Here is a 121,896-nt window from a genome sequence, read left to right on the forward strand (position 1 = left end):
AAAGGAACCCTGTACATTTCTCAAAATAAATGCTTCCTTACACAAAATTACACAAAGCCGTCTTGATTTTAAGGGTATAACATTTTTTTTAACTTCTTAAAATAGGTTAGTTTGCACTTAATTCATTTTATGTCGCAAAACTACCAAGTTAGAGCTTTTACATCTAAAGTGTAAGCAGCGGGAGCGTGTACAAAGACAGAAACATAGAATATGGCTTCACTGAAGCAACTGACAAAATTAGAGCTGAAAGCATCTTTTACTGTGAAAAACTGTTCAAGCGGACGTGGCACCAGACCACCGAACACCCCGAGAGGGTGTGTAGACCCAACAGGTTTGTCCTCAGAGAGGACGGACTCATCGTCACAGAACATAACACAGAAACTCTATTTCACATACAGTGCGTTATGAGGCTCCTCCTCTATTTATTTGTTTTTGTAATTGTACGTCGCGTGGTGGCGTCGCCGAGGAGACATGTGGATCCCTCAAGCAAAATGTTGGGAATCGCCGCCCTGTGTCAAAATGTTTTGAGCCCATCGTCTGGGAGCGCCGTCACCCATGTTGAAAATAGAAGAGAAAAGGTCGTAGTGCAAACGTTGTATATCTATGACCCAAACCCCACAGGAGCAAGTGTTAGCAAACATGCTACATGGAGCTTAAACACCGCACCGTGCGTGCGTGCGTGCGTGCGTGCGTGCGTGCGCGCGTGCGTGTGTGTCCATGCGGTGGATGCAGGGCTGGACGGCCTTCAGTGTGTTTCAGGTACGAAGCGTCTCTCATTTAGCCCCTGATCAGCAGTGGCGCTCGCCTGTTTCCTGTAATACTGGAAGTATAAAACAGCGAGTCCAAGCACTGACTCTACATTTACAACTACACTTTAAAAAAAAAAGAAAATGCGACTCTGACACCTGCGAGCAGCTGAACCGGAGTTGCAGCTTACGCGAGGTCGCTCTGCGTCCCTCATGCCTGCTAAGCCAGTCAGGCTGACTCACGGAGCTCCGGCAGTTCGAAAATATCTGGGGAGCTCCTGTCGTGTAAGCTTAAGATTAGCATTTGAGGTCTTCCCTGCCACTGACGTATGCAGGGATATCTCAGGCTCAGCGCTCTCAGGGCTCTGAAGGCTTGCAGCACGCCGGCGGACTCTTCGCCACTCCCACACCTACTGTGGCCACCTCACCCCCCCAGCGGAGACCCGGGGCAGGGATAATCGGAGCACAGGTGCCAAGCTGTCAACAGACTGTTAACCCATCAGGGGAGGCCAGGGAGTCAAAACTTTCTTTAAATAATGATATTAGGTCTGAATAAAGAACTTGTTGTCTAGTATCCTGCTAATTCAGTGTAATTAAAAAGTACAAGTTACTTAGTTAAATTTGATTCAGGTCAGCTCTACTTTATCTCTGCAGAGCAACGACTGAGGGAACGTGCATAAAATCAATCAAGGATCAATCAAACCACCATTATTTATATTAATAGGAGAGAACAAATTCACACAATAAAGAAAGGCTGTTTGTAATGTCAACGCCCCTGATGTTGTGTACAGTTACAGTGTAAATGTCAATTAAAAAGAAGAAGCACTGCTGATGGCCTGTAAAGCAATAATGTGACTGTGGAAAGAAAAAAATGTGGTCCATGTGAGGGTCTAAGCTGGTAAAGTTACTGTGCAGTTACTATCCTGTTTTCTCCAACTCCATTAACCCCAGCTAATCCTCTGACCTGATGGACAGCACTCACCCACCAGCTCAAGGCTTTCAGGGCTACGGTAGACCCCCCCCCCCCCCCCCCCCCCCACCCCGGTGTTTAATCACCACTCATACACTAAACTGTGCTTCACCTCCTCCACCCACTGTCGTTCATATATGTTAAAGTGCACAGAAACTTTAAGTCTGCGGCAAATTTGGTAAATGTTTTTTTTTTTTTTTTTCTTTCACCAAGCGAAGTGATTCAATTCATACTGGCTTACACAAATAAACTAATCGACCAGCCACATGACAGAAACTCGATGTCATTAGTCAAGAAGACATGGTGAAGCTGATCTGCTGACCACTGAGCATAACAATAGGAAAATATACATATTTTAAGTGACTTTGACAGTGGCACTGATATAGTTGATATTTCACTGGGATTTTCATGCACGATGGATGGATGGATGGATGGATGGATGGATGGATGGATGGATGGATGGATGGATGGATGGATGGATGGATGGATGGATGGATGGATGGATGGAGATGATAGAAAAACAACAGTGACTCAAATAACCACTTGTTATAACCAACGTATGCAGCAGATCATCTCTGACTGCAGAACACATAGAACCTTCAAGCTGAAGGTCTCCAGCAGGAGAAAACCTCTCCAGTGGTGCTTTTCCACTAATTCCTCCTCAGCCCGACTCGACTCGCCTTTGACGCTTTTCTACTACGTGTTAGTCCCCCTACCAGGTACTTTACCGGTACCTACATGAAGCCGAGGTTCCAAGCGAGCTCAGGTGAGTAGAAAATCTGACGCCGGCAAACGGCAGGCCGCTGATTTGCCGGCACGTCACGACACGAATGAGTCAGGAGAGCGGCTCATTCTCCCTGTCATTTTTAAAACCCGATCACAACAAGAACGCTCACAAACAGAGGTAGATGCAAAAAAAAGAAATAAACCCCACGGAGCAGCGACATTGTGCAGGCGTCTTTTGTCTGGTGGCGGCCGGAGGATTCAGGAGCTCGATGGAGCGAAGCGCTATGGGTACCAGGAGGACTCTGAGTCACGGGTACCACCAGTGTTTCAGATTAACCGGTTTCCCTGTTAACTGGTGACCGGCTTCCTCGAGCGTCCTTTATTCACAGCAGATGTTAAAAACCTGACCAGAACCTGGAGCTGTGCTGTTTAACTGCTTTCCCATTAACGTTTACTGTGGCAGAAGTGACCAGTTAACAGGGGCACCAGTTAAGCTGAAACACCAGACAGTCAGGCACATCTTTACACCATTGTAATATTTTTGTAATATTTATCATTAATAACTATATGAAAAAAAAAACTATTTAAGTGATATCAAATGCATGTTCACGCCGCGTCAGGATCGGGGTGATTACTTGTGCACGACTGAGAAAAGCTCCGCCCACGCCACAGTTGTACTGTCTTGTGATGGAAAACAAACAAAACTGAGGCGAGCCGAGTAGGGCTGAATAGGTACTAGTGGAAAAGCGCCGCGGGTGTGGCGAGGATTTTCTTGGACCCCTTAATATCAGTAGACCATCGTTCAAATGCCAGCGTCTTCCCGAGCACCACTGCTGACCGTGTCCATCCCTTCATGACCACCATGTACCGTCCTGTGACCGGACGCTCCCAGCAGGATCAAACAGAACTCAGATCGTCTCCAGCTGGTTTCTTGAACATGACGAGGAGTTCACTGCACTTCAATGTCCTCACAGTCACCAGATCTCAATCTGACAGAGCACAACAATGGACAGTTGCATCATGGATGTGTTGCTGGTAAATCCGCAACAACTGTGTGACGATAAAAGTAACACTTATTTGCATTTTCTTCTTTTTGGGCGATGGAGCTGCCAGGCAGCCTCCGGTTTCCAGTTATTGCTCCATATTTGGCATCGCTGAAGTTTGTTTTTCTTTCTCTGACTCTCAAGAGGTGAAGGAAAAACGTACAACTCAATTACTGGAACGCACGAGTCATCAGACAAGCTTGGAACACTATTGTCTTGTCAGCCTCTTCCTGGCTGTTGTGAGCTTAACGTTTTGTTTTTATAGGCCTCGGCATCTCACAAATGAACGGAGGAAGGCTGCATCACGCACCTGTAAGAAACCTGAAACACAAAAACAGCCGAATGAGACGGCATTGTCTCATTTACAGACAATCTGGTGATTCATTCTGCCTGTTGTTTTGCTTTTGCACCCCGATGCAAAGGAAAATGTGTCCCTAAGTTTAAAATTATGCAGATGAGCTACTGTTTATTCAGCTGTTTTTTTTTAATTTTAACAGCAACTCATTTGTCTCACTTCTCTCTTAATGACGGACAGACAGCGTTGGTCTGTGGGGAAAAGGTGGAGCATAAATATTCAATGTAAAACTCACCAACCAGCCAGAGGAATGGGGGAATGCAGCCTTTCTACATTTATTTCAGCTTGTAAATCTATTTCAAGGCGTCAACCTCAGTGTAGATTGTAGTTCGAGCCTCTGATACTGTGGTTACTTCTCGCTCGTAATACTCTCATTTATTTATGGTGCTGCTGCATTTTTACAAGATATCTGCTCAGGCTGTAATATGAAATAATATACAAAATACATCACTGGTTCAACGTGTAACACAAAACATAGGTTGTGTGCAGGCACATAGAACTATGGGTGGATGGATGGAGATATACTTCCATAATCATATTCAAATTCAGCTTATACTTGTAATGACATTGTGGTATGCTCAACCTGATATTTTGTACGCAGGAATTTGTGGAAAATGAAAGTTATTGCATCCCATTTTGAATTGTAATGTAAAAATTTAATTGGGTTGTAGATGCATCTGTCACCATGTAACTTTTGCTGTCAGGGTTAACTTTGTATTGAGCCAATGACTTTATTCCCTAACTAATAGAGTTAATGACAATCATATATTATATAGATTTTCTACCAAACACACATTTCTGAACTATGCATTTCATCTGTGCTTCACTTTGTTAACCAAACAATCAACAATAATTTTATTTTGCTTTTTTTTTCTTTGTTAAGAAGGACCTCTTCCTCCCAGTCAACGTACCAGGGCACCTGACTGATGCATGTACAGTGAAAAAATGAATTTTTGGCACTGGATCATATGCAGTATACGTGGAAAACTGGTGCAAGTTACATTGAATAAATGAACGAATGAATGAATGAATGATCGTTATTGTCATTACACACGGGGTTCAGTGAAACTCTACAACGCTGTTAAAGTTAAAGGTTAACACATAGGTAATAAAATATTGCCAGAAAAGACGGAAATGAAATGGAAGTTTGGAGATGGAAGCCTAAAACAACTTGAATTTGAGATTATATCTGTGCTAAATACTGAGAGATACTGTACAAATAGTAAAATAGTCAGATAAATGTCACAATTTTAGCTTTCACACCAGGATTAATAGTCCAGGTTCAGGTTCAGGTTCAGGTTCAGGTTCAGGTGAGGAAAAGTAAGCTGTCAGTGAGGGATGGTGTGATAGAGGGCCATTGCTCTGGGGTAGAAGTTGTTCCCGAGTCTGTTTCTCCTTGTTTTTATTGCTCTGAACCCTTTTTCTGATGGAAGCAGTTCAAACCGAGAGTCTCCAGGGTGTGAGTGGTCAATGCTGATCCTACCTGCCTACTAAGTATTACGGTGTAGATAGAGTCCAGCTGTGGAGGCTCCATACCAACAATGCGTCGCGCTGCCGTCACCACTTGGTTTTCAGCAGCAGAGCAGCTTGCAGACCACACTGATGTGCAGTTGGTCATGATGGACTCTATCGCGCTCCTGCAGAAGTTCAGGAGGGAGTTTAACCTGTCATGGCCGCCTCAGGAAGAAGAGCCGCTGCTGGGCCTGCCTCATGAGCTGCTGGGTGTTGGCGGACGATGTCAGGGGGATAGAGATGGTGAGTCCAAAGAGCAGTCGTGTGTGAATAGTGTGAAGAGCAGAGGGCTCAACACACAACCCTGTGGAGTCCCTTTGTTTAAGATGAGGGGAGAGGAGGTTTGGTCTATCTGTGAGGAAGTACATGATCCAAGGGTGGAACTGAAGAACAAAGAACAAACAGCGTTCCCACACAGCTGTCTGGTTTCTCCATGTGGTGAGCACTGGTGAGATGACATCCTCTCTGGAACGGTTGGCCCAGTAGATCTGTTGTCTATTTTCAGAGCAATTCCTGACAATCAGTGCTCGTGCAACAGGCTGATAGTCGTTCATGGTTCTGGCTGCAGGGCTTTTGGGCACAGGGACGATGGTGGATGATTTAAGTTGGGTTGGAAAGGCCTATTGTTGGAGGGACAGGTTGAACATGTCAGTTAGCAGGCATATGTTTTTAGTACTCGCCCTGCTTTGTGGACGTTGATCCCCTTTAGTACAGTCATCACTTGTTGTTGTTGAAGGACCAGGCTGGTGATTGGAGCAGCCTCCCCTCTTTCCATATCAAATCGGGCAAAGACCCAAGTTCAGGACATCAGGCAGTGTGGGCTCCTCATCTGGAAATCTCCTGTCGCTTTTATAGTCCATCAATGCCTTGACGCTCCTCCAAATGCTGTGTGAATCCGTTTTCTATGCGTTGTTTGTGTCTGTGCTTTGCTTCCCTGATTTCCTTCGGGAGTTTTCCCTGTGCTGTGTTGTATGCCTGTCCGTCTCCTGATCTAAGAGCTGAGTCCCTCTCTCTAATGGGAGCCCTTACACTGTTGTTAAACCTCGGCTTCTGCTTAGGAAACAGCTGACAGTGACATTCTCTGTGCAGAAACGCACGTAATGTAGCAGCAAGTCAACTCTCCCGCTATGATGAACACTCTCTTTGGGTGTTTTTGTCGTCAGTCATCTCGAGTTCTAGCTTAGCTTGTATGTAAACAGCCATGATTGTTACCACAGTGAACCCCCGTGGGAGAATAAAGGGTGTCCACCTCATCACCATGAGCTCCAGGTCGGGACAACAGTGTGTATCCACCACCTTTACATCTGCCTCCCTTGTTTGATCCGCTCTGTGAAGCGAGTGTCCGGCGAGCTCGACTGCAGATTCCAGGATGTTCTGGTACAGCCAGGTCTGATGATAGTGATATTGTCACCCATGTTGTTGGTGAGAGATCTGGAGTTGGCCAAAGAGACTCGCTAATGGCCGTTTGAATGGGTTTGTGTTTCCCTCTTTTGATTGAGTAGGTGGCGTCTCTCTGCTGGCGCCATGACTCTGAAGGACCCCACTGTGGACTTCACATTATGTTAATGTTTTCAAAATGATGCAATATTATGTGAGGTAGTGTTTCTCAATAGCTTCCATAATACGCAAAAGGACTGTAAAATCATTTTTGAAAAAATAAAAACACACAAAAAGTAGAACCTTATGTGTGTTTATGGACATTTTAACATGTTTTATTCTGTATATGCCAAATATCGTGTTGACTATAAATAAGAAAAGATTCCTTCAGTAACAGGCTGGGGTTCACATTCTCATCAAGTGCTTTATGAATGGTGGCAAGCGATGACTGTGTTCTTAATAAAACTAACATTTTCACAAAGTCTTCCTCTTGGCTGTGGTGCAAACAAACATCTAGTTGCTCCAACTCATCACCATTGTTCTTCGTGCTCTGCAGATGAACTGACCCTGGGTCACATGTGCTGGAGCAGAGACATCTACAACAAGCAGCGCAATGACAAGTAACCACACTTAAACTACAGACGTCTAAGAAGCAGCAGCATGATTCTCCTCGCATGATCACAGCCTAAGCAGCCCTATTTACTCGGACTTCAAGATCCTTTTTTTGTCTGTTCAGCTGGTGAAGTAACTTCAATCTGTATGAGAGGGAGATTGATTTTAGCGCCTCAATAAAAATGATTCAACAGATGAGAAGATGGACCAATTAGAGAGGCGGTATATCACCTCCCATCTTCTTAAGTAATTGGGTACATGAGGTGCTTTGACGAAGCCACGGGGCAAACCCTCTGATGATTTTGTCCTGAAAAGTACAAATATATTTCAGGTTTATCAAGAATCTAACACACCCCAGGGGGAATCCATAAAACAAAAGCTTAGAACAGATTGAGAAACCCCGATGGAGGAGGATGAAAAGTGAGATAAATTGTTGGTGATAAATTGTTTCTGCAAATAAAATGATGTCATATTTTTTGGGGTGAAGTTTGATTCAAAACTTTGAGAAGAACCAGATCACTGTGTGCTAAAGTTGCTTCCATCAAATCTCTAGTCAACCTTTTCTGACTTTTTTTTTTTTGATATTTAATTTTTTTACTATAGAGGCTTATTGCACTTGTTTCGCAGCTTCTGCCTTTGAGCGGTGGCTTTGGCTGCGACCCTGCTGAGGCACTGAGAAATCAACTGATGGTGCAACTTGAACTATGATGAATGAAACAGACTGGAGTGTGGAAGCCGCAGAAAGTGAACTGCTCAGTTTTCCATTCATTACTTACACGGCGGTGACGGTAACGAGGTGTGCTGGAAGCCCAGTTCCACAGAGACTTGCATGAGACAATGCGTCTTTGGGAGGATAATCCACAGACTGGCTGACTGGGGTCAATTGAAATTGCAGTCCAGTCTTCTAACACCACAGTTGCTGGATTAGTGCAATACTGTCAGATTGGATCCTGCACCGCAGTACGACTGAGAGAGAAACACACATGCGTACACACACGGGGATGTTTGCTGCATCTTCTCTAAAACACGTGTGAGTTTGTCTCGCCACCATGAACATGTTTGCAATGTTGCTGATTTTGCTTGTTTCAGGAATAAACCTGTGAATGAAAGGGTGAATAGTTCAGCACAAACCATTAGACCTGGGCTCCATACTGATCCCGACCGAAACAACCTGCCGCACAGTGCAAACAATCCCGCTGTTAGTTAAACATCTGTGTGTTGTGATATACTCACGCTGATCACATAAAACATGAGCCCTTGACGACGACGCCAAGATAATCCCAGTGTAATGAAGTCAAATGGTGAAAGATAAAGTGCTGCACTGCAAACGCGACGTGTTTCTCATGTGGAGCGTAGAGGCTCGGGTGCACCCACCCCGGCCTCATGGGAAACTTCATGGTGCCCCCTACTGGCCAATGCATGTATGACGGAAGCAATGTAGAGAAGCAGGAGGTTACAATAAGTCACGGGGCAGGTTGGAGTGGATAAATTATTGTAAAGACTGAGTTGTGACCCAGAAAAATAGACTCTTGAGTCTTGTGTAAAACACAAATCAGGTATACACAATTACAGGTTATCTTAAACTGTTGCTGACGAGCAGATCCATATCAAGATGTTAATGTTGTTGGCATCAAACTTCAAAACACACTTTTCCAATTGGACTTATGAATGAAAACAGTTGCTGGAAGCTCTGTTTAGTTTCACTTTCTACATCCAGGTTTAAGATCGCAGCGACCATCGCAGTCACAACTGTCATGTGGAATTCCTCTGGGAAGATTCAAACGCAAATAAACTCATTAGAGCCCCCCAAAAAAATACCTTTCTCTCAATCTAGCAAGAAAGCGTTGATGCATGAACTGACTTAGCTAAACACCTGCCTGACCAAAAATTCAGTATTACCACTATGGCAATGAGTAGATCATATATCTATGTATGGCGGCAAACCACTCAATGTGTAATGACTCAGAAGAGTAGACAATGGCCGTAAATCTGGACTGTTGCTTCACTCGAGTCACATGTAGGTTCATTATGCCAGAGGGGAAGGCCACTGGTAATGTCATTCTGATGATAAGTTCTCCCTCTCTATGCAACTCCATTGTTTTCCCAGTTCTTTTTGAGACGCAGAGCTGAAATGAAAGAATTGCCCACTGTCAAGGCAACACCTTTGACACAGATTTCTGAATCTGCCACACTAACAGCTCTCTTACCAAAGCTACTCTGAGCTCTTCATGCTGAAACTAGAGCATCCGTCAGGCATCCATTCACATCCTCATCTGGTTTCCACCCATTTCCACTTTGTTAATACTCTCTCTGCAGGCCAGCTCCTCAGAATTCCTTTGTGTCGTGCTGCTTTCTAAAATCCTCTCAGATATATCTTAACGTCACCTGTAATGGACTTTCTGCACCATCCTTGAGTTCAGGGAGTTCTCTCCAGCTTCCCTTCAGTATTTCTTCGACACGAGCCTTCAGCGTGATCGACAAGGCAAAAATATTTTCATCCTCAGGAAGCGAGTTCAATCAGCCGGAAGGAGCAAAGTAGTTTGATGGCACCTTTTAAACACGATGCAGCGGCAGACTGGAGGTCCTGGTGAGTTCATCCGTCTGACAATGAGGCTTTTTCTAACATCCAATATGCCAGAGCGCCGGCACCTGCAAAGTAGCATGACTGAAAATCGAACTCTTACGTAATGGCCCTCATGTAACACGCCATTCATCAAACTCATCTTCGCTCGAGAGGAAGTAACAATGAAAGCTCAGAGGGAACATTAAACTAATAAACCAAACAAATTCAATAACTCTCTACTCAGTACGGGAGCCAAACTTCACTGTTATTAACTTCCTCCCTCCCAAAGTTGTATTCAAACGCTCTGGAAGCCTTTCCCTGGTATTTACATCTAGAAAATCTCCCTCTTCCACTGTTCTGGCCTCCAGAATCTGAAAGCTGCAACCATAATATGATAGTAACAGGAAGTGTTTCAGTTCTTAAAAACCTTTTTATATGAAAGAAAACAAGGGTTTTATACGAAAAGAGCTGCTGCAGCTGTCGACCACATCTAAACATACAGCAGAACAATAATCTTAATCTGAACTACACAATGACTGATGGCCACTGGATTTGTGATACGTAGGTAGAACCTCATTGATGTTATCAGCCTCAGATTGGTTTCACCAGTGGGACCAAACCTGCACACATAGTTTTTTCTTAATTAACTCATAAAAGACTGACTTGAACCAAAATTGATTGTAGCACATGAAGATTTGTAAAAAAAAAATGCCAGAAGTTTCTCCAAAATATAAGTAACCAAATGATTAAAAGAACGTTTTAACAAGTTTAAAAGTAAATTGTTTCCCGTTCGCAGAATATTTGAATTCTATAATATCAGATGTTACAGATCTCTTTCATCACAACAGAAACACAGTAAACATTTGTCTAATATACTTCTTCATGTCTTAAACATTCTGTCACCAGCCAAATACAATTCTAGTGCTTGGTTGAATGCACCGCTCATCAAATCTAAGCCGATTTAAGTGCAGGTTTATTTCCACCTACTTTATATACGTTGGGCTTTAAATTGACTGCCCGCTGAGGTTAGACGCGAGTTGTTGTAAAAATAACCAATATATCTGCATACGTGTGTTTTATCTGTCTTCAGATGCCTATCCGGTTTCAGAGGTGGTCTACACATGGACTCAGGGGGCAGCAAAATCCGTGGTGGTGGCAGAGGAAGGCTCCCGGCTCAACCAGTATCACCTGATTGGTCAGACTGCAGGAACAGAGGACATCTACACCAGCCGAGGTACGGCAACTCAGGAGGGGACAGACTCACAGCACCAACGAGACGTCCGACAACATCACCTTTACCAGGACTGTGTGCAGCGTAAATACAAGCAGACTGCAGTGATGTGCAATCTGACATCATCAAGCATGTTATTTATTCAGACGCACTTCCTAAATGTTCTGCCAGCGACACGTTTTTTTTAAAGAAACATTTGCCAGAAGAGTCACAAGCTCATGAGTTCGATCGGAACTTGGTTGACGACGTCACATAGACGGAGCATCTCAGAGAAGCTTTCAGAAGTAAAGATCAGGAGGAGTTTACCGGTCTGTGAAAGACGGTGAAGTGAATATGGCAACAACCAAAGAATGTTGTCAACAATATTGAGGATTTGATTGTGTCGACACTTTCAAATGGGTCGCTCGTCATTCAAGCTACGCAGAATTAATGCTTGACACTTGTGGACAAGTTCAGAAAGTAAATTCATTTATAGCAGCTCCACTTTCAAAATATCTCTGGGTTAGAAATCACAACATGAGCTCTGGAAAACCTAAATAAATGAATCATTCCACTAATCTGAGATAAAACTCATACGGGGGGAAAAGCGAACGCTAACGAGTTTCTTATTGAGCTTATTGGTGGATGAAGGTGGAGAAAGTTCTGTCTTCGTCACTTTGATATGATGGTGTATTCTTGACATGAGTGACTTGTCTATCATCCATGACGACTGAACAACACTTACAGGTTAGGAACAACATTGAGACTGGAAGTGTTTTTTAGGCTGGGCTGTGTGTTTCAGTGTTATTTATTTAATGCTAAAACCATTTTCAGCAGAATGATCAGAGATTGGCTTTGTATTAAGATGTGCAGGACCAGTCTGCAGCCTGGAACTAATAATAATAATAATAATAATAATAATAATAATAATAATAATAATAATAATAATAATAATAATAATAAATAATAATAATAATAATAATAATAATAATAATAATAATAATAATAATAATAATAATAATAATAATTTATTTCTGATTAACTTTTCATTGAAAAATCTCAAAGTGCTTGAGACCTTAAGAAACAACCACACCACAGGAGGCACTTCGTTGATTAGGAGCCAAAATAAGAAATCATAAGGAAATGGGAAAACAAAGATTTTGCTTTTTGTTTAAACTTTCATTTAATTATTTCTTTTTTGACGTCACTCCAAAATGTTTGGAGTGGAGATGCTGCGACACAAAGAGGATGTCATTATGTCACCGCTTCAAAATGTTTTGTCAGCATCCAGTTTAAAACGCGCTTATATTTTGTAAAACATCAATTTTCACATTTAAAAAAGCAATTCCATCAACTATTATTCCCACATCATGTATCCCATTTTAATTTACATTTCCCAAAGTGTTCCGATCGATGGTGCGTCTCATCTTCCGTCACTGTTCTTTCCTCTCACACAGCAGCAGTCAGTCAGGAGCGCTGCCGTTAAGCCCCGCCTCCGCCTCCACCCTATTATTCAGCTTATTGTTATTAAAGTGTGTGCCAGCCAAAGATGCTGTGAGAAGAAAATGTTTTCAAATCATGCTGGACAGAGACAATGAATGAAACACAAGGATTGGATTCCCCCCCCCCCCCCCCCCCTCACGAAGCCAGCTGTCTCCGGGGGCCGTCAAGAGAGGAGAGACAGGGTGGGGGCTAAAAAAAAAAAAAAAAAAAAAAGAAATCACTTATCCGTCGGTCTGAGCCAGTGGGTCTGTAGGGTTAATCCTCACGCAGGCCCATCAGTTGTGCTTTTACCGAGTGACGTCACGGCCCTGCGATAGGCTGCGGCGGCGCGCACACGTGGGAGAGAGAGGTGGGCGAGTCGCCGCTGCTTAATTCTGTTATGTAAAAAAAATACAACAATACACTTCTGCTGCTTGCTGGTCATCGGTGTGTGTCAGTGTGTATAGTCAGTTTGCTTCGCCCTGCATGAGAGATCAAGGTCTGGGGAGAAGAGAAGAGCCCACAGTGGAGGGTCTCTAACTGAAACACTTTGTTCGACCACAAAGCTTGAAGCAGTTAAAGAGGGACGGCGCGGCGTGGCCCTAATTAGCGCTGCTAATCCGAGGTACAAACCTTCTTTACACAGCCAAGAATAGCTCGGGTCACTCTGGGTGATCCTGACCTTTGACCTGGCAGGTTCATTTAAAGACAGAAATAAAGACGGGAACTCCTTGACATCGTTTTTACGGTGACACCTGGACTCCTGCGCCGCCCCGGGTCACAGAGGAAAGCTCAACAGATGGTCACTCACCAGTTCACCAGCATGGCCGCGTTGTTCTCCGTTATGAACGGCAGCTCCCCGCGCACCCTCCAAAAGCCAAACAATAAAATCCACCACAGCCGCATCTTGCTGTGCTCTGATTTTCTTTTCACGCCTCAGTGAATCCCGTCCCGTCCCGTCCCGTCCCGTCCCGTCCCGGCAGGCCGGTCAGATGAGCGGGCGGCTCGCCCAGCCGTGGCCCCGCAGGGCAGGGCTGCTGGCTCCTGTCCCCCGGAGCAACGGCTGCACAGGTGCCCCTCTCACTGAGGACATGATGAGGCTTGTTGTGGCGCCGCCGACACCATGCAAACTTTTCCGTGTCCCGGGTGCCTGTGGTAGCCCGCCTCCGCCTGCGCCTCCGCCTCCGCTCTGCTGCGCACCTGCTTGTAATCGCTGCTGGTCCAGGTCTGTTTTAGTGTTTCTCCGCTCAGGCAGCGCAAGGATGTACACTCCCCAATCAAGTGTGGCCTGGCCTAACAGGATGGGATGAACTGTCAGTTACACACACACACACACACACACACACACACACACACACACACACACACACACACACACACACACTGATGCACATAGAAAGATAGTGGTAGAGACAGTGGGGGGGGGGGGGGGGGGGGGGGTGGATGCAGATTGTGACAAGGGATTAGTGAGACAGAAAAATCCGATTTTGCCAGGAGAAAGCAGCAGTCATCTGGATTTTCTATAGTTTATCAGACTCGGTGGCTCAACAGAATTTTTTATTTATTTATTTTTTCAGAAAAAAATCTTTGCAAGGCAATCTTCAGTTTGTTCACAGGAAACAGTAATTTCCTCACTGACCTGTTTTTTTGTTTTGTTTTGTCTTTTGTTGCTGTATTATTATTATTATTATTATTATTATTATTATTATTATTTCTAAATAATTTACCAAGTTTGGAAAGCACTGTTGTTTGGAAGGGGTGAATTTTATTCACAGAGCATTTCTTCTGATGGATCAAATAAAATAGACGTTTAATGTTTAACAGCGAGCTCCTGTCAAATTACATTATATTTCCATATTTCCCCCTTGTAGCCTGTCAGATTACCTCCAGAAAAGATTACACATGCTCTCTCTGATCTTTGATTCGAATTTGATATCACAGTGAAGCCAAACATTGGTGGACACACCCACCATTACGAACACACGAGGCCTTCAAATTAAGAGCACTGAGCAGGTTTCCACAAAGTCTCTTACTGTGGTGACATGTACTAATTTAGTTCTGTAGTTATTTTCTGAATAATTGATGTTTACTATGATCAGATTGTAAACCTGTGAGGTGTTTATTGTGCACTGCCCCCGTGTGGTCAAACACAGTTCTTACAGGCTTTCTGGAAGAACCAAAGCGATGAGGGTCCTTTTCTTTGAAAGCCTCTCTCTTCTGTATCGTGGTGAGACTGTCCGCTACTGCTGGCTTCACTGGAATGTTTTGGTGGATGAGCGTTACCATGTTTGTTACTTTCGCCTTGTTGACACTTCTCTCTTCATCTGTTGTTTTCCGCAGGGCAGTACACCGTGATGATGGCTCACTTTTACCTGAAAAGGAAGATCGGCTACTTTGTGATCCAGACCTACATGCCTTGCTTCATGACCGTGATTCTGTCTCAGGTCTCCTTTTGGCTCAACCGCGAGTCTGTGCCAGCACGGACTGTTTTTGGTGAGTCTGGAGAGCTGAGAGAGAGAAGAGTTTTCTTTATAGCTTATCTGCTGAGGAAGAGTAATTCAGTGAGGACGACTGAGCCTTTGTTTTGTGGTTTTGTCCAGGTGTGACCACGGTCCTCACCATGACCACTCTCAGCATCAGTGCTCGAAACTCGCTGCCCAAAGTTGCTTACGCTACCGCCATGGACTGGTTCATCGCCGTGTGCTACGCCTTCGTCTTCTCCGCCCTCATCGAATTTGCGACTGTCAATTATTTCACCAAAAGGAGCTGGGCCTGGGATGGAAAGAAGGCGATGGAAGCACAGCAGCCCAAGGTTTGTACGATGTGTGTGTTCATTAAGGGATGCGCCGATACCACCTTTAACTACTTGCCAAGTACCGGTACTTATTAAATTCCTTTAACACGCAACCGATATGCCTTACAGTGAACGACCACTGCTCAGCCTCTGTGTGGACGCTACCGTCTGCCTTACAGTCTGCAATACGCATCGTGCAGCGCGTAGCGTCTGTCAACGCTCCAGCCCGCTGTTCATGATAGTATCAGTCATCCTTTAATCGTGTGTTAAACTGATGATCCACATCAGGCTTAAGGCCGATTCATCCTCCATAAGAACAAGAAGGAAGTTCTCCACTCTGGGGTCCTGCCTGACAAAATGACAACAACATTTCTTCATCCAGCTCCTTCCCGACCGTCCGGGCCGAAGTATGCTGACGCTGGACTGCCGAAACTTCTGCACTGCCGTGTGCTGCGCATGTGTGTTCCAGCTCGCTAATGACTATCAGTCATATTTTAATCATATTGAGCTTGTAACCTCGCTACTGTGTGAGCCCCGCAGCTCGTTCACATGTGGGTGGCGGTGTTACGTGATGCACCTGAACGCATCACTCAAAGCTGTCACCTCCTGCAGTTAAAACCAAACCAACATCGCAGCTCGGACACAAACTTTCCTTTTTATTACTGAAACACTTCAGAGAAATGTATTTCTGAAAACATTTGAATAGAGAAATAAACTGTGCAGCTGAAAAGTTCTCTGAGGGGGCGGGGCCTACGAGTTCGACAGATTCCTCACGGAGTACGCACTCTCTTGGTGAAAAAGCAGCTGGCTGACGTCACAGCACTTTTCTTCTGGTTCTTCTGGTTCTTCTGGTTCTTCTGGTTCTTATGGGACTCTGCAGACTCTGCCGGGCCAAATGTCTCCAGTGATTCATTTGCTTGTGTTGTATGAACTCTACTTCACCTCTTCTCTCAATATTTCGACAGAACATAATTTACATTCTGTCTAATTTTTGTCATTCACATTAATATTAAAGGAACTCCAAACCTCGGACATCACTCGTGTTCTCTTGCATACCCGCTTTATGTAATACTCCCCGGGTTGCATCGGGGATCTTTTACTAGTACGAGTACTCCATGCAGTATCGGATACTGGTGTCGTTATCGGTGCATTAATAGTCTCTCTGTTTTGGGATCTCGTCCTTGAATTCTGTTTAAGGTTTCTAATTTTTGATTATTTGTGTTCCCATTGTCTCTTTTTTTAATATTGCTTTGATCGGTTGCACCTCTGTGAATAGCTGATCAGACTATTGTGTTAATGAACTGGTGTTTCTTATGTTTATTGTTGACGATTGTTCAGTATGTTCGCTTTGTTACACAAAAATACAACCGGTTACTTTGTCATGCATCTCAGTGCCCATGCAGCAGCATTATCATTATTATTATGTTTTTCAGTTGCTGAGTTGAGGTAATTGAAGACCTGACCTCTTTCAGCTTGTTTACTGAGGGTCAAGTTGAGAAGTTTCATTATTAGGATGGTGGTGCACAATGTGACCGTTTAAATGACCCGTACATACGGCTCTGTGTGTATTGAGTTATTTTATCAATTTTCAGAAAGATTTCTAGAACAGTTTTACTGGTTGTGTACCGAGGACTGTCTTGCAATATGATAATAATGTCAAAAAATAGGCCGAAGTCAGACCCCGTTTACACGACAACGTTTCACGTGACAACACCTAATCCGTTAAAAAAAAAAAAGGAGTGTGTTTACGTTGCAGCAGCAGACACACTGACAATGATGTAGTTAGTATGCCGGGCCACAAGAGGGCGCTGTTGCTTGATTTTGTAATGAAACTACACAGACATGTGCAGAGAACAAAACACTATAAATGAAGAAAATGGAGAGATGCTATCAGGGGAGAGTCTCAACTATTAAACTACTGATATGGACAATGAAACTAGAATACGGACCACGAGTAATACCTCTACGGTCCGCCATGTTTGTTTACAAGTGGATGAGCAGGAGGGAGGGGGAGAGATGTGTGCATGTGCAGTAACAGGTTCCATACCCTCCGGCAGTCTCTGCAGATACACTCGTATTCATTGTCGTGTAAACAGGGCCTCAGTGTGGAGTAGAAGAACTGTCCGTATGACACCAGACGTGACAAAGAAAAGCTGCAGGGGTGTGAATAAAGACGTGCAGACGTCCAGTATATCCAGCAAACATCACCGTCAGCAGGAGGAAGCAGGGCAGGAAGGAGACGGAGCTGGAAGCAGCCCAGCAGGTGAAGCATGCAAGGCGAGCAGGCGCCAGACATTAGTGGGAAACCGGGAGAGTTCAGCCACGTGGTCCAGGAGTCACCCGAGGCTGCTGGAGAACTCCAGGTACCTGCACGCTAAACACAGGAGAGGATTTCTGCTTAGTGGTTATTTCGCGAATGCGGTGGAGTTTTCAGGAATGAAAATACTGGAACCACCAGAACTGTGCATCAGTCGTCTTTCGGCTTTCCAAGAGAAAACTGCATCACCTCCATCACCTCCATCACCTCCATCTCGATGGCAAAGTGAACATGGTTCATCCATACATCCACCCTGCAGCCATGTGGCTTCTCATTCATACTGAAACACCAGTTTCTCCCTCAGTTTCTCCTGTTTGTCTCTGAGTTGTGCTGAAAGATGGAACCCAGGAAGCAGCAGAACAAGAGTCACACATAATAATAAAGTCGGAGATAAATCCAGGAAGATGTAGAAGTTATAAATTATGAGTCAATAACTTCACAGCTCAGTGTGCGTGTTATGGCACCGTGCCAGTTCATTAGCCACCAAGGACATTGATCCCTGCCTTCAGTTTTCACTATCCACCATTTAATGCTCCTCCTGTGTTTGTGTGTAACGGGAAGCTTTTCTTTATGAACTAACCTTCTTATCCGGTTGGGAGACGAGCGTGCAGCACTTCTATTTCTGTCCATATGACTTTTGAATTGATGCAGCTCTCCTCTCTTTTTGTCCCGAACAGAAAAAAGACCCCTTGGCTCTGTCCAAGAAGCCGAACAACACCTGTTCAACCGGCGTGAACTACACCACCAACCTCACCAAGGATGCATCCATCTCCACCATTTCAAACAGCACGGCCGTCCAGCTCAAGGCGTCGGAGACCAAGGCCCCCGACCCCAAAAAGACTTACAACAGTGTGAGCAAGATCGACAAGATGTCCAGGATAGTCTTCCCGGTGCTGTTTGGGACCTTCAACCTGGTGTACTGGGCCACGTATCTCAACAGGGAACCGGTGATCAAAGGGGCCGTGTGAGCGTCGCCATGGGGAAGAGTTCATCCTCAAGAAAATCACTTTTGGGATTTCATGACTGGAGTGCAATCACAAACAATACCAAGCACTTGGTCCTTGTGTCATAGATGGTGGGGTTTTTTTTTGTTTTCATTTTGGGGGTTTTCCTCCTTAGTGACTGGATAACATTGCATGTGCGTTGCTTCAGGATAAACAAAACAACAACAAAAAAACAAACATGCCATGTTTGCCTTGAGTTTGTACATTTATGACCCCCAGTACTTTTCTTTATGCCATTTTCTTCACCAAATCCTGATCCTTAAAGTATTTTAGCATTTTGGCATTTATATTTTCTCCAAGAGTGTACAGTAGGCGATGGTACAGCGAGGCCAAATGCTATGCAAAACAACATTTTTACCGTGTTATTACTCAACTACTCTGGCTTATACCTTTCTAACTCTTTCTTTGTACGAATGGGCCGGCGGTCCGGGAATGTGAAGCCGGGCCCGGGCACATGGAACCTTGCTTCCTTGTTACAAGCAGTTGAATAGCCATTGCTAAATGTTGTTGCCTTCAGAGTGTGATAACTCATTATGAATGCACTGAAATCTCCTGCAGTTACTTTACTGCTTCTTCTCCATTCTGAATGGCCCGTCGTTATTACATTTATCCTGTTCCGGTTTGTCTCTTTTATTTTAGTGTGTTTCCGTAGTAAATTAGACAGGGACTGATTTCACGCTGAAGTGACGGTGGCAGCTTCTGTTTTCCAAGTCGTCATGTTAAACGATCCTGTATTTATGTAAGTATGGTAGTAGTTCAACAAATACTGTATATAAGCTCTGCTATTAGGAAAGCACCAGTAAGGTGAGCTTCTATGTGATGCGTATACTGCAGCAGTGTTCCTCTAGTCCCGCGCTTCGCTGACTGGATATTGAGAAATGAGCCAAGTAGCTTGAGCTTTTTCCAATTTTGATAGAGTATACGAAAATGAGTTTACTGCATTCCTTTCTCTTGCTTCTTTAAGCTTTTACAATAACTCGCAGATCTTCTTGATGAAAGTTCAGTTGCTTCGAGCTAAAGTCACCTCTTTGTCCTGTACAGTAGTTTAGTCACGTTGAAGGGACAAAGGTTAGAGTACCATCATCATCGTGTTGTTATGTTCTAGAAGATAGGCAAGGAAATACCTGCATTTTTAAGTTATATTGCTCTAGTGATAGTTTGACATCCATGCCCTTGTTTCTTTGCTTGACACGTAAATAAGAGGATTGATACCACTCTTTGAGATTTCAGGTGGCCTTACGGAGAAGCAATACGAGTAAAGAGCTGCTCCCCAGCAGGTAACTTAGATAGAATCTACAGCTTATTTAAAACATGAAGTGTTCTTTACCCTCAAGAGCCTTCTCTGTGATACTGTCAGCCACATGTTGGAAAACTGTTTGCACATTGAAATACCATTCAAGAAGTCATTTTAGTAAATTAGTCGTCAAGGTATCAGTTAGTGGTATTATGTGCTAACAATATTAATTTTCATCCAATACTCATGGGATCATAAGGAATGACACTTATTATTCACACTGATATCACACCCATTGAATTTATATTTAACTACTCCACCTTTGATTGTGTCTTTCATGTCCACTGGGTTCAGACACTTTAGCGTTCCAGTCTTTTTCCCAGCTGAAGCTGTTTGTCGTTAAACTTAAGATTCACAGGCCGAGTTCTGTGTGCGTGCTCCACACAACCTGGTATCAGTTCTCTTATCGGATCTCATCAAGGAAATCAAATGTCATTTTCCCCCCCAGAAACGCTTTTCATTTGACTCACTAATGAATCTCTATTTGAGTCTTCATGTAACTTCAGCCTTTCATGCCCACGAGGACAGCTGCATGCACTACACTCACTTCAGCAGAGTTAGTTTTGCAGACTGAAACATGATCATGTGACTTAATGCCTGCGTGGCCTGCCACTATTTAACTATTTAATAATAATAATGTATTGCGTTGTTACATTTAAGTGAATTTTAGATACACGCTGTATTCTAAATGCAAATATCTAAAGCAATAAATAATGCTCGTAAAAATAATGACTACTTCTGTTCATGATTATATGTTTCATATATACATATATATATATATACACATTCATTTAAGCCCTATCGTATCATCCTTACCTCTTTGGAAGCACAGTACAATATGTAATGTATTTATGTATTCATTTGAAGAAAAGGCCTTGGCAGATCTGTGCTGTATGGGTCTGTGTCAGTACTAGAACCTTCAGTTTTTCCTCCTTCTTGTTATGTATGGGACGCCAATAAAGCTTCACTGACTACTACACGGCTGCTCTTAGTGGTTCCGAGGGTGTCTGATGGAAAAGCGCGAGGCGCCTTCAGCAGATGGACCGTCGTCCTACTGGCGGAGCTCACAAACTGACGTGCTTACATACTACACGTTTAATCAGGTTTCCCTCCTGGTAAATACGCACGGGGAAGATCCCGTATGATTCAGTGGGAGTATTTAGAGGCATTTATGTAGTGGACGTGATAAAACGCCGGCTTAATCCAGCTTGATGGAACAACGGCCTGCACGTGCTGCCTCTCTTTTGATTACACACATGCACGCCCAGATCATGGAGTCTCTGCGGTTGGCGCACTGTTAAATCCATCTTGGGGGTCTCTGTGGCAGTAACATCTGGCACACATCTGTTTGTCAAGGATTTAAGCCCATTTAAGTTGCTTTTTCCATTCTGCCTATACTCCAGGGCAAATTAAGCTGTGACTGATGGGTCCAAATGGCATGAGTGAGCGTATCTGGAGGAGCAGAGAAGGGTTCAGCGTGGTGGAGGATGGGAGCAGCCCCTCTGATCCAGGCTCACCGCCCAATCAGAACCCAATGCGCTCACACTGGCTGGCCTCTATGCACACATTTTACACAGAGTTATGATTTAATCTAAGTCATTAACACCCAGGAAAGACCGTTTTAATATATTTGAGAGGCCATTTGTTTCATTGTCAGGGTGCAGTTCATCCTACAGTTTTAAAGGCTCTGACTTTAAGACACCCTGGAATCTGAGTCGTCTTACATCGTCACCCTCTTCATCTAAAGGCCCATTCAACTAAACCATTTAAAGAAACAGAATAAAACTAGACTAAATAAATATTTTATCATTAAAAACAACACTGTCATGTCATTCCGACTCGATGAAATGACTTAAGTGACGCCGGAGAGCATAAAGCAGTAGAAGATGGACAGATGGCTGTAGTTTATATTATGGTGGGGAAAGAACAAGAACCGTTTTTTTTCCTTAACTGAGCGATCCTGCTTTAAATAAACACCTAGAGTCTATATATTTGACATTATTGTAGGAAGGTGTTGATTTGTTTAAAAGCTGTTATGCAACATTCATGAATGTCCTTACAACAAAACCCCTTGGACACAAAGTCGGTCTGCACTGAACCGAAGCTCCAGCCGCTCCAACAGGAGAAACCCTAACCAGGTCGTGGCGTCAAGGAAAGAATAAATCAAGCGAAGCATGAGCTGGACTCCATGCAGCACTTCCGTACAGGACAGAGCCTGAGGGAGGATGTGGACGTGGGGTTGGCATGTTCTCCCTGCTGGCTGGTTACTCTCAAAGTCCAGGATGTTCCTGCTCCAAACCATCCAGTGACGCTGATACTTTAAGTTAGAGGGGCTGGGGAAGTGTTCAGAGGAAAGAAACACCACCAAATAAAAACCTTCTGTCTTTGTCTTTCAAGGAAACTCCAGGCAGGATTGTTTTGTTCTTTGGTTAAAGGTCCTCTCCACCAGTCAGTCAGGCTGCACCTTCTCCTCAAACATAAACTGCAGCTCCTTTATCAGCAAACTAAATATCTAGCGTCCACATACTGTATGTAGCTCTCTGGTGTGATCGGATGTTCGGGTTGCTGAACAAGCTCTTGGTGTAAATGCAGCTGTCTCCTGCAGTGACGCCTCACCGGGTGGCACCGTCGCATGTGGAGCCATATTGTTGTGATTTTTTACACCTCGAGGTCTCATGAGTCTTAAAACACAATGCAGACTGCTGGAGCTGGAGCGCCGCCGACCTTTAGGGAAGAAGTTGCTGTGTGAGCATTTATCAAACGACAGGATGAATACCTGCGTCACAGCGTTTCAGAAGTTGTTTGTGACGCAGTGTGTATGCCGTCATTCTGTGCTTTTAAAGTTGCAAGTGGGCAGTAAAAGCCTTTTCTAAGTGAATAAAGCGTTCATACTGCTTTCTCCATGGCGGCAATTCCTATACACAACGCACACCCCACATCAGCGGAAAAACTAAACAAAGCAGGGAAGTATTGAAAGAAGAAAGCATTCATCAACAATCACAAACACAAGACTATAAAATAAGTTTAAATGGGGTCATGGGAAAGTTTGAAAGAAAAACCAAAACATCAGTTTTCTCTTCCCTTGTATGTGATCAGCTGGTGATACAGGAATAGATTTTACCGTGAAATATTTTACACTTTCATCGAGCTGTAACCTATTTAACACAATATATATAAAGATAAAAACCTCCCGGCAGTGAAATGATCCGCAGTAGATTTGTATGAAACTAAAAACCAGCTTGACGCTCACATGACAGCCTCAATTCGTGTTGAGACATTTGGATCTGAATACATTTACTCTATACAAACATCTATTTTTCACAATCCAAAGGAAGAAAAGTGTTTCACTGTTGTTCACAACAACTTAGCAATGTTGTTTTATGTCTATATCTTTCTTATGCACCTGGCATCAACATATTGTTAAAGAGGAAACAAAGAAAATATGGGAAAATGCATTTTACATTTCTCAATGTTTAACATTCAACACTTTTTTCAGATGATTTTCCACAGATTCTTCATTAATCTGCAGTTTTATCCTCGGTACAATATAACAGTTAAAGTCACATCATTCAATTTCACTGCCTATTATCGAACTCACATCTTGTGAAGATATTGAAAATAGTCATTGTGGTTTCACATTTGGTGCAAAGACGATCTGTCCTGAAAGAATCATTTGTATTAACTTCGTACGAGCAAAATATGAGAAATTATATATGGAATAATAAAAGAAACATGCAGAATGTTAAAATAAAAGACAAAGCCAAGCAAAATAAATCCATCAAAATTACATTTGACATAAATTGACTGAAAAGTGACTGAGCGCTTTGGGTTCACTGAGATGAGGTTTTGTTGGGATTTCTAGTTGTGAGTTTAAAAGTTCTTAAAAGTGACTCTTTAATAAGGAAGAGCAGCACATTCATGTGAAGCATCAGCGCTCAGTGCCTGATGTGGGCATTTCTCTGTGCGACCACCAGAGGGCAGCAGCGGCGTCACTGCAGGAGGAGGAAGCTGCAGGATGTTCGCCACAAACTCGTCAGAACTTTTCTACCTCCATCTTCCAGGGTCACCAGTGCGACACATTGTTTCCCTGCTATTGCTTCCAAACAAATAAAAGACAACAACATTTGATATCACTCAGCCGACACACTACCCTATAAGCACCTGGGAGTTTGCAGTTGTGGTTGGAGGGTCTGCAGGCAGATTCCTTCTATAATAAACGTGTTTGGTGTCGTGACAGAAGGCCTGCGTTTGGGGGGAAATGAGCAATAGAGCAGGCAGTGTGAGAGCGATTATAGATTCATTTAAGGAAATGCACAGGTTTTCTGTTGTTATTCGTTTTGTTCATTTAAATTAAATATTTTGATGAAGCAACTACACTGTTATAAAAAAAATTAAAAAAATAAACCAAAAGTTCCTTTTGGAATAGTTTCTACACTGGCAGCTTTCATCCAAGTTCCTTGAGTACGATGACAGGAAAGCAGAGAAAAACACTGAATCACATAAACTCTGTCTCTTGTTGCAGTTTGTTCAAATGAAAGCTCCGCGGCTGTGTTGACGTCTCACAGCTTGATAAAACATGTACTAAATAAATAAACGCTGGACCAAATGAATCCCAGGGTTGGATTCGTTGTTGCATCCATGAAGGTCAAATTGAACACCCTTTGACTCAACTTCCAAACAAGAAGTTGACCAAGTGTTCGTTTCTCACTGTTCAGGTTCATTAAATGTTTTTAACAGATTGTCAACAAATGAAGAAAAAACAAAAAACAAAGGTGCAACAAAGGTCAGGTCACAGTTTTACAAAACCGTCTCCTCCCTTGAATTTAAACCAAACCTGACACAGAGTAAGAAACTAGATTCCTTCTAGAACCATTTCCACGGACGACGGCTGCAGAGGACCTCAAGCCGCTGTGCGTCCGTCACTGTTGAACTGCACGAAACTCCAACTTGATGACGCGTTGCTCTGCGCCACCGCCACGGACCCGGCGTGAGGTCCAACACACACAACTCCACCGTCCGCCCCGCCGCTGGACATTCAAACCAGCCTGCTTTTTGGAGCGACAGCAAAGGTCACATGTGATCAGATAAAGAGTCTCTGCTCACCACTCTACTGGAGTTGAACTCCTGCTCTGCAGGCGGTATGCTTCTTTGTCCACGGCGCGTTCACAAAGGGGGTTTTCCTCTTTCTTCATGACGGCTGTCAATTTAATCTCTTTGATCAAAACCTCCAGATTCATGGACCTGCAGCTCCTTTAGCTCTTCATCCTTAAAATGCACCACATCATCACAGGAGAGAGACACTATGCTTTCAATATGAGAATAAACCCCGAATTACAATTACAAAGAGAACCAGGAAGCTCTGAAGCCGCTTGGATATTAGCATCCGGCTGTGAAGAGGCTCTGGCAGCTCGTGGGGCTTTGATGAGACACCGAGAGAAGCTCATGTTCATGGAAACAAACTGATCTGGGATCAGGCACACGGGATGACAAAAATCAACAAAGAATTAAGCATCTCTATTCATCATCAGGCTGAAATCTCAAACATTTCCATGTCCAATCGTGACGTTTCTGCTTTTCTTCAAACGTTTGTGATCAAAACTTTACATTGATAAATGAAAACAATGTCAGAACTTTGACATTTTATCGTTTCAACTCACTTTGGAAACGATGTGTAATCATAATTAAATAAATAAAATGTCAGGGATTGACACATTTTAAGACATATTTTCTTGAAACTTCCTGGTTAATGAAGGAGAAGATGCTGAGTTTGTTCTGTGGTTTGTCTGTGAATATGAAGAAAACCAAAACTGGTCTGACCCCCCCCCCCCCCCCCCCCCCCCCCCCCCCACACACACACACACACACACACACACACACACAAATATTGTAAAATAAATGGTTTGGTCTCCATCTTTTGTAATTACCTGGACAGTTTCATTTGGATTTCGATGTCTTTCTTCACTGCTCTTGGTTTCTAGTCATTCTCCCAGGTTTTTTTTTTTTCACTTTGTAAAGTTTTGTTTGCACTCTGGGGTTCTCTGTGTCCATTTTGATTGTTACGTTATAGTTATTACTTGTTTGTTATCTTTATATATATACTGCAAAACAGGAGGCACGCAGATAATACATTGTTGAGACAAATATCTGTTGTTGCCAGTCCCATTAGTTTCTGCTGAGCTGGCAGGTAACAGGTGCGTCATTTGGCGCAGTCCACGCGTTATTAATCGGTGGGGAAGAAAGAAAAGGAAAACTAGTCCAGAACTATGTGTGCACAGGTGTAGGAGCCACTACAAGAAGTGCAAAGTAATCCTTGGGAAGGAGGAGTGACGGAGCCTGAGCCACAGAGGAGTTACTTGATGAATCGGCGTCTTTCAGAGGAGGATGTCTGAGCGCGCGCACCTGCGTAAAAGCAGCGGGGCGGCGGGCTGCAACCGAGGAACTGCTACCCCTGTTCCAAATGGAGAGCCTCTCCCCCGTCTCCAAAACACACCTCAGCCAGAAGGGATCTGTTGCGCAAACGCCTTGTTTTGAGCAATGAAGCGCGTTCCTGCTGGATTACAAACTATGAGGCGCTGCTCTTCGCGCGTGCAGCAGCAGCAGCAGCAGCAGCAGCAGCGGCGGCGGTGACCGGAGAGGACAAAACAAAACGCAGCGTCTCTTTCCACGTCTCTTCTTCTTCTGCCAGAAACATGACACCCAAACTCCTGGCTCGCGTCTTACTCCTCTCGGTCCTTTGCACATGGTAAGTTGGCGCGATACGTTCTGCACACTCGTGCAACTTTAAAAAACGAGAAATCGTTGCATGTTTGGGTTTTTTTTTTTTTTTTTTTTTTTTTTTTTTTGGGATGACGCGTCAGAATTCAGCCAAACTTCGCTCCAAGTTTCTGGGGTGAAGACTCCAGGTGTCTCCAGGATGTTTTTAATCCTGCTCCTTCCAACCACCTTCTTGCATTTGCACCTTTGCAGCTCTAAAACATTTGAAAACGAGGAGGACTACGAGGATGTGACTGTGAACCAGATGCTCGCTCCCAGATCTCAGCAAACCGACGCCACGGAAATACTCAATAATTTACTGAAGGAATACGACAAGAAGCTGCGCCCGGATATCGGAGGTGAGGGTCACTTGGTTTTTAGTCTCACCCGTTTTGCAGACTGCAAGTGCAAATGTCATCATGCATCCAAAGATCATTCTCACCAGTTTTCTTTCTTGCGTAAAAGCTGCTCCCACTTAGTTGTTCTTTGCGCAGCTAAGAGGTCTGTGATCTGCTGAAGCTGCACTAATACCCAATTATGTGGGTCACACTTTGTGAAAAGGCTGCGCTCATAATTGTAAGGCTCACAGTGAAAAGTCCATTCATGCTTTTCCAGAACCAGGAGATTGATTCCAAACAGAGCGTCTAACAAATGGGCACATTGTGCCAGTGAGCGCAAACCGAGGATCAGGTCTGGATTGAAATAAGTGGATTAGAATTATAGGTGTGGGGCAGGACTATCACAGTAATGGCGACTTCTATTTGAAAGTGAAGGCAAGTCTGAGATGATCACATATTCTAAAAATGAAGAAGATGTTTTCACACCCCAAGATTGAGTGATAGAGCAAAATATGTATATATTCAGAGTTCAACATCTAATAAAAGCTCTAATTCACGTGCAATACTTCAATCCTCAGATATCTGCTTTCACACTGAGCTCTTGGCTGATTCTGTCACAGTTTCCCTGGTTGACATGCAGATACACTCTGGACACGTTGCTGGCTTTAAGTCTGGTTTTAAGGTTGTTGTTTTCTTTTTAAAGCAAGTTAAGATCACAGTAGTTTGAGAATACAGTGCTAACGCTCCACAGACAGCACGATTTGCTGCCGTCTGAGACGAACGATTGGATTGTGGGAGAATCGTTGGTAAAACCCGCGGTCGCAGCCCGCTCCCACTATCGGACTGTGGCGGCGGCGGCGAGCAGCTGAAGCAAACCAATAGAAATGCAGTTTGACACGTTGTTATCCACGCGACACCGGAATGCTAACGCAAAATGCTGGTACAGGTTTACAAGCTCTTCAGGTTCTCTGTGCAAAATTGGCGTCTCCAGTTCGCCTTGTAGCGCCGCATTCTGGAATAATGGTGCAGTATGAAATACTTTAACACATTTTAAACTCACTATGTAAAAACACCACATTTTGTAATAAGATGGTTGAACGCATTTAGTGATAAACTTTGCCGCATTTTGAAATAACCTGTTACACATTGCAACAGTTTTTACAAAATACAGGTTAAATGATTAAACGTATTCATTGGCACTAATAATCTGGTTTCACTTACAATCTGGTTTCACTAATAATCTGGTTTCACTAACAATCTGGTTTCACTTACAATCTGGTTTCATTTACAATCTGGTTTCATTTACAATCTGGTTTCATTTACAATCTGGCTTCATTTACAATCTGGTTTCACTTACAATCTGGTTTCATTTACAATCTGGTTTCACTTCTTCAAGAAAATCCAAATGGCTGGTGAAAATACTGGTTATCTTGTAGCTTTAAAAATCTACCAGGCACAATGTCAGGTGATCTAAAAAGTGAGACCAGGTGAAGAGCCCTGCGTTCCACCATTGCTACGTTGATTCTTATTTTATCCCCTCATTATTAAACAGAACCATGTATACAGATGAAGGGCAAAAGTTATTACATAATGCGCCAAATTATTTCCTTGTGGAACACCCACATTTTGGAATAACTGTTGCAATGTGTAATAACAAGTTATTACAAAATGTGGCGTTATTACATAATGAGGTGAAAATGTATTACATTATTACATATTGCAGCGTTAATACATTATGTGGTGCTCTGCACCTCCCTTCCCGAGCCACGACCGCGTCCATGTTCTCCTTTTCCTTTCTGGGGATTTTTCTCCAAACATAAAAATACAGTAACGGCGAGAGTTCTGTCCATGTTTTCTGTCCATGTTTTCTGTCCATGTTTTCTGTCCATGTTTTCTGTCCATGTTTTCTGTCCATGTTTTCTGTCCATGTTTTCTGTCCACGTTTCGCGCCTGAATTCAATCCTGAAAGGACGGCGCACGCTTATGACGTTTTATTCTTGTGTAATCAGCTCGTACAGTCTGCAAGAAACGATGGTGCTGTTTGTGTGAGCCTTTAGACTGGAGGACCTTTCCAGACACATTCAGGGAGTCCACGGCTGCAAAGAGCCGTCTGATAGTTCTTGTAGCGTCTGCTTGTTGTTTGCGTTCGCTCACGTTGCTCACAAACATGCTCTCTTGCCATGAATCATCACAAAAGCCTTCATGGCAGTGAGCGTTCTTCCTCCCTGCTGTTTCTCAGATGCATCTTGTGGGATTCTCAGAGTGTGAATGTCAGCAGACTCCTCACACCTGATGTAGGAGTTACCAATATCACATCTGTTTTAATGGTTTTTCTGCTTCTGTCTGTGTTGCTTGTTTGAGATAAGACGACATGAACAGACGTATGTCATCGAGCTGTGTAAAACTGCAGCTCCATGCTAGTTTGTTATAAAGGTATTGTAATCCTTAATATTGGCCAAAAAGTCTGAAACCAGTTGAGAAGATTGTGATATTTTCTATGTTGAATGTTCATTTTGGTTACAACTATTAGAATAGACTATTGAAATCTGGAAAATGTCCACGAATGTTGATTTGTCTATTGACAGCCTCCCTAAAGGTTTGTAGACTCTGAAACGTTATCCAAAGTTCTTATCAGGAACGTTTGGTTTCCTCCTGATAGATGCTCAGTGTGTTTCCGGTCAGGCAACAGGTTGGGGAAGTCAGTGACGATGAAGACTGCTCAGTCTGCGGAGATCGTAGTCATTTGTAGTGTCTATGTTGGTTTATCTTTGATAACTTAAACTCTACCCTACAGTTTGTCCTGGAGTGGCTTCAAGCTTCTTCTCATTCCGAAGTCACTACTGTGATGGTTTTCTGTCTGTTGGTAAGCAACACTTCAGAGTCTCCACACATCTCCCTTTAAGATGCTTTTGATTCAGCGCTGATGTGGAGCTTCGTACACTTCGGATCCTTCGGCTCAGCCAGGATTTGGTGTTGAAGGAAGGCTTGTTTGCTTGGAAATTGAGCGCTACTCTCGTGTTTGCCACATCATACTGATTCCTCAATCCCACCGGATCCGCCTGCCTTGTACTTCAGCTGTGATTGCACTCAGTTCAGTTCTTGTGTTTTCGCCTGTGGTGCATTTATGAAATCCAGGAGCAGCTCGGGCGCCGCAGGAAAACGTCGAGCCAGACGCAAGAAAAGCACGGGGGAATGTTATAATCAAAGTGAACAAATGTGCAGACTCGGAACCACATTTCAGCTCATAAAAGTAGGAAATACCCTCATTTAATCACGGATTGATATTCATCACAGTTTTTGAAAAAAGTGTCAGGTGATGAGAAGTAAGATGAAGGTAGAAGAGACTGTTGGGAGTCTCGACTGGGGTTGGTGGAGCAGAGTGGTGGATGGCTGACTGGTGAGATGATGATGGTGATGAGGATGGAGGAGGAAGATTACATGCCCCAGGTTTGGAAAGACACTTTTTGCAGCAGTGATATTTAGAGATGCACCGATACCACTTTTTTGAGGGACGAATACGAGTACTCACCTTTGGCGACTTGGTGATACTGAGCACCGATACGAGTATTTATTAACTGCCATTAGGCCTAATTCGAGCTGCATATTGAAACGATAAGCAAAGGCGATGCGTTGCCGCGAAGCACCTCTGCACAGCCTCAGCGTCATCGCTACGTCCACCTCTAACCGCTTGACGGACTCCAGGACACATAGCGCTAGCATAGCGTAGCGTTCATCTATACACTGCGCTATGCTACGCTAGTACTGCAGGCTGTAGACTGAGCGACCGAGCTCGCTGTGTCCCGCCACACGCTTCACCTCGCTGTTAATCATGTGTAGCATTTAGCATCGCTGCGTTGCGAGCCCTGAAACTCTTTACCATGTAGCATGTAGCATAGCATGTGGCACGTCTCATAGTTACGTGTTGAGCAGTTGAACTAATGAGCGACATCAGGCTAACTCTACTCGACTCCTGGTCAAAGTGTCTCCGATGATTAAGTTGCTGGCGTTTGACGAGTACAAAATAAAACAGGAAGTACAAAAACACACAGAGAATACTAAGACACAGCAGGAGTCCTGACAGTTGTATCTTAAAACCAAAGCAGCACAAACGATCATTCTTTTATCACTCATGATTGAGACCATTTCTGTTCAATCTGGAGAAGGTGAGGGGCTGAGTGACGTCATCATCTTATAATAAACTTTTTTTTTTTTTTTTTTTTTTTTCTTTTTTTTTTTTTTTTTTTTTTTTTTTCTTTTTTTTTTTTTTTTTTCTTTTTTTTTTCTTTTCCCTTGTCCTGTTCGGCAGCTTGGGCCAACAATATGATGTGATTGAGAGCCTTCGGAGTCAGAACAGTTTTTGGTCTTGCAACAGGGAGAGACCTGGAGTCTCCTCCTGTTGCCTTCTCCGTCAGAAGCTGGCATGGCTGCCGTACACGACCGGGGGGGAACGCACAAAGAGAGAGAGAAGAGAAGAGAGAGAAGAAAGTCGAGGGGGGAGGGGGGAGGGGGGTGGGGGGAAGGGGATAACATACAATGTCCTTGTTGTGCTACATATATTATTTGCAATAATCACACTCATCCAAATACTTTCCAACTGTTATTAGATTGAACCAGCCTGAGCAGCTCTATCTAGACAGTAAGATGATTTCCTAGATTTAACCAGCCTGAGCAGCTCTATCTAGACAGTAACGTGAAGCAGGAACATGAAATAACAAAGAGGCAACAACAAAAGAGGAACATGATTTTTAAAGTTTGAGCAAATGATGACAGACAACAAGCAACTTCAGAAGCACCTTTCGTGAGGAGTGAAAGTGTGTGTGTGTGTGTGTGTGTGTGCGTGTATGTGAGTGTGTGTGGCTTGTCCACTGGGTGTGGCCGGAACTGTTGTGGGGGGACCCGTGGTGACACCCCGGGGTCCGAGGCCACCGCGCCCGGACACCGCCACCCCGGCAGACAGAAGCCCCCCAGGCCCGGGGAGACCCCAGCGAACCACCCCAGAGAGCCCCGCCCCCGCCCAAAAAGCACCCGACGGAGAATGCAGAGAGGAATCCCCCCCAGGCAAGAGGGGCCCACAAGAGAAGGACAAAGGGCACAGGGCCCCAGGCCCCGACCCAAGCCGCCAAGCCGAGAAAAGGCCGGAGCAGGGCCCCCGGGCCGAGCGGGCCGAGAGCCCCCCCAACCCCGGCGGCGAGTCCCACCGCACCCCCGGGAACAGGCCCACCCACCGCCCCCCCCCAACCCGGTAAGGCAGAGACGGCCCCAGCCGCCACGCCCCGGACCAGCCCCGCCCCCAGACCCAGGAAAGCGAAGCCCGGCGCAGGCCCCGGTCGGAGAACAGTCAACTCTACACCCCCAGGAGCCTCATAATCCACCCGCCCCATAACCCCTCCCCCCGGGTCTTGATTGGGAAACCCAACCCATGACCCACCCCGCACACACACACACCCACACACACCCACACACCCACACACCCACACACCCACACACACACACACACACACACACACACACACACACACACACGGAACGGGGGGGGGAGTGATGACTCTCGCACCCTCAGGCCGCCGGCCGGGCCCCCTCCCGGCCACCGCGGTATCCCAACCTCCACCAATCCAACAGCAAGTGGAGAAGGAGCACCGCACCCCAGCCCCCCCACAAGCGCCGCGCCCGAGGGAGCGCGCCCCCCGCACTCCAGCCGCACTCACCCCGGGCCGGTGCGGGACCCCAGCGGGAGGTGCTGGGGGGAGCCACGTCTCCCGCCCTTCCCCTGCCCTATATGTGTGTTGGATGTATGTAAGGGTGTGTTTTTGTGTTTTGAAAAGGTGGATGCGATGTGTGTGTCTATGGTGCGGTTTAAAATTGGGGGGTAGCGGGGCCCGGGCGTTCTACCGCTGACAAGCGGCAGAACCCCGAAAGCGGCTTACCCCCTCAAGACCCTGCATGACTAAGTGTGGTTAAAATTGTGGGTGGTGCAAAGTCGGGGGAGGACCCAGACCGCAATTAAGTAGCCTGGACCCCCCACCTAGGCACCGCCCCACTCTTCCCTATTGTGGGGTAATATAAGGTGAGGTAAGGCAGGGAGGGTTCTGAGGGAGGGGGTCCCCCCGTCGCTAGGACCTTGGCCCAGCTGGACCCCCCGCGCTGCCCCACCCCACCCCCCGAGCGGCCGGCCTAGGACCAGGGGGGCCACACCCCCCCCAAACAAGGCGCCGCAAGGGGACCCGGGCAGGGGGCCCCCACCCCACCCAACGGCCAGACAGCAGAGTCCGAGACCCGCAGGGCCCAGTGCGAGCCCAGCCGGAGGCCAGTGGCCAGGGCACCCCCCCTCATTCGCCCACTCCACACAGCCCCACACCCCAACCCACACACCCCAACCCACACACCCCAACTCACACACCCCAACTCACACGCACACGCACACCCCTATCAGGCCCTGGAGGTCACTCTCAGTTAACCGTCCATCCAGAACCCGGAGCCCCCCCCGTACCCCGCTCCCCCCAATCCGGGAATGAGGCAGACCCGGAGCGCGGCAGCAGGGGCCAACCCGCCCCACCGGGGGAGGGGGCCAGAGGGAGGACCCACCCCCAGCGCCGCAGCGGGCACCCCCACCGGGAAGGGGGAGGCCCCGCACCCCCAGGGCCCGGACAACCCGCCCCCAACCTCCCCCCAGTCGACAGCCCAGCCGGGGCCCGACGCCCAGCCCCCCCATCCCGCCCCAGCGGGCCCGACCCCGGCCCAGAGCAGAGCCCCCCCCACATCCCCGCCCAGGACTCCCCAGGCCAGGCCGTAACCCTCCAGCATAGATGCCAGGACACCCCCGAGCCCACAGAGCCACCAACCACCAAGGCCACGACGCCCCAGCCACGGACGGTCCCCAGAGCCCCGGGGGTGGAGCCACTATAATAAACTTGTTATATCTCAAAAGTGAAAGCTGCACAAATGAAGACATTTTTTGATCGATTGGGACGAAGCGGAGGAGCCGCGTGAACTTAGAAGCCGCACTGTCGCTGCCGCTGCACCGGCGTGCGACCTCCGCCTCACACTCAGGCACCCCCACCCTTTCAAATATTATGTATTTAATTAGGGATGTCCCGATCACACTTTTTTGCCCCCGATACCGATCCAATTTTTCAGAATTGAGTATTGGCTGATACCGATACTTTCCCGATCTGATACTCACATTGCTAATGCAAATATACTCAACAATCTATTTTTGGAGCAACTAAGATGTCTGAAGCTAAAAGCACTATTGGCAGAAGCTTTGTTTATCTAGAAATGACTGTAAAACTCACTTATTGAATCAAAATTCTTCTCTTTCTCTTTAATTGTTGTTGTAAACTGAGGGTACATCCACACAACGAAAAAAACAATCTTTGTTCTCCCTGGCCTTCTCCCAAAAAACCGTCCACACCTCACTATGAACACGGCTCAACAAGAGGCTTCAGGGCATGTAGTTCACATGCCAGGCCTTTAGGGGCGCTGTGACTCACCAAACACAATAAAAAAGCAGAAGAAGACAGACCACATAGAAATTTAGAAGTAGATTTCTACACATAAACCACTTTATATAACTCTAGTTTTATAGGTCTATGGCCCTGCTTCGCCTGCTTCTAGCTTCTGCAGCTGGACCAGAGCTTGTATACCGTCATTGTTGTGGTTAATAGGTGACGTTGCGGACCGCGTTTTTTTTTTTTTTTTAGATTGGCGGGGTGATCGGCTGGATTTGCCGATCCCCGATCACTCACAAATCACTAATATCGGGCCGATCCGACATCTACCGATCGGATCTGGACATCCCTATATTTAATATCTTAAAAACTAAAGCAGCACAAACAATAATTCTTTCAGCACAAAGCAGAACTAACGCAGCACAAATGGTGGAGATCGTTTCTGTTTAGTTTGGACCTTGTGGACATGAACTTAGATTGACCCCTTTAACATATCGTTTAATATCTCAAACACCAAAGCAGCACAAACGATAATCTTTTCTGCACAAACGATTGGGACTATTTCCACAGAGGTTTGCGTGGGGTGGGGGGCAGCTTCACTTGGGTGATTTCACCTCCTCTTGATATTTTGGCAGAACAATAGTTTACACTCTGCTTCATGTTTGTCATTGATATATTAAAAACCTCCAAACTGCAGACATCCCTGGTGCTCTCTTGCATACCAAGGGCCAACGTTGCTGACGGATGACATCACGTAGTATTCGCCGGGTTGTATCAGGATCTTTTTACAAGCACAAGTACTCTGTGCGCACTGCGCAGTACCTGATGACCCATGCTGGTATCGCGGCATCCCTAGTAGTAGTATTTCAAAGAGCACACGGGGGAGGCTCTGGAACACACTTTACTGGAAGACGCCAAAGTTGAGAGAAAGTGAGACAAAAGTAGCTGGGAATTGAAGATGAGGTGATTTTTTATCTCTGTAGAAAGGAGAACGTGATGGCAAGAACTTTATATTAACAGGATATGAATGGACTGCTACTTCTCATTAAACTCATTCAGAGTTATTGCATCCTCCTTCACTCCGGCAGAAGATCAAAAAGTTTAGTTATGCTCAATGGAGACATAAAAACTGAAGCCATTGCAACAAACGAGAGAGAGAGAGAGAGAGAGAGAGAGAGAGAGAGAGAGAGAGAGAGAGAGAGAGAGAGAGAGAGAGAGAGAGAGAGAGAGAGAGAGAGAGATGTAATAGTGAAGCATCACTGTATGGGGAGGGAAGAAGCAGATCAGTCCCATCAGTCTAAACATAAAGCAGCTTTACTAGAAAACGCTCCCGTGTGGCCTGAACCAGTTGAGTATTAGAGTACCTGTAGTATTACATTCCCAAATTGGCAGAGAAATAACTTGACTGCTCGTCAGGAAACTAATGGTACATTTGATTTCTGTTCGGTTGATCAATTTTGCCGGCAGTTAGACGAGAACTGAAGTACGTCAATGAACAGATAGAAACAGAAGTTCACCTGCTCAGGGCCACAGATCTAGTTTAATTTATTTGTTGACATGTTTTTTTTTGTATTGCTTCTAAATGTTAAAAAAATAAATAAAGAACTTGTAAGATTCAGTCTCTTGACTTATGCTGCTAATCAATAAGTATTTTCATAAACGATTGACATGTTCAACATTTATCAAGATTGCTTGTGAGAGTTTCCTCTCTGAAAAATGTTAAGACCATAGTAACATCAGGTTGCTCATTCAAACAGTTAAATACATTAGAGAATATACTTTACTGTAATTGTAATCCCAGTTTACATTTCATGTAATAAATGTGGTATTTTAAAGGCGTCGTCACCTGGTATTCTCACGTATTTACACTCAAAAAAATCAACTATACAGTCTTTCAGTTTCCGTATCAGAAATATGTTTGATTAACACGAGCAGATTGAGTTTCTTGTTGTTGAATGGTTCATTCTTATACATGTTCAGATAATCGGAATAAATTGGATTCAATCTACTTCATATGAATAGATGGAAATGTGTGACATGATTAAATTACATGAACTCAACAAATAATTTTGGTGTTTGTGGGAATGACAGAATCATTTCTTTCAGTGCATTCTCCCTAGAATAGTCTTTAAATCATTTTTAGGAAAGAAAATCAAACCCAGAGCTCATTGGGACCATTTTTCATACCACAACTTCCTCTCAGGAGAGTACCCGTGAGATTTGGGACTGGCACGCAGGTTCGAATGTTGATTGACCGCTGGAACTGTCGATAGTATAGCATAGCGATAGCATAGCAGTCCTTTGACGAATAATAATAATAAGTTGTAGAGTCGTCTACAATCATCTGCGGCGCAGAGCAACACACTCCGGAGATTTAGAGTGAAATGCAGGATCATTTGTAAATCACATGGGGTTCAAAGTTTATTCTCGTCCTGTCAGCAGTTAGATTTACCAGAGGTGGGTTTATAATATTAGCCTCCTGTGGTGACGACAATCAAAACCTCTCGTTTTGAGGTGCGCCCCCTTGTGGACAATTCTGGTTTGAACAAAGAGTCCAAACAACAACAACAACAACAAAAAAGACCTCACTTTCAAACTCCAGATTTTCAGGCAAGTTTCAACTGAGGTCCAACTCCAATTTACATTTATTATATAAGTTCTAACAAGGAAAAGTGATTTCCGGGCGTTGACTCCGTTAAGCTGAGCTGTTTAGAGAAATCACACTTTTATGTGTCAAATGTGAAATTGAGGACAGGTAATTTGTTTTACATTTTACACGTATAAGATTTAATTAGTAGGTATTGTATTTCCAGTCAGTTTTCCAGCTGATTGCCTTTCGCTTGCTGACCTACTGTAGCAGAGGTTCAAGATGTAACTCATCAGAGCGTCCTCATGAATATAAATTACATTTGAAGGTTGAAACTTTGAGTGGAGGAGAGCCGTACGAGGAGTTATGGGACTCGCTGACTCATTTTCTCATGTGTGCCGTGGATGAGTTGTTTTGTCGGTTCTGATGAGCCGATCAGTTCTGAAAGAGGCTCTGAAAGTGGCCTGTGGTGGCCTGGTCCCTTTACAGATGATGGGATTTAAAAATGGCTTCAGACAAAAGACTTTAGAGACCTGTTCTTCGTCAGGTGTTAATATCTAGCAGCTTTTATTTTGAAATGAGTAACAAACGTGGCCAGGTAAAGGAAAGCTTTAGGAGAAAACGTCCAGCAGCCTGTTGTCTCAGACCTGCTCTGTGATTGAGATTCCTTGTTTGCTGATGGAAGCCTGTTTATATTTGCAGTCATGGTTTTCATTATATTCTGTCTTCTGGCAAACGGACCAACGGCTCCCCGTTTGCTTGTTTTTGTAAAGAGATCAGCAGACTTGATGGGATTGTACCTTTTAGCTGTGTAGTCAATATTTATACATCAATAGTGGATTTAATACCAATGAGCAAGTGACGACTTTGCGGATAATTACCACCGGCTGTTTCCGTTCATTTAACAATCCAGTGATTGATTCTCATTCACGTCGCTGCTTCGTTTCTTCACAACTTTCCTGTTATAACTCTGCTCTTTGGAGTTTTTGGTCTTAGGTTTATTTTTTCATAAATCACATCTTGATTATATCAGAATCAGTTTAAGCTGTCGTCTCTTATCAGGAGTAAAAATGCACAGTGGGTTACTGGTTTGTATGTTTTTTTATGTTCCTGTTGCTATCACATTAAATACATTGTTGTGAATGATTGCTCCTTAATCAATAGATAAAATGTGTCGGAGGGTTTCAGTTACTGTATACGGTAAGTAAATAGTCCCACTGCACTAGAAGTCGCATTTATTTAGAAATTGATTTCACAAAATTCAAGACCAAGAACAGATATATAATCTGGAAAAGCAAGTTTTCAACTACACATTAACATACAGAACAACAGGCTGAAGAGGTGTCCGGTATGTTAACGTAACACATTAACAGTTATTCAGCTATTAAATAATAATAATTTTATAATATTATATTATACTACATATATTATTATCAGTGGTGGCTGGTCAATAGAGGACACAATCAGGAGAATTAATGATTAGGGTTTTAATATTTCTTAAAAAAAAAAAAAGATTTACGTTTTTGTGAACAACCCAGATTAAGGAAAATTAGGCGTTGACCAGACGTCAGTTTAGCTGGCACAGTAAAAAAAAAACCTAGCTCCACACTTTGGTCCCAATCTAATGAAATCTGAGAGATAATAACTGTGTAAGACTAAAGGCCGATTCATATTCCTTAAGAACAAGAAGAAAGTTCAGCACTCTGGGGTCTTGCCGAACAAAATGACCGTCCGGGCCGAAGTCGGTGCCGCACTGCCTTGTGCTACACATGCGTGTTCCAGCTCGCTAGTGACTATCAGTCACATTTTATTCATGTTTATCATCTAACATCACTGCTGTATGAGTCCCACAGCTCGTTAACATGTCGGCGAGCGGCTTTACGTGATGCACCTGAATGCATCACTCAAAGCTGTCACCTCCTGCAGTTAAAACCAGAACAACATCGTGGCTCAGAGAAGAACTTTCTCTTTTATTACTGAAACACTTCAGAGAAATGTATTTCTGAAAACACTGAAGCGAGAAATAAGCTGTTTTATAAGCTTTTTTCGGCAGCTTTTTTTTCTTGTTCTTATGGGTTCTTATGGGAGTCTGCAGAGGCCTTCACCTGCTCAGCCTTGATAGCCTCTGACCGGGAAACAGTGGCGTTTAAAGTGACCAATCAGAAAGCAGGGGGGATTACGAGGCCGTCTATGCAATGCCCGTCCCCAAAGTGCCAAAACTCAACATCACTGCTCGCAGAGAGATCACAGGTGTCACAGCGAGCGCCCAGAAAGTGGTCTAACTGTGCACGATTCCAGTTTTTATGCGCTTGTGTTTTTGGCACTAAATTGACACCATACACACACTCTAACCTTTTCACCAAGCTTCTCTCAGGACTTCTGGATCCGGAACATCTTTTCTGCTCTTTACCTGTCGTATTTCTTCACGCTCACACATCAATATTGTTCTCTAGAAACATGCATCCCTCCACAGTTTCCCATCCAAAGTAGGCAAGATGAACTTGTACGGGTCATTTTAAGGAACTTACTAGTAAATAGGATGGGGAGAATTAGCATTTCAGATTTTTTCCCCTAAATTCCCCCGACCGCAGAGCACAGATAAGTAAATTAGAAAACCATTTGTTGTGAAGTGAGCCCTTTGATAGCAGATGGCGTGCTAATGTGATTTGACCTTGTCCTCTTGGCATTATTGAATGTGACTTTTTAAACCCCCAAGTTAAACAACAGGGGCCATTTCCATCGCACCGTCTGAATTTAAAGTTATACTTGTGTCACTGGGGATGTGGGACAGTCGGCGCTCAACTGAAAATGCCTGAACCGCCTCGCATCTGCACGTGTCGGTATGTTTTACTTTAGCCTTTTTTCAACTTCTGTATTGTTATTATTGCACAGAATGAATTCCTTCTCAAATTAACCCATCGGTGGCAGCCTCACAGAGCAGCGCTTGGGACACACACACACACACACACACACACACACACACACACACACACACACACCCACACACACACACACAAACGGGAAGAACATGCAATCTCCACCAAGAAAGAGCCTTTTCTCTGTGAGGCGATAGCGCCACCATGTGGCTGTTTACAGTCTGTAAGATGACAGTTTTTCCCATGTCTCAAAAGTAAAATAAATGAAATACACTTTCAATCATTTCACTGCACTCGAGGGCTTCGTTGCCACATCTGTGCTCGGCGGTGTGCGACAGTACCCATAACTTTGCAGTTTTATTCAATATTAAGCAAACTTTAGACAAGTTTGGCTCTAACTCGGTCCATCTCATGGTTTTTATGCTGCAAAACAACAGTTTTCAGACTTTTGTTCAAACTTTAGTTTTAAAAACAAAAAATCTAAACAAAAACAAATATATTGATATGACTCAGGAACCCTAGATATTGAAGTGAAAACTACATATAAACATTTGGATGGGGCTAGGATGAATTCAATTAAAGTTTAGCAGTAAAGAATGAGGCCCCGTTCACATAAAAAAGTTTTAAGTGAAAAAGCGTATTATTATCATTATCATGTTTACATGGCAACGTTTTGAAAATGATGTCCGTTTCCGCTGAAATGGCAGAAAGGCTATAAATAATGCAGTGGGCATGGTGTGCCTTGAGTTGGCGCTGTTGATTGTTTTTGTAACGACCCACACACACATGCGGATTTTCCATATTCTAGTGGACAGACTGAGGCTTCTGGTGTGACCTCATCCATTTCTCTGGTGGAGGTCACCACGGTGGATAAAAAACTCCTTGGTGGCAAGGCCCCAGGAGTGGACGAGATCCGCTCGGAGCTGCTGAAGTGCCTGGATATTGTGAGGCTGTCCTGGTTGACAGGCCTCTACAGTATCGCATGGACCTCAGGTACAGTACCATCCGACTGGCAGACCGGGGTATTGGTCCCCATCTTCAAAAAGGGGGATCGGAGTGTTGTGCCAATTATAGGAGCATCATACTTCTCAGCCTCCCTGGGAAAGTCTATGCGAGGGTACTGGAAAGGAGAGTCTGACCGATAGTGGAACCTCAGATACAGGAGGAACAATGCGGATTCCGTCCTGGCCGTGGAGCAACGGACCAGCCCTTCACCCTCTCATAGATTATCGAGGCGGCATGGGCGTCTGCTAATCCAGTCTACATGTGTTTTGTGGATTTGGAAAAGACCTACGACTGTGTCCCCCAAGATGTCTTGTGGGAGGTGCTAAGGTAGTACAGAGCACCCATGTCATCCATTTTGCTCATAATCTTCATGGACAGGGTGTCGAGGCGCAGCTGGGTGCAGGAGGGTGTCATGTGGGGGGCCGGAGGGGGACGTCTCTGCTCTTTGTGGATGATGCTGTCCTTCTGGCAGCATCACGCGAGGGCCTCCAGTGTTCACTGGAATGGTTCACAGCTGAGTGTGAAGCACTTGGGATGTGGATCAGCACCTCCAAATCTGAGTCCATGGTCTCTCACGAAAAAGGATGGCATGCTCTCTCCAGGTAGGGGGGTGGACCTTCCCCAGGTGGAGGAATTGAAGTATTTTGGGGTCTGATTCATGAGTGATGGGAGGAGGGATGGTGAGCTCAGCCACAGGTTCAGACAGCCGGCTGCAGTCATGCAGTCACTGTGCTGGACCGTTGTGGTGAAGAGGCGCCGACCTATAAAGCAAACCTCTCTGTTTAGTGGTCGGTCTCCATCCCCACCCTCACCTATGGTCATGACCTTTGGGTCATGACCGAAACAATGACATCGCTGGTACAAGCAGTTTTCTCCGCAGGGTGGCAGGCATCAGTCTTTGTAATAGAATGAGGAGCTCAGCCATCTGGGAGAGACTCAAAGTCGAGCCGCTGCTCCTCCATATTAAGAGGTGCCAGTTGAGGTGGTTTGGGCATCTCATTAGGACGCCCCCTGGTGGCCTCCCTTTAGAAGTCTACCAGGCAGGTCCAATTGAGAGGAGGCCCCGAGGTCGGCTCAGGACTTTCTGGAGAGATTATATCTCTGGTTTGGCCTTGGAGCGGCTCAAGGACCCCCCCAGAAGAGCTGGAGGGATACCTGGGCTTCTCTGCTCTCTATTCTGCCACCACAAACCCAAACGGAGTGAGCGTGAAAGAATCTGGACGGATGGATAGTGGACAGATGACCAAACTGTTACTACTGTGATTCAACTGGGAGTGATGACACTCTGGAGGCAAACGTTGTTATTGTCCATCTACACAGAGTTTGAGTCCTGCACCCAGGGGCTGTAGGGTCTGTGCGCTCCCTGGTGTGACCAGAAGGTACTGCAGGCAAAGTATGTTATTGATTCTTTAAGATTTTCTTGTCTGTGAATTGTATATAATTTGTGTGTGAGGATTGTACTTCCTGGTTATTGTTCTCCTCTTGCCATGGTTGCATGAGTGGGGCGAGCTTCAGCTGATGAGAGCGAGAGCCAACAGTTAAGAATCAAGATGAATGAGGTAGATTATTTACTGGAAGTATTTTGGTCACAAAAGCCTTGTAAGAATCCTACTTGTACATCAGTTTGCTGCTAGTCTAGAGGTAGAATTCTTTCCTTTCAAACGTGAGGATTGGGTTCGTTTCCCAACGAAGATAGTTACATTTGTTTTCTCTGTCATCGGCTATCACCAGTGCTCAACTTCGTTTTCACGGGATCGGCGCCTATGGTTGTTATTGTCACAAGTTATTGTCACTAAAAAGTTGTGCACCTACTTTATTGTGGAATTCATGGGTGTTGAACCCTGCTGCCACTCGACATGAAATAAAACCACGAAGAATTTACATGTAGAAATGCCACTGCCTTCAGCAACACGGTACAAAAGAGGAGCAAACTATAATGGAGTCTGAGAGCCACTTACTAACTACTATGTTGTTGTTTGTTTTAATTCTATAGTGCGTCATGTCAAGTTAAAAGCTGACAGCATCCAAATAACTCAAGGCTTTCAAATGGCATAAAAGAGAAAAAAAAACAAGACAAAGAAACCCCTCAATTCAAATGTCGTCTGTTCACACAGAAAAATGACAGAAGAGACTTTTGTTTTCAAATCGGACTCGGCTGAGCACATGACAGCGATTGATCGATCGGATCTGAGCGTAGCATGTTTGCTTTACTGTAATTAATCATGTGTTGTATCGTCGAGGGAAAAAGCAGCAAAGCATCTTGTGTGTAAGAGACAGTCACTGTCTTATTTTGGTGTTTATTGTAGGGGTTAAATTGGCTTCTGGCTTAATGTTGAAGTAAAAGTAACAATTTTGGTGTTTTTCTTAAAAGAATAATAGATTTTGATCAAGAGCCCAGGAAAAACATAATAACATCACATTTGATTTCCTTTTTTGACTTTAATATTTTATACTAGCAATGTGCAGTGGCACACAACCATTTATCACTCAGTGCAGGTTTCTTTCATTTTCCCGCAAAAAGTAATGAAAACATTAATGTGTTTATCCAGCCAGATTTAACTCGGCTTTGTGGCGGCCGCACTGCCGTTATTTTTCCAGCATGATCATTAAAGAGCCCTTATAGACGGGCTTCGTTGTCTACTCACTGGGTGACAGATGATCGGCCGGGGTACAGTTAGCCCGAGGGGCATGACCTGTTCTGCTCTTTGAATATTTCAGAGCCCGTGGCCTTTCTTCTAGTAATGAGCCCGAGCAGTGAGAGGAGAAGCTGAAGTCTTCATGCCATCCGTCATTATGTCGCGAGTGTGAGGACGGACGGGCTGCGACTCCCCCACATGCAGTTATGTCATCGGGAGTTCCCGCTCGCATAAGTGAAAAATGAATGGGGGGGAAGTTTAGTGCTGCTGAGGCACAGAGTTACTTTAAGCCGAGACAAGCACTGTTTCATCTTTAAAATGAGAATTATTAGGAGATAATGTTTTATTTTGTGATGCAGTTATTAGTGCAGGAAAAAAAGGGAAGGTTTAGGCCAAGGAAGTAAATAAAAACTGTGAGATAAGAAGTGAAGCTTTTTTTGAGAAAAATTTGAATAAACCATGAGCTCAAACTCATTGTTGAAACGCACAGTGGCGTTTCTAGATTTAAATACTTGGTGGGGCAAGATTTTATTTCAGGTCTAGTAGCACCACAGAATTCCACAGTAAAGTGTGTGCACAAACTTACAACATTATGACCACCATATAGGCGCTGATCCCACAAAAATGTTGAGCCTTGGAGATAGCCTATTGAAAAAAAAAAATGTAATTAAAAAACAAAACAAAAAAAATGATAGGAATCAAAAAAGGCCATACTGTTTCTAAGGCCCCGTTTACACGACAATGAATTCGAGTGTATCCGCAAAACTTTCTTCAATTTTGGGGGGTCCGTTTACACGACACCAATGTGTGGATGCACTGTATCAGCAAAGTTTTTAATCCGGCTCCCAAGGTGGAAAGATTCTTTCACGGCGCAAATCCCTCCTGCAGAGACTGATGGAGGCTACAGAGCCTGTTACTGCGTATGCACATCTCTCCCCCTCCCTCCTGCTCATTCAGTTGTAAACAAACATGGCCGACCCGTAGTGGTACGACCCGTAGTGGTACGACCCGTAGTGGTACGACCCGTAGTGGTACGACCCGCGGTCTATATTCTAGTTTTATCGTCCAGATCAGTAGTTTGATAGTTGAGACTCTCCCTGATAACATCCGATGCATCATCAGTCCATGCGGATGTCAGGTTCTCTCCATTTTCTTCACGTTTATAGTGTTTTGTTCTCTGCACACACGTCTGTGAAGTTTCATAACAAAATCAAGCAACAGCGCCCTCCAGTGGCCCGGCATACTAACTACATCGTTGTCTCTGTGTCCGCTGCTGCAGCGTAAACGCCCCCCACTTTTATTTTGCGGATTAGGTGTTGTGACGTGAAACGTTGTTGTGTAAACAAGGCCTAAGATGGAAGCTCAACCGCTTGATAAATGGTAAAGCTGCAAATTTATGAGATCCTTAGAAAGTGTTGGTCACCGCATCAGTCAGTCTACTACAACTTACCTTCAGTTTCTCTGCTAAAGTAAGAGTTTTAAACTCGTACTCGTAAAAAAATCGACATAATAATTTTAGATTCTTAACTATTTGTTAGCTTTAGCTGCTAACAAGCTGGTATTTGTTGGACTCGCTCCGGTTCTGTGAAGATCCGCCTCTATCGGCGCCAGCCAATCAGCTCTGAGCATCTAAATGACGTTGTTAGTGGGGCTTCAGGCTTCAAGCCCCTCTGGGCATTAAAATCACGTGATCTGAGTGAATGGAGCAACGGCCTGAGCATGAACACTTTCACTTTATACAATACACACTGCATGGTGAGAGAGGGGCGAGCTATACTAATGCAATACACACTGCATGGTGAGAGAGGGGCGAGCTACACTAATGTAATACACACTGCAAGGTGAGAGAGGGGCGAGCTACACTAATGCACCATCGGTGTGGATCAGGAGGAAACAACCTGAAACAGCAAGAGGAGACCAAGAACCAGGAGTTTTATTCTAAGACAAGAAAATATTGTAGATAATCTTGAAGAACGTCATACTTTGCATGCAGTCCTTTCTGATGACACTAGGTGGAGCTCAGCCCCACCTGCCCCTAATGACCAGTCGCTCCTGGAAACGCAACCAGGAACATTTTCTTCAGTAACGTAGCTCCTCGTTCCTGACTGATATAGTTGTGTTTCCATTAAACACTGTTAGCGAATGCACTTGCACCCATATGGTTTTAAATCAGTACATTGAAAGCGAATGCTGAATCAAAGGGACAGGATTTGCATGAACAAAAACCAAGTCTGAATTTAGTTGCAGTGTTTCTTTTGTTATTCTCATGTTTCAAACCATCGCAGGCGTCATACAACTTAGTATAACCACTTTATATCCACATGGTGATCCAGTAATCCAGAGACTGCAGGAAATGTTCCCATTGTCAGACAACAACAGGACTTCAATGTGCACACACCTAAATCATAACAATAGAGCACATTCGCGCAGAACAGAGCAGAAATGTCTTTATTTGCTTGTAAAAAAATGTTCTTGTGAAATGTGCGAATCTTTCCCCTCTTCTGCAGTTGGTGGAAAAAAAGTTGAGCTCCCGTTTTACTGTATTTACCAGATTATCAGTTGAATCTGAGTACAAGTTACATCTATAAAGCAAGGGTTTAAAAAAAAGAGGGTTAGACATGGAATATACGGAACATTGAATCATTAATGCTTTTAAATGAGTATGTTTCTTCCATTGGATAGTTGGTGTTTGGTTCGTTCAATGTCAAGAATTTGTCTTCATGACTTGTCCCTCGAAAGAGAGGACACCTTCAGGGGACACTTGTCCCGATACCAGAGGTTTTTCTTTATATATATATATATATATATTGAAGTAAATATATCTGCTGATCCAGGACCCGCTTACGTGTTTTCAAGTGGAATTACAAAACTTATTGCTGCGCTTTGAGTGTTCGTTTACAAGAGAATGAGGAAAATTTCTCCCAGGGTGCAACTTTTCAAAATTGCTCCGACTCTCTTGTCATGCAAACGGGCAAAACACAACTTCTTTAAAACGTTCAGGGCCCGTCACCGTGTATATGGCAGAAATGCTGCTACTGTGCATGCGCAGCATGGCCGTGGTAAATCATTCTTCTGATGTGCGACATGGACAATAACAACAACAACGTTTCCTCCAGAGCATCACGACTCCCAGTTCATCTTCTCCTGGGACTTGGTAGTTTTATATTGACAGTCACCGTAATAACAATCCCACTTCAAGGTCTGTCCAATCAAGTGTCTGTGTACTCCTAATGTTAATGTTCAGAGCGTATGGTTGTCTTCGCACCCGTGTGTGTTGTTTCATAATAAAAACATGCAGCCCCCACTAGTGGCCCAATATGAAAACGACATCATTTTCAGCATTTCTGCCATTTCCCTGTAAAAAGACATCGTTTTCAGTATGTGGTCGTCTACAGTGTTGATCAAGTTACTTGGAAATAGTTATTAGTTACTGATTATTTCCCAGCGATAGTAATCCAGTTACTTTACTGTTTCGTCTGGGGTTTTCTCACTGAGTTTCACTTTCCTGTGCTGCTTTCTCAGAATTGAGGTGGAATTTTCTGTCATTAATAAAAAGTTTTCTTCCCACGCAGAGCGCACAGCCGACGCTCAGGTTTTTGTCACCTTTTACTGAGTGGAACTCAAAGTAATGTCGGTTTTATTGAGCATTTGACGCTGCAGGTCCGGCGCGCCATGCTGCCTCCTGTTGTTTACGCGAGACAGTCTCATGAGACAAAGTCACGGTTCAGTAACGCAGCAGTGCAGGAAAGTAACAGTAATCTAATTACTGTTTTTGCAAAAGTGAACATACACGCTTTCATCGGATGGAGGGGGCGGGGGGGTAGTGGGCGGGGGGGGTGCTCCACTGTAAACCAGGAGAGATTAGCTAATGTCTCTGTGGAGCTTTTCATCATCCTCTGCCCACTCTAATTACAAATAAATCTCACAGGAGACCAGGGTTGCTTTTCTTCAACCCATATCGCTGGATGATTTTATAAATGTCTCCAAGTGCTCGTTACCTCATTGATTAAGACCTCCCCTGAGAGAGTGCACTCTCGGTTCCTCTCCTGTTGTTTTGTTTAAAAGTGCCCGACATCAGACCTTTATTGTGGTGGTATTCGTGGAGATAGCTCCCTGAACAGTACGGTAAATTTAGTATGACTATTCACTGATGGCTGCACAGATAAATAACCCACATACAACCACTAATTAATTTCTACTGTGCGTTATCTATTCCCCTAAAGTTAATGAGCCGTTCCCATTTACTGAATGAGTAGTCACAGCCGAACTGCTGCTAAGTGGCACCGTAGGCGAGTGCAGAATTATAGCCTGCAACACAATTAGCGTGGTATAATGAAGAAAGTAAAGTAATGCAGCTTCATTGCCAAAGGTGCAAATCTTAAAAGGGACATAATTATTGAGCGGTACACCTATTGTTTGTAGTCTTTAATGGGCCACATCATGTGGTGCATTTTTGCTGTCGAACAACAGAAGTATAATTGATAGTACAAACTGATTATATTCACATTGTTTTGTGCAAAATTAAGTAACTAATTCAAAAGTAGTTTATTGGGAATATATATTCTGAATGTACTGCAATACCAACAAACCTGCATTATCATTTCTTTTACCAACAGGAATTATGATAAGCCAGGTGCTTTCAAGCAGAAATATTATCTTCAAACAGTAGCATTTAACATGTTTACAGTTTGTGACTATTCACTTTTTTTAATATTGTCTGTTAGGTTTCCTCCTGCACTTTGTGTGGGTGGATTTGCTGGAATCATCCAGGCTGCTGACCAAATGGAGGCCCTTGGGAGGAGAAAATTATGAAGTCCGCTTATCCAACTATTTCTTATCACATAAAGAAAGTAGTTATTTTGGTAAAATACTTCTTGGATTTCTTTGGTTACCGTCAGTGTGTCTTGTCTACACGACGACATTTCTATTGAAAACGCATTATTGTATTTGTATTTTAATGTTTCACCTTACGCAGCAATGTTTTGAACGACAAACAGACGATGTCTGTTTACTACGCGCATCTCGAACAGCCTACCGTACAATAGGACAGGGTGTGACGTCTATCTGCACCATGCGGACTGTAGACTGAGGGACCGAGCTTGCTTTGTGCCGCCACACGCTCCAGCTCCCTGTTGATACGTTAATCATGTTTAGCATGTAGCATCGTTGGTGTGTGAGCCCTGAAACTCTTTAGCATGTAGCTTGTAGCATGGCTCGGACTTACGTGTTGAGCAGTTAAACTACTGAGCGACTGACATTGGCCTTTCAAATGTCTCTGGTAATTAAATTCACACTCCCAAAAGAACCATAAGAAGAAGAAGAAGAGTTTGGCTGTGACGTCAGCCAGCTGCTGAAAAAAATGCTTGTCCGGCAGGAGGGTTCATATTCCGAGAAGAAGTTATGGAACTCACAGGCCACGCCCCCTCACCACAGGCCACGCCCCTATCACAGCAGTCACACCAATGTTCCAATGTTTTCAGAAATACATTTCCCTGAACTGTTTCAGTAATAAAACGGAAGGTTTGTGTCCAAGTTGCCATGTTGGTCCGGTTTTAACTGCAGGAAGTGACAGTTCTGAGTGATGTGTTCAAGGGCATCGCATAACTCCAATACGTGCCACATGCTACGTGCTACATGCTAAGCTTCAGGCTTCGAGGCTCACACAGTAGCGAGGCTACATGCTAAATATGATTAAGATATGGCTGATACAGTCATTAGTGAGCTGGAACGTGTGTGCGCAGCAGTGCGTAAATACACAACACACATTCCCCGTCACAAACTCTCTGTGCCACACTGCTGGCAGTGTGGCACAGAGAGACCTCGGCCCGGACGGTTGGCTGAAGAAAATGGCGTCATTTTCTTCTGCAAGACTCGGGACTGACGAACTTTCTTCAGGTTCGTATGGAGAATGCAGCGGCCTTTAGTTGCTGGTGTCATACAAACTATCTCTTACCTCCTCTTCATATTTTGACATCACATAGTTTACACACTGCCAATGATGCCGGTAACGCGTTAATTACTAACGCGGTATATGGATTTCACTTACGTTACTCTAATTAACTGCTTAGTTTTAGGACTTGTTTTTTTCGGGATGAAAAATGAGGTGAGTGATGAAAGCTGTGAAAATCCACAGTGGTTATCCTGGTGATGCATTATCTCTTAGTTTTACGTGCCGCTTGTTGACGTAGATGTTCCTGCTCATGGTCTCTAACAGTGGTCATCACAGAAACATATTCAAGAGAGCATTGTGAAGTGGGTACACGTCTAAAAATAGACAGAAAGGTGAAGAGCATCGACATGCTCTTTTAAAAACTCTTGTGACTTTCATTGTGTTTACAAGACTGATTTGGTGGAAGTTTGTTTTTCTTCTTTTTCTTGGAAAGTGTGTAATGACCTAAAAAATGACCATTATAACTGTTTTTTCATCCTTTTGTGATGACTGCTGTGAGGAATGGCCAGTCGAAGGCTTGTGGGTCTGCTCCTGTGGATTGACCTGGTGGATGGGGAAGCCATCGGGCTGGCTGCATATAGCATCATTGTTGTTTTCAAGAGAGGATTAGACCCAGAGACGGGAGTTGGTAGTAGCACAGCAGCAGTGGGTTGATGATTGACTATCTGGGCTGATTGTCTCCAATTAATTTCTTGTCTTGGCAGCTGCTCTGCAGGTCAGGAAGCATCCTGTAGCAGCAGCTGCATTATTACCTGACTGCTTAAACACACTGCGCTCACTTGCAGCAGCTCTGTCTCTCCTGGAGGCACTGTGGCATGAAATAGGGTCCGGTTAAGTCAAGGTTGACTTCCATGCTTAAGAGAGGTGAGACTAAAGATTTTTATAGCAATTATGTCAATTATTCCTGTCAGATCTTTAAAGCTTTCACCCGGGATCTTAAAGTGGAGCCCTTCAATTTGCTCACCAGGTGCTTTGTGATAAAAGCTGCCTCGGCAGGAGATTCTTCTCGAGTGCCATCTGGTAGCCCGTGGAGTAAATGGTGGAACAGGAACAGGCTGGCATGTGGGGGAAAAAAACCCCAAGAAAACTTACTTTAGATTTAATTGGCGGTGTCACCAAGTCTCCAAACATGTGGAGGCACTTGTTGGTGTGACAATGGTAAAAACCTGCAACAGCAGCATGTCAAGGCTAGTTCTCATCTATATTATATAATATAATAATATTATATAATATATATATTATATAAGTATGAAATAACCCTCGAAAAGGAAAAAACCCAACATTTTGTTTTGTTTTCTGAGCAGTTAAAGTAAACTGAAACTATTCCGTTGTGACTGAAGACTGAATTTCAAGGAAACAAATATTCTTACAACTTAACAAAAGATGAATCTTGCCATAATTAAGATTAAATAGAGACTTCTGCAACATCAGGAGTTTTGAAAAAGTGACACTATGTGCATAGATAGATAGATAGATAGATAGATAGATAGATAGATAGATAGATAGATAGATAGATAGATAGATAGATAGATCCTGGTACAGGCACTAAGACTGTGCCTGATCCCTGATCCTGGAATCTAACACATTACTCATGAGATTCAGGTGTTGTGAAGCAGGAAAACATCAGAAAAGGGCCTATCAGTGACCAGGGTTGGACATCCCTATATTTGTATAGTAGTAGCAAATACAACACAGTCATTTCAAGGCACTTTTGCAGAGAAAAACCAACAATTCCACTTGAGCAAGCAGAAGCAGCTGTGAAAAGGAAAAACTCCATTTTAAAAGGAAGGAAATCTTTGCAGAACCAGGCTCAGGTGGCGGGTTTCTTCTCTTCCGGTTGGGCTTAGGAAATAGAGAGAAAAGGATAGGACAGAGAACAAAAAGCAACAAACTGACATTGCATGGACGTCATATGAAGATCCAAACAAGACCTCTGGATGACATGACACAATGAAATTATATCGTGTATCGTAAGTCGTGACCACACCGGGAATTGAACCCAGACCCCCTTTTATGACAGACGAGACTTCTCTCCACTAGACCAACAGCTCACTCCTGCTCAGTTTGACAGCAGTTTTATAAGCATGTCACTCATATATGACAAGGTTAAAAAAGGTATATAATAAATATAATCAAGAGTGTGCAGTTGGTCTAGTGGATAGGAGGTTTGGGTTCGATTCTACGTGTTGTCAGAATTTTTTTTACAGCATACAGCATTACTGTATGAGTGAAAAAGGAAGGAATCTCAGTGAAGCTCTCTCAGCAGTTCAGACTCGTATCAAGTTACCTAGAAAAAGGCTCAGGGTGGCCTGAACCAGCGAGACCTGTGAGCTACCTAGAAACTGGTTTGAGTCCACTCTCCACCTGTGTCCTTGGGCAAGACACTGAACCCCAAACTGCTACCATTGGAGTGACAGCGCCTTGGTGTGTGAATGTGTGTGTGAATGGGTGAATGTGATGCGCTATGCGCTTTGTGGCAGCTGAAAGGAGCTATATAAGTGAAGTCTATTTACCCTAAGTGGTGCATTGTAATGCATTGCCGACTACTAGATACTACATTGTGACCTGTGATAAATTGTAGGACCAGTTGATATTGAACGAACCAAACACCAAATAATATGTTGTGGGAGAAACATATTTATTTATAAGCACGTAACTGAACCAAAATAAAGATGTATACAATATAGATACATATATACATGTGTATATAATATATACTAAGATGTTTACAAAATTATATTTTACTTCAGGGTCCACATAAAGTCCAGTTTCATCTTGAGCAGACCAGTATAATTAAAAATGAATGGCCAATTAAAAAAGTAATGGCGGGCTACAGTTGGCCCGCGTGCCGCAGTCCGGACACCCCTGCTCTAACGTCTCCTCCGCCTGGTTATGTCCAGGAAGACATACCCATTTTCAAAAAAGACAGCAACAGGGGGTGAATCCCATTATACTGGGGAAGAACAGAAGAGACGGAGATGGTACATACGTTCATAGCAAGGCACAACTGAAAACACTCGAGGGTAACCAGGGAAACAGAGGGAGCACAGAGGAGGAAACAAGGGTGAAACGATAATACACTGAACTAAACTGTTGATTGAGCACCTGAGAAAAATCAACAAAAGTCATTAATCCAGGAGTGAGCCAGTTGAAAACAATGTATTTTCTTTTCTGCGGCGGTGCATCACAGTCCCACTGCTGATGAGCTTTGCTTCCACTCATCAGGTACTGGTCTCTTTAATTTCGGCCATTATCTACCACCTTCAGGTGATGTAGACTTGGTAAGCCGTCGCATTGATAGACGCCGTGGCGGTCGGATTATCACGTAATTGCATTCGTCTGGCTTTTCTCGGTGTAATTCAGTTTGCAATCAGTCAGTGCGGCTAAAAGCCTGCTGGACTGGACTTACCTGAAGCTTCCTTTTATGCTCCTCTGATATTCTGCATGGATCTATTAACAGCACCAGTGCACAGTTCGTTTATACGTGAGTGAATAAATATTGTATTCAAGGATGCACTTACAGAGGTGTTTCATCTAAGTACTTTGTGCATTATTCTAATGTGTGATTATTAATAATGGCCATAGCTGTCTGAGGAGCCCCTCATGCAGCCACTCAATCAATCCTAAAGGACTTAGTACATTATAGCTTCATTAACCCAACTTTACTTTGTTTTACTAAAGAAGCATGTATATGTTTGAATGAAAGTCTTTATCTCTGTAATTTCATTAATTTCTCTCTTTTCCCCCTCTGCCAGTAAAACCAACTGTCATTGATGTTGACATATATGTGAACAGTATCGGGCCGGTGTCTTCAATAAACATGGTAAGACAATCTTTTTACTTATATTCTGCTCACTGAATGACCTCTTAACTGAGCTTGGACAGTGTGATTCTCGTGTGTGTGAAAGTAATGTGTGATGCAAAGGTGGAAGCCAATTATGTGGGATTTAGACAGAGTGCAGGCAGGGTGTTAAACAGTGAGAAGCGTGTGCTAGATGTTTGAGAACTGGTAATTATGGTGCTCAGGTGATGCATATCTAATTTAATGAGAACTGTATGCATGTTGAGAACACACCTGTAATAAAAAAAATAATCCCTATATAATTGGTGCTTCTGCAATATTGTGACCTTGGGATTTCAATAATTTGTGAACAAAATTAAGCTAAATCCCAAAACAGTTTTTTTTCTCTAACGTTATTAACACGATGGACTGAAAGCCCTTGTGCAAGCAACATCATATTACATGTCATCATACAATGTCAGGTAGTATCTGGAGAAACACAACCAACAAAACAAGCAAAACGACTACGTGAAGACTATGAGCTTTAATTTCGGACTCAATTTTTAAAGTAAAAGCTTCTAACTCCTCAGTACTTCCAAATGTCTTTGAACTAACAATTACAGTGACAAGAGCAGCTCCTTGTGAACCCCGTGCAGGAGTGTGGTCTCATACTTCCATAACTGAATCTGCACAGTCTTTACAGTCTTTACTGGGATTACGGTATATTAAAAAAAAAAATTTCTGGCTGAAACGTCTCCAGCTTTCCAGGAGTCGGGGGGGAAATGGGAGAGATCTGAGAATGGAAACTGACTCCTGAAAAATAAGATTGCTTTGTTTTGTTACGGCTCGACCTCATGGACACCAGGTGTTTCCTTCATGATCGCAATTGACTTTTTTCCTTTTAAGTGCGCTGGGATCTAAGAAGACCACAGAAAAGTTGGTTCATTTCTAATGAAAGACAGTCCTCATTCGTCACGATGGAAGGTCATGACACGTGGAGTCTGACTCATTTGTGCCTGAGCATCTCACCAGAGGGGGTTCCTGCCGCCACTGCAGCTCCATGCAAATCCTCCCCCGTTCTGCTCAAGGGGCACTGACTGCCCCCATGCTCCCAGACAGTCACAGATTGGTTTGGGGCCCACCTTGAAATGCCCCCACCTTATCAAAGCCTTTGGAGAGATTCCCTTCCCCCTTCTTTGCTCCTACTCTTCGACGGAGGAGACATTAGCTCATCCTGTTAACACCAGCAAACCGAAGGCCTCAACTCCTCTTCGGACCGACCACGGGGGTCAGAGCTTCCCCCAGATCCAGAGACCAGCACCCAGCATCTGATCTCCCATCAACCAGGGAAGACCAACCAGTTTCTCCAGGACGATACCAGGAAACGACACCTCACAGAACCTCTCTGTGCTTTTTCCCCAACAAGCAGGAAAAGTACCACAGACCTGAGCGACCAGATCCTCAGTCTGGACAAGGGAACAACCAGGAGGCTGCAAAGGAAGACTCTCCTGAATCATCATCTTGGTCTTCCTCTCCTCCTGCTGAACGCAGCCAACCACAGTTAGCAGGAGGTGCTAACTGCTACAGGAGCCAGAAGCTTCTCTCCAGCCTGGACAACAAGCAAACTCCTTCTTCAGAGACATTAAGGAAGTGGTAACAACCAACTGGGCCAAACACCTGAGATCTCTCTCTGAGATTAGTTAAACCTGATGCTCTGCAGAGAACGGTTTAACTTTATGAAGATGTGTTGATTCTACTACAGTGAATGAGTTCTATTGATTATGATATCAGGTGTAGTTATCAACCTGTAAACCAATGTTAGCTCTGCCACACACACACACACACACACACACACACACACACACACACACACACACACACACACACACACACACACACACACACACACACACACACACACACACACACTCTGCATGTTAATCTTTGCTCTACTAACTTGTTAACTCTCAATCCTACACAAATCCCATCAAAGACAACATCACACAGTAACTGACGACTCCAGACGTTTTACGAAGCAAATCACCTTCACATCAACTCATTTTAGAAATGTTCCTTTAGCAGAGACACACAAGAAGTAGATGCTAAAGACTAGCCTCTATGTTCTATTGTTCTATTGTTCTCCAGCACCTGGCGGAGACCGAGGACAGACTTCCTGCTCTCTGAGAACCTCCATTCTGAATGGAGTTTCTTGTGATACGCCATCTTGTTTTGTAGTTCCATCACATATCTCACACACACACACTCGCTCTACCGCTCTCTCTCTCTCTCTCTACAAACACACACACACACACACACACACACACACACACACACACACACACACACACACACACACACACACACACACACCAAGCTGTATATAGGTAGTTAGAATCTGTGTTTTATTTGTTTTCATTGTAAATAAATATAATTCTTGGAATCATACTTGCTGTCTTATTAATGTGCACAAAGGTGAATGAAATGTTGACCTCCTTCAAAGCTTTACTGTTAGTTCTATTAATTGTAATTAATTTAACTATTAATTTGAATCCCAAATTAACTGTTTAGTATATCTTATGAGACAGATATGACTGAACTGGCTATCATTTCCTGTTAAACAGTGGTGTGCCCGAGGTGTCTGATACACATCAGATTACATTTTCAATCACATAATTAATAACTACCGTTGATAATTATTAATCATTATTGATGCCAAACTGCTAAAACACTTCATAAATGGTACGATGTGATCCTCATAAGTTAATAAAACCCTGTACGGGCTTCCAGTGAGGCTTCAATTTGATTTGATCCAAAGGGAAATATGATCAAAACATGGACTTAATACCTTTTTTTGTTTACAAACAGCATATACAACATAGTTACAAACATATGAACAACCAACCCCACAAACATTTACATTCCACCCACCCACAACCAAGAAGGGTCAAACACTCCCAGCGGTGGGCTGCATCTCCATCTATCATGAAAGACGGTACAGATAATGGATAAGCTGACTGGCCGATGAAATAAGCAAACTGAAAAAAAAACATGTCTAGTACCAGCTCATCCACAAGCTGAACTTTACTGTGGCCTCTGGAGATTGTCGAGGTACATGTCCCACATTAGATAGTATTGTTCTGTTCTGTCCAGCATCTTAGATGACATTTTAGGCAGCAGCGCTGCCCAGTTCAATCTCCCAGTCCTGAAAAGGTTCTCCAGGGTTCTTCCAGTTCCTGATGATCTGTCCACTAATCATGTTCGCAGTTTGCGTCCAGTATTTCAGTGATTGTGGTAGACAAGACGGTCCTCTAGTCTAGAACATGCAGCTTTGCACAAATTGCCTTTTGATGACATTGACAATGTATATGTGATGTATATGTAACAGTGCTAACAGATGGAGGGTCTTAAGAATTATTTTTTCATCTTTTCGGGGGCTCTGCAACTGATATGTTGGGGCTACAATTATCTGTTTCCCCCCCCACCCACCCGTCGGTCCCCACAGTGATTTCCGCCTATGGCTGAACATGTTTAATATGCAGGTTCACCCCAACAAGTGCAACATCTCTGTCTGAACAGTCAGCGAGGCGAGCAACACAACCACCAACCCTCGGTGACGTCCAATCAGCAAAATGAAGTGAGAACACCTGTGGGTGTGCTCAGTGGGAGGCAGGGGCAACGAGAGGGATTGATCCTCGTCATTAAGACATGAAGAGACTTTGATTAAAAAAATAATTAAAAAAATCATCGTCTCACCTTGAACTTTAGCTCTTGAGCTCACAGATCCATGTGCAAGCCGAATAATATCTGGAAGTAAAAATCTAAATCTGCTCGTACAGACCAAAGTTCTGAGTTAGTCACTGACTTTTGTTTATTCACTGTTAGAGAAATGCAGAAATGACAAATCTTCACAGCAACTACAAAAGTTGAAGCACAGATGGGTAGATGGGGGTGGGGGTGGGTGGTGGGGGCTTTGTTTAAAAGTGAAGCAACTGAGGATGTAACACCATCACACGCGGCCACCACTCTTTAACCCTTTCACTGTAACTCTGAATCATCCGAGATAAAAAGAGTAGAGACTTAAATGTACTTGATCTTCATCAGTTTAATTTACGACCGTCTCAAGTTATTTATGACAAAGAAATGTTCATTTGTCTATGAAAACAGCATCGACTAATATCTTCTGCATGTTCAGGTGAATATTTTAGATTAATCATGTCAATGGCAGATTATTTATCTGTGTTTTATCCCTTTAAATGCTAGTTTCATTATGTGATACTATTTTCTTTCAATGAAAAAAAAATGCATTCAAACTGTTTATTTTCCTTTAACAAAACCGGTGTAGCTGTTTTGTTTTGTTTTTCTTTTTAATTAAGTCTTGGATACTTGAGCATCAGTTAAAAACTTTAACTTCAACTGCATTTTCTTCTCCAGACTGAATACTTACTACCTTCCAGAGTCATTAAGTGAAAAAATGTGCCCCGGAATCCAATTAAAACCACAACATGTCAAAATATAAATTCTTTGCATTTCAATAGTTCCTTGCACTTTCAGTGCTTTCACCCTAATTATGCTTTATGTAATATTCAAGTTTAATTTTTAAGGACATAATAAGATTGTCCAATTCAAGCTCTCAGAAAGCAATTTCTTCATAATTTCTTTCAACTGTAGCTAAACTGCAATAATATTATTTACACTTTTCTAATAAGAGTATTTTACTTTGAAAATCAAAGTGTTAATATTGCATACAATTCAATTCAAAACTGACCATTATGTTACTAATATATCAACATCAAGTGAAGTCAAACTAAATATTTATCTGTAAAGTAGCAGTAAAATATATATTTTTCAATTATTAATAGACATTTAAAATAGTAGTCATTTTGTCCCGAATGGGATGTTTTTTTCTGATAATTGGTTTGATTGGAATCGCAAAATATGTCAAGAGAGAATTTCAAAAAGTCCTATGCAGTAACACAACCAAAACGATGGTCAAACGAAGCTCCCCTAACTGGACAGAAATGTCCATGACAATGCTTTTCAAGTGGGGTAACAAAGTGCAAATCCTCACTTTTGCTGTGAGTTAATCAATATAACATTTTATCTCCAGCTCACAAACTAAAATGCATTGGACCTGTGTTTTCTTTCTTCATTTACTTTAAACTTGTGATCAATTGAGAGCCACATGGCAGACAGTTTTACAAGGCTGTATATGTACCGGTGTGTGTGACCTTCTTGAGTTTCCAGCATGACTCAGCAAAAGGAGGGTGACTCTTTCTTTCCTCGGGCGTTTCCACTCCCGACGGTGTACGCCGAAACAACACAACAATGGCTGACTGAAATTTTGTCATCCTGGGTTTCCTATTCGGGAACATTCTGCGTACATGCGCGCCCATAATTTGTTTCCTTTTGAATCGACTTCGAACTGAGGGCACATTCACTGCCGCTACAGAGAGTACCGTGTCTTTTCTGGGTGATGAGCATAATTTAAACCCCTTTGTTGGAGAAGTCTTCATATGTAGTCAGATCTGTCATACTGGTATTGTGCGTGGTGACAATGCAGGGTATAATTCAGGGTGTCATGACTTGTTCAAGATGCAGATGGTGATTAATTCTTTCTGTGAACCAACTCAGCAGACTCACTTTCATACACAGAGTACACCCAAAGAGGGAAGTGTTCCACACACCTGTGGTGAAATTTCAATTAGAAATTTTAAAGAGCCCGTCATTCATGTCCATGAATCTATTAAAACATTGTACCAACCCGTGATATGAAGGCCACGCTGCCTGTGGAGAGTCTTGGAAACAATTGAGAAGAAGGACGGCAACAGAGCATGACAACACCACAGCTTTGTAATAATTATAATGTTCAGACATTTTATTTCTTTTTTTTTTTTTTTTTGCCTTGTCCTGTTCGGCAGCTTGGACCAACAATATGATGTAATTGAGAACCTTCGGAGTCAGAACAGTTTTAGCTCTTGCAACAGGAAGAGACATGGAGTCTCCTCCTGTTGCTGCCTTTATTAGAAGTGTGCATGGGGGGGGGGGGGGGGGGACCCTCAAAGAGAGGGAGAAGAGAAGAGAAGAGAAGAGAAGAGAAGAGAAGAGAAGAGAAGAGAAGAGAAGAGAAATTGAGGGGGAGAGGAGGGGATAACATACAATACCTTTGTTGTGCTACATATATTATTTGCAGTTATCACACTGATCCAAATACTTTTTGCATCAGATTTAACCAGCCTGAGCAGCTCTATCTAGACAGCAACATGATTTTCTAGATTAAACCAGCCTGAGCCGCTCCACTGGGTGTGGCCGGAACTGTTGTGGGGGGACTCGTAGCGACACCCCGGGGCCCAAGGCCATCGGGCCCGGACATCGCGACCCTGGCGGACAGCAGCCCCCCAGACCCGGGGAGGCCCCTGCGAACCACCCCAGAGAGCCACGCCCCCGCCCAGAAAGCACCAGATAGAGAATGCAGAGAGGAATCCCCCCCAGGCAAGAAGAGCTCATAACAGAAGGATAAAGGGCACAGGTGCACAGGGCACAGGGCCCCAGGCCCCGACCCAAGCCGCCAAGCCGCGACCGGCCGGAGCAGGGCCCCCAGGCCGAGCGGGCAGAGAGCCCCCCCAATCCCAGCGGCGAAGCCCGCTGCACCCCCGAGAGCCGGCCCACCCACCGCCTCCCCCAACCTGGCAGGGCAGAGATGGCCCCAGCCGCCGCGCACCAGACCACGCGGTTAGGGACCCCCCCCCCCCCCCCCCCCCCCCCCCCCCCCCACACACACACACACACGCAGACATTTTATATCTTTTGCTCATAAGTGCAATGTACCGTCAACCAATTTTCCCCGAAAAATTAATTCATCAATCAATTTATTGTTTATACATGAATTTATTTAGGCTCATATCCATTTATTGCCCATCCACTAACCACTCATTATATTCATCACTCCATGTGTCCATCCATATCCCATCAGAATATATGAGACAGAACATTTCTGAGACACTTTAGGTGTTCCTGTCCCTCTCCGATGTATTTAGACAGTTAAACGTGATCAAAATGACCACGTGGGTAAAGAAAAGTTATATCAGTGACTTTGATCGTGGCGGGGTTGTTTGTGTCAGATGATGAAATCCCAGTATGTCAGAACCGGCTGAACCACTGGGACTTTTACTCACGACATCTCTGGTTTATAGAGAATGATCTGGAAAAGAGAAAATATCCAGTGAGCAGCGGTTCCTGGAGACAAAAGGCCTTGTTGTTTGCCAAATGTCAGAGGAGAGTGAGCAGAGTGGTTCAACAGTAACTCAAATACTTCTTTGTTACAACCAGCGTAGGCAGAAGATGGTCTCTGAGTGCAGAACATGAGGAACCTTGAGGCTGAAGGTCTCCAGCAGCAGAAGATCACACCAGGTGTCACTGCTGTCAGAGAAGGATAGAAAACTAAACTACAGTTCACACAGACTCACTGAAACTGAACAAAAGAAGATTTGAAGAACATTGTCTGCTCTGATGCGTCTCTATTTCTGATGCCAATTTCAGAATTTGTTGTAAACAACATGAAAAGTTGAATCCATCCTGCTCTGTATCAGAGTTTCTGGAAGCGTTCAGTATTTTCACAGCAATGGTTTCAACTGAAAACGTCAAACTGTGGTTGCATCTTGGGCTTCAGTTTACAAGACAACTCCTCCATGTTAACAGTGAAAACGGAACTTTTTTGTTACTGCACATGCACACGAGGGCCAAAGTAAACAGTCCTGCACATGTGCGAGAGGTTCAACAAAAGCAATGAAGGAATCCTTTCTGCTGTTTCCAGCGCTTCGCCAATAAAGTGTACATTTACTACAGCATCATCTGGATCACATGTGGAAACACTTTTCCTGGCTCCAGCAGATACTGAGTCGCCACGATGACAAAGCTTAAAGGAGTTTGAACGTTTACGTCTGCATGCACGGTTGTGTTACTAAACCACAGCACCCACTAGTGGCGTGACCTGCCCACTGCATTGTTTTCAGGTGTTTCAGTGTGAATGACGCTCGATTTCAAAATGCTGCCACCCAAACGCAAAAGGTTTTTGAAATGAAAATGCAAACACAACGCTGTTTTTAGTCGATCACTGCCATGTACTTGGGGCTTTACTCAAACAACTGTTCACGATTACTTTCTACTCACTGAAACATTCACTGGGATTTATTCATTTATGTTGCTAAATTAGACTTGAAAATGAATGTGAAATGCAAAAAGAGAATTTTTTTAAACATGAAAAGACTTTTTTAAAGTAATTGTGATGAATTGTGTGATAAACTGATTAAAGTTTTTAAACTTTTAGAAAATACTCTCTTTTTACTGCTTGAGGAAACAAGGCTCTCAAATAATGTCGAAAATCAGTCGGAACGTATTAAAAAAAATGTTCTTAATGAAGATACGGCTCAAAAACGGAAATGTAAACGAGCATACAAGAAGGAGACAATGTCATTTTTCAGTTTCTATCAAGCTGCCGGTGCCAAAGTTGACCCTTCAGAGCAAAGTGTCGTCTCGGCTGGGCTTTAATGAGCAATAAGTGAAATGTTCCACTGGGTGGGTAAATGGGTTCTGTGCAATTATAGAGAAAGTATTTCTATTCTTGTAGTTCACTCAGACCGAGGAAACCTTTTATAAAGTGTAAACTCTTGTCTGAGTCAAGGTTTGCGTCCGTGAGTTCATCGTGTAAATGAGTTTCTCTTCACATGATTCATGGAATGGCGACACACCTGTCAGGTGATTTCCTGCTGTTGCTATTAGCTCCCAGGACGACACCAATAAATATCGTGTCCCAACAGTTTGGGACGTATTGTAAATGTTACTACAAACCTGCTGTGATACAAAATAATTTGATTAATTTGATGGTGGGTCAGCCAGTCCAACACAGTCCCGGGATGACTGGCAGGAGAAAAAGCTCTCTCGCTTGATCAGAACAAGAACTGCATCACTTCATTTTTCTGAACGGAGGATTTGTGGAATGAAGTCATGAGGATCGAATAATTAAGCACTTTATGTTGCTACAAACAGACCAGGCCTCGGTAGAATACTAACATGTCGCCGGTGCGTTAAATCAACATGTGATGAAGACACCCAAAAAAATATTTGAGTCCAGTTTTACGTCTGTTTCTAACGAGTGGCAGGTGCAGAGTTTAAATACGTTAACAACAAAAAAAAGTTTAAAAAAAGAAAAAAGGACATATTCACAGTAAGAGTACACCAGCTTCCTTCCCTTTGTCACTTTGTGGTCGATGCAATGATACAAGGTGCTCGATTGGATTCAGGTCTGGGAAACTGATGATGCCAGCATCATCCCGGAAGCGCTGACACACTGCAGCCATGTTAGACCAGGAACTGAACCAGAAGACCCCCAGGGCCTCCGTCCAGTTCACCACTCAGGGCCTTCTCCTGTGAATGCCCATCGGGCTGCATGGTGCCGGGACGTGAGCCCAGGCTCACTATGGCCTCACACTCCCCTCACGGGGTCTGACGGCGTGGACGGAAACATGCACTGGTGGTACGCTGGAGGTCATGGTGAGATGCTCTGGCAGGATTCCTCCTCATCCTCCTTCTGCACACAGAAGCAGCTTATGTCATTTCTAAATAAATGTTTTGATAATTGCCTTTACCTTCTACCTGCCGTCTAATTGTTGCCAGAGCATGTGAAATTGATTCGTCATCAGTCTTGTTTCCTTCCTGAACATATCGATTGACCTCGAGTTAAACTGTGACGAATACGTGCCCCCGTTATGTTTTGAGCCTGTGAAGAGTTTAGGTTAACTCACAGATATCCATTCAATTTAATTCGATTCTAGTTCATTTATATAGCGCCACATGCAACAGAGTCACTTCAAGGCACTTTAACAGAGAAAACCCAACAGCTTATTGAAGTATTATCAGAAACATGCAGATTATTTCCTCCTCATTACTGGAGCGGTGATGTTTATCCTGACTCTGGCAGTGTAAATTAACTTCCATTCAGTAATGACATTTGGACATTAGGCATTTAGGAGCTGAAAGTACTGTCACGTCTTCAGTTTTCTCAGCTTATTTGCCACCACTTAGCCGTCATTTTCACAAGTTCAGTCATTTCTTCGGAGGTACACGTGCTTCTTGAACGCTGGCATAAGGTCAGAGTCGCTGCTGAATTTAACAGCTTGGAAAATGTCATCTGATAACAAATGACAATTGCTGACCTGCCGGGCAATTTAATTGGCCAAACCTTTACATGGTGCAACACTTTAATTTCCCCATTTTTAGAGAAAGCTCAACACATTATTTGACAAGAATTTAAATATGGAGCATTCAGTTTTCAGAGCCATTTGCCCTTTGATTTGTGTACAGTTGTGTCCTCGTTCTATCTTTGCCTGGCCAACTTGTCAAAGATGACAACATTAACAAGAAAAAGACAAACTGGGTGTGCTCTGCTGGCCCAATGGTTGATGTTGAGGAGCAGTTGAGGATTGATTGAAGTGACTCTGTGGATTCGTTGTGAAGCATTACAGTACCATGGGGGTTTTCGGAGTTTAGTGTTAACAAACTCATTGAAACCTCCAGGGATCCATTTATTTTCTATGCCCACTCATCTTTAGAGGGTCAGAGGACTTCAGCCTTTCCCATCATGCACCGGGTGCGGGGTGAGATACACCCGAGGAGGCAATTGAGTTTTTATATAATCTGACCCGTGTGTCTTTAGACTCTGTTAAAGACTTCCGGCTTTTCGTTATGAGGTGATTCGATGTCAAAGAGAAAGGTGAGACAGAGTTGAGTTCTTCCTCTTGGAAAGAAACTGCAGCCTGAATGTTGTAACGATATAGTGAATGTTGGCTGAAGATTCATGTCTTTTCTGTAACTTTAACTGGACCGTGAACTGTGACGCCGGTAACGTGTTAATTAATGACGTGTTAATCTCATATGACCACTTTTTTCAGTAACTAGTAATCTTAACACGTTACTATCTCCTAACCAGTAATCAGATTAAAGTTACTTATCCCAGTCACTGTGTGTTACTGCTGTAGCGTCCCGCAGGACGAGCTTCTTGTCTGCAAAGCCTCTTTATTATTAAACAGAACCGGCCGCCTCCTCCATTCACCTCCAAACAAACACAAGCAGCACATGCATGCAGTCTGCACGCTCACCCGACCCGCCCCCTTCTCCACTCTCAGCCAATCACAGGCCAATTCGCTCTAACGGTGCGTTCAGGCGACACAAAAGAATCAGAATAAACTAGCATCACAAATAAACCTTAACATTGCAATCAGCCCAATCAGTCAATGAAAGACTTTATTTGTCCCTGGGAGGGGGGCAATTAAAAGGTCCCATAGAGCAGGAAGTACAAATAGATAAATAGTGCAACAAAAGACTACAACTACGTACTAATAAATACCAGTAATAGTACAAATATCTGATAATAAAAGCGTGAGTCAGATTCACAACAGAACATGAAGATCAAAGGTTGGGGGGGGGGGGGGGGGGGTAGTTGGCAGATGCTGAAAGTATCTAAAAAGTTATTTGTAATCCAACTTAGTTACTTTTAAAAACAAGTAATCAGTAAATGAAATTAAGTTACTTTTAAACGAGTAATTAGTAACTGGTATCTGTAATCGGATTACTTTTTCAAGGTAACTGTGGCAACGCTGACCGTGAGTGTATTTCTTTACCATAGCGGAGCCGTTGACGGAACTGATCAAGCAGCAACTGGAAAAATAGAAATGAGAAATATTTTAACTGGGATTGGAAATCCAGGAGGTTTGAGATTCACTTTAATGTATGTTGAACAAACAAAATGGGAAAAGGAAGGAAATTTAGTTCTGAACGCAATACAGTGGGAAATCTATAATTCAACAATTGAGTTTCTGCTGGAAAAGTTAAATGATGTTCTTTATCACTCCAAACCAAAAAGAGGCGTTATTTCTGTTTTTCCAAATGTTGTAGAAGGTAAGGGAGTTTAGAGCCCCGTCATTTCTGTATATTCTGGCCTTCTTCATAAAATATTGTGACAAATATTTCATGTAGAATTAAGTTTGAGGTCTGCCTTTGGGAAATACTTGCAACAGGAATTACTACTTAAATATGGATAATTACTTCTTTTAAGAAACCGTTTTATTGTTTGCTGACGAGAACTATGAGAATAATGGACTTGCACCCCAACATACATGTTCTATTTTGAGGTGATATTCAGTTTCAATCATGCTAAATCATTTAAAATTCCGAAATTTTTCTTTTCTTTTCATTTAGTTGTGATTCGATTGTATATTGCTGGTGTATTATTAGTGAACATCCAGGTACATGGTCGAGTATCTCAAATATATTATAGAGAAAAATAAAGAGAAAGCGATGCTTCGTCTCACTCTGATCTCATATTGTCATGTGCGTTCATGTCATATTCATGTCATAATCCTGTGGCCAATCAGATGGAAACCTCCTGCCTAGATCAGGGGGAAACCAGTCAGAACAATTAAAACTGTTTTGCAACAAATAATGTGAATGTTTGTGATGCACGGTATGATATAAACATGAGCTGTGCAACACTGTTAAGTACTGCAATTGTGGTAAACACTTGAGCATCGGATATTGATGTTGGTTTTAACAGTGCTGTTTTCATTTCTTTCTATTGATCATGTGCACATCTGCAGTTCCCACAAGAAGAACTTCAGAAGGACTATACTTTATTGACTTAAGTCATTTTGTTCTTGATTTGTATTCTTCTGCTGTCTGTTGAAATAACTGCATGAAATACAGTCAACACAGAACCTCGCTGGCCTAATATGTTTCCTCGCAGAGCGTAAACCTCTGGTGCGTTATGTTTATGCTGTTGCAATGTATGTATTGTAAATGTTGATCTCGCAAAGGTGATAAATCTGCAGCCAATTGTTTCATTATACAAGTAAGGTTTTGACAACAGAATTGAAAGATTGAGTTGTCACTGATAGATCCTGCCTGAAAAAGAAGTTTTTTTCTGAAACAAACTGACAAACAAAAGCCATTAAATCTCCTCAGCAACAGCTCAGGTATTGCATCGCAGTCCAATTTGGTAACAATAGCGATAATAGCATTAATGATAGCCTACCCTCCTCCAGCAGCTCTACACCCTCTCATCCTCCCGCCAGCACTAGAAATGCATTTGACCTTTTACCCAGTCTCCGCACCAGTTTGAATAGCTCACCAATTAGAATGAAGTCTATAATCAAGAGAACCACTGGATGCCTGTGACCTTTAATTGTGTATAGCTCAGAGGGAAGTGAAAGGAAAAGAGAGCACGTTACGAGATGACCAGTGAAATAAAACGCAGCAGATCATATGAATGAAACTAATGTGAGCTCGGTCATATATGGGAGCTCACCTGGAGTGTACCAGTTAAATGATAAACATATATTCTGCCTCATGTATTTTCACAGTGGAAGAAGAATTTGAACCAAACTGACAGTATTGATCATATTTTCTCTTCCTGCTGCTCACAGCTGCTTCCAGTGACCAACTCAGCAGCACTGTGAGGAAAATAGGTCAGCTGCCTCAGAAAATCTTCCACATAAGAACTGGTAATGGTGAAGTCCTACAAATACATTACATTCAAACTGCTGTTACTGTAAAAAAAAAAAAAAAAAAAAAAAAAAAAAGCTCAGGAGCATTTTCACCATTCAGACCAGAATATATCATTTGTAGACCCCAAACATAAACGATATGAAATACTAGATTTAATCCACATGAAATAATTTAAATATAACCACCAACTTACCAAAGTCTTGCAGAACAAAAAATAAATTTGTAACAGACTATATCTTTTAAAAGTGAAGTCAGTGCTCGCTATAGGTAACTGAATTAAAAACAAGAAAAAAGAGAATCTAGTTTCTTTACCAAATGACCCACGTGTCACTTTTAAAAGAGTCTCTGAATGAGGGCTGCCTAATTAATGTGAACAAATGTAACTGTATTACTGTGATATTGACTCTGAGCTGTCGGCACTGGATCGACTCAGTCTAGTGACTCATTCAGTCCTTAAGTTCTCCTCAAGTTTACATTGATGAGTTGAAGGAAGATGCTCTAAACAGGTGTGGAACTCATTTTGTTCGGGGACCACAGATAGCCTGGAGCAGTAGTGAGTCCTTGTTGGCTAATTCACATTAAACTTTGACCTTTGAATAAGTCCCGCCCCCAGACGCAAAGGAGCCAATGGCGTAGAGTCTCCGTAGAGAAGCAGCACAGCAGGTGACACTTCTGATGTTTGCTGGGTTCAGTCATTTAAGACGCACAAATGGTGAATCGATGTGTCTGGGGCCCGTGAACCAGGATACGAAGTGTCTCAGCCGGCGACGCCTCGTCCGCCTTAGCAACAGTTGCTAGGGGGTCAGAGCGTCGTCAAAGGTCTGTTCAAACTACGGATCTGGAGTCTGGATCTGGAGCCGAGCTGTCAACGACCGCAGCCAAACAGATTCTGAACCAACGGCTTTAGCTTAAAATATATATATATAGGATGTCACACGTTGAACCATGAACATATGAAATCAAATCACATAACAAGGATTCTCAATACATAAAACAGCTAATTCAACATGGGGCACTGCATGACAGCGTGATTTTCTGTCAAATGAGTAGAGAGAGAAGGAGAGAGAGAAGGAGAGAGAGAGAGAGAGAGAGAGAAGGAGAGAGAGAGCGAGAGAGAGAGAGAGAGAGAAGGAGAGAGAGAGCGAGAGAGAGAGAGAGAGAGAGAAGGAGAGAGAGAGCGAGAGAGAGAGAGAGAGAGAGAGAGAAGGAGAGAGAGAGCGAGAGAGAGAGAGAGAGAGAGAGAGAGAGAGAGAGGTTGAGATGCAAACATGTCACATCACCTCTTAATTTTATTTCATAAATACTCTAATCTCGACTGTTTCCCCCGTTTTTTTTACACATAAATCCGATGTTTCATTATTTTCCCGCTATCAGTTTGGGGGTGTCCCCCAGCGTCACCGTGGGTCCAGACCAGCAGCACCCTGTCCCCCAGCGTCACCGTGGGTCCAGACCAGCAGCACCCTGTCCCCCCGCCGGCTCCACTACAGAACCACAATGATCACCGATGTTTTTCACTTGGACGCTGTTTTTCCTTTTATATTTGAAGGGATACGGAGCTTCTATGCAGCTAGACACGCGGTACCTGCCAAGTGGAGGTGTTCACAAAGTGTTAATGCTCGTCTGTGTGGACACATCTTTATAGTCATTGGTGTGGACTGGCCATACAGTCAAATTAGTTCATGCCTGGTTGTTGGAAGTAAAGCTAGACAAAACATCCAAACATATGCGCTGTCTGATGACACGAAAGACACGAAAGATAATTGTTTTATTAGTCTGAAATTCATTTTGTGTCACAGAACACATAAAATAGATAACATTTCGTGACCATTTGACGAACTGCCGTGAGACTGGGTTGTGTCCCAGCTCAGGTCTGAACGTTGTGCTATGTCCACGACTCTTAAGAAAACTATGACAACAAGTTGATTGCTTCTCATTGCACTTCTTAATGATTGTTTCCTGGGCCGGATTGGAGCATTCTGTGGGACGGTTTTGGTCCCCGGGCCTTTTGTTTGACTCCCCTCCTCTGTAAGAATGACAATGAGAAGAAGCAGAAAAAACCCCAGCTGATATAAACTATCAGAAAGGTCAAGGAAGGTTTCTTGAAGGCTGTTAATGCATCTCATGCATTGTGGAATTAAATGAATGCTAATGTAACTTAGGACTCGCTCACGCCAGCCCTGTTAGATCCGGACCAGGGTTCACTTCAGGGACTTTCTGGGAAAGGCCGCCTCTTTTGGGCGTCAGTGAGGGTCTGTGGCGTCAGGCAGCAGACACCAGCCACAAGTTAGTGAGTGGAAATCCATAATCAGCCAGGATTCTCAACTGCGGTTCAGATGATAACCTGGAAGAAGGTAACAATATTGTCTTGTCTTGTGTTCTTTGAAATTATGAAATCAAATCATGGGATCACCAAACTCAATAAATGATTACAGGCAGTTGATCTGCAATGTGGAACTTGTGTCATTTCCCTTGGCTGAGGCCAGAAAGCTCTGATTTCTCTTGTTTTTTATGTTTCTGTCAGGAGGATCCAGCTGGTTCAGGGTTAATGAGGGGCACCGCCTCCATTTAACAGAAGTTCAGAGAAATAATACCTGAGTATCTCTTCACTTATGAAAACAGCTTCAGATAATGCCGATGCTCATGCTAGTAAAGCTGACTGCATGGCTCTGCAGATCCAAAATTATTTTAAGTATCAAACTAGCTGAAAGTTCAGTAGTTGTATTTGCGTGACTAAGAAATGATTATTAAAATAAAACATTGGCTTTACACGCATGTGATGGAGGAAGTCAAACTAAGAGTAATACGATTCTTTACTAGCTGTGAGTGGACGTTATTTCTAATGAAAGCTGAAGCTTTTCAATCAGCTTTCTGCCCAATGTGATTAAGATTGTATTTATTTTTTAGAAGCAGTGTGAGGAAAATAAGCATATTTAATTCCATCATCCATCACTTGCCCTTATCTAACAGATGTTAAGTTGGGTCACTCTGAACAGATTTACGATTTAATATTCCCTCATCCATTTTTAAATCACGCGGGCAATTGAGGGGGAAAAAAAGACTTAGTCCGCCGTGGTCTTGGAATACAACTCAGACAGCCACTGGGCTAAAGGCTCCGGATGGGACGTTCACCTGAAATGTGAAGCAGCTCTGCAGAAAACCACCAACAGGCACGACGCCGCCGCCGGTAACCGCCTGCCAGGATGCAGCTTCTCATTTCAGTGTGAAACGAGCAGGAGCACATTCCACTGACCTTACGCAAAAGAGGCCTTTATTAATGAAATCAGGAAAAAATAGGAGTGAACCCGAGTTGAGCAGGAAGGAAACAACCGGCACGTCGTGCTCAGACCGAACGCAGAAACACTGGGAGGAGTTAGATGCAGAAAATCAGAAAAGGGATGATCTGATCAAATCATGTAAGGCTCCAATGTACTGCATTTCTTATATCACCTTTAGTAGTGTAGGATTTCAGCTGGCCAGTTTTCTTATTTACTATTTATTTTGTAATGTTTCCTATGTTTAGACTGCTCGTGGCACAGTTCAGCACCTCGTACAGCATTATGTGGTGACTCGTGTCATACAATCACTCCCCAAAATGTTATTCATTGTATTTGTTATAAATGTAACGACGTCCACATATTTGCAATAATGTCCATACCTGAAACATAAGACCCGTAGAGTACAAGAGTACAATTGTATACCTGCCACAACAAACGGTTGTAGTAATGAAATTAATATGTATATATAAGAATCTGATCAAACTATACTGTGTAATGACACATGCAGAATAAGTATTTACTACTAATCTATTTTTGTACGTTTCCTGAAATACTTGTCATTTTAACAGCCAAAACACCAACAACAACATTGTTGACTGGATTCCTGTGACACATATTCACGGTCATCAAATGTACAACCTGCTATAAAAACTATTGACATTTCATTCACAGTCAAAATCATCCAATAACGTGGCATTTTATGAAGTAGCAAGTATACGACTCTAATAGTGGGCGTCAGGATTCAGTGGCCCTCTGAATGATCTGATGTGAAACAGAGAGCAGAAAAAACAATGTTCTTTAGCAGAATCTCTCTGAAACTCATGGACTTCATTTATGATGTTGTTTTGTTCCATTTGTACGTGTGTTTTTCAGAGGACTTTAGAAATGTCCGGCTGACTCACCAACATCAAAGACCTTTATTTTTCATTTTCAAGACAGTTTAGAAAGCTTCTTCTTTCTAATCACAATCCCTCTATGCTGCAGTGATGCCTTTTATTGTAGGTCACAGTAAAAATCACCTCATTTTCAGGAAATTAGATATTGTATGGAGAGAAACAGAGATGCACTAATACCACTTTTATTTTAAAGAACAAGTACTAACCTTCAGCTACTTGCTGATTCCAAATGCCGATACGAGTGCTTATTAAATACCACAAAACTTGACTCGTACTACTCCACACGTAAACGATGTGTGGAAGCTATGCATTGCAGTGAACCACCTCCGCAGTCTCTGGTGACACACCTCCAAAAGCATTATTGTCTACAGTACGCATAGGACAATGTGTAGCGTCTATCTACAGCGTACTTTAGACTGTAGACCGAGCGCACTGTTAATGACTGTACTCATTATAATATAATATAATATAATATAATATAATATAATATAATATAATATAATATAATATAATATAATATAATATAGGGTGAGGAGCTCAGTCACCAGGGAGGAGCTCGGAGTAGAGCCGCTGCTCCTCCGCATCCAGAGGAGCCAGCTGAGGTGGCTCGGGCATCTGTTTCGGATGCCCCATGGACGCCTCCCTCGGGAGGTGTTCCGGGCATGTCCCTCCGGTAGGAGGCCTCGGGGCAGACCTAGGACACGCTGGAGAGACTATGTCTTTCGGCTGGCCTGGGAACGCCTTGGGGTCCCACCGGAGGAGCTGGAGGACGTGTCTGGGGCGAGGGAAGTCTGGGCTTCCTTGCTTAGACTGCTGCCCCCGCGACCCGGCCCCGGATAAGCGGAAGAAAATGGATGGACAGATGGATAATATAATATAATATAATATAATATAATATAATATAATATAATATAATATAATATAATTGTGTAAAATATAAAATACTCATACTTTAATCATATCCCTCAAATCGGTAATATACTCCCTTTTGTGTTAAGAATTCAAAACATTCAGCTCTGAGGTTTATTTTATGTTTGTTTTATTTTAAATACATTTAAGTGTTTTAACTGGAAGGTCCCCGGCACTGCCTGGACTTGTACTGATTTTAGTCCTCAATCAGTCTCTACTAACCAGAGGTATCAGGAGTATTCACATTCATTACTCAAGTAGAAGTATAAATGCAGCGGCTTGAAAATACTTTTGTAGAAATATCAAATCAAACCTTTTGCTCAAGTAGAAGTGTAAAAGTACTGGCTCGAAACTACTTAATATATGTTAACAAAATAAAATAAAATGCCATTAAGGACAAAACCAGCTTAGGCCACATGCCAGAAGGGCCTATGATGCAATACTCCTCCTTCCAAAGTCATCGTCCACCCGTGTCCGCGCCGATCTCAAAGCGGTCGACCGTGCGCAGCCCAAATACTGTGACCGCGCGGACTGTGTGCGCTGACTGTGTGCGCTGACTGTGTGCTGACTGTGTGCGCTGACTGTGTGCGCTGACTGTGTGCGCTGACTGCAGACACACAATGCGGAAAGTTTGGAGGGGCCTTTCTGGTATATTATATTTTGAAACGCATTACCTTGTGGCACTCGGGTGTGTGCAGCTTACAGTGCATTCAAAATGAGTTATTTTTGGATCCGACCATTTTGAAAAATTCTTCCAGACACGGCCAATAATGTACGAGGGTTGGCTGGTCTCCCTCCTCGCTGGACCTCGCTGGACCTCGCTGGACCCGTTTTGCTTGAGTTCTCTTGGGTCTCTGTCACGGACGTCCTCATACCACATGGAGTCTGTCAATGTGCCTCTTGCTTGCGTACGACTGATTTGTATTTGTCATGCGATGGATCGCAGACAAACCGATAGGGTGTCAGAATGGTACATCATAGGCGGCACCAGGGGGCAGGGCTTGGGTGTGCTGTAGCTCCCCCTGGGATAGCCATAGCATCCCCATAGCACCCTCAAGGAATAGCATTTTTTATTAAATATTTAAATAATAAATACATCAATAAGTCATGTATGTATGTATGTATGTATGTATGTATGTATGTATGTATGTATGTATGTATGTATGTATGTATGTATTTATTTATTTATTTATTTATTTATTTATTTATTTATTTATTTATTTACTAAAGACCAGTGTTGTCTTATTCAGCCAGCAGGTGCAGCGCATGGATTAACCAGGTGACTGTGTAAGTTACTGATAGTAATAAAACATGAAGCGCTTTTTGCTCAAACGTCATAACAACGTTTTAAATGGCGGGGCTTTCACTGCATGTGTGCGACTGTTACCTGCACAATGCGTTGTGCGCGTGTTGTTGGTGTTACGGTGGAAAATAAACTAGAGATCGATGTATTCCCCAGAGTCTGGCGCCGCCACTGTGGTACATGTTTATACTTCCCATCCAATCAGAATCAAATTGACTCTCATCAGGATGGTGAGACATTTAAATGTTTAGGGGTTGGTTTGGTTTTTGTTTTGTTTTCTATGATCAAAATCCCCAAATAACAGGAGTAAATGAAATAATAGTAACAAGGTTGTTTTTAGAAATGTAAGGAGTAGAAAGTACCGACAACTATGTGAAAAGTAAAAAGTAGGCTGAAAAATAGTTACTCCAGTGAAGCATAAATACCTACAAATTCTATTTAAGTTAACAAAATATTTGTACTTCACTATTTGGCCCCTCTGCTACTAACCGATGGTTGAACCAGGTCACATGCATTTTGAAGGTCTGTCATCTTGACGCCTTTCATAATTACTTTTCAACAATCTGACTCACATCTCATTAGAAATAGTTTGATGACTTCTTTCATCTGATCTGAGGTATTTACCCACTTCAAATACTTATCTTGGTTGAAGGCCCATTTATTGATTTCAGTTTCCAGTAAAGCACCCTTAATGCTTTTTCTTCCTGGGTCTGTTTGAGTCTCTTTCTGTGGCTCCATGAACAGCGTCACTCCCCTGCAGAGCTTTATAAATCCCCCAACACAGCCACAGTATTTACTCCTCTTCCTCTCCACTGTGCTGATTACCGATGCCTTCTCAGAGGAACAAAGCTCACCTTGGTGAGTCGGATGAATGGTAGTAGCTGACGAAGTCATCTGATGGCTTTGACTGGGGACTTTTGTAATGCTTTTGTAAAGCTGTCAAAAAAGGTTCTTAAATACTAAATGCTAAAACAGTATGACCACTCACACTTGAAGGGAGTAGTATTGAGCTCTTGGCGCCTCGTGGTCTTTTATACGGCGTTCTCATAGTAATGGTTGCTGGAGGAAAAGAAAGAGCCAGACCCTTCGTAGGCCTGCTGCTAATCGTTTAGGCTAATAATCAGTTCAGTTCAATCACTTCAAAGTTTTTTTGTCCATCAGAACAGCGAGTCTCTCTTGTACAATGAAATTCTTTCTCTGCTGTCCAGCAGCAAAAATAGCATGTAATGCACTTTATTAGAAGTTGTTCACAATTTTGCTATAAAGATGATCCACCGTTAGATCTGTTAAATCTGTTTGATCTTAATAGATAGATAATTAACAGATAGATTTTAATGATAAAATAATACCAACTCCTACTTCACTGCTGTCCTATCGATATATATGGATGATGACGCCTGATAATGATGTAACATTGCTGTTGTATATGCTTCTTTTGAGTTTGAACTATTTGTGCGCTTCAGATTCTAACATTTTATGTTTTTTGTCAGAGCTGCTTGTGTTTGGTCAAGAATATGATGTGCACATATGGCAGGTTGGGATTATTCTAATACGTGGAGGTCATAGCACTCTGGGATGCATCAGTGATCTGTAGCTACCTCACTGCTATTGTTACATGTGTTCCTTTTAAACTTTAACTAATTTATTTATTTTTTCACTGAAGCACTTTGAGATTGTTTAAATGTAAATTGAGTCATAAATGCAATCTATTATTAATATTATTATTATTATTATTATTATTATTATTATTATTATTATTATTATTATTATTATTATTATTATTACAAAGGCATGAGCGTGACACCATAAGTGTAAACTTGTGAAAACATGAACGTTAAAGGGTTCAGAAATCCTGTGTTCAGCGATCAGGCTGAGGAGGAACACTGTCTCAGCTTGGTTTCATTTCTATTCAGTAGATTTTGTAAAAAGTACATGCATTGTGAAGTTCTCCTGTCATGTGCTCGTGTTCTTCTGTGCAACAGAAGAACTAATAACCTTTGAACCAGGTGAGCCTGGCCCTCCTTGTCATATGAGACAGATTGTGCAAAAGGCTTTAAGAGTGAAACAGAAGACAGCAGATGAGGTAACAGAAACAATTCAGTTTTTCAAAAAAAAACTATGACCTACATGCTGTTTCTTACAAGGAAAAGTGGGCGAACAATTACATGACTATACACTGCCTATGACATAACAGAACAGTGAGTTTTAAATAAACTGGTCACCACCATTGGGAGATAGTTCTGCACAGTACCTTGAAGGTGTAATCTATTACTTTGAACGGGTAAATCACTGAGAGACACCAGGTGAGGCCAGTGTCCAATGCACAGTCCAGCAAACAAATAAAATGGAGGCAGTGACGGATGATAGATGGTGTACAGTGATGTGTTACTGAAACACATAATCCACTTATCCACTGTCAATTGAGAAGAAAAATCAATACTGTTGAGTCACAGCTGAAGTAGCTGCCATTGTCTCTTTGTACACGATATCCACTCGCATGTACTCTTATTTTTTTACCCCTCCCTATAGGAATACCAAATCGACATCATCTTTGCCCAGACGTGGACAGACAGCCGGCTTAGCTACAACAGCACAATGAAAATACTGACTTTAAACAGCAATATGGTCGGACTAATTTGGCTCCCGGACACCATCTTCAGAAACTCCAAGAATGCCGATTCCCACTGGATTACAGTGCCGAACCAGCTGCTACGGATCTGGAACGACGGGAAGATACTTTACACTTTAAGGTGAAGTATAAAATCCAACAAGGCACATTTTCCTTCACAGTGTGTGGAGTGGAGACCTTTCCAAAAACAGATGCTTTATTGTCATGTCAGGTGCATGAAAAAAGTGAGACGGCTTCAAAAGCAGGACAATGAGTTTAGAATGAATAATGTAAAAAAAAATGTATTAAAAAAAAGTAAGGTATAGAATATATGCACAAGAAAGCGTACACACAGTATATGTCAGACTATACATTAGAGGAAAAATATTCTACATAAAATTATTATGTATTGGTCAGTGATGGTGTGTATGTTGTGGGTTGAAAGGCATTGCTGTCTGTTGTAGAGTATCAGTCAAAGTGAGGAATTATACAACATAATGTTCTGATACACTTTGTGCAACACCTCCTGTACGTTTTCATACAGAATACTTTTAACGTGAATCATTGCTGATATTTTGTTCTTGAGCCTGACCAGAGTTGTACACAGACATGATCCTTCTATAACACACGTGTCGAACTCCAGGCCTCGAGGGCCGCAGCCCTGCACGTTTTGCATGTCTCCCAGCTTCAACACAGCTGATTGCAATGAGCAGCTCGTTATCTGGCTTTGTGCTGAATGTGGTGATGAACCATCAGGACATTCAGGGGAGGGAGACATTGAAAACGTGCAGGGCTGCGGCCCACGAGGATCTGAGTTTGACACCCCTGTTCTATAACATTGGGAAACCTGAGGGAGTCTGCATGTTTAACCTTTTATTCTTTAACATTGTGGGCAGATGGTAGTCGCCCGCTAAGTGCCTTGTTAGTCACCTCATGGTTTATAAGGAGGTCCATCCATCCATCCATCCATCCATCCATCCATCCATCCATCCATCCATCCATCCATCCATTGAGAAGTCAACTCTGGGATAAATGTCAAAGCAAACCTCAGACTGTCCACCACAGGACCCTTATTATGACCTCCATCCATACATGTTGTTTTCCGGCTGAGTCCCCCCCCCCACACACACACACACACACACACAAACACACACACACACACACACTCTTTTCACGCTCTTCTGGAGACTCCAAGCCAATCCCATACCAGATCTGTTTATATCGGGTAGGTATATCGGGAGGGTCTCCTCCCAGTTGGTTTCTCATCACATGTCCAAACCCTCTCAACTGGCTCCTCCCAGGGTCCCTTTACACGACAACGTTCCAAGTGACAACACCTTGTTCGTTGCTCGTTCATGTTTGCACGGCAAAGTCAGAGAAACTGAAAACGATGCAGTTAGTTTGCCAGGCACTGTTGGTTGTTTATGTGAGGAAACCACATATACAGACATACAGAGAACAATACGCTCTGAACGTTAACACAATGGAGACAACCTGACATCCGTATGGACAAATGACGAAATGGATGCTATTCGTGGTGAATCTCAACCAGAAAACTATCAATCTGGACTATAAAGCTATAATCTGGATTTAGCTATAAGTCCATGATAAGCTATAATATGGCGTTGCACTCCTTTTTGTTATTGTGTAAACGGGAGCCTCAGTATGCCTCTAGTGGAAGTGACTCTACTTTGAGTCTCACCTGAATGGGCGAGCTCCTTAACGTGAAGCCGTCGACCAACATTGAGAAAAGAAAAAGCACGTGAGATGCTTGTGTCCATTGATGTCACTGAATTCATACCAGAATTGAGGGTGGACACAGACTTACCAGTAATTACGGTGTTGCTGTGCACCTCAGCTCCCTCATCACACAAACAGTCCAGTACACCGTTACTGCAGCAACTTGTCTGGATTTGCAGTCGATCCCATATCGTCTCCTTCTATCACTTCTGAAAAGACTCCAGTATACTTGAGTTCCTCAATTGTGTCTTTCCTTGCCGTGCGTGCGTAAGTTCACGTGCTTGTGTGCTGCACCACTGATGCACGTCAGGAAGATGTTGCGATTTCAAACCCTGTAGCAGAAAACAATATTCCAGATTTATTACTTTTTCAATATAACAAACCATAATAAATTACTCCCTTGGATGACAAAGCGCTTTAAATAATCAACAGAGCTGGAATTACCACAATATCTAGCAAACAAGCTTAATGACATGTAGACATTGTTATACAAACTCTCCTATTTATTGGCCGTAACAAAAGTTTTATGAATTTATTTTCATCAGGATACTCATTAATCAGTATTTACAGCGTAACCCTACAATGTATTGCTCATTTTACTGCAATATCACACCCAAAATACATCTATTCTAGTGTGTGTCCAATTTACATAAGAAAAATACTTTCATCCATTTTCTCACAACCTGAAACACTAATTCAAAGATGTTTGAGCAGCTAGGGACAAACGATGAAGCCAATAACACAACATGAGTGGAGCAGAGTGAAGTTTTATTGATTGAGCATTTGATTTAGCTTATATAGGCTTTTAAATGTCTTTCATAGTGGAAACAAAGATTACCATTAGTGCTAGTTATAACAAGTGTCCCAAATTATATTTGGTAAAGATAACTTTAGAGAGCTGAAGATTAGCCACTCCAAATATATAAAGGACATAATTGCCTCATATAAAGGATTTTTCTTTCCACTAGAACAAAACACAACAATACTAATTGTCCAGTTTGGTTGTTTACAAAGTGAGAATCTTTTTTTTTTTTTTGCACTGAGAGCTCTTGTAAACTGAAAGGGAAATGAGTTGTTAGAAAACATTCAAACCACTTACAAGGCACAAAATATGAATAGCTAATGATAATAAAATGTGAGTGCAGTCATCTGTACCTGAGAGAGGAGCGCACTCATGGTTTGATCATGGGACAAGCCTGGATTTCTTTCCTGGGTCTTGTTTTATTTGCTTGTGGCTATGGAAATGCTCCACTCTGAAACAAGCGACTTTTATAATTCAGTCATTTTATATATGGTAAGGGGCTTCTACACTAGAAAACTAGAACAGACACTCGGTAGAGCGCATACCTTCGTCATCGCCATCATGCAATGTTAAGGTTAAGTGACAATGTTCTGTTGGTTCCCATTCTTTTGTGTGACTTGAACGCACCATCAGAGTGACTTGGCATGTGATTGGCTGAGAGTGGAGCAGGGGGGCGGGAGCGGAGTGAGCAGGGTGCTTGTAGACGGCTAACAGCAGCAGCAGCAGCCCTGATGGATGGTTCACAGCAAAGTATACAGTGGAGTAAATATCTTCCCTCCCCGGCATCTGTTCGATCCCAAAATCTCATGAATTGTTCCTTGGATGATGACAAATCATCCCTGAGCCGTTCAAGCAATTCAGATTAATAGTTTTGGCAAAAACATTTGCCAAACAAAGCAGTGCCACAGGAATTAATACTTGTCATCAGCAATTGTAAGCGCAAATTGGCTGCTTGAGCTTTAAGAAAATAAATGACTGAAGCAGCCACCTTGCTTCCCTGAAGCACCCTTTGTAATTGAAGCAGTCCACATTAATATAATATAACCTGCTGCATTTATAAGAAGCAACTCATGTCCACCATCTTTTTGGCACTGTGCTTTTGTTTGAACCAAAAACATTCACTTTTTTGTATTATTATTCATTGCATTTCTCCAATTGGATTGGACTTGTGGAAAAATACAGAGCTGGCGCAAAATTACCACAAGGAAAAAAAGGAGAAAGCAGCATTACAATGTGCGAGTCAAATCACGAACAAAAGCTTGGTCCGGTCCCCCTCCTAATGCAGCTCTATTGACTATTCAGAAGCGTGCAAACTTTGAGGAGCAATATCCGCTGATGGCATAAGAAAAAGACAATGAAATGTCATTTGGTATTAATTGTGCATTGGCTTGGCTGCGGTAAACAGAGATGACATTTTGTGATATCCAGGCCTCTCCTCCTTTCGCAGTATTGTCCCAATTCCATGCCTTAATGAGGTTGAAAGATCACACCAGAATCACAGTACAAAGAGATTTCTTTCTCTCCATTCCCTCCTCTTTTTCAGTCTGATGTGTACAGCCCTCTAATATTAGATCCTTAACTTACGTGTCTTTTTCACCTGCACTGGTTTAAAGTCTTGTTTGGTTTTTCAGACATGCGAAAGGTTATTTGCTAGCCTGCTGACTAAAGAAATATTACAAGTCTTCTTGAGTTGGTTCACAATTTAAGATCAAGAGAATATCTGCCACGGAACATTGTGAAGACTGTGTTGGAGATATTATCAACAATTGTCCGACATGTTTCACACAGACCCAGACCAGCTTCAGTAGATCTACTAATTTTCATGTTTGTCGAGGTTGGTGAATGAAAGACCGCTGAAGCTCTTTAAAGACAAGCAAACGCTATAGATCCTTGATGTAGCTGAATTACGTTCATTTCGTCGTTCTGAAATGTATATTATAGATTCTTGTTGAGTTGAATGCAAGAATGTCGGTTACCTTGCTGACATGTTTCGGCTGCCAAAGAATCTGCAATATAGGTCCTTGAAGTCGTCACATCTTCCTGTCATGTAATTCAGTCTTTCACTCAGAATACAAAGGTTTAACTCAGAAATTCGTCATTGACAGTTCCAAACACTGCCGAGAGAAGTTTCTAGTTTCCTGTCTGATGCTCAGCTAGCTAGCTAGCTAGCTAGCTATCTATCTATCTATCTATCTATCTATCTATCTATCCCTCCATCCTTTCCTTGTGCCTTTGCCAATCACATTCAATTTAGAGTCATTAATCGATCTCAAACATGCGGTTTCGGACTGTGGGAGGGAACCAGAGTACCTTCAGGAAATCTGCATAGTGAACATGCAAACTTCACATAAGCCCCCCCAACACAGACTGTAAATGTTCCGTTATCAGGCAAGAGGGCTAATCACTACACAACTGGCCAAATCCACTGTTGTAGTATCATTTGCGCACCTGGTTACTAAAAGGAATTTGAAACAGCTTTCAGCCAAACTGAAGACATATCAATGATGGTGGGTGGACACTATTAATGTAGCACAAGAGCACTTGGACGTCCTTCCATCTGCATTGCCTCTTGGGGGCCGTCCACACGAGAACGCCGTTTGACGTAAACGTACTGTTTTTGGCTGGTCATCCACGTTGGCGCGGCGTTTTACACGGGTCCCAGAGTGGGGAAATTCTAAAACACCGGCTCCGCTTTGAGGTGTGGACGACAAAGATGGCGCATGTCTGCGGAAAATGATGCCGCCTAGGGCCCTCCTCCCACTCGGATGTCCCTGGTAAACCACTTCAGGGAGGCGATCAGGGGGCGTCCTAATCAGATGAACCACCTCAACTGGCTCCTCTCAATGTGGAGGAGCAGCAGTTCGACTGAGTCTCTCCTGACGGCTCAACTTATTGCAACTGCTTGTATCTAATCTCATTCGGTGAAGAACTAAAGTTCATGACCACGGGTGAACATGAGGATGTAGGCCACCGGGTCAACAGAGAGCTTTGCTTTGCAGCTCAGCTCCAGTTTCACCACAACCGTCCGGTGCAGTGACCCCATGTACCGGTTTCAGGGTCTCCTCAAGCAGCCGGTTCGTGTTGCAGAGGCTCACGACGCCACTTGGCTCCCCACTGTCTCTCACTGTGAGCACTGCACCGCTCCATGTTCACCCACCTCACGGATATTGGGCCCACCTACTCCTCCCATGGTCTATTGGGGCTGTGCTCTGAGACACATGGGTCACCAGGTGCTTCTGGGTTTGTCTGGGCCTTCACTCCAGACCTGTCCACCCTGGGTGACCCCACCAGGAGCCTGTGCGCCCGACGGCAGAGCTCTGGAGATCAGTGGGTATTTGTACCACGACAAGCCCACATTCTTGGATGGAAGACTTGGACAGGAACAAAGTCACTTTTACACTCTCAGCCAGAAAAGAATGAAAATATACTTAAGTTGTTTGAACAATGAATCCAAATACCTTCATGTTTGATTACTAATGAATAATTACTTTGATATTCACTTATTTGCATTTCAGGACACATTCAGAACTTTGTCACAGTAAAGTGTAATATTCAGCTGCAGGGGTTAAGGTCTGTCCTGCACCATAGTGAATGGAGGGTTCAGAGACAAGATAATCCACAGACACTCGACTGAGCCATTCAAGCCCCATTTGGTGATCGTAACAAGGGAACAAGAAGACAGCTACAGATGGTGGAAGTTGTTTTTAACAAGTTGGTAAAAGACTTCAAAATGCTGCTAAAGTGTTTAACTGTCGGAGAGAATGGGAGTAAGAATACCTGGAGCCAAACCACAGAGGTAGAAGGACACTGGAGGTTTTATATAAAACTCAATTTAATGAGAAAACGTCTTGGAAGTTTGGCAAAGTTGCACTGTTAAGCGTGTGTTTCTGCACACGTGTTGTACACCGGGCTCCCGTTAGAGTACACATTTTCTGTAAAAAACAAATTGATCATCTTAAAAACAACAATAGGTTTGTTGTGCACTCTCACAGCTTGGTCCTACAAACCACAGACACAGATTTGTTGATTCCTTTCTTTAAAGTTGGCTCAATAAAGATTTACGGTTTAGCTATCCTTTGTGGGTAAAATTTGAAATAAAATGCATTTTAGAGTCCTTGAAGACCAGCAATGGCACTGAACAAATGTTTCTATTCATAAATGTACAAATGGTTGGCAAGGAATCGATTTCAGCAGGTTAACAGAGCAATAACACACATGTACACATTGTTTGAGGCCAAGTCTTACTCACAAAACATTTTCTTTTCAACATTCATTGACAAGAGGTGCCCTTGAGAAGAATTCAATAAGTATTTAATTCTGACTTTTTATTTGCTGACACTTCTGTCAATCATCTTTGAGAAAGGAAAACTGTCAGCTACTTTACAGACTGAATTTGATCATTCCTTACTTGCAGGTTGACAATAAACGCAGAGTGCCAGCTGCAGCTACACAACTTCCCAATGGATGAACATTCGTGTCCGCTCATCTTCTCCAGCTGTGAGTACAACATGCTGACTCGTGACAGTGAAGCTTCTCAACTGTGTGCAGTCAACCGTGTGAATGAGGGAGACTTTAGGGTAATGTCCTCTGGCGAAGTGCAGAACCACTTCAGTATCAAACACGTTGAGCACAACACTTCAAAGCATTGCTGACTAACACTGTCATACAGAAATCACTAACCGTGGATCACTCTCCAGTCACCATTTAAGCAACCGACTTGACCTCTTTCACTTGTCAACACTTAAGCATCTTGAAGTGACGACTGTACTTTTCAGAATATAAGTCACACCGAGATTACAGGTCGCATATGTTTTGAGGAGAAAGAAAATGCAGTAATGATGGTTTAACTGTGGTACTATTGCAGTATTCTGTTATCATACAGTGTCATCTAGTTCGTACTGGTACATTTTGATATTCAAGTCACGTCTGAATATAACTTGCATGTATAATCTGGAATATATGGTAACTATATTTTTTATATCTATTTCTGAAAGCCTTTAATTACATTTCATTTACATTTCATTTACAGTATTTGATTGTTTTCTTACCTGGGTAATGATGATTGCTTTGTTCATGTTGTTCAAATCTGTGTCAATAGTAATCCAGGGTCAGCAGGTGCTGCTTTTTGTTGCTACTTCAATGATTTCTGGAATGACCTAAAATTACTCAAATCACTAGCTTCACTAGATATACAGTATTGCCAAGAGTATTTGTTCGCCTGCCTTCACACGCTTATGAACTTGAGTGACCTCCCATACTTAAACCATAGGATTTAATATAATGCCAATCAAATCGTTGTAGCTATAACAGCTTCGACTCTTCCAGGAAGCTTTCCACAATGTTTAGGAGTGTCTTTATGGGAATTTCTAACCATTCGTCTAGAAAGGCATTTGTGAGGTCCGACAGTGATGTGGGAGGAGGAGGCCTGGCTCGCAGTCTCTAATTCATCTTCTAGGTGTTCTGTTGGGTTGAGGTCAGGACTCTGTGCAGGCCAGTCAAACTGGATCATCCAGGTCTAGATGGACCTGCTTTGTCATGTTGGAACAGGAAGGGTTCATCTTCAACCTGCTCCCACATAGTTGGGAGCCTGAAATGTCTTGATGTGCTGAAGCTTTCAGAGTTCCCTTCACTGGAACTAAGAGGCTGAGACCAACTCCTGAAAAACAAGCCCACATCATAACCTCCCTCCACCAAACGTTACACTTGCTAAGTTAGACAAATACTGTTGTCCTGGCAACTGCCAAACCCCCAAAACGTGATTGGTTCCTCCAGAGAACCCTAACCCTCCATTGTTCTAGAGTCCAGTGCACCACTGCATCCGACGCTTTGCATTGTGCTTGGTGATGTGCGGCTTGGATGCAGTTGTTCGTCCTTGAAAACCCTCCATGAAGCTCTGCACCAGGGGTCTTCAATTCCGAGCCTCGAGGGCCGGTGTCCTGCATGTTTTAAGTTTCTCCCAGTTGCAACACACCTGAATGCAATAAGGGGCTCGTTACTTGGCTTTTTTACAAGCTTGACGACGACATCATCATCAGATTGAGATGTGCTGAAGCTGGGAGAGCTAAAACGTGCAGGACATCGGCCCTTGAGGCCCAGAATTGAGGACCCCTGCTCTCCACTCTATTCTGGAGATAATGTGAAGATGTATGTCTGTAGATGGAGACCTCTGCAAACTATGAGCCTCCACTGACCTCATTCTGGAATTTTCCATTGCCCACCACCTTATGGCTGAGTTGCTATTGTTCCCATTTGCTTCCACTTTGTTCTAGTTCTACTAACAGTTGATTGTGAGAAGATTTCATGGTTGGACTTATTACACAGTGTCATCCTATCATTGCACCAGCTGGAAATCACTGAACTCCTGAGAGCGACACATTTTGTCACTAACATTTGTAGAAATAGTCTGCATGTCGAGGCCCTTCATGTTAAACTCTCGTGACCATGGAAGTGATTGGAACACCTGAAATCAATGATTTAGTGAGCTGATCAAATACTTTTGGAAATATAGCGTAGGGTATCTTCAGTACTACACATATACAGGCGTAACTCAACAAAGTACGTTAAGGGCTACATAGAAAATCACTGAACAGTTAGTTTTCTTTATTTTTGCAGAAATAATAGAATGTGTTGTGATTATGGCATACACCAAATCCTTATACCCTTTGAATGAAATCTGTGTAGTTGTGAGGCGCAATCATAGAGATAAACTGGCGTGTGGGCTTTAGATAGCCTTAGAAAATAACATTGATAGGAAATTCTACTCTACCAGCTTTGCTTTTACTTGGTATCAGATGGAAAAGGAAATGAGTGGTATTCCACATCACTATCGCAAGTGTAGAAAAAGAGGATAATAAATGACATTAGAAAGGTTAACTTCTATAAACATACAACCGTGACAGTGATTCTAAAAGATGCTGGTTACTTCCACGCCCCTTTCCAACTTCATGATACTCCAAAATGACACAACTTGTGTCACACACAAAGTACAGTAGTGTTCTGGCAAATCACCAGTCAATTTGAATAGAGGGTTGGCTTCATAGTGTCACAAGACGACATATACTGACAAAAGAAGGTCATTCACCCTAAAGATCACCGGGAAAGGTTTTTTTGTTTAAATCATAAAAATAGTGGTTGGATTGTTAGGTGAAAAAAAGCAAAGAAAGACGTCACAAAGACAAATAGCCAAGGACCTAAATGCAGGAAACACACGGAGGCTTCAACAGTTTATTTGTCAAAAGAGCAGACAGAGTTCAGTGCTTGGTTAGTCCATCAGCGAGACAAACAAAACCAACAAGACAACCAACAAACAGGAGGTCTAAAAACAGGTAAAGCTTAAAGATAGAATGATGAGGAGGCAGACGTGGAAACAAGAAACCTAGGGTGTTAACTAGTACACCTTACACATGCAAACAATGTGGAATACACACAGTGTGGAGTTAATAGACACACCTGGTGGTGGTCAGAGGAAACTTAAACATGAACTACAATTAGAACCAGAAACTGATATTACACATGTTCTCCACTTCTTTAAATTTTCAGGAAAGGAGATGCATCAACCCACCTGTCAGAACATGTGTTCGCTCTGGGCTGTCGTCACTGCAGGGATCTGACATGATAAGAGTAATGACTCTAGATCACTACCGACAACTCAGCTGCTTTCATTTGCAAGTCTACTTCCCTTAGGCTCTATTTACATAACAACCTTTATAGCATTTCTGATGTCCGTTTACACAACAACGGTACTCAAGGCCTCTGAAAACGAGACTTTTCAGAATGGCTCCCAACTTTTTGAAAATGCTCCGACTCTGCCGTCGTGTAAAGAAGCGAAAACACAACGTTCTGGACATGCTTGGGCTTCGTCTCCTTGGAGACGGCAGAAACGCTGCTACCGCACATGCACACCACAGTCTGAGTAAATATGTTTTCTGCACATGCTCAGTAGATGAACTATCAGAATAACGTTTTCCTCCAGAGTGTCATGACTCCCAGTCCATATTCTACTGGGACTCGGTGGTTTTATATTTTTATACATTTGTCACTAAGAATAACAATCCAACTTGGCCGTCTGTCCAGTGTTCCTTGCACATGTATGTGTGTGTGGTTTCATCACAAAAACAAACAGCGCCAACTCGTGGCCTGGAATGAAAACTACGTAGTTTTCAGCATTTCTGTTGTTGTCATGTCAACACAAAACTTTTCTGATACGAAAACACAAGAACGTTTGCAGGACACTATTGTAACACATCAAATACCATTTCATATAAGTTAGAAGTGAAACTACCCTCATAAAAAGCAGTTTGTTCCCCTCCTCTTCACTCTGCAGTCCACACTGGGCATCGTTAACAGACATTGATTGTTCCGACCACAAACTAGAAGAGTTTCATCAACATGTTCACATAAGAGTGTTTCTTTACATGAATCAGCTTTAACTTCAGTTGGCGGATTCACAATGAACTCCGCCTGCAGACGGAGATTTCTGCTTGTGTCCCTGAACCCACAGTGACATTCAGTAGAAAATACAACTTCTTTTTCTTGTTTTTTTCTTTGTTTCTTTACATTGGGACTTAAAATCACCCGACCTTTGGCCTCTATCCTTTCACACTGACATTTCTCTGAACTCGCTAAATACTTTAAATTGTATAACTAGTTCTGTGGGAATTGGTGAACCTCCACACATTTTACTTTGGAGGCGATGCCTCTATATGTATACAGTCATTACAGATGTTTTCTGCGAACCTTTCCAGCCTTTTCAACTCTTGTCACAGCTATTTTGTAGGTGCTGCTTCAAAGAAATCTAATATTTCTCACATTTGATTTGTTTGCGTGAAATACAAGTTAATTGTTTCTTGCAGATTTTCGCATCTTGTTTTATTGACGATTCACACGTTTCCAACTATGAGGCACGAGTTTACTTTTCATTTCAATCAATTTATGCCTAGCATGTACTAGGTGTGTGGTTCATCATGTCAGACATTAGTTTCAGAGCGGTGTGTTGAAAAGAGGTCAGGTTCATAACTAACCTGTTATCTGCGGTGGATGTTTTGGTAATGATTGACTCTGGAGATACGTTTCCACTTGTCAACCTCGGTGGTCTGTTAAAACCTGCTCAGTAGACCACCTGGCTTGTGCACACATCCTACAGACATCTAACAAACCCATATCCATACTAATGGACATCACGTTGGTTTCCATGCCGACGTCTCTGTTTTCCGATTAAGCCAGATTTGCGTATCTTTACAGCCATCATGCCTCTCGGGCCTTGGAATAATCACCTCGGCACACGATGCAGAACAATGCAAATAAGCAGCAGAATAGAGCAGACATTTCAGGGTGTTGACTCTGTCGATGATTAGCCTCCTACAGCTGGTGAGACAGAGCGAATATTTACAGCCATATGTCTCGACTTGGGAGAAAAACTGATTGACTTTCTGTGCTGTGTTTTTTTTTCCCTCTCCCTCTTTTCACTTTTTTGAAAGTTAATACAAAGCAGTTATTCAAGTAAGAGCACGTTATATCAACAATTTATTGTAATTCAAGTTGTTCAAGGCCAATGAATGGCTCATAATGGTATAAAGGTGAGTCGTGAACTGCCAGAAGTTAATAAATGAAAGTCATTTTACCCCATTTAGAAATAATGTACATTTCAGAATTTTATTAAAGGCCTTTTTTGGTTGATGAAACACTGAAACTTTCCATTTCCTACCGGTGTTACAACCTTTCTGGATTCCATAAAACCCTGTCTGTGTGTGTAAAAACAGTGTTAGTACTGACTGGTCAGTGAAAACAGTTTCCTTCACCTTCAAAAGACGCCCAGAAACTGAAACTCTGACTGGATGAGGTCTGGAAGACCCAAAGCCACAGTGGAGTCACAGGACAGCTAAATAGCAGTCATACTCAGAAAGTCTCCGTTTCAACAGTGGAGAGAAGAATCAGAGCTGCAGGTTTGACAGGACGAGTTGCAGAAAGGACGGAGGACAGAGGTTCGTCTGGACCATGAAACACTGCTATTGGACTACTGAAGACTGCACAAAGGTGTTCGGGACTGATGATGAATCAACATTTGAAATCTTCAGTTCATCACGCAGGATCTTTGTACGCCGTCAAGTAGAAGAAATGAATGTTTCACAGTGTGTGACATCAACTGTTAAACATGCAACATGGAAGTGTGAAGGTCTCGGGCTGTTTTTTTTCTGGACTGGTACAGAGTGGGAGTAACCTGAACCAAAACAGCGACCATGCAGTTCCCTCTGGTCGGCCTCTCGCTGGTCAGGAGTTCATCGTACAGCAAGATAATGAGCCAAAAGAAAAAAGTCCAAGCTCTGCCAGAACTGCATCAGGAAAACAAGAAGAAAACATGGAGTCCCGAGCACGGTCTGAAAGAGTGAGAGAGTGAAAGCAAAGCAACAGAATGGTGAAGAACTTTCTGAAAGTCAGCTACGACTGTTCAGCTGTTAAATCTGTCACTGTTTCCAGTGATTTTTCACTGATAAATTGATTCCATGGTCTTTTTTTTAAAACTCAAACTAATTTGTTCTGTCCTTTTAGTGCAGACTGCAATGAGACTTTAAACTGAATGAATGTCTGTGTGTGTCTGTGTGTGTGTGTGTGTGTGTGTGTGTGTGTGTGTGTGTGTGTGTGTGTGTGTGTGTGTGTGTGTGTGTGTGTGTGTGTGTGTGTGTGTGTGTGTGTGTGTGTGTGTGTGTGTGTGTGTGTGTGTGTGTGTGTGTGTGTGTGTGTGTGTGTGTGTGTGTGTGTGTGTGTGTGTGTGTCCTTCCTGCCTCTGGCTAAATTCTGCCTGGGTTGTTTACATAGCTTCAGCTATTCAGTTTTCTATTTAGAAACATGTGCACGGCAAAAAAAGAAAAAAAAGAAGAAGATTTTTCTGGTTTAAATGGACTCTTATTTGGTGAATCGTGATGCGGTTCATACAAACAAATCCAACAAACCTAATGCTTTACGGCCCTTCAGGACTTTATGTTGAGGCCCCGCATTGGCACTTTCTCTTTATCTTTTATGGCTCATTATTTTTCCATGGTCTTGTTTATTGCAAATATCGGTTCACAATTATTTAATCTGCTTTTAGTGCAACTACACATCAAATTAGTTCTTTTTCAGTTTCATTGTTTATTCACTGTTGAATATTGTTCACCTAATTAACAGACCAGAAATGTTTTCAATGTTGAACAACACAACGGAATGATAGAAACAGTATTTGTCACATTGGAGTGGTGCAGCAGTCATTACTCCGTTCAAGTACTTTTAAGTACTTTTGGCTTGCAAAGATGTAAACCTGATTCATCGCTCAACCTTTGCTGTTTTATGTTAAGCCTCCTTTTCAGTTCATCATGTATTGGTAGGTAAGGTGAGGCCACTGGCTTTGGGTATTACATTTTTTGGGACGATCAGATTCTTTTATTTCCAGGTTATTACTGAGAGTCATCCAATTTCCTGTGCTTGTAAATTAATAGTTTTATTGTATGATGGTGATAATCCCTTTCACTGCATTTCCTGCGGGCACTGTCACACGAGGACTCTGGCCTATTTTTCCTTCCCTGCACACAAACGATAAAGAGTCCAAATGATTGAAGTGCTGCTTCTGTTGCCACATTAAGACAAACACTGAACAGAAAAACTGTTTGGAAGACAAATTCCACTTCTACGTTTTTAGCTAATTGGCTTCGTACATCTGCAGACTTGCAATTTTACCACAGTGTTCAGAGAAATCAATTGTGGAAGAAACTGCAATAATTATCCTGTTTCTTCTAATAGCTTCAGTTAAAACTAAACAACAGAGACAAAATAATGAGGCGCATGATACTTCTTGATACAAAGTCCACCCTCTCTCATGGGAACAGTGACAGTGTGCCAGTCAGTCAAACAATCTCTTTGTTTTACTCATTTCAATTGTTGGTATCGAAAATGGCCCAATTTTCAATTTTGGTCATTTTAATCATAATCTCATGAAAATCCCCTAAACTAGCAGTAAACTTAATACAGCAACTCGCCCTCCCGTGCCCATTACGCTGAGGGTCAACCCTTCACCATGACTGAAATGCTGCATCAGGTCGTTCCCACCTGCTGCATTTTCTTTCTCGCCATGTGATCTTCAGACGACACGTCCTTTGTTTTTCCTCTGATATACGGTGCAGGGTCGTCTTCTCGCCGCGTGATTCGCTCGATCTGCCCGATCCGCCCCCGGTGACTCGTCATGAGGTCGACAGCCCCAGATTTGGTTCTGCACCTTTTCAACACGTCTTTATTTGAGCTGGGTTTTGAAATGGTGCTCGGATGGCTCTTGGTGTGAAATGTGAATAGCTTTGTGAAATCCTTCTCGGGAATCCGTTCACACCTGGAGTCAACGTGTTTCAGGTGATCAGATCGCTTGTGGCGGCTTCTGATGCAGATTGATCAATCAACTTCAATCAACTTTATTTATATAGCGCTTTTTTATACAATTAATGTAATACGAAGTGCTTAACATAATTTAAAAACAGTGCATAGATACAATAGATATTTATGAAACAAGTGAATGTACACACACACACACACACACACACACACACATGCAGACATGCCTAGTAGTATGGAGACATGGCAGGGCACTGAGGACTTTATGTGAGGAAAGGGCCACATTTGGGGGCCGTCCACATTGGGAGTGGTACAGCCTCTCACCACAGGGGGCGCTGCCCCACAGATCCCCCCAGCCCGGGCAGACCAGCGAATCCCACAACATACGTAAGGGACCAACCAGGTGCCCGGGACGGGGGAACCCTCGGGACAGCCCCACTAGTGGGGAACGTGGCCACCACCAGTGTATCGACCCCTGAGAGGAATCACTGGAAATAAAAGATTCAGTTAACAACCTAATAAAAGTAGATAAATAGATAAAGTAGATAAATAAATAGGTACTACACATCTGCATATATACATATGTATACATATACATATACACATCTATAAAAATCAGTTAAAAGCCTGATTAAAAAGGTGAGTTTTTAACCTTTTTTTAAAAACTTCCACGGTCTCTGCAGCCCTGAGGCTCCCCGGCAGGCTGTTCCACAGACGGGGGCCGTCACACTTGTTCATATGATGTGTTCCAGGGTAACCACCTTGTAGTGCCGCATTATGTAATAATGGTGCAATATGTAGTAATGCAATAAATTATAAATTCATTATGTAATAACGCTGCATTTTGTAATAAAATTCTTGAACGGATTTTGTTATAAACTTTCCTGCATTTTGAAATAACTTATTACACATTGCAACAGTTTTTACAAAATGTGGGTTAAATGATTAAATGCACTCAGCGGCACTAACAGTCTGGTTTCATTTACAATCTGGTTTCGTTTTCTCAAGAAAAAAGAAATGGCTGGTGGAAATACTGATTGGCTTGAAACTTTAAAAATCTACCAGCCACAATGTCAGGCGAGCTAAAAAAACGTAACTTGATTCTACCATTGCTGTGTTGGCAGGACCTGAACAAAAGCAGAGTGACATAGAATTCTAGTCCAACTGAATCCTAATTGTTTTTCTCATTATTAAATATGCATACAGATAACATTTTTTCCATAATTATTACATTTTCTTCCAAAAAAGTGGAACACCCACATTTTGTAACAGCCGTTGCGATATGTAAGAAGTTATTACAAAATGCAGCAGATTATTACGAAATGCGGTGTTATTACATAATGAGTTGGACATTCATCATATCATTACATATTGCACCATTGTTACATAATGCGGCGCGACACACCTGAGTCCAGTCTGTCGCCGGACAACGGTCAGGACGGCGTCCTCTGCCAAGGCCGCTATGAGGCACCGTGTCTCTACAGACCTCCAGGCTCGGACGTCCATGTTCTTTTCCAGAGTTTCAGTGGAAAGTTGGAAAGACTGAAACTCAGACCGACGCATTGTCTTAAATGTAAACACGCCACACACTGATGACGTTTACGAACGTTCCTGCAACGCCACCGTCCCGGGACGCATTCGGACGCCTGCTGCTCACACCACGAAGCCTCTGTGGTCGGATGCCTCCCTGGCTACCTCGGGAAGTGGTTTGAGTGACAGCGCTTTGGTGCCTGGTCAGTCTTGTCCTTAGGGCTCGCCACATGTGACCAGACCACATGAAACACATTAGTGCCGGGTCTGAACGGGCACTTGGTCAGTCGCCAACACTCTGAACCGTTCAGGAGAGCTGTGAGGACTCAGCTGTGGCAGAAGTTCCGCTTTGTGTGAGCGCTGTCGTGGAGGAGATATAACCCATTCATAAGCGGAAGCTCTTCATTCTCAACCTGGTGATCATAGTGTTCATCGTCAGAGAAGGGCGTCCATCTGATGTTCCTGTTCCTGCTCTTTGAACAGAAGGTCACCGCCACCAACAAAACACATGAAGTTGTGATAGAATCTTCTGCTGATCTCGATGAGGTGAGATGGGATTTCATATGAATCCACCAAAGGCTTCCCGGCGAACGCCGTCGAAATCTGTCCTGCCCCCGTGATCTTCAAAAACCCTAGAAAAAGTCTCAGAGCTGTGGTGCTTTAATGTAAACCTGGAATTGATCCCAAAGTTCAAGGATTTAGAAACATTAGATTCAGCACTTTTTCCCAGTGAGCAGTGAAACCTGATTAACTTGTGTGTCTGACTCTGTATTATATTGAAGAAGAGCCGTTGGCCCGACACCAAGTGACTTTTCAAGCAATTTCATTGTTGCAAACTTTTAATCTGGAGCCAAACTTACTGGAGTTCTGAGTTGAATCCTGCTGTCGTCTCATTGCTTGTGCAAATGCTGCCCGAGACACTGTCAGGGACAAAGTGCAGAGAGCTGTCTCACAGTAAAGAGGAAGAAGTGTCTTCTGTCTCTTATTGGTGAGTATTTTTTGGTTTATCTGGTTCAGTGGGTCTGGTTTTAAGGTGATAACTGTTTAGTTGGCCATTAGATATGATCTGATCTACAGCGATAATCTATATTTAAAGTATAAACCAAGTGTTTAACCTACAAACTTCATGATGCAACATAGATCCTGACAACAGGTCTTCATAGATGTACTTCTTGATCACCAGATGTGAATTACACAAGTTTAACTGTGTTTATTGGTCAGAGTAACCTTTCATATTGTTTAACAAGCATCTATCATTAGTCTGGGAGTTCACTGACGTTTTCCACCAGCAGTGGGCCTGCAGTAATAAATATGTTCAATAAACCCATAAAATACTAGACGGTGATTATTTATACTTGTGACTTAAATGTAGGTCGGACTGTACTCTAACTTCAAATAATACATGAAACATTTACCTATCCTATTTCCAGGATATGGTGCGCTGCCACATTACGCCACTGATCGACCTCAAGGGTCCTGCTCAGGTACTCACAGCTCAGGTACTCACAATTCAGGTACTCACAGCTCAGGTACCCACAGCTCAGGTACTCACAGCTCAGGTACTCTCAGCTGAAGTACTCACTGCTCAGGTACTCACAGCTCAGGTACTCTCAGCTGAAGTACTCACAGCTCAGGTACTCACAGCTCAGGTACTCAAAGATCAGGTACCCACAGCTCAGGTACTCACAGCTCAGGTACTCACAGCTCAGGTACCCACAGCTCAGGTACTCACAGCTCAGGTACTCACAGCTCAGGTACTCACAGCTCAGGTACTCACAATTCAGGTACTCACAGCTCAGGTACCCACAGCTCAGGTACCCACAGCTCAGGTACTCACAGCTCAGGTACCCACAGCTCAGGTACTCACAGCTCAGGTACTCACTGCTCAGGTACTCACTGCTCAGGTACAGTACTCACAGCTCAGGTACCCACAGCTCAGGTACTCACAGCTCAGGTACTCACTGCTCAGGCACTCACAGCTCAGGTACTCACAATCAAGGTACCCACAGCTCAGGTACCCACAATCAAGCTACTCACAGCTCAGGTACTCACAGCTCAGGTACCCACAGTCAAGGTACTCGCAGCTCAGGTACTCACAGCTCAGGTACCCACAGCTCAGGTACTCACAGCTCAGGTACTCATAGTCAAGGTACGCACAGCTCAGGTACTCACAGCTCAGGTACCCACAGTCAAGGTACCCACAGCTCAGGTACTCACAGCTCAGGTACTCATAGTCAAGGTACTACACAATGACGTCTATCACGGTTGTTGGTGCCATGGGGACAAACAAATGATGCTCACCATAAATAAATGGTATTTCTTGCATGAGCAAAACTAACATTCATCCAGTCAGCTTTGTTATTGTCTTAATGTACACACGTGAGTATAAACAAAAGCAACTTTTGTATCTTTCCATTTGTTTAATTGTTTCTACCATCATTGGGAATGACTGTACTGTATATGAATCAGTTGTCATAGTCTGGTTTAGGAATTAAAATATTGCAAGATTCCCAAACATTGTACATAAAGTTCCTTCTTCTCTCGCTGAAGGTGCAGAGCAGTGACAAGTGCATTGCAGGTGTCTCTGCTAGTTTCTGACTGGTGCTGTCGGAATTTGATTTGTTTTGGGGGTTTTTCAGTCAAAGTATTTGCCATTTCACTTTTCTGAACCTGAGTACTGATGGTCCGACGTGTCTTAAAATGAGAGGTGGTGTGTCACACCGCTGATGCATTGCTTTATTAAGGCAGGAGGCTTTAATAGGAGTGTCAAACTAATTTAAGTTCAGGAGTTACATAAAGCTTAATTCGATCTCTGTGGGGGCCAGGAGAATAAAGGCATAGTAACCTCGGAATATCGACTACTCAAAAACGTTTTCTGCGCAGTGTTAGTGTAAAGGAATACAAAGTACATCCTGCAGAAGTTCACATGATTTTTAACATTTCATAAAATCTTTTTATCAACATCTTGCAGATTAATGTGGGGGGAAAAGCCAAAACTTTCTCAGAATACATGTTGATGTTTTTTTCTCAAATGTACACTAACGGGATTTATTTCATGCTGATGTCATTTCATTATCAATACAGTTCTCACTCCTGCTTCACTGATCACTAACCTACCAGCATTGCGGTATCTGCTGCTGAGCTCTGGGTTGCATTATGACCCCTGCTCAAAGAAGAGAAAAGAAACCAGAAAAACCACGGGAAAAATAACATTTAATATCTTCACAGCCAAGCTGCACGTGTGATACCCTGCTTTAAGCCAACACGGGTGGCATATTGTACGAAGTGTGCACATCGCTTGGTGTTTTTGATAAAATAGCATCGGGAGATGAAGTTGTTTTTGTTGCCTTTAGTTTGTTCTTGTTCGTGGAAGTCATTCTTCTGGTTTTCATCACAGGCTTGTCAGACATACAAGTTTAGAGGCAGTGCTCACAATGTGGTGAAAACTTCTTAAACTACTTAAAAAGTGTCTAAAGCAGGAATATCAAGACCATAAAGTAATAATACTCTGTATTTTTCTTCAAAGTTTGGCACATAAAGAATGCATTTGTCATGCAATACCTGAAATCAAATGGAAAATATTCCATTTTAATAGCAGGGGTAATGTCATACACCCCCAAACACACTAATGAAGTGGGCTTGACTGACACCCAGTGAAACCCAGGATATTAAATTGCTTTTCTTAAGCTTAAATCGTAGGTAGACTGAGGATTTCTTTGAAGGAGTTGCAGAGCAGAGACTGCTCAAACCTCATAGTGTAATGTTAAACTCACAGTCTTCTCAACGCTGTTGGCTTACAAGTCAATCATTAAATGCACCCTGAGCTTGTTACTCACATGTAACACAGATGTCGATCAGAAAATATTCAGTTCAATATTGCAATTTCATACAGTTTGCTCAGTGTAGCGGCACTTTAACCAGTTTAAAGTTCGCTCTGATGAGGACAGGTAACTTGGTTTCAACGTGTGTTCAGGTAAACAGATGAATCAAGCTTGTCTTTGGATTTATCATTCCATTTACTGAAATAAGATTCTGACAGGTGGACTTTGATGCCTGTCATCTTTTTTGTATTCAGCCTGATACTGAGTTCCTATACTTCCTACAGTATACTCCAATAAACATTGCATATGATACTCAGCCCAAAGTGACACCCTGCCACGCTCCACAAACTGTTTGCTCTCCACGTCCTGCACCAGAGCGGAATTTAAACTGGTTAAAGTGCTGTGACATTTAAATTGAAAAACTGCATCTGCTCCCCTGTCCTGCACTCCCAGTTTCCACTCTGATCACTGCCTGATGTTCAAGAATGGTCATTTACTGCTTCTTTGTGCCACAAACGATCCTTCATTGGGTCCATAAAGCGAATACGTCCACTGGCCTGTCCAGTGATTCTACAACACCATTCAAATAGAGCGACAGCGATATTACAGCGTGGACAGCCGTCAAAATCTGCTTGTGCTTCCGGTTCAGCATTCACCGGCTCCAGGACAGGAAGCCTTCCCTTATATACACACAGCGCCACCCCATGGTCCCATTACCCATTTGGTTCGTACACTCACTTTCAGAGCTGCTTTCAAAATCAAGCTGTTAGTCTCAGAATATTTTGATGTGTACCAAAGACTGCTGAATATTTCATAACATCACTAGTAAGTGGCAGCGCTCTGGTAAAAGTTAATGGAATTCATTCATCAGGCACATTTGAAAACAATTAGTAGTTTGCTATACATTTTCCCTGTCGGTTAATGTTTGTGTTAATTGGGAGCCTGTTACATCAAATTGCTATCGAGCAATATGTTAAAATGGTTTGTTTTGCCACCTAAAATGATTTAGTGGCTGTTTGAGGCTGGAGAGGTTTCGGGTTTTTTGCACACCAACGCAGAGGTGGAAGCGTTAAGCCATCACTAACCTCACATGATCAATTGTAAAAGAACTCCTCGGCTCTGTACCAATCATGTGAAGGTCAGGCTCAACATAAAGATGGATTCAGTACATTATTGAAGCAAAGCTTTGATTTAATCTACTTTCCCTGTGCGTCTGTCTTCATTCCTGGCTGTCTTTTCATTAGCCAGCCTCCTGCTCAAGACAGATGCTGTCCTGGGTGGCCATAGGTCTTTTCTGTGCAGCGAATCCATCATTAGGATGTGGCCTGTGGCTGCAAGCCCCTCTGGCGCTCACACACACATGTTCTGTGTGATTGCAGATGGATACCCGCGAGATGAGATGATTTACAAGTGGAGGAAGAACTCAGTGGCGGCTTCTGACCAGAAGTCCTGGCGGCTCTACCAGTTTGACTTCATGGGCCTGAGAAACTCCACAAACATAATCACGACTACAGCAGGTAAAGAACCACGTCTATTCCTCATTTTACATGATAACATGTACTGAGCTGTGATGTTCAGAGCTGCACGTCCCAAGTTCATTTCCTAAATACTTCAAGAGATAAAAGTATTTCTTTTTACATCAGAAAAAACATCACTTCTAAAAGCAAATGTTCCTTCTGTAACTATAACTCTCTTACAGACGCTGCAGTAATTGTATGAAATGTCCACAGTGTATAATCATAAGTCCCATAAACATTGTTCAGAAACTATCCAAGGCAAAGTTTTGTAGTTTGATTTTGCCACTAATGTTGACAAGTACTATATAGAGAGAACATTCTGGAAATAAACACAAAATGTGGTGACTGCTTCTAAACAAATACATCAAACTTTGTCCTATTTATTCAAAAGTTTCTCAGCAAATTTCTATTTGAAACTGACCTTATAGGTTTGCAGTGACTGAGCACGTGTTCGTCTGTATACGAGGACACTGTGCAGCTTTTATTTTGTTATTTCATCTTAAAACAAAGCTGGACGGTACCTGCTTTTAGCTGACTTGCCTGTTGTATTTTTAGAAATGCTACATCGTGCTGTTCACAGTTTTTAGGCAGTTTTATGTATCACTCTCATTATGTAAGACTTCATGCAAAGTAGAGTATGCAGAAACAAATACAGTCTCTTTTTTTTTGTGGCCGTGTTCTTCTTGGTACAATTATGTGAATTTTTCTTTAGGTTCCAGCGCTTTAAAGAAATGTTGTCACTGTTCTTCCCTGGATTTAGTTTATCTTCATTTAATCACATGTTCAATATGATCCATTGCTCTTTTTATTGTTGATCATTTACAGTTGTGCTAAACATCTGAAATGATTGAAAGCTAATCATTTAAATTACAATAAATTAGGTGTGGAGGACAGAACTGATGGTGGGACTTTGAGCCGTTGTTTGAGTCCAACATGTGATTTTGTTTTTCAAATCACACATCAAAGTATTTTAACGTGGGAAGAAAATCAACCGGTGGGTGGGCCGGCTCCCGGGGGTGCGGCGGGCTTCGCCGCCGGGGTGGGGGGGGCTCTCGGCCCGATTGGCCCGGGGGCCCTGCTCCGGCCTTTTCTCGGCTTGGCGGCTTGGGTCGGGGCCTGGGGCCCTGTGCCCTTTATCCTTCTCCTGTGGACTCCTCTTGCCTGGGGGGGATTCCTCACTGCATTCTCTATCTGGTGCTTTCTGTGCGGGGGCGTGGCTCTTTGGGGTGGTTCAATGGGGGCCTGGGGTCGGCCCCCATGGATGATGCGTCCTAGTTGATATCTGGGCCACGGTGGGTCCACGACTGGAGAAGCTTTGGCTGTGACTGGTGAGGCCAGTCTGGGAGCGACAGACTCCCGCACCACTCCCAGACCACAGTGGACGCAGGTGTGAACTGTTGGCTGTTGTCTTCAGGCATGCTCCTTGTTTCGATGCTGTGAGGTGAAGCTGGACTGACGTCTCCAGGGTGCAAGCCTGGGCTGGATGTTGTGGGGAACCAGATGTAGCCCAGTGTCCAACAGTGTCGCAGGAGTTGCCAGAGCGTAGCTGAAACAGCAGCGGACCACCTTAGGGACTCTAGCTCTGGATTTTCCACAGAGTTGTCTCCCAAACCTTCCGGCAAGGCAGCAGAGGTTTGAAATCAGGGTTTTCCTTCCCCTCGATGGACGACCTTCCAGGTTATTGAGCCCCATCGACCCGAAGGTCAGTGAAAGCGGTTCGAAGAGACGAAGCCCAGGAGGCCCAGAAGTCAACAGCCTCGTGTTCAACTAACAATCTGGACTTCAGGAAGCGCAGACCTGACCTGGCCCCCCTCTACAGACCTGACCTGGCCCCCCCCTACAGACTTGACCTGACCCCCCCTACAGACCCGACCCCCCCCCCACACACACACTCACACACACACACACACATATGACCTGCCCCCCCTCTACAGACCTGACCTGGCCCCCCTCTACAGACCTGACCTGGCCCCCCTCTCCTGGACATCACAGCTGTCATCAAGAAGGCTCAGCAGGGACGTCACTTCCTGAGGTCCACTGAACTGCTGCTGACCTTCTCCTGCTCGTCCATCCAGAGCCTGCTGACCTGATGCATTACATTCTGGTCTGGGAGCAGCACTGAGGAGGCAGGAGGAGGACACAGAGGATCATCACAGCAGCACAGGAGGCTGTGGGCTGCCCGCTCCCTTCCCTGATGGACATTTACACCTTTTTTCACCTCAGCAGGGCACAGAGCATTACCAGGGACGGCTCACTCCCCGGTTTCCATCTGTTTGACCTGTTGCCCTCCGCCAGGCGCTGCAGGTGCATCAAAGCAAAAACAACTCAGAAACAGTTTCTTTGCCAGAACCATGACCAGCGTGAAATCACACATTCACTGATTTACACACATTCTTCATACCTCAACAACTCAACCATGAACTATGAACAACTGTGAAACTATTTCATATTGCACTACTTTCTGTTATATTGCACTATTATTGTATGTTACACTTTGTTCTTCTGCACTTTGAGAGGAGCAGCTCTCCAATGTCATTGTACATTGTATAATGATAATAAAAAGATATTCTAGTTTAACAAGGATTGTGTGAGCAGACAGAGCCACCTACAATGGGATTACATCACATGCCACAAAGTACCTGTGGTATTCATTATGAAGCACCAAAAATTACAACGATTTCCTGGAAAACTACAAAAACTTCATGAGATCCCGAATCCAGACATGTTCAACCAGAAGAAGATGTTTGGTCACCTGAGATTGGCCAAGCTACACCCGCTTTCGACAATGTGTAGTATTAATGTATATTTGATATATTCGTAGGCAAACACAATCACCTCTATTTCACTTTTGGTATAAAAGCTAGTCTACACCATTTCTTCTCAGGTAAACTCTAGCAATATATAACACTCTCAATAACTTTGATTTACATTTTTTACTTTATACTTTATTTAAATTTTCCTCACAAGTAGATGTAATATAAAATGTTGTATTTCTCATTGCTTTTAACATTTTGTTATTTATTGTTACTTGACGAGTCATAACAGACTGGAATGATGTGTTGTTCTGATTTGAAGTATTTTAATATGTACAGCAGGTATTAAAAGGTCACAAAGAGTGAAGGAATGTTTCTCTATGATCCATTACAGTACAACCACTAACACTCAATTGTGTACAGTTTTCACCTTGTTTTTTTCCTGTACATTTGCTCTATTGACTTGTTGTTTCCACACACAGGGGACTATGTGGTGATGACCGTGTACTTCGACCTGAGTAGAAGAATGGGCTACTTCACCATACAGACCTACATCCCCTGCATCCTCACCGTGGTTCTCTCCTGGGTGTCCTTCTGGATCAAAAAGGACGCCACTCCAGCCAGAACAGCTTTAGGTACCGTGTGCTCGCTGCAGATCAGCTGACCTGTGAAATGTTTTCCACCTCAGCTGTTTAGATAAGTGAACATATCATTGCATGCATCATTCTTCTTGTATTTTACTTTGTTCATTATACTGATGCGTTGCTCTGTTACTGACACTGCATGGCTGCTTGCCTTTTCATGATGCTCTCTATGTGTCTCTTCTGTTCTGTTTTCCTGTACTTTTTGTCCTCTTTTGTTTGTGCATGCTTTCTCTTTTGCAGTCCTGTGGAGCATTTTTATGAAGGTAACTGGTCTGCTGTTGTTTTTGTTTTCCTCTGTGTGTTTACTTGTATCCACACTCTTGGGTTCCTGTGTTGACAATTTAAAAGTGAATATTCTAATAGGGCAAATACAGTTGACAGTGTTTGAGTCAATGTTTGCTGTTTTACATCAGTTGATGTAAAGTCTGTAAATTAATGGAACGAAACTCAATCACAGGTGTGTTATTGGTTCTGCAGTAACGTTCCAAGCTACCAATGATAAAAAGTTACTTCTGACTTGACGTAGGTTTTGCACACTGTCTAATAAGCATATATCTGTATCGCAGTGTCGCTGTGGCACATTAGCAGGCCTGTCAGCACTGTGCGGGTCAATATGATTTAACTCACTGAATTCAGCTGATGTTACATCAGATAGTTGGAAGAAGATTAATGGTAGTAATAAACTTCACTTATATGACTGCTTTCACTGCTCCAGCGGTCTCAAAGTGCTTCACACTAGTTGTCACATTCATGCACACACTCACACACCAGTTGTGACTTCTGCCCTACAAGCTGCTCGACTTCCATGTGGAACAATTTGGGGTTCGGTCTGTTTCCCAGGGGCACTTGGATATACGTATCTGCATGGGGAGACGGAGGCTCAAACCACCAACCTTGGATTGGAAGATGACCCACTGTGGGTGAAATCACTGCTCCAAACATGGATTTTCAAATCCCAGTATTTATGTCTGCCTGCAAGGGGAAAAGTTGTGAAATCCTTGAGTCTTATTTCAAATATAATTAGTTATTGTTTCTCCTTTCATGAAACGGAAAGATGTGTTTTTGTACCACGAGATCCCTGCAGCTGCATCATTACATTTCAAGGCTTCAGTCCTTTTGTCCTCTCTCTTTTGTGTCATCATACATAAATTATACCATGAAGTCGAACCCATAAAACATAATCTACATGAGCCTAGAAAATATAAAAGGTAAAGCAGAGAAAAGGCAAAAATTATAACAGTATAATCCCGGAAAATGTGTTCCATCCCTAACAAGCAAAACTAAATATTTTCTTTTACCCGCTCAACCAACGGATCCAGAGACACTCTTCTTAAAATTAAACAAAACAGGAACATTCAGATGGCACCATACAGTTCTTATTAAATGCTTTGTACATAAATTTGTATGTCCATATCAAACGCTGTCAGGCATCCCATATGTTGGCGTGGTTCTTTATCAATAGATCCAGTAGAGGGCAGTACATGTGGTTGAGCTCAAAGTTTTCATTCCAAACATCGAAGAAGCAAATTCAAAGCTACCAAAAATAAATATTAGTCTCCCTAGTAGTATTTAAATTTGATCTGTGGGGATTTTCAACTTTGCTAGTAAAGATGTTTAGAAACTGTGACGTTACACTGACTTCTTTGTGCCTTTCGCTGGTTACACATGAGCTATAGCGCACAACATTGCCCCTACAGGTCGTCAGTGGTATCACACTGCTACAGAGTAGTGGGGATGGGAATCGAAAAGCGGTTCTTGTTGAGAAACGGTTCCCAGTGTTTCAATTGTTTCAATTACTTGGAATCATTTGACAAATTAGCAAACGGTTCCCTCATCGATTCCAGCAAATAACGTCACCACGCATGTTTCCAAGAGGCAGAGACGCTTAAAAGTTTTCTTAGATTTCTTGAGAAAACAGGTCAACTGGCAATACTTGCAAAGGGAGGAAATACGACCAATAAGCAGGAACATTTGCACACACAGCAACAATAACTTTGAATGAGTGTCACAGTTTCAATCTGTTCAACCCAGCAGCAACGGTAACATGAGCACATCCTCTGCTGTTGATGCTGCAGGTTTCATTTCCAAATGAGAATCGATAAAGAACTGAATGGTTAAGCAGAATCGAAAATGGAATTAGAATCGTAAAAATTGGATCAGTTCCCAATCCTACACGTTGGTCCCGTAATGAATCAGGAAGACGGACAGAATGCTCCATCGGTATCCATCTGTGCTTTTATTGTGGAGTTTTGGCCCTTCATCAATGCATGACGGGTATTAGATACATATAATGCTCACGCCACTTGTAGCCAGACATTTGTCAGAAAGAGAGAGTTAGGATTAATGCTGCGGTCCATTTTCCGCAGCAGGGTAGTAAGCAGAAGTCTTGTGGAATTGTGATCATACATCTTGCTTTGTTTTTGTTTCAATATGAGAATATATTAGTGGAGAAACATAGGTGACCACAGTAAAACGCAGGCTATTGTTTCATGTCTGAAAAGAGAGAGAAGCTCTTTGTGTCAGAACCACACTCCGTCCTGGTAGCCTCGCATCGCATACTGACCTGTTATTGTGACGTCGAGCTCTACGTTCAGCACTCTACACTCTTATCAAGGTGAAAAGAAAATGGAGGCTTTAATCTGTCATCTTTACTGGGGAGCATGTGAATCAGTGGCACATGCTCTACAGATGAGATCATGTTTCAGATGATTGTTAGTGCAGACACAGCACTGCAAGTGAACCAAGTCATCATGCACGAAATATTTTTTTAAAAGTTTCCTCTCTTCAAACCTGCTGTTCATTGTATTGTTTCAGAGGGAATAAAAGCCTCCTGCAACACAACATGAGCTGAAGTTGAGGGTCATCACTGTGGCAACCAGAGGCAAAAGAAAAAGTGCAAGATGTCCACCTGAAATGGATGTGGTCGGGTAGTTACCATGGCAACCTCGGTGCTACAGTTACAAATGCTCCTTTTTTTTTTTTTTTTCTTTTTTTTTTTAAGCCATTTCCCTAAAGCTGGCAGATTAGGGGGATCGGACAGAGAATGAAGTGGTATAGAGATGCTGCAGGGAGACAAATCTTTTTTTAAGTCCGTCAGCCTGACTAATTCAGTTTGTCACATCAGTCTCATGCTGCCGGTCGAAACGAGGACGTCAGAATTTGTACCTTAAACGCTAAGTGACACGGTCTCCATAAAGATATGGTTAAAGACATTTAAGGAAAAGAACTTGGATGCTCAGTGATCCAGAGATCACTGTGTGCTAATCAATACATTTTCATTAACAGTAAATCAAAAGGCCTTTCTGGGCCTGCAGTGATTCATGTACGAAGACTTTTCTTATTCCTACACTTATTTGTAAACACTGTGGCTAAAGGTTTTAACGATAAATGATCAATTGTCTTATTACAATATTGACAAGTTATTACATTATGGGCTTCATTACATTGGTTGTTTCACAAGCATTACTTGACCAACACCAATGTTCATTTTGCTTTTGATCATTTGAGTTTAGCTGCTTGACAACACATTCAAAAAATGTCATGACTGAAATTGTTCTTAAATTTTAGCAACAATAAAACTATACCATGGAAATTAAAGTCACATTCTCTGGTCAACACAATAACTTCTAATGGTGACAACATTGTCCATTTGTTTCTTTCCTCATCATTCCTCAGGGCCTGATTGAATAAGATCCTGTATAAATCCTGTTAAATTACATGCTGAGTTTTTGCAGACGATCAGCTGAGATGAGTGACATCATGTGAATGCAAAAATAATAGAATGAGCGTTTTGCATGTTTTATTTCTTGCGTTTGCCATGGAGTGATTGGATGGAGCACCAAGCCATCGCGCCCATTTTTATATGCACAAACCTTTAGTAGTTAGAGTATTTTCTACATATCCCAAAAGCAGAGAGCGGTTTTGGTTTATAAGGATTGACATCAAAGATGTTTTTTATCAGTCGATCGTTGCATCGTTAAGCCACATGGTAGCAACGACATGTTTAGACACTTTGCGGGGTTCAAAATTCACTAATAACATATTTACCAATTAGGTGTTTTATGTTGCAGAATGAAACATGGCTATGGAGTTTCTCTTATTCACACATCTCAATTAAATATGAATATTGAACCGCATCTCACTTGAAAAACCCACTGATTTCAGGAAATTGGAGGGTGAGCAAATGTAAAATCTTGTTTCCAAATTTGAAAGTTTTGATCTGAGCACCGTGTTGTTGTGGTGATACGAGTCTTCATCCTGCTGTTTGTCCAACGTAATTGATATTATCCTGCCATGTTTGCTCGTGTCTTTTGAGATTTGAAAGTTATTTTCAATGGTTGGCTCTCAGGAGGTTTATGACGCCAGGTCCTCCTTGTTATCAACAGTTTATGTGCCTGAAAAGGTTCTAGGTTATGAAGAAAGTGAAATGACTTTAAATTCTTGCAGCCATAGTCTTCAGTCAAACTGAGAATGTGAATTTCATCATGATGCGAGATGACTTTGTCCTGCCTTTTTTTCATTCTTCAGGTATAACCACGGTTTTGACCATGACGACTCTCAGTACTCTGGCCAGGACGTCACTACCCAGGGTGTCTTACGTCACTGCCATGGATCTTTTTGTGACTGTCTGCTTTCTGTTTGTCTTCGCTGCTCTGATGGAGTACGCAACCTTAAATTACTACTCACACAGCCTTCGAAGACCGAGCTACATGCAGCCTAAAAGATCGGTGAGTTGTCCTGTTGGCTGTGTTCCCTTGGCGCCGTCTTCCTCAACAATCAGAGAGTGAAGCAGAGTATACTCGCTGGGAAAGGATGAACTGTAGGTGAAGGTGACGCAGTGATGCACAGGATCACTGGCGCATGTTAAAAAGCAGTTTTTTCTTGATAGTGCTGGGTTTTTTGTTATCACAGTTTTGAAGTGAGCAAAGTGCTCAGGGTTGAGATGATGTGACGCTGCCCTTTATAAGCTGTTTAGATAATACTGTTACTATTTTAGGCGCTGCACCAGCCTGTGAACGAGACTGAAGGTCTTTTCTACCCCGTCTGCAACTGAAAGAGTAGACTGTCACCTCATGTGCCAGGAGAACAAACACACTGGTCTCATCCTACATTTATTGTAACTGTACATTTACAAAACGTCAACCAAGTACTCTGTTTGAGAGAATGATTCTCACAATGTGTCTTCAAACCTTTTGGGAACTATATGTCTCAGCGTGTCATATTGTAGTATTTTATTTGCCAGCACCAGTTGGTCAGTTTATTTCGTTACGACTGAAAAGGTTTGAAATCTGGGTGGAGGTCAAATCTTTAAAAAAAAATATGTGACGATGAGGTAAAGAAAAAAAGTTGCACTGGTGCATTCAGTTTTCTGTAGGAAGGTTTTCCACAAGGTCTAGGAGTGTTTATGGGAATTTTATCTCACTAAATTCATCTTGAAGGTGTTCTATTGGGTTGAGGTCAGGACTTTGTGCAGTTCAGTCAAACTGGATCATCCAGGTCTTTAAAGGTGCGTTTACACGTAACGACCACAAGTCAGGAATGGTAACAATCTCAATCCCAAGAAACGGTGGCGGATCATCACGAGTCGTTACACACGGTCACCAACACTGTTGCGTGCTCTTGCGCACAGCTGCGCGCTGCAGCGCATCGTCACTTTGTCTCAGTAATCTGTCAGGAATGTGGCGAATCGGGAGGATTAAGTGTTTACAGTGGTTATACAGTGGTGGACTTTGCTATGAGCCATGTGGGCAGCCGTCCAGGGCTCAGTCTGTGAAGGAGCGCACCGAGCAGGAGAGGGAAAGAGAATCACCCCGTCCCAGATGCACGTGAAAGCAATGATTTGGAGAGCTGAGCAAATAACTTTTGACTATAAAGTGTAGGATGAAACAGTGCTGAGCTGGTTGAATATTTACAAACAGGAACAAACAAGCGCAGTTTTCTCCAAACCCTTTAGAAGGAGCTTAAATTCCCCCGGCGGGACGACATTATATCCTGCTGTAACGTGTACAAGTAGAGTGATGGATGCTCTTTGTGCTTTCAGAGATACTCTGTCCTGGATGTGAGACCTCCTCCACACACCGTCATCACTTTAAACAACTCCATGTACTGGCACGACTTTGAGGACGCTTGTGTCTACGAGTGTCTGGACGGAAAAGACTGCCAGAGCTTCTTCTGCTGCTTCGAGGAGTGTAAAGATGGCGCCTGGAGAAAAGGACGCCTCCACATAGATCTACTTGAACTGGACTCTTACTCGCGCATCTTTTTCCCCACCTCCTTCTTTCTTTTCAACGTGGTCTACTGGGTGGGCTACCTCTACCTTTAGCACACTGCAGGGGGCGTGTGCGCTTTCCAAAGGAAGATGGCGCAGCTTCTCCAGCAAAGGTTTTCACTGATAAAAAGGTAACGCCAATCTCTCTCTCTCTCTCTCTCTCTCTCTCGCTCTCTCTCTCTCTCTCTCTCTCTCTCTCTCTCCGGTGGAACCCTGAAGCAGTTACCTTTAGGGAAAAACACACTCATAAAGATGATGTGTGTGTTTGTTTGTTTGTTTGTGTGTGTGTGTGTGTGTGTGTGTGTGTGTGTGTGTGTGTGTGTGTGTGTGTGTGTGTGTGTGTGTGTGTGTGTGTGTGTGTGTGTGTGTGTGTGTGTGTGTGTGTGTGTGTGTGTGTGTGTGTGTGTGTGTGTGTGTGTGTGCAGGCCTGCGCCTGGCAGAGGTTTCTGCCTCACTGACTTCAGGTATGAGAACACAACACAGTACTGATTGTCCTCCGATGCTGTACACAGACGGGTCAGGACGGACTAATGGTGATATGAAGACAAAGAAGGAAATGTGCTGTGCACTGCTACCGCAGACTTCTCAGCTTCTGGAGGCTGGCTTGTGTTGTAGGGATGTTATTATCCAGCCATCAGTCAAATCCAGTTGATGAAAATCCAAGGACATTCAAACCATTCATAGTGCCTTCCTCTGGAGGGGTAGATACGATCTGCTACAATAGTCAGGGAATAATGATTTATTAAACACACACACACACACACACACACACACACACACACACACACACACACACACACACACACACACACACACACACACACACACACACACACACACACACACAGGCGCCTGGCTTTGACTGATTATGGCTGTTCTCATTCACAGGTTTGAAATATCATCCATTTGTTGGAACAACCTCAAGAAAACACCATTAGATTTTCATCTCATCAGTGTGGCTCGGTTTCTTGCAGTACTGTAAGACAGTGGTTCTCAACCTTTTAGGGGTCCTGGACCCCCTGCATATTGAAGATCAACCCTGAGGACCCCCTGCCCCCGCCCCTGTAAATGTCATAGGACAGGGGTCCTCAATTATCCCCCCCCCCGAGGGCCAAAATCAGACCAGCAAGCCAAACCAAGGGCCGGAACCGTGGTGGGTTTTTTGCACTATGTCAGTAAAAGTTGTTTTAATTGCCGATGTTTTAGCTGATGTTACCATTATTATTACTATTATTATTGTTATCATCATCATTTTTATTATAGTAATAGTAGTCAAGGTGGTTGTAGTAATAATTTAAGCCTGGGATTTTCAAAATTTGTGTTGAGGGTCACATTAAAAAAACACTCTTGGAAAATGTACGTAAAGCCAAAAAAGGAAGTGTCAAACCAACGATCTAATTATTTACACACCGAGAGAGACAGAGACAGAAATACAGGGAGAGATTTACAGTCCACTAAATCGTCCTCTCTTCTTGTCGCAGTATCAGCCGACAGCGGCAGGTGCTTAAAGGTGCGTTTACACATCAGCACGATGAGTTCCTGAGTTCATTCCTGCCACATTCCTGACATTCTTCATGTGACATAATGCATCTGAAGACAGTTCTTAAAATGGGCCTGACATTCCTGATATTCCTGGAACATCTTTTTGGCTCCAATAAATCTTTCAGGAATATCAAGAATCACCTGTATTGGTGAAGTTTGTAACTGAGCGTGTGGATTAGTTGTGATTAGCGTGACAGCATTTGCTGCCTGCATATATATATATAGATAGATAGATAGATAGATAGATAGATAGATAGATAGATAGATAGATAGATAGATAGATAGATAGATAGAGATACATACATACATACATACATACATACATACATACATACATACATAGATAGATAGATAGATAGATAGATAGATAGATAGATAGATAGATACTGTTATTTTATATTATATACACTGTACACGGCCCTGCTTTTACTTGTAACTCATGATAAAAGGTGGCGACTGTCCGTGACGGCGTGACGCCTCGGCCCTGAATCATAGAATTCAGGTCAAAATCGTGATCCGTGGTCAGGAACTGAGATTCGTGCCGAACTTGTCGTCGTTATGTGTAAACGCACCTTTAACAGCTCTAGAACCGTTTTCTTTCTTTTCTCGTCGTGACTTAAAACTTCATCATCAATATTAATTGCGCTATTTTAATTAACTCAGCATCAGCCAATTGTTTCTTAGCTTTGGCAAGGTTCCATGAAACAAGCGACGTTGCGCTGTTGCTCACTTGTGCCAATACTGACATATCGTGTTTTGCAGCTGTGGGATTTTGGAGGGTCGTTGGTATTAAAGCTGCTGCATGCAGAAAGATGAAGTGAAGAGCCACTCTGCTGACAGCTCCGGTCTGCCTGCAGATCAAACATGGGCCGGTAATGTAAAACTAAACTGTTCAGTCCAGCCAGAGTTCAAGTGAAGCTTTTCCTGCTCCACTTTTTCACGCTGCAGCTCACCTTGTTTCTTTTTAAAATTTTTGACTTACTGTTGGATGACGTGTGGTTTCGTGGGTCATGAACGTGGACGTCCGAGCCAAGCTTTTTTTTTTACCCACAAATTGCACTTTATTTCACGTTGATGTGCTGCTCATGGGCCGCCGCGGGCAGACAGGTGGCTCCGGCCCGCGGGCCGCCTATTGAGGACCCCTGTCATAGGATCTTTTTTGAAGAGATGTTTGATTTTCACGTACCCTTTGCAATTACATCACGGACCACTAGGGGTCCGCGGACCCCCGGTTGAGAATCACTGCTGTAAGCGACCTGAGCGGCGTCATGACTGAACCACTTCCCTCTAAAGTGGTGATTCAAGTTACCTTTGTTTATGTTCATACGGGGGAAATTCTCAAATGGTCATTGTTAGAGTGCAACACACAGATATTAAGGTGGAGTCCCTTTAAAAGCGGCCTTCTGTATGACCTAGTACAGAACAACAAAAAGAGGTTCTAGATGTTCGGGAATCAAGCGTGCCGCAGGACCTGTGTGTGCTGGTTCAGATCCCACTGCTGACGGCCCACCACAGTCATTAAGCCCCAACTGCTCAGGTTGCATCAGGAAAGGCATCGGATTCAAAACTCAAATAAAACATGCAGGCGCAGAAAATTAATTCTATGAAGGGAGCGGCTGAGGAACAATTTATATATGAAATAAATACATTGGGCTGTTCTGTTATTAAAAGGCAGATGAATAGAGCGATACTGCTGCCATATATGTATGCTGAATACTAAGCAACAGGTAATTAGCTGGGGCAGGTAAGCGGTATCTGAAAACACTAGCGTGGCACAGTCAAGAGATTATCACTCATTAACTTTACGTCTATTCTTATATTAATTGAACATGCTCTATAATATACATTTTACCATTTGATTTGAGTCATTTCAAGTCACCAGGCTTCTGATTCGAGCTCATGTTTAGCGTACAGACTGAAGCTTTGTCGTCTGTCTGGACATGATCTATGAGTCGTTGACCAAAACGTGAAGCCATGGAATGCTGCAGGAATAATTCTCTGTAAAAAGCTGATGAAATTTCTAACTTTTTGGGATCCATGACCAACAATCACTGATGATATTTAAGCATTTTGCTGTAAATTTATCATTTCTGAAGCCGAAGACCAACGGCTTCCAGTTGAAAGTTAATGTTTTGCTGAGGTTGACCTCACACTGCAGTTGCTGCTCATGTGGTGACTGTTGCTCTTCCCACGACCATGAAAATATCAAAAGCAATAAATTTGCAAGTTTGAACTCCAGTCGTTTTTGTGAGGGAGTGTGTGAAGACACAACTATAAATTGTGTCACATTAAATACCCTACACCATGTTGTAAGACCTCATGTAGAATATGTGGGGTACTAATACTTTTCTTGTAGAATAAAAGAAAAGTTAAAACGTTAACTTTTATCTCAACATGAGCTGCAGGACTCTACTCACCAACAGTATCCAGCTGTGATTGTTTGGTTGATTGATTGGAATTTAATACATTAATCTATATATTTAAGATTTAGGTTTTTCCTTTTTTTATTTTATTTTAATGCATGCTCATCAAGCTGTGAAAAATCTACAGTAACGCTTTTAAGTGTCGGGTTCGCTAAAATCGCAGACGGTGGACAAAACATGCCACTGTCACATACGGCGCAGGAAAGTCTGCTCGTGATTAAAACCTTTATTCTTTTCTCGTTGTTGCACATACTCACACCTTGTACGGGCGTCTCGCGGCAGCCTCTTCTGAACACACTATAGGTAAAGCAAATAAGCCACGAATTGTGTTTGTTCTTTAAGCTGTTCAATTAACGCCCAAATGAAATGTAATGGGTGTCATTTGTACTTTATTGTAGGTATAAATATAATCATGTTGCTGCTTAGGATTGCTCATCTCCGCCTTTGATATTGTTTGTTTTTTGTTGTTGTCGTATCCTCATTTGATTTCATTGTGTGTAGATGTGGCGTTAGCAGCCGTTGAATTGCCTTAGTGTAACCCACCCAGAGCTGAGCTGAATACCCGAAACACACTTTTACCTCTGATAATAACCTCAGTGAAGTGAAGATATCACTTCAGAAAAGGCTCCTCCTTTGCCTTGGGCAGTAAAACCTATGTGGAACTATTTCTATCCTTTTTATGTCTTATAGTTTCTATGTACGTGCCAAAAACTTGTCAATTTTCATTCCGGCCAACCGCTTAAAATGTTTATATAAATACTGTATGTTTACGTTTGAATATCCGGTATGTAATTGAGTGTCTGAGTGGAAACTTTACGGCTGTGTTCACATTGTGGCAGTGGGCAGTTGATGTGAAAGTGAGGGTCATTATTTCCAGCCGGAAAGCAGCGGTAATCTCAGCCAGTACTGGTGCAGAGTGCAGCCCGCTGTGCCTGCAGACAGACAATCTGCAGTCTGGAAAATCACACAGCAGCTCTTTAAAGGAACCCTTCCTGTCTCCATCCACACAGGTGAATATGTCTCATAGTAACATCAACAGTTCAAACTGCCACGTGTCCTAGAATGTGAATGAAAGGCCATGCTTGTTGCTTCATTCGACCGGTTCAGTTAAAAGTGTTTTAACTGCCTTCGGCTGATTGAGGACGGTCAATGCAATAAGGTTCTCCGAGTGGTGCTATGATTTACCACAACACAATAACAATGTACAGCAAACCTACAAGTCATATATGTGTGTGGCGGAGACCCTGAGCTGGATCTCCATCAGCGGCTGACTCAACACAATCACCTATTGTCCAAGTTTGAGATTCCTCTTTCTGTACTGCCAGGCAATATTATCTCAAAAAAATACCTTGTTGTTTCAAGTAGTTTCATCGCCTGAGAAGTACTGAGACGTAAAATGTTATTTATTACATTGGCGCTGAAGGGTCTTTGTTAGAGGGGTTTTTTTTTTCTTCCCTTATTTGTGCTGCATGAAGGAGCCTCATGTTGGAAAAAACATGACAAAATTCACATCTTGATTTTGGGTAAAGGGGAAAGTGTGTTGACAGCGATGCACTGTGCACTAGTGAGCCCTGAATGTTGTGAAAACGGACCAGTAAGTCTCAGTAGTGACTGACGTGTGTTATGCCAACTGATTACAATTATTATTATCATTAACTGTAGAAGGACTTATAATTGATCGTTCTTCACTTAAAGCCCAGTTTTATGCATTCATGTAGTTTTTTGTTTTTTTTTCCTCTGGGAATAATAAAATACTTCTATTTTTATGTTTTGGCTAATGGAGTTTACTCAGTCTACAGTTGTCCTCACAAGAGATTTTATATGATAATATATTGCAAAGAAGGAAAAACTAAATGAGAAGCTATCCGATTTTGTGTGAAACTGTTGACTTGATGATTTAAGTATTAATTTTAGGCTGACATCCGCTTGCATTGTTTAAAGAAATCATTTCACAGAATCACACTCAGTATTTATTTCAACCTGCGTCAAACTTAAAAATTATTCTGTAAGGAGATGAAATACTGAGAGCCACAATCATACTTCATCCACAGAAGCACAGAAACTTCTCACTATTCTTGAGAATATCTGTTCCCACAATACATCACAGTTTACTGCCGATAGTCATCTTGTCTGGAACAGCTGATGTTGAAAAAACATTTGAAGTCATGATAGGAAATTCTCCTCCATGTGGCACACTTGGATTCATGACTGTTTCACGTTGAGGATGTCACAATTCCTTATTTGTGTTATTGTTGGGGGTCAAGCAGAATTCTCGTAACTTTTTATGAGTCCAAAAACGATCCCATGAGGGATTTCCTTTAAGTCTGTTCAGCATACATTCACAGTCTCACTCATATTTTGTCTGTTCTTTCATGTTAAGAGGTCCAGCTGTGTTCCACTGCCTCAAAATAATTCTGGAAGCAGTCCAGCCATAATAACAGAAAGTTCACCTTTTGGTATTTGGATCCGTCTCCCAGCAGGCTACACTCTCAACAAAACTTGTCCTTCATAAGAGTCTTTCTATGAAGCCTTGGTGGAGTTTGATAATATCTTACATTGTGTGAACCTCCCTTTTGCTTCATTTCTATACTTTCCACAATCTGCCAGAATATTCAGCCATTCACTTTGTTCAACGTCTGTGTTCAGGTCTGTCTGTCATATCAGCTTCAAACTGGATAAATAGTTCATTTATAAAAACGTGACGTTTGACATGCTTGTAGCATATCTATATAATCCAAAATATAATTCTCTGCATTGTCAGTTTATTAAAATAAACAATTTCTGATTTGCAGATATTTCTAAAAGTTGTGTCCATCCTGAAGATTGAATTGACAAGCCAGATCCCCATAAGGCATTAGTTTACCATCTTTATATAAATAGCAGGAGTAACGAAGTATATTTATGCATATATCACGGTACTTTGTACATTTGGTGCGTTTGGTACATTAATGTTTTTTGGATAGTTACAACAGAAGCAAACATCCACATTATAAGAAGCACTGTAAAAATAGTTAAATAGTAAAAATAACAGCTGGTAGACGGTTTTTTACAAAGGTTAAACAGAACGCAAAATCATTTTTTAAAATGAGACAAACTAAGTTGTTATACACAATTTCAGATTGAAAAAATTATTTCTGAAAAATATTAGAAAATGTAGTCTAGACTTTTTTCTAAAGGTCATATTAGTCTTTTCCTGTATAAATATTCTCTATGGAGACATTTGCTTCTCACTACTAGCTATCAATTAAAAGTATGTCTGTTGGATTTCACCTTTCATAAATACATACTGAACAGTCAAAATAACAGAAATACTCTATTTTTTCCAAGGGTTTCCCAGTTACGTTGATTAAACTTTGTTTTCCATACTTGCTTTGAGCTGAGCTGGTAGAACAGTGACAGATTATAATAGAAAAATGATTTATATATGTGTGTATTTTGACTTGTGGAAGTGTACTGATATTTGAATGAGCGTGATTTGATTTGTGTTTGTAATGTGATTTTATTTTCTGCACACAGATTTTTGTTTGTGTGTGTGTGTGTGTGTGTGTGTGTGTGTGTGTGTGTGTGTGTGTGTGTGTGTGTGTGTGTGTGTGTGTGTGTGTGTTATATTTCTACAAGCATAATAGGATTCATATGAGTGCCATATTCTTGGTACTGAGACGTGAGCGCGCTTACAAGGACCCGTAAATGTCAAAGTCTCCATTTCCATCCTGCCTGTCTTCATACAAACTGAATCTGCTGCTGTCATGGAGTGACATGAATTCATTTGCAGCAAGAGTTTTATTTTCCTCGCAGACTACATTCTGTGAAAGATGGACATTTACACATCCTTGTACACACACACACACACACACACACACACACACACACACACACACACACACACACACACACACACACACGTACATTCAAATATGTGCGCACACAAAAAAATCCTCATTAGATACTTGCAAATCGAGGTTCAATTCTCCATGTGCAAGTCGTTTTTACCAGTTATATCTCCACACAGTGGGTCGATCAGGGTGCAGTGTTATTTTCAAGACGTTGCTTTTCCTTTATATTTGCATGGCTCTTTTCAACGTTTCTACATCATTGCAGTGAATCCTGACAGGAAAGGCTTCCTCATTTTGGCACAGAGAAGGTTCCAACCCTCTTTACAAACAGTGTTCTTTATATTTGGCCACAATAATTCCAATGTACATTTTTTTAACGATATAATCATTTGCAGGACAGACAGAATGATTCCAGCCACATCATATTAACATAATATTGGCGAGTGTGTGGCTCCGGGGGTCTTCTCATCGGTCAGGACTGAGCAGGACTTATTTAGGAAACATTCTGCTGACCAGACATACAGACGTGAAACACGCCTCTCTAGAAAGATGTTTTTTTTTTTTTTCTGGATTCAAAAGGTTTTGGTGCTTCAAACAACCTGAGTTTGTTTTCAGTGATATTAAGGACAATAAACCCACTGCACTGACTGTAATCCACATTCAGTAAATTCTCATCTGATAAATAAGCCAAAGATGTTGCTGTTTCACTTCATTCTCCTCGAAAGCTGCGACGCCGTTGTGCTTTGGGTTGGTAAAAGCAAATAAAAAAAATAGTTCCTGTTTATTCAGTGCTGTACTTTTAAGTGTATTTGGGTGGAAACTGAGTGTAAACGAAATAGTAATCCTAGAATTGCTCTGAGGTACTGTAGGTTATGACTTTTCCCATTTCTCCCATTATTTGTGGCCGAAGTCGCAGAATGTGAAGCGCTGTACACTCTGTGTGTTCTCACTCCAGCCTTTTATTTTCCAGACAAACTTTTACTATCTGCAGTGACTTTTTACAGTGGTGACTCACTTTTTAATGTTTACATGTATTCTCTCCATTTCAGCTCACTGAACACACAATACTGGCACTTTTTCCTGCTTTGCGTTTTCACATTTGTCGCCCTCGAGTAAGACGCAGTGGATTGTGATATTACTCTACAGTACAGTGGTTGAGGTTGTTCTCCTCGACAGCGTGGTGGCGTCCTGTGACTAGGATTGTTTTGAAGTTGTCAGCACCTGCTCTACGTTTCCCCATGCCAATGCTATTTTCATACCTTATGTGGTTCTTTTTATATCTGAAATGTGCATTACTACAGGAGACCAGAAAATATGGAATAAAGTCTTTTTTTAAAACATAAAGCAGTGTTGTTGTTTTGTATAACATTTTATCTGAGTATTATACTGTGAGAACTTGGAAAGGTGACCATGGCTTGTAATTCAGTCAAAAAAAACAACTCAAAAGAAATCTGTTTCTAATGTCAAAGCATCAAAATGCCCCTTAGTGGCAATAAAGCCGTTGAAGCTAAATGTGGCGCAGTAACAGGATAGAGTATCAGTGTGAAAATAGCTATAAATAACCAATACTTTGTTTTCCCTTTTACCACAAGCAGCAACACAAATGTCTGTGGATTGTATTAAAATGGTACTAAAGTCACTCAAAATGATTAAAAGGTGATTTGTTTGGGGTTTTTTCCCCACATATTATAAGAGAGGAAGAGGCTATGTGAAGCTCGACTGATAAACCTGTTATTCATGTTTGACATGTAGCAGCTACTAAATCATTGCTGCAGACGTTGTAACACACTGTGGTTAAAATGGTTTTCTGTGATGGCTGTGGAGGATAATGTGTCCTGCTACAAAGCAAAACTAATTCAAGAACAAAGAAACCAACTTGAGGTTTTGGGCTCCAAATTCCTCAAATCTCAGTTAAAAAAGCATTAAAAATTGCATTTGGCTGCAATATTGGGCCCGATTGGTGTTTGCTGATCGTGTTGAAAACCTTGGCTTTATACGGTCTGGTTATTAACCTTTATTTGAGCAGGTGAGAGACATGGTGTGTGTGTGTGTGTGTGTGTGTGTGTGTGTGTGTGTGTGTGTGTGTGTGTGTGTGTGTGTGTGTGTGTGTGTGTGTGTGTGTGTGTGTGTGTGTGTGTGTGTGTGTGTGTGTGTGTGTGTGTGTGTGTGTGTTTTGAGCTGCTGAAACAAAGAAGTTTCCTCTAACTGGGCTTTCTCACCAGAAAGAACCAGTTCGGAGCCAGGGCCAGACTTAGCACCATTCTTTGTCTTTCCACTGCCAAAGCACCGGCCAATCGGGCTAAACTGGTGCTACACTGGCCCCACTTCGTTGCTGGGCCAGAGCGGGGCCAGAGCGGGGCCAGAGCGGGGCCAGACACGTCATCAGCTGGGGGCGGAGTTATCGCTGGAGGTATCGCTACTTATGAGGCAGAAGAGAGGTTGAACCGGCTTTCTGAAAACTACAGCGAACATGGAGCCCCAGAATGGTTATGGAGAAAAAAATAATAATAACATGTGGGAACGATATAATAAGTCACTCCCTCAAGTTAATAATATGAGGGAACAAGATCATTTTGGCCACACCCACACCAGGCTAAACGATCTTTTTTCTCCCCGAGGTTCTCAAAACTAAATTCCGTCCACACCTCACTATGAACACGGCTCAACACGAGGCGTCAGGGCATGTAGTACACATTGCCAGGCCTTTAGGGGCGCTGTGACTCACCAAACACAACAAAAACGCAGAAGAAGACAGACCACATAAGCCACGTTTCCATCGCACAAAAAGTGCAGGGAAGGAATGGAGTGGTTTGGAGAAGCACGGCAAAGCAGAAGCAGAAGTTTCCTCCGCAGAGGGGAGGGTTAAAATGTAGGCGGGGTTTAGAGCTCTGCAGATATGTGACGTTGTAACAGTAATCTCAGCCGGGGCGACAGATCTGGACCTTATGGGTCCTCTGTTGTTGTTTACATCCTTAGCTTTGCACTAGTTGTTTAGTTATTTTATGTTTATTTTTTGCAGCCACAGAGCTGCAGCTGCAACTTCTGTGTTGGTTCTGAGAAGGCGAATGTTGACCCTACTTTGTGACCCCGGAGCACCGGCAGATTCCAGCGTTGGGGAACTGGACCTCCGGGGCGGCACGCGGAGGTTCACCTGATGGAGCTCAGGCCAGCGATGCGACACGACATGACGAATGGACTCGGTAGAGCATGAGCTACAGCCGTAGCATCTGCTCCCGAGTCCCGGTCTCCGTCCTGCCTCACGTCTGCTCTTTAGGGACCAACATGAAGGTTGTGCAGCAAAAAACTAAACAAAAAACCAACCAGTGCAAAGCTGAATATGTTAACAATATTAAAATAATGAAGGTGTGTATTAAATCCCTGACCAATCAGCAAACGGCTCATCAAAACCAGACCCGTTATATGGTCCTGAGTACCCCGACGGAGGGGTAGCGGAGAAGCCTCCACCTTTGAAGCGATACGTTCCAGAAAATCCCAAATTCTTGCAGTGGAAACCCGAACCGTAACGGACTATACCAGTCCATTCCCGCATTTTTTGTGCGGTGGAAACACACCTATAGAAATTTAGAAGTAGACTACTGCTCATAAACCACTTAATGACTCTAGTTTTATAGGTCTATGGCCCCGCTCCTCCTGCTTCTAGCGTCAGTAGCTTCTGCAGCTCCACCGGAGCTTGTAGTCCGTGATTGTTGTGGTTATTAGGTGACATTGCAGACTGCGGTGGGGGAAGAGGGGGGTGATTACGTCATCTTTTTTCCACAGATGATCGTCTTTGCCGTCCACACCCCGGGGTGTTGGACGGCACGAGCTGGGGTTTTAGAATTTACCCACTCTGTGACCCGTCTTCAAAAAAACTAGTTTTCACGCTTCTAATACGCCACCTCGTCTGGATGACAAGTCAAAAACAGCTTGTTTAGGTTAACCGGCTTGCTGATGTGGACGGTCCCTTAATCCGCGATCGTGGAGCCGCGGCTATCGAGAGCGCTGCTCAGCTCCTCCGCTCCTGCGCTCCTCCGCTCCTGCGCTGCCGGCTGCATAGAATAAAGAATTTAGAAGCAAGTTTTCCATTGTCGTTTTTTTCACGCTTTTCATCGTAACATCATTGTAACTAACTTCACTTCCAGGTCTTGTATCGCATTACGACCGCAGCCTGAGGTCTGCAGGCTGAGTTGCGCAGACGCTCTAATATTGTTTTCTACCCACAGAACTTCTTTATAATGAATCCGGCCTTTTCGTTCATCAGGAACTACTAAACAAACTACAAACTACTGTAAATGAAAGCTTGGATTCTTTAGCCATAAAATGAGCCTTTTAATGGCTTCATGTCAAAGAGAACTTTAATCAGCGTGTGTTTATGTAGGTTGTCGTTATGAATGGCTGTAGAGCAGCGTTCTATCATTCTACACCTCCAGTCCTCCATGTTGAAGCTTTTGATTCAGACTCATTCAGAAATAAAGTGAAAGGAGCAGAAATTCACTATGTAATGATGAAATGTTGAAAAATAAGCCCCAAGTTCATTCACGTTATTATTGTTGTTGTTGTTATTATTATTATTATTATTATTATTATTATTATTATTATTATTATTATTATTATTATTATTATTATTATTATTATTATTATTATTTATTGATTTATTGATTTATTGATTTATTGATTTATTTATTTCTCTAAGGCCACTCCGGGGCTCCGGACTAAAACAGGATGGACGTGAAAAAACACCAATAGAGCGACGAGGAGAATCATTTAAGAACTGGCCCTGAACTAGCTCCTGGTTCTTTTTGGTGGAAAAGCCCTCTAAGAGATCAGTAAAGCGTTATTCTATTCTATTGTATTTTAAGTATATAATCTGCTCGTGTTGTAATACTGTTAGCTATTAAAACACACTTTAATTCTTCTCAATTACACCTGCAACATTTTCAGTAGAAAAATTTGTTGTAATTCCTTTTATTAGAAAAATATTCTGCAGGGTGAAGGCAACAGATTGACCCCCAGATTCCTCCTGTTGCTGCTGATCAACAGACAACCCGATGTCCAGACTCAGCCGGGTTCGGCTCCAGTCCCCCTTCACGGATGTAGAAAACGTTGAAACTTCTTCATGCAGTTTGAGGTTCCCCTGACAGTGTGAGGAGCTTCGAGTGTGCAATGACCAGATCGGAGGGTACATCATGTGACTCCTGTAACTTTATTTCTGCTCCATAACAGCAGACAATTGATAGAAAGCCTGGAGCCGTCTGGGGCTGTTAGGTTGGACAAACTGCAGACGGAGGCGCAGAGAGAAGAGGGAGGCCACAGAGGTCCGAGACCTTCACTGAGCTTCCCCTGCGAGTTTGTTGCTGACGAGGTCTGGTGGGCAGCGAGGAGGACGGTAAGCTCACTGGAGTCAGGGAGGTTGCAGCTGCGGCTTTGGTGAAGTGAAACAACATTCTCTGTTGCAGGTGAACGGTTCTTTGTGAACAGACACTTGAAAGTGAGGGCAGGTGTTCAGTTTGTACCGTGTGATCAGCGTAAGCTCAGACTTGAGCTTCACATTGAGCTGCCAACAGTTAAAAAAAAAAGAAAAGTTTGATGAGAGCTAATGAGGGAAGTAGTAATGAACACTGTAAGCATAGGTGGCGTCAGGGGGCGGGGCTTGGTTAGCTACAGCACAACCAAGCCCCGCCCCCTGACGCCGCCTATGCTTACAGTCTTCATATATATATATATACAGGTACTTCTCAAAAAATTAGCATATTATGATAAAGTTCATTATTTTCCATAATGTAATGATAAAAATTAGACTTTCATATATTTTAGATTCATTACACAAAACTGAAGTAGTTCAAGCCTTTTATTGTTTTAATATAGATGATTTTGGCAAAAAAGTAAAGAAAAACCAAAAATCCCCATCTCAAAAAATTAGCATATTTCATCTGACCAATAAAAGAAAAGTGTTTTTAATACAAAAAAAAGTCAACCTTCAAATAATTATGTTCAGTTATGCATTCAATACTTGGTCAGGAATCCTTTTGCAGAAATGACTGCTTCAATGCGGTGTGGCATGGAGTCAATCAGCCGGTGGCACTGCTCAGGTGTTCTGGAGGCCCAGGATGCTTTGATAGCGGCCTTAAGCTCATCCACAGTGTTGGGTCTGGTGTCTCTCAACTTCCTCTTCACAATATCCCACATATTCTCAATGGGGTTCAGGTCAGGAGAGTTGGTGGGCCAATAGAGCACAGTAATACCATGGTCAGTAAACCATTTGCCAGTGGTTTTGGCACTGTGAGCAGGTGCCAGGTCATGCTGAAAAAGGAAATCTTCATCTCCATAAAGCTTTTCAGCAGATGGAAGCATGAAGTGCTCCAAAATCTCCTGATAGCTCGCTGCATTGACCCTGCCCTTGATAAAACAAAGTGGACCAACACCAGCAGCTGACATGGCACCCCAGACCATCACTGACTGTGGGTACTTGACACTGGACTTCAGGCATTTTGGCATGTCCTTCTCCCCAGTCTTCCTCCAGACTCTGGAACCTTTATTTCCGAATGACATGCAAAATTTGCTTTCATCCGAAAAAAGTACTTTGGACCACTGAGCAACAGTCCAGTGCTGCTTCTCTGTAGCCCAGGTCAGGCGCTTCTGCCGCTGTTTCTTGTTCAAAAGTGGCTTGACCTGGGGAATGCGGCACCTGTAGCCCATTTCCTGCACACGCCTGTGCACGGTGGCTCTGGATGTTTCCACTCCAGACTCAGTC

General features: G+C 42.9%; 3 protein-coding genes across 4 annotated transcripts in view; 2 read left to right on the forward strand and 1 right to left on the reverse strand.

Annotated features, from left to right (window-relative positions):
* Positions 1–13,881, reverse strand: part of gabrb3 (gamma-aminobutyric acid type A receptor subunit beta3) — a 64,776-nt gene extending 50,895 nt beyond the window's left edge. For both annotated transcript variants that reach the window (XM_080472839.1, XM_080472838.1), the window contains exon 1: positions 13,408–13,881. In XM_080472839.1, coding sequence (XP_080328965.1) covers positions 13,408–13,502 — 95 coding nt within the window. In that variant the 5' untranslated portion in view covers positions 13,503–13,881. The remainder of the gene's footprint in view (positions 1–13,407) is intronic.
* gabra5 (gamma-aminobutyric acid type A receptor subunit alpha5) overlaps positions 1–18,675 on the forward strand; it is a gene marked incomplete at both ends in the record, with an annotated part of 28,590 nt that extends 9,915 nt beyond the window's left edge. Inside the window, 4 exons of the mRNA XM_080472840.1 lie at positions 10,995–11,138; positions 14,937–15,089; positions 15,197–15,408; positions 18,385–18,675. Coding sequence (XP_080328966.1) covers positions 10,995–11,138; positions 14,937–15,089; positions 15,197–15,408; positions 18,385–18,675 — 800 coding nt within the window. The remainder of the gene's footprint in view (positions 1–10,994; positions 11,139–14,936; positions 15,090–15,196; positions 15,409–18,384) is intronic.
* An 8,348-nt stretch (positions 18,676–27,023) lies between these two features.
* On the forward strand, positions 27,024–107,401 carry gabrg3 (gamma-aminobutyric acid type A receptor subunit gamma3; the record flags this gene model as incomplete). The annotated part of the gene is made up of 8 exons (XM_080472841.1): positions 27,024–27,117; positions 53,354–53,421; positions 75,846–76,066; positions 82,881–82,963; positions 97,545–97,682; positions 100,918–101,070; positions 105,607–105,806; positions 107,123–107,401. The coding sequence occupies 8 exons, from the start codon at positions 27,024–27,026 to the stop codon at positions 107,399–107,401; spliced, it is 1,236 nt and encodes a 411-aa protein (XP_080328967.1).
* Between the last annotated feature and the right edge of the window lie 14,495 nt (positions 107,402–121,896).

This window comes from Lipophrys pholis, assembly GCF_963383615.2.
Source record: "Lipophrys pholis genome assembly, chromosome: 10".
NCBI lineage: Eukaryota > Metazoa > Chordata > Actinopteri > Blenniiformes > Blenniidae > Lipophrys > Lipophrys pholis.